Source organism: Artemia sp. Qi Xiang Cuo, chromosome 11 (assembly GCF_049724085.1).
Source record: "Artemia sp. Qi Xiang Cuo chromosome 11, ASM4972408v1, whole genome shotgun sequence".
Lineage (NCBI taxonomy): Eukaryota > Metazoa > Arthropoda > Branchiopoda > Anostraca > Artemiidae > Artemia > Artemia sp. Qi Xiang Cuo.
In genome coordinates, this window is record NC_142804.1 from 57,499,813 (window position 1) to 57,643,991 (window position 144,179).

Here is a 144,179-nt window from a genome sequence, read left to right on the forward strand (position 1 = left end):
TTCCCCAGGGGTAATCGTATTGACCTAGTGGTCCTAGAATATCGTAGGAGGGCTCATTGGACCGAAAATTAAAAGTTTTAGTGCCCTTTTTTACTGACCAAAAAATGGAGGGCAACTAGGCCCCCTCCCACGCTCATTTTTTTCTCAGTCACCCAATTAAAATTTTGAGATAGCCCATTTTGTTCAACATAGTCAAAAATCTAATAAATATTTCATTTAGGATGACTTAATCCCCCACAGTTCCCAGGGGAAGGGCTGCAAGATATGAACTTTGCGCATTGCTTACATATTGTATTGGTATTGGGAAGTATACAGAAATTTTCAGGAAGGATTATTTTCTGGTGGGGGGGGCCTAGGGGAGGGGGTTACTCGGGAGAATCTTTCCGTGGAGGATGTTTCTTTGGGGTAAGGGACATTTATATGAAGGGGGCGCCGGATTTCCAAGCATTATTTAAAAAACGATCAGAAATAAATTAAAAAAACAAGTTTTTTCAACTGAAATTAAGAAGCAACATTAGAACTTAAAACGAACAGAAATTCTTACGTATATGAGGGGGTTCTCCCCCATGTCAATACCTCGCTCTTGACGCTAGAGATTTTTTACTGCTTTCAAAAGAGCTATCTATTCTAATTAAACGGCCTTTGTGATTCAGGGGTTTGTGAATTAAATTTTTTTAACTTTTAACATAAAGAGCGTGGTATTGACTAAGGGGAGAACCCCCTCATATACGTAATAAAATATATGTAATAAAAAAACAATAAAAAAAACAAGCGATACGGTTTAATAGTAATCGAAACTTTTAAAAACGGAATTTTGATGTCAATAAATGTATCAAAAGAATGGGCTTATAATGCTGATTCTAAATATATAAATTTTATTAAGTGTAGTATTACTCATCAAAGGCTACGAGCCTGAGAAAATTTACCTGATTTTTTAAAGAGGGAGGAAACATCCCCTACAAGTGAAAGAATTTTAATGAAAATCACACCGTCAGATTTAGCGTATCAGAAAACCATATTACATAGGTTGCAAGCTCATATCTGCAAAAATCTGCAAAAATATCTGCAAAGTATTTTTTGCCAGAAGAAAAATATACGAATATAGAAGTTCGTTGCGTAAGTTAATTTGTAAATTATGTCAGAACCAAATTTAGAGACAGCCAATTAGCAAAAGAAGAGTAAAATACTTATGCAAATTTTGTTTACTTATTCAATGACGGTGAGCCAAAATAAAAGCTGCATTAACTAAAAAACGATCAGAAATTAAGTAAAAAAAAAAGTTTTTTAAACTGAAAGTAAGGAGCGACATTAAAACTTAAAACGAACAGAAAATTATTCCATATATAAAAGGGGCTGTCCCCTCCTCAATGCCTCGCTCTTTACGCTCAAGTTTGACTCTGTCTCACAACTTTATTTTTTAAAACAATAATAAACTTTAGCGTAAAGAGCGAGGAGTTGAGGAGGGAGAGCCCCTCTCATAAACGGAATAATTTCTTTGGGTATATTGTTTAAAAAACGATCAGAAATTAAATAAAAAACACGTTTTTTAAACTGAAAGAAAGGAACGATGTTAAAACTTAAAACGAACAGAAATTATTCCGTATATGAAAGGGGCTGTCACCTCCTCAACGCCTCGCTCTTTATGCTAAAGTTTTTTATTGTTTAAAATAATAAGAGTTGTGAGAAAGTCAAACTTTAGCGTAAAGAGCGAGGCGTTGAGGAGGGGACAGCCCCTTTCATATAAGGAATAATTTCTGTTCGTTTTAAGTTTTAACATCGTTCCTTACTTTCAGTTTAAAAAACGTGTTTTTTTATTTAATCATATAAAGCGACCAGACAGGTTTCTGAGTCATAACCTGTCAAATAGATTAATAAACTCTAGCTTAAAAGGTATCTTGCATCCTTTCAGGCTTGCTTAGGAATGCGTCGTGGATAATTACAGAACGAGGAAAGGAATGCAGCCAGAATTATTTTAACTTGTAACATTACGACAAATATAGATTTTTTGCCAAAATGAGAAAACTACGAGAATTATTTTAACTGGATTCTATGAACGTGGTAAAAAGGATTCAATTTGCGAAAAAGGTATTCCATTGGCATAATTCTGCTCTGAATGATCATAATTGGTGATTGAATAATAGAGGTTAAACAGAGCTCAATAATATTTTAATTGGATTGTATGAAAGTGGTAAAAAGCGTTAAAGTACTTACCAGTTAAGGTAACTCCAAGAGGGTGGTAACTCTTACGCAATTTAACAAAAATTTGGAATAACATCATTGGTATCAGTCTATGGAAACAGTTAGCAATAAGAAGAAGATCTTGCGACTTAGCTTGACTATACTCTTTACCTTTGTTCTGTATGATACACAAGCCCATAATGTTGGATGAGGGTAATGTGTAGTATTCTTCACCAATTGAGCATACAAAAAAGTTGAAAGTAATAGGGTCATCGGTGTCAAGATGACCTTTTGACTTGACCTTGCGACTGACATGATAATTTTTTTTCAACTTTTTTTTACATGTCTTAGAATGACATGAAACATACTTAAAACATAAAAAATTCACATCTAATATTTTCCGAATTCAAAATGAGAATGATATAGTTATTTTAGTGGTGACTTTTACTATTAGAAAAATATTGTTTGTAGTAGCAGTTTTTTTTTGGATTGAATTTTTCTTTCGGACTTGGAAAATTGTTCAACTTTTTTTACGTATCTTAAGATCACACGAAATATGCTTCTGGTTGTAGGAATCGTACTCTATGCTTGCTCTTAGACACGACGCGGTTTTCCCAGTGGTATTCAATGGGTACTTATCGAGACTATACTTGCATCAAATTTAAAAAAAAGTGGAAATGAATTATTCCAAGAAAGTGTGTACATATAATAGAGTTGTCGTAGCAATGAACGTTGACAAAGATTGATATTTGAACTACGAAAAAAGCTCTAGTCGTAACACTATTAGAAATTAATGTGTGTATTGTAATGATAGTGAGAGATTAGATTTCTTTAGAGTACTGAAACCAGTCAACATCATTCGCGGTGAATATGCGAGAGTATCATTCCTGGAGATGATAGTGTTCAAAGAGAATGCTAGCTTGAAATTAATAGTTGATGAAGAGGGACAACTTCTTGCTCATAGTGCGGGTAACACGTTACCAGTTCATAGAACCTATCACCACCGTTCCTGGTATCAGCATTCAAATGAAAGTAAGGAGAAAAAGAAAGGCATACTGTTCCACCAATATCATAAATCATATTTTATCTATAGGCCAAAACTGTCAGCTATGTAAAAATAATGTGGCAATAGACCATGAAATCGAAAGCAAAATAAAAATGTCATTGGTAGATATTATCACTAATGAATATAAAGATGAATCGATGGAAGATAAAGCGCAACTGAACCTTATTACTACTATTGATCATGTAATCAATGAGCCTAATAATACCAAAGATGAAATGCATATTGAACCTGTATATGACACCTCAGTAGAAATAGTACATGACTCAAAATGTACCAACGATTATACAACTGGTTTACGAACTAGGAGAAGAAAGTAACTATAGTACCAAGAGAGAATAAGACGAATTATTTGATGGAGCAGATTCAAAATGTCCAAAGTTGTCCAATGATGTCAATAATGTTTAATAATGAAACATTTTTATGTTAATATTCTACATCTCATTATTTCATTAAAAATATATAATACATTACTTTGTTACGCGATCATTATTTTTAGGGTATGCCAGGACGTCAAACGTTTAGAATATCTATTAAAAAGTTGCAGATGTAAGAAATAGAATTTACAGAAATATAGATACTACTACTAACAGGCTCATAGAGGATATATTTGAAAATTAGATAGGTTAAAAGAACTTTTACCAAAGTCTGACTTATGAAATGTCGGACATGGAATATTTTAAATGTAGTTTACCCATATTACTCCTTTATTCTATCGGTGTTTCAAGGTTCAATTCAGGATTTTTTTTTCCTTGGAATGTAACACTTGGAATATTTTCGTAGCGTTGTGGTTTGTCACTGTTACACTTTGCTGATCTTTTAAGGTTAACTTTGGAATTTTTTCATTGAAGTGTAAGACATTTTCATTGTAATGTACCACTTGGAATATTTTCTTAGCATTCTGACTTGTCGTTGGTACACTTTAATGATCTTTTATGGTTCATTTTGGAATTTTTTCATTGAAGTGTAAGACACAGAATATTTTTTGTAACAGTTCACAATATCACTGCTACACTCTGTTGATGTTTCAAAGTTCATGTTAGGATTTTATCGTTTAAATGAGAGACTTGAAATATTTTTGAAGTATTGTGTCCTGTAACCGTTATATTCTGTAGATGTATCATAGTTCATTTTTTTTTTCGTCGAAATGAAAGACTTGGAATATTTTACACTGTTGCGCCGTGACTTAAAATTTCAGTTCTACATTCTATCACTATTTCAAAGTTCATTTCAGGATATTTTTGTTGAAATGTAACATATAGAATATTTTTGTAGCGTTGTGTTGTCACTGCTACACTCTGTTGATAGTTTCATAGTTCAGAGAGGACTTTTTTTTATTGAAATGTGTGGATTTGGAATACTTTTGTTTGCAGTGTAAGATATGGAATATTTTTTGTAACAGTTCACCATATCACTGCTACCCTCTGTTGATGTTTCAAAGTTCCTTTTAGGATTTTATCGTTGAAAAGAGACACTTGAAATATTTTTGATGTATTGTGTTTTGTCACCGTTACATTCTGTAGATGTATCATAGTTCATTTTGGATTTTTTTTTCGTAGAAATGTAAGACTTTTGCGCCGTGACTTAAAATTTTAGTTCTACATTCTATCGCTGTTTCAAAGTCTATTTGAGGATATTTTCGTTGAAATGTAACACTTGGAATATTTTTAACGTGTTATGTTTTGTCACCGTTATATTCTGTAGATGTTCCATAGTTCCGGTTGAAATTTTTTCACTAAAACGTGAGACTTGGAATATTTTTAGTAGTAGTTTACCCTTTCGCTCCCATTTTCTCTCGTTCTCCCAAAGTTAAATTCAGGATTTTTTTTTCGTTGAAATGTAACACATGGAATATTTTCGTAGCGTAGTGCTGTCACTGCTACACGCTGTTGATGTTTCATAGTTCAGGGTGGAACTATTTTTACTGATATGTTGGACTTGGAATATCTTTGTTGTAGTTTACCCTATCGCTCCTATGTTCTGTCGGTGTTTCAAAGTTCAATTCAGGTTTTTTTTTTCGTTGAAATTTAACACTTGGAATATTTTGGTAGCGTTGTTTCTTGTCACTGCTACACTTTGTTGATCTTATAAAGTTCAATTTGGAATTTTTTTATTGAAATGTAAGACTTGGAATATTTTTTGGTAGTTGATCATATTACTGCTACACTCTGTTGATGTTTCCAAGTTCATTCTGGAATTTTATCGTTGAAATGAGAGACTTGGAGTATTTCTGACGTAATGTATCTTGTCACCGTTACATTCTGTAGATGTTTCATAATTCTGGTAGAATTTTTTTGTTGAAATGTAAGACTTGGAATATGTTTATAGTATCGTCTCGTGGTTTACCCTGTGACTGTTGTATTTTGTCAGTGTTTCAAAGTTCAAATCAGGATTTTTTCGTTGAAATGTAACACATGGAATATTTTCGAAGCGTTTTGACTTGTTACTGCTGTACTTTGCTGATCTTTTAATGTTCACAGTGGAATTTTTCATAGAAGTGCAAGACTTGGAATATATTTGTAGTAGTGCACCATATCACTGCTACACTCTGCTGATGTTTCAAAGTTCATTTTGGAATTTGTTCGTTGAAATGAGACACTTGGAATAGTTTTAACGCATTATGTCTTGTCATTACTACACTCTCTTAATGTTTAATGGTTCACTTTTGAATTTGTTTCATTGAAGTGTAAGACTTGGAATATTTTTGTAGTGGTTTACCTTGTCAATGTTACATTCAGTTGAGGTTTCTTTATTCATTTCGAATTTTTTCCTTTAAATGCCAAACTTGGAAGTTTTTTATAGTTATGTCATGTTTTACCTGGTCATAGCTACACTCTCTTCATGTTTCAAAGTTCATTTGGAATTTTTTTTTTCGTTGAAATGTAAGACTTAAAATATTTGTATAGTGTTCTCTTCTGGTTTACCATGTCACTCCTATATTCTGTCGGTGTTTTAAAGTTTAATTCAGGATTTTATCGTTGATTTTAAACACTTGGAATATTTTCGTAGCGATGTGTCTTGTCACTACTACACTCTGTTGATGTTTAAACATTCACTTTGGAATTTTTTCATTGAAATTTAAGACTTGGGATATTTTTGGACTGATTTACCTTGTCAGTGTTATATTTAGTTGATGTTTCTTTATTCATTTGGAATTTGTTCCTTGAAATATCAGACTTGGTATAATTTTATAGTGTTATGTCATGATTTAAATTGTCATACCTACACTCTCTTCATGTTTCAAAGTTCATTTTGGAATTTTTTTCATTGAAATGTAAGACTTGGAATATTTGTATAGTGCCGTATCGTGTTTACCTTGTCTCTGCTATATTCTGTCGGTGAATTAAAGTTCAATTCAGGATTTGTTCGTTGAAATGTAACACTTGGAATATATTCTTAGCGTTTTGACTTGTCACTGATAAACTCTGTTGATTCTTTAAGGTTCACTTTACAATTTTTCTTTGAAGTGTAAAACTTGGAATATTTTTGTAGTAGTTCACCATATCACTGCTACACTCTGTTGATGTTTCAGAGTTCATTATGGAATTTCTTCGTTGAAATGAGAGACATGGAAAATTTTCATAGTGTTATGTAATAATTTACCTTGTCACTGCTACACTCAGTTGATGTTTCAAAGTTTATTTTGGATTTTTTTCGTTGAAATGAAACACTTGGACTATTTTCAAAGCTTTGTGGTTTGTCACTGCTACACTTTGTTGATCTTTTAAGGTTCAATTCAGGATTTTTCGCTGAAATGTAACGTTTAAAATATTTTCGTAGCGTTATGGCTTGTCACTGCTACACTTTGTTGATCTTTTAAGGATCATTTCGGAATTTTCTCACTTAAGTGTAAGACATTGTCGTTGAAATTTAACACTTGGAGTATTTTCGTAGCCTTGTGGCTTGTCACTGCTACACTTTGTTTATCTTTTAAGGTTCACTTTAGAAATTTTTTCATTGTGCAAGACTTGTGCAAGACTTGGAATATTTTCGTTGTAATTAACCAGATCACTGCTGCACTCTGTTGATATTTCAAAGTCCATTTGGGATTTTTTTCATTGAAGTATAAGACATTTTCGTTGAAATTTAACACTTGGAGTATTTTAGTAGCGTTGTGGCTTGTCACCCCTACACTTTATTTATCTTTTAAGGTTCACTTTGGAAATTTTTTCATTGAAGTGTAAAACTTGCAATAATATTTGTAGTAGTTCACCACATCACTGCAACACTCTGTAGATGCTTCAAAGTTCATTTGGAATTTTTTTCGTTGAAATGAGAGACTCTGAATATTTTCATAGTATTATATTATGATTTACCTTGTCACTACTACACTCTGTTGACGTTTAAAGGTTCACTTCGGAATTTTTTCATTGAAGTGTAAGACATGGAATATTTTTGTATTAGTTCACTATATCACAGTTACACTCTCTTGATGCTTCAAAGTTAATTTTAGAATTTTTCTTCATTGAAATTTCTTACACTTCAATGAAAAACTTCCACAGTGAACCTTAAGAGATCAACAAAGTGTAGCAGTGACAAGCCACAACGCTATGTAAATATTTCAAACATTACATTTCAACGAAATATCCTGAATTGAACCTTAAAAGATTGACAAAGTGTAGCAGTAACAAGCCACAACGCTATGAAAATACTCCAAGTGTTACATTTCAACAAAAAAAAATCCAAAATTAAATTTTAAACATCAACAGAGTTTAGCAGTGATATGTTTTCTACAAAAATATTTAAACTTTTACACTTCAATGAAAAAATTGCAAAGTGAACCTTAAAAGATCAACAGAGTGTAGCAACGAAAAGACACAACACAAAAAAAATATTCCAAGCGTTACATTTCAACAAAAAAATCCTGAAATGAACTTTGAAACACCGACAGAATGTTTCAGTGATATGGTGAACTACTAAATAAATATTCCAAGTCTCTCATTTCAAGGAAAAATTGCCAAAATGAACTCTGAACATCAACAGAGTGTAGCAGTAACATTGTAAATCATAACATAACACTATGAAAATATTCCAAGTCTCTCATTTCAACGAAAAAAACTCCAAAATGAACTTTGAAACATCAACAAAGTGTAGCAGTGATAAGGCGAACTACTACAAAAATATTCTATGTCTTACACTTCAAAGAAAAATTGCAAACTGAACATTAAAAGATCAACAGAGTGTAGCAGTGAAAAGACACAACGCTATAAAAATATTCCAAGTGTTACATTTCAACGAAAAAATCCTGAATTGAACTTTGAATCACCGACAGAATAAAGCAGAGACAAGGTAAACCACGATACGGCACAATAAACATATTCCAAGTCTTACATTTCAATGAAAAAATTCCAGAATGAAATTTGAAACATGGAGAGAGTGTAGTTATGACAAGGTAAATCATGACATAACACTATTAAAATATATAAAGTCTAGTATTTCAAGAAAAAAATTCCAAATGAATAAAGAAACATCAACTAAATGTAACACTCACAAAGTGAATTAGTACAAAAATATTCAAAGTCTTACACTTCAATGAAAAAATTCAAAGTGAACCTTTAAACATCAAGAGATTGCAGTAGTGACAAGACACATCATTACAAAAATATTCCAAGTGTTACATTTCAACGAAAAACTCCTGAATTGAACTTTGAAACACCGACAGAATATAGCAGTGACATGGTAAACCACGAGACAACATTAAAAATATTCCAAGTCTTACATTTCAACGAAAAAAAAAATTCCAAACGAACTTTGAAACATGAAGGGAGTTTAGCTATGACAAGGTAAAACATGACATATCACTATAAAAATCTTCCAAGTTTGGCATTTCAAGGAAAAAATTCTAAATGAATAAAGAAACATCAACTGAATGTAACACTGACAAGGTAAATTACTACAAAAATATTCCAAGTTTTACACTTCAACGAAAAAATTCAAAAGTGAACCTTTAAACATCAAGAGAGTGTAGTAGTGACACTACAAAATGCGTTAAAAATATTCCAAGTTTCTCATTTAAACGAAAAAAATCACAAAATGAACTTTGAACAGAGTGTAGCATTGAATTGGAGAACTACTACAAATATATTACATGTCTTGCACTTCAATGAAAAATTCACACTTGAACCTCAAAAGATCAACAAAGTGTAGCAGTGGCAAGTCACAACGCTACGAAAATATTCCATGTGTTACATTTCAACCAAAAATACTGAATTAAACTTTGAAACAATGACAGAATACAGCAGTGACAGGGTAAACCACGAGACGATACTATAAACATATTCCAAGTCTTACAATTCTACGAAAAAATTCCAACCAGAACTCTGAAACATCTACAGAATGTAACGGTGACGAGACAAAGAACGTCAAAAATATTCCAAGTCTCTCATTTCAACAAAAATATTCCAGAATGAACTTGGAAACATCAAGAGAGTGTAGCATTGATATGGTGAACTACTACAAAAAAATTACAAGTGTTAGACTTCAATGAAAAGTTCCAGAGTGAACTGTTTAAGATCAGCAAAGTATAGCAGTGACAAGACACAACGCTACCGAAACATTCCAAGTGTTACATTTCAACGAAAAAAAAACTGAATTGAAGTTTCAAGCACCGACAGAATATAGGAGTGACAGGGCAAACTACAATAAAAATATTCCAAGCCCCGAATTTTAATAAAAAAAATTCCACCCTGAACTATGAAAAATCAGCAGACTGTAGCAGTGACAGCACTACGCTACGAAAATATTCCATATGTTACATTCCAACAAAAAAAATCCTGAATTGAACTTTGGGAGAATGATAGTATATGGCAGTGACAGGGTAAACTATTACAAAAAATATTCCAAGTCTCACGTTTCAACGAAAAAATTCCAACCTGAACTATGGAACATTTACAGAATATAACTGTGACAAGACATAACACGTTAAAATATTCTAAGTGTTACATTTCAACGAATATATCCTGAACTGAACTTTGAAACAGCGATAGAATGGAGAACTGAAATTGTAAGTCACGATGCAACAGTGTAAAAATATTCCAAGTCTTACATTTCGACGAAAAAAAAAATCTAAAATGAACCATAATACATCTACAGAATGAAACGATGACAAGACAAAATACATCAAAAATATTTCGAGTCTCTCATTTCAACGATAAAATCCTAAATGAACTTTGATACATCAACAGAATGTAGCAGTGATATGGTGAACTGTTACAAAAACTATTCCATGTCTTACGCTTCAAACAAAAATATTCCTAATCCCACATTTCAATAAAAAAAATTCCACTCTGAACTATGAAACATCAACAGAGTGTAGCAGTGACGGCACTACGCTACGAAAATATTCCATGTGTTACATTTCAACGAAAAAAATACTTGAATTGAACTTTGGGAGAACGATAGAACATGGGAGTGACAGAGTAAACTACTACAAAAAATATTCCAAGTCTCAGGTTTTAAACAAAAAAATTCCAGCCTGAACTATGGAACATCTACAGAATATAACGGTGACAAGACATAACACGTTAAAAATATTCCAAGCGTTACATTTCAACGAACATATCCTGAAATGAACTTTGAAACAGCGATAGAATGTAGAACTCAAATTTTAAGTCACGGTGCAACAGCATAAAAATAATCCAAGTCTTACATTTCGACGAAAAAATCCAAAATGAACTATCATATATCTACAGAATGTAACGGTGACAAGACACAATACATCAAAAATATTTCAAGCCTCTCATTACAGCGATAAAATCCTAATATGAACTTTGAAACATCAACAGAGTGTAGCAGTGATATGGTGAACTGTTAAAAAAATATTCTGTGTCTTACACTTCAATGAAAAAATTCCAAAGTGAACCATACAAGATCATTAAAGTGTACCAACGACAAGTCAGAATGCTAAGAAAATATTCCAAGTGGTACAATACAATTAAAATGTCTTACACTTCAATGAAAAAATTCCAAAGTTAACCTTAAAAGATCATCAAATTGTAGCAGTGACAAGAAACGATCCTACAAAATTATTCCAAGTATTATATTCCAAAGGAAAAAAAATCTGAATTGAACTTTTAAACACCGATAGAATATAGGAGTGATATGGGTAAACTACAACAAAAATATTCCATGTCCCCCATGTCATAAGTCAGACTTTGGTAAAAGTTCTTTTAACCTATCTAATTTTCAAATGTATCCTCTATGAGCCTGTTAGTAGTAGTATCTATATTTCTGTAAATGCTATTTCTTACATCTTCAACTTTTTAATAGATATTATAAACGTTTAATGTTCTGGCATACTCTAAAAATAATGATTACGTAACAAAGTAATGTACTATATATTTTTAATGAAATAATGACATGTAGAATATTAATATAAAAATATGTTTCATACTTTATTATACATTATTAACATCATTGAACAACTTTGGACATTTTGAATCTGTTCCATAAAATAATTCCTCATGTAATCTCTTGATACTATAGTTACTCTCTCCTCCTGTTTCGTAACCAGTAGAATAATCGTTAGTACATTTTGAGTCATACACTATTCTTACTAAGGTGTCACTTATAAATTTAATATACGTTTCATTTTTGATAATATTCTGTTCATCGACTGTAAGTTCCATAACACAAATAATCTTCTGTGGTCCTATACTCACAATCAATTCATTTTTATATTTATTACTAAAATTGTCTAACAATGACATTTTATTTTGATTTCAATTTTATTGCCTATTACAACATTATTTTTACATAGCTGATAATTTTGGCATAATTATAAGAAATGATTTATGATATTAGTGCAACAGATGCCTTTTTTTTCTCGTTACTTGCATTTGAATGCTGATACCAGAACGGTGGTGATAGGGTCTATCAACAGGTAACGTGTTTCCCGCACTATGAGAAAGAAGTTGCCCCTCTTCATCAACTATTAATTTCAAGCTTGCATTCTCATTGAACACTATCATCTCCGGGAATGATACTCTTGCATATTCACCGCGAGGGATGTTTAATGGTTTCGGTACTCAAAAGAAATCTAATCTCTCCTTGTATTTACAATACACACATACATTCCCAATAATTTTACTACTAGAGCTTGTTCCGTAGTTCAAATATCAATCTTTGTCAGCATTCATTGCTAAGACAACTCTATTATGTGTACACACTTTCTTGGAATAATTCATTTTCAAATTTTTTTTAAATTTGATGCAAGTGTTTATCCTGTCAATGTAAGAAAATTAATGGATTGATATGCATAACAAACTAAGTAGTCTCGATAAGTACCCATAGAATACCACTGGGAAAGCCGCGTCATGTCTAAGAACAAGCATAGACTACGATTGCTACAACCACAAGAATATTTCATGTCATCTTAAGATTCGTAAAAAAAAGTTGAATAATTTTCCAAGTCCAAAAAAATTCAATAAAAAAAAGTGCTACTACATACATTATTTTTTAATAGTAAAAGTCACGACTAAAATATCTGTATCATTCTCATTTTGAATTCGGAAAATATTAGATGTAAATTTTTTATGTTTTAAGGATGCTTCATGTCATTCTAAGACATGTTAAAAAAGATGAAAAAAATTATCATGTTAAAAAAATGGGGGACATGGGCCCGAAAAGTTGGAGGGAGGCGGGGGGCCCTTGGAGGTTGGGGATAGGGGACCCTGGGAGGTTGACGTCCTTGGTGGTTATTCCTTGACGTCCTTGGAGGTTGGCGTCCTTGGACGTCATTGGTGGTTGCGGTCCTTGATGGTTCAAACCCATAATCATCTTACTAGTTGATTTCTAAGGATTTCTAAGTGTTGTTCTGAATTTCTTTATTAAAATTCTTTTCTTGGCATCTACATCATTATTAGTATCAAATTTTTAGTATACTAAAATGTTAAAGCATATTTTATATTGACAACACAACTCAAATGGTACTTGTGTATTTTACAGAACACAGTCGAAAAGTAAAGCAAGGTCAAGTCAAAAGGTCATCTTGACACCGATGACTCTATTACTTTCAGCTTTTTAGTATACTCCATTGTTAAAGAATATTGCTCATTGCCCCCATCCATCATTATGGACTTACGTATTATAAAGAAAACAGGGAAGGAGTATAGTCAGGCTAGGTCGCAAGATCTTCTTCACATTACTAACTGTTTCCATAGACTGATACCAATGGTGTTATTCCGAATTTATATTAAATTGCGTGAGAATTACCACTTTCTGGGACTTACCCTTTTTGGTAAGCAGTTGAACCCTTTTTACCACTTTCATACAATTCAATTAAAAATATTATTGAGCTCTGTTTCACCCCTGTACTTCAATCACCAATTAAGATTATTCAGAGCAGAGTTATGCCAATGGAATACCTTTTTCGCAAATTGAGTCCTCTTTACCACTTTCATGGAATCCAGTTAAAATAATTCTCGTATTATTCTCATCTTTGCTACAAATCTATATTCGTCGTAATGTTACAAGTTAAAACAATTCTGACTGCATTCCTTTCCTCGTTCTGTAAATAGCCGTGACGCATTCCTAAGCAAGCCTGAAAGGATGCAAGATACCTTTTAAGCTAGAGGTTATTAATCTATTTGACACGTTTTGGCTCAGAAACCTGTCTGGTCGCTTTATACGATCTCGTCCCTGAATATCTACTTCCAAAATATAACGTGTTTGGTCGTTTTATAGGTCCATAATATAGAGTGTTTGCTCGTATTATGCAATATCCCCTAGGATCAGCACCTAGGTTACTACTTATGTGATCTTAAAGAGAAAAAATATGAAACGACTGACCAGTGCTAACAAGCTATATGTGGAAGTAGCTAGCATCTATATATAAAATTGATTGATTCTAGTCAATCTGTGTATCAATTAAATATTACCAAATATTTTCAACTGAATGCAGGGAGCAAATTAAAACTTAAAATGGACAGAAATTAATAGTATATGAAGGGCATTTCCCCTTTCCTCAACACCTCACTCTTTACGCTAAAGTTTTGTAGTACTTTTAAAAAACCATCTTATTTTTATAATTGAATGGCCCTTTTGTTTCAGGAGTCATTCTTAAAGAATTGGAACGAAATTAAAACTTTAGGGTAAAAAGCAAGGTGTTAAGAAGGGGGCAACCCCCTTCATATACACAATAATTTCTGTTCGTTTTAAGTTTTAATGTTGCTCCTTACTTTCAACTGAAAAAAACTTGTTTTTCATTTAATTTCTTATCGTTTTTAAATAATGCCAGGAAATCAGGCCCCATCTTCAAGGAGAAACCCCCTCCCAACGGAAATATCGTCAAGAAAATTCAATCCAGGTGAAAAGTTACCCCGGACAATTACTCTTAACCACTCTGCGCGTAAAATTGAGACTGAAAAGAGAAAGCAAGTCATATAAAAAGAATGTTGTATAAGGGATTCTAGCAAATTCCAGCAGTGCATAATTTCCCCTGAGAAGTTCACTCCCTTGAAACTTCTCTCTCCATGGAGAATTCCCCCGTGGAAAAACCTCCAGTGGAAAATTTGTCCCTCCCCCCCACCCGAAAATGTATGCATGTATCCCAATAACAAATAATATGCGTTAACAATGGGCGAACTTTGGAACTTAAAGACCTTTCCCCTGGGGCTGGGGGGGGGTCATTTTATACCCAAAGCCATAGTTATAGGGTTTTTGAAGTATGATAAACAAAATGACTATCTCAAAATTTTGATCAGAGGATTTCGGAAAAAAGGGGCGGGGGAGGGGGCTTAGCTGCCCTCCAATTTTTTTTGGTCAATTAAAAAGGACACTATAAATTTTAATTTTCGTTCGAATAAGCCCTCTCCTGATATTCTAGGATCACTGGGTTGATTCGATCCCCCCTGAAAAAAAATAATAAACACGCATACGTGATCGATCTTTCTTTTGCCAAAAAATACAAAATTCCACATTTTTGGAGATAGGAGCTTGAAACCTATTTAGTGAGGAGTTTTGATACGTTGAATCTGATGGTGTGATTTTTATTGAGATCACAGAACTTTTAGGGGGTGTTTTCCCCTTTTTTTGAAAATCAGGAAAATATTCTCAGGCTCGTAACCTTTGATAGGTAATACAAAACTTTATCAAATGTAAATATTTGAAATCAGCATAAATAGACAATTCTTTTGATATATTTATTGGTATGAGAATTTCGTTTTTTGGAGTTTTGGTTACTATTGAGCCAGGTCGCTCCTTACTTGCAGTTCGTTACCACGAACTGGTTTATATATGCAGATTTGCCCTTATTAAGCGAAGTTTAATATACATAAATGAAACTTTAGAGTAAAAAGTGGGGACTGAGGGTGAAGGCACTCTTCTCACATTTAGCATAGCCCTGAATATGAAAAAAAAACTATAAACAAGTTTTTCTTTTATGACTTTAGAGAACAGCGTGAAGACTTACAGACAACAAGAATTATCAAACAGTTCGTGGTAACGAACTGTAAGTAAGGAGCGACCCGGCTCAATGGTAACCGAAACTCTAGAAAACGGGTTATTGATACCAATAGATATATCAAAAGAATCAGATTTCAATGCTGATTTCAAATATATAATTTTCATCAAGTTTAGTACTACCCATCAAAAGTTACGTGCCTGAGAAAATTTGACTGATTTTCAAAAAAAGGGGGAAAAAACTCTAAAAGTCATAGAATCTTAATGAAAATTAAACCATCAGATTCAGCGTAAGAGAACCCTACTGTAGAGGTTTCAAGCTCATATCTGCAAAAATGTGGATTTTTGTAGTTTTGGCCTGAGGAAAGATCAGTGATGCTTGTGTATTTGTTTTTGTGTTGATGTGTTTATTTGTTTTTCTTTTCCCCCAAGGTTTATCGTAACAACATTGTAGATCTAGAAGGCCGTAGGATGTAATTGGGGAACTAACAATAAAAGTTATAGGGTCATCTTTCGTAGACAAAAAAAAATTTAGGGCACCTCTGCCACCACCACCTCTAATTTTTATCTCAAAGTCACCTAATCAAAATTTTGAGATAGCCATTTTGTTCAGCATGGTCAAAAATATGATAAATATGTCTTTTAGGATGACTTAATCCCCGAAGTTCCCAGAGGGAGGGCTAAAAGTTATGAACTTTACCCAATGTTAACATATTGTTTTGGTTTTTGGGATGTATACATAATTTTTCTGGTGGTTTTTTTTGGTTTTTGGGTAGGTAAGGGTGGTTCGGGGGTTATATTGGAGGATCTGTTCATGATGGAAGTTTTCATGGGGGAAGGGACATTGCCATGAAGGGGGCGCCGGACTTGCCAGCATTATTTATTGGTTATTGGGAAGTATACACCCATTTTCAGGAAGGATTTTTTCTGGAGGGGGGGTGGGCTAGAGGAGAGGGTTACTCTGGAGAAGACTTTCGTGGAGGATGTTTCTTTGGGGTAAGGGACATTTCTATGAAGGGGGCGCCGGATTTCCAAGCATTATTTAAGAAACGATCAGAAATTAAATAAAAAAAAACAAGTTTTTTCAACTGAAATGTAAGAAGGAATATTAGAACTTAAAACGAACAGAAATTATAAGGCATGTGAGGGGGTTTTCCCCCAAGTCAGTACCTCGCTCTTTACGCTACAGTTTTTTTTTAGTGCTTTCAAAAGAGCGATCTATTCTAATTAAACGGCCTTTGTGATTCAGGGGTTTCTGAATCAAAATTTTTTTTAACTTTTAACGTAAAGAGCGTGGTATTGACTAAGGGGAGAAACCCTTCATATAAGTAATAACATATAAGTAATAAAAAAAACAATAAAAAAACAAGCGATACGTCTCAATAGTAATCTAAACTTTTAAAAAAGAAATTTTGATGTCAATAAATGTATCAAAAGAATGTGTTTATAATGCTGATCCTAAATATATAAATTTTATTAAGTTTAGTATTACTCATCAAAGGCTACGAGCCTGAGAAAATTTACTTGATTTTTTAAAGAGGGGGAAACATCCCCTACAAGTGAAAGAATTTTAATGAAAATCACACCGTCAGATTCAGCGTATCAGAAAACCCTATTACATAGGTTTCAAGCTCATATCTGCAAAAATCTGCAACTTTGTATTTTTTGCCAGAAGAAAAATATACGAATATAGAAGTTAGTTACGTAAGTTAATTTGTAAAGACATCCATTTAGCAAAAGAAAAGTAAAATTTTTATACAAATAAAAGCTGCATTAACTAAAAAATGTTCAGAAATTAAATAAAAAAAACAACTTTTTTTTAACTGAAAGTAAGGAGCGACATTAAAACTTAAAACGAACAGAAATTATTCCGTATACGAAAGGGACTTTCCTCTCCTCAACGCCTTGCTCTTTAAGAAAAAATTTGACTCTTTCTCACAACTTTATTTTTTAAAACAATAAAAAACTTTAGCGTAAAGAGCGAGGCGTTGAGGAGGGGACAGCCCCTTTCACATACGGAATAATTTCTGTTCGTTTTAAGTTTTAATGTCGCTCCTTACTTTCAGTTTAAAAAACTTGTTTTTTTTATTTAATTTTACATTAGAGATCTGCATTGACCTCAAACCTCTCCACCTCTTACGCCAAAGCCTATGACTAAAGTACAGAATGAGTGCTATAACATAAGAGCGATTTAATTAAAATTTTTGATTTATATTACAATGCTTTAAGGATGAAACAATAATTTTGAACACTCTTTGCAAGAATGTTGCTTGCTTTTAACAGTATTCTGCGTACGTTCTTGGCTAAAATGACGTACTAACAAGCTTCTTTTCAGGTTAAATTGCATTTTGACTCCAATGTAAGACGTGGGAACGAATCCTGGAAATCCAATTTATGTCGGGGAATAGCAAGTTTATTTATTTCACAGCCTCCGACTCGAGGGCTAGGAATTGCTGAGTTTACTTTGATAGAAGTATGGATACTTTTATTTTTAAGTTTTTAAGCATACTCTCTCTGTAATTATTATATAAAGTGCATTGATTGTATTTAGAATAATTTTCATCGGACTTTTTTTTAGTCAAATAGCCCGTATTTTTAAGAAGATAATAATTTTAAATGAAATTTTTTTTAACCAATTCGTGGTAACGAACTGTAAATGAGGAGCAGTAACCGAAAGTCTTAAAAAAGGATTTTTACATCATTGAAATCATCAAAAGAATTGGCTTATTATGCTGATTCCTCATATATAAGATTCATTAAGTTTAAGTGGTATTCGTCAAAGGCTACGAGCCTGAGAAAATTTGCCTGAATTTTGAAAAAGAAGAAAACCCCGCTAAAAATCAAGGAATGTTAATGAAAAACACACCATCGGATTCAGCGTATCTGAAAACCCTGATGTAGGAGTTGTAAGCTCCCATCTGCAAAAATGTAGAATTTTGATTAGTTTGCCAGAAGTAAGATCACGGATGCGTGTTTATTTGTTGTTTTTTTTTCTGGGGGTGATCGTAATGTACCATAGTCCTAAAATATCAGAAAAGGGCTCATGCAAAGTTGAATTAAAAATTCTAGTGCCCTTTTTAAGTGGCCAAAAAGATTGGAGGGTAACTAGCCCCCCTTCCACACTTATTGTTCCACAAAGTCTCCTGATCAAAGTTTTGAGATAACCATTTTGTTCAGAATAGTCAAAATATCTAATAACTATGTGTTTGAGAATGACTTGACCCACCCAAGGCCATAGGGGAAGGGATACAAACTATGAACTATGCCCATTTTTTATATATATTAGTAAAGGATCTTCTCACGGAGGAATTTTTCGTGGGGGAAGGGATTTTTGGTTGAGGAAAAGTTGGATTTCCGGCATTATTTAAAAAAAAGATCAGAAATAAATTAAAAAACAAGTTCTATCAACTGATAGTAGTGAACAACACTAAAATTTAAAACGAAAAGAAATTATTATGAATATGAGGAGGAGTTGTCCCCTCCTCAATACCTCGCTCTTTACGCTAAAGTTCTTTTTGAACTTTTAAAAAGAGCTTATGATTTTAATGTAATGCTACCTTGTGGTTCATGAGTCATTCTTAAATAATCAGAACAAAAAGTCAAACTTTGGCGTACATAGTGAGGCATTAAGGAGGGGCTAACCCCCTTATATTCGTAATAATTTCCATTCATTATAATTTTTAATATTTCTCCTTACTTTCAGTTGTAGAAACTTGTTTTTTTATTAATTAATAAAACTTGTACTGAAAATTAGATTGGTTATTATTACACATTTTTGTTCTACTTTCTCTGAATAACCCCTTTTTTAGTAGGCTATATAAATTATTATTATTTATTTTTTTTTCTAATGCTGTAGTCTTAAAAAATCTATTGAAGTTCGTAGGAAGGTTAATTTTGAGCTGTTCCTAAGCTGCAAAAGCCTTATAATTTAGTCAGTGTAAAAAAAATCTATACGAACTGGAATCATATCTTAACGAACTGGAGGACAGTCAAAGACTAAAACGAGAGAGGGGGGTCAGGTAAATACATGTCTAAATTTTTTTTTTATCGGGGCTTGATAAATGTGTAACTCTGGGTAGCCGAGATCGTCATTTTAGTTTTCTGGAAAAGAGTGGCAGTTGCTGGTTTTAACAAGATTACCAATTTACAACCAACTTTTGGATTTAACCAACTTAATGAAATTCATGGAAAGGTATATTTCTGAGCTATATTTTTACTCTTAAGCTGTATAGGTTTTAAAATGAAGTTAAGGCAAAATTTCTGCCGGTGCTCTATAGGCTGTATAGCCTAAGCCTAATAATGAAGTTGAAGTGAAAAATCTTTACGAACTGGAATCATATCTTTGCAAACTGGAGGGTACTGGAAGATTAAAACGAGGGGCAGGGTCAGGTAAATACATGTAAAAATTTTAGTTTTAGCGGGACTTTACAATGATAAATGTATCTCTCTGGCTACTTGGGATCGTCATTTTAGTTTTCTGGAAAAGAGTGGTAGTTGCTGGATTTAACCAACTTACCATCTTACAGTCATTTTTTCGATTTAACCAACTAATTAAAATTCGTGGGAAGGTTTATGTTGACTTCTATTTATACTCCTAAGCTGTATAAGTTTTATAATGTAGTTAAAAAAAAAATTGTTGGGGCTTTGTAAACTGTATAGGCTGCGTAATCCTAATAATGTAGTTAAAGCGAAAAATCTTTATGAACTAGAATCTTATCCTTGTAAACTGGAGGGCACTAGAAGACTAAAACGAGGGACGGGGTCAGGTAAATGCATGTCTAAATTTTAGTTCTATCGGGGCTTTACAATGATAAACGTATCTCTCTGGCTAGTTGGGATCTTCATTTTAGTTTTCTGGAAAAGAGTGGCAGTTGCTGGATTTAACTAACTTGCCACCTTACAACCAACTTTTGGATTTAACCAACTAATTGAAATTCGTGGCAAGGTTTATTTCTGATCTATATTTATATTTTTAAGCTGTATAAGTTTTATAATGTAGTTAAAATAGAAAATTTCTGTCGGGGTTTTGTAAGCTGTTTAGGCTGTGTAAGCCCAATAGAGTCGGGATCGTCATTTTAGTTTTTGGAAAATAATTACATTTGAATTATTATTAAAACATTTTCGATTGAAACTGTGCAAAGACCCAGAAGACACGGTTGTGGCAAGAATTCGCTGTGATTGCAATAGAAAATGACTGGTCTAAAACAGCTTCAACATGAAGGGTCGGTGTCGCGTTTTCATATGAAAGTAAAGAATGATCGTGAAACTTCATTTGGGCAGGTGCCACCCCCTCATCCTTCCTCAACTCCCAGCTCTGTACAATGAAGTTTCACTAGAGCTTTACAGAAAATGTTTTTGATTGCAAGAAATTGATAGCTGCAAGTATTTTACTTACCAATTTCTTCTCATTTCATTTGAACTGAAATTTTTTGCGCTAAAAATAAATGCTCATCAATAAGGCACTTTATTTATGAGTAACTGTGGAAGTACTTTTTATTCGATTCCCTTTTCCTTTTTGTAGAACATTCGTTCTTGAAGTATTAGGAAATAATTCAATTTTAGCGTGAAGAGTAGGTGGTTCAGGAAGGGAGGGGGGGGGGGGGAATAAACCGTTAGTGCTATTTGATCAACGGTCTGTAGTAACGGCACACTTTTATTGACTACAATGTATGTTTAGGGACGATTCTTCCCTAGTGGCACCACGTGCCACTATAACCTCTGAGACTGTTAGGCTATATATTAACCCTTTCAATAGTTATCAGAATTTACGCAAGATGGGCTTTCGGCCCTGAGTGGACCATTATTTCTTACTTTCTAATTTTTGTAGAGTTTTTGTACAGGGCCACTTTTTAATTACAGCTTGTTACCACGAGCCGTTTGAACAATGGCTTTGCCTAATGTGAAGGAGGATACGATCCTCTTTTCTCTCTATCCCCGTTATTTTTAATTCAAGTCTAACATTCACGCAACATTGCTCCAATCATCCATGAGTGATCATCACATCGAATAATGCACCAAAGGCCGCATGCATGGGAGAGTTTAGAAGAGTTGACCCCCCCCCCACTGAAATACTTGTCTGGCCCGTAAAAATGTATTAAAATGAATAAAAACACATTTTTTATGGATTTTAAAGTTTTTTTAATACCCCCCCTGAACAATAATACAGGTTACATGTTTCTTCTGAAAAGTAGCTAATAACATTGTTGCAGAATGGGGGGGGGGTGACCCCTATACTAGTATTTAACATTATAAAAATTAGGATATAGGAAGGAACATATCAGAATTATATTCTGTAGGCGTGAATAAGCATAAGCAAAGCTGAGACCCATCTAACTCCCTGTGTCTTTGCATCTGCATATAAAAATAGTCTCCCCCTTTGTTTGTCAAATAAACCAGAGAGAAATTGAATAATTCTTTGAAAGAACATAGAGATTTTCACACGCAAGTAATCGGGGTTTTATCTTCCCTTTAAAGGCTATGATCCCAACTATGTTTATCCAAAAGAGGTTTGTGTTGATTCTAAGCGAAAATTATAATTATAAAAAACAAAACAAAAAAAAAACAACAAAAAAAAGGACCATCCTGCGATAAGAGAGGATCTATCACCAAACAGTACCTATATCACAGGCTTAGTCGAGAAACATGCCTTAGAATGATGGGAGATTAGAAGGAACTTCTGTGTTTATCTGAGTACACAATAAAAGTTGGAATGTTTTCGCTTATAAATACATTTTTCGAGGCTTCAGGCACCCCTCCCAGACTGACAGAGAGATCCACTGAACTTCCTCCCCGGTAGCTAACGGATAACTACAAGCCACTGTTATTAAACTTTATGAATCCTCAAATGAGCCACTCCTTACTTACAGTTCGTGACCCCGGACTGTTAGAGATAATTAGTTTCACTGTGTTTTTGTTTAACATTCTCCAACCCGAGGATTATGAATTACTGACTTTACCTTGAAACAAGCACGGCTACCTTCGCTTTTAAATTGCAACAATTTCTATTTACTACCAGGCGAATTACTTAAGTTGGACCTTGCGTATTAAGGAGAAACGTACCCCTTCTCCTTTGTTCTGCAAAAATGCACAAAATACATTCAAAAGGTAAAAATTTTTCATTCAACTGGACTAAATTAATATTTATTTTTAGTCTTACTTTCCCGTTCTTCTTTCCTCTCCCCAAAGCATTTTATGGCTCTTGGTCTTCCCGTGTAAAAAAAAAGCTGTGCTACTTCTTCTGAAAAAAAATATGTTGAGACCACAAGATTTGAAGCTTTAAGTTTAAAAAACAACGAAGCAGAATATACTTATACAGAATAGGCTTAAAAGGCTTATACTTATACACATTTATACCTACCATGGCTAAAAGTCAAACAGTATTAGTAGCTTTATTAATAACATTTTTTTGCGTACTTGATATCTTATAAAGTAAGACTGAGACAATACATCTAAAAGTTGTACTTCTTGGAGAAAAGGGTTTTCTCTTAGTACCTTAGAAATCCTCGATTCAGCTTTATATAATTCAAGCTCTTAATTAAAACTGAAATAATCTGAATCTTCCGTCTTTTGTGACAATTCCGTCTTATATCCTTCTGGGTTTTACCTACTTTGAAAAATAAGTAAGTTTCATTCAATGCTTTCGCTTTTGTCAATTTTTGCTCCTTCTTATCCTCTGACAGCCCAATAGGAAAATATTTAAAGAACTTGGAGTGCGTTATCATTTTTTCTCAAAAGCTACTGAGGTGATCAAGAACGTATCCAGAGGGGTTAGGGGGGTCTGATCTCCCCTTAAATTTTTTTCTGACACAAAAAAACGTAACAAAACTACATATAAACAGATTTGGATCAGTTTTTAAAGTATTCTACTGCACCCGAAAAAAACACAGTAGTGTTTTTTAGTTTTTCCTAGTTTTGACCAAAATTTTGATAAATGTTTTCCTAAATATTTTTCTTCTTTTGTGCTCCGCTATTGTGATATGATGTATAACTCGTGTGTTTGTATGTCCTAGTGATTCAATATTGACACACCAGTTCTTAGGTTTGTTACACTGTTGATATTCACCTTTTAATAGCTTTTGTATCTAGTTTACCGAGAATGCTTCACAAAATATAAAATTTTGGCCATAAAGCAAGACCAGCCCTAGTCTTTACTCAACCATTAAAACAAAATGATGAAGCATTAAGAAATTTAAAAGCAAAAGTTGATACACCAAAGATAAACTCTCACCTACTCAGCACTCTATATCATTCAAAATGAAGTTTGGTGACATCTGTTCCCCTTTTTGATTGTTTATTGCCTAAATCATGTTTCATTTTGGCAAAACCTAATCCAAACAAAGATAAATTTGTTATGTCAACCTTGTTTGGACAACAGCCATCCTCTAAATCTTCATACTTTTCGAGGTCACGCTGCAATTCATTTGAGTTGCGTAAATTAAGATTTATTGCTTACTTTGGTTAAGACGATGATATAATCTGAAATGTTCGAAAATATCTAATTAAATCCCTCATCAGGTCCTTCATTTGCGTAAAAAATATTTCTAACATAAAGTAAAAAGAAGATAAGCTTATTAATAAGCAAATATTGAGAAATTAACGAATCTCCAACCATATACTTTCATTTTCTAGCTGCCCTAACGGAATGAAAATTAGCACTTCCAGATATCTTACTTTGTTTAATTAGCAGGTGCCTGTAACAGAAAGCAAATCTCCCATCAAACAACAATCTTGTCCTTTTTACAACGGATAACTGAAGTGAGTATTTATAGGAGTGCCTTCAGAATCAGCGTCAGAAGGTTTTCAGATGCTGACAAGAGAGTAGGCTTGTGTATTTCTTTTTCTTATGCTTGAGACTAAGAGCAAGCTAGTATCTTGAGTTGTTGAGATTGTAAACTATCACAAAATTGTATTGTACAGTGACAAATGTTATGTTCAGTTTCGTAAGTTCTGGCCTGGTGATCGAGCTGAAACTTGAAGGAAAATCTTTATAGGAGGGGGGAGGTTAAGGGGACATAAATATATTTTTGGGGAGGGGAGAGAAAAACCAATTTTTGCCAGTTCTCGCAAAAGAGTAATTACTACGTTGTTGTTCTCTCGTCATCTCGTCATCTGTTTGTCCTCGTCATCCGACAGGTCCTTTGGTTAGCTGTTAATGCTTTAAACAAGTAATCTGGGTCGCTTCTTCTTCGCTTCCAAAGACTTCAAGCTTATTTGTTTTAGCTTTCCCGGCCTTTTGGGGCAGTAAACCTCAATTCCCACGGCAGTTTTCGGTTTTTGGACCTTATATTACATGGATTAAGTCTCAATTATTTGAGGCTGGCAAATTGGACTTCTCTTTTATTCAGGTGACTGTTAGAGCCTCCATCAGGAGTGGATACAGAATTAATTTTTAAGGGGGCACCAATACAAATTTGGATCCCTCATTGGGATTTTTCGCCCCTTGAACCCTGTAATTAGTGCAGTCGTCTATCTTCAAGGGTGCTCGTACCCCTAAAACAATCTCCTTGATACGCCCCTGGCCTCAGTTTCGTAAAGATGGGTCCTTATTTTGCTTAGGTGGTAGTTTAAGGCTCTTGTGGCTAGAAAAAAGTTTATCTACTTCACTTAGGCTGATTTGAAAATAAAATTAGTCCTTAAATTGCTCGTGACCTTGTTGCCACCAAGTTTTTTCTTAAGCTCAAAGACCCTGAAAGTGAGTCCAGAAGTTAAAAGGGAACTATTAAGTTAGGTTGCAATCAACAGAAGAGAAAATTATAAAGAAATATTTATAATGGAATGGAAAGGTAAGACAATGGGTGAGGGCATTTAAAGATGGCCGCACAAATGTGCATGATGAAGAACGGAGTGGACGTCCCAAAAAAGTGAAGTTTAAGCAAATTCAGAAAAATTGAATCGGAAGATCTTGTGCGCCCATCTTTAAATGCTCTCACCCATTTCCTCACCATTCCACACTCGTAATGTTTTGTCCGTAAACTTTACAGATCTCACGACGAATATCGATCGGTTTTACGCCTTTAGCACTAAGAAATCGAATAACAGCCCGTACTTTAGATTCGGCGGGACTCACGATTGTCGGAGGCATCTTAAACACTCAGTAAACAACGTATACAATGAAGAATCAGACTGTAATGGCGTCAGTGCGTAGACAAGAGATGTAGATAACCAGCGCGCATGCACAGAACGCCAACCGTAGCGCTGCGGCGGCGGAATCGCAAAACGGTACTTACTTAAAAAACATGCCTCGTATATATTTCTAAAGAGCTTTTAGCACTGTTGAACATAAATTAGAATAATAACCAGAAGATATTATTAAACAAAGGTGGAATTTCACAATAATGGTATATCCAGAACTTGATGTTTAAACCCGTAAAAAATTAATACAGGATGCGAATACCGACCGTTGTTGCACTAAAGTTATGTTAAATTTTACCTTTATGGTAAGAAATCATTGTGGGTAAGCCGTCTTTTTTTCATTCCGTAGATTTTAAGAAAGCACCCTTATCATTATTATTAATTTTTTTTTTAATTTAAAGATTTTTTAGCTTATAGCTGCTGATTTAGTAAAAACAGCAATAATGAAAACAGGAAATAAGTTGTTCATGTCATTCCCAAATTTTCTAGATCTATTCACAAAAAGAATTGATCTCATTTGCTTGCTAATGTAAACAAGGTCTATCAAGATACATGGTCTATATTCATTCTTCAATGTTGACCTAATATGAGACTATTTGTGTCTTGCTTTATTTCCCCTGTGACTTTTTTTCTAGCTAAGAAATGGCTTTTTGATTTAGGACACAGTGTCAGGAACATGTGCTACAACTTATTCTGTCCGTCCCTTGAATGACAGAGAAGTAATGGAAAACAGAGTCTCATCTTTCTGTACAAATGGAAGTCCTTTTGAGGTAAGAAACCAATTGCAATATTACATTTCCCAGAAAATATATAGAGAATCTTTTGATTGGTATATTTCGATGTTCTATATTAGTTTGAAAAAAGGGTTTCTCCAAGAGTATTTTAAAGTTTGAATCAGGCTTGTTAGTTTATTTCAATCCGTGGAGGAAAAAACATATCTACTGTCAGAAAAGTTGGTGATAGCGTTAGAATTGCGAGTAAAAAATTTCTTTTGCTGGTTTCAAAATAATACTTTCGAAACCAATCTCTTTCGCAAACAGAAAAGGATATATATATCGAAGAGAAACTAGGGGAAAAAGCAACAGGTGTGCTTATTCCAGGTTGCAAAAAAGTTATACATTTATAAAAAAAAACGCAGTTTGTCCTGAAATATGTGTAGTACAGCATATAAAGAAACACCACACAACAAGCTCTAACTAGAATTAAATAAAATTTTAATTAGTAATAATTAGTAATAAATTTTTATTAGTAATAAATATACGTAACTTAGGAATTAACTTACGTAACGAACTTCTATATTTATTATTTTTAACAAGTATATTAGGGGGTTTGACCCCTAGTCAATACCTTGCTCTTTACGCTAAAGTTTGAATTTTATTCCAATTCTTAAAAATTACCCCTTAATCACAAAGGCCGTTAATTAGAATAAATAGCTCTTATGAAAGTACTAATAAATCTTTGGTTTAAAGAGCGAGGTATTGACTAGGGATGAACCCAATCATATACGTAATATTTTCTGTTCGTTTTATGTATTGATGTTGCTCCTTAATTGCAGTTGAAAATCTTGTTTTTTTAAAATTTAATTTCTGATCTTTTTTTAAAATAATGCTGGGAAATCTGGCGCCCCCTTCATAGCAATGACCCTTCCCTTATGAAAAATTCCTCCATGGAAAGATCCTCCCAATTAATCCCCCCCCCAATACCAGAAAAAATCCCCCTGAAAACGTCTGTGTACTTCCCAATAACCAATACTATCTGTTAACATTGGGTAAAGTTCATAACTTTCAGCCCTACCCCCGGGGACTTTGGGGGATTAAGTCATCCTAAAAGACATAGTTATCATATTTTTGACCATGTTGAACAAAATGGCTGTCTCAAAAGTTTTCGGGTGACTTTGGAAAAACTTGTGCGTGGGAGGGAGCCTAATTGTCCTCCATTTTAGTTTTGGTCACTTAAAAAGGGCACTAGAACTTTTAATTTACGTTCTAATGAGCCCTATTACGATATTCTAGGACCACTGGGTTGATACGATCCCCCCTGTGCAAAAAAAAAAATATATAAATAGATAAACATGAATCCGTGATCTTTCTTCTGGCAAAAAATACAAAATTCCACATTTTTGCCGATAGGAGTTTGAAACCTCTACAGAAGGGTTCTCTGATACACTGAATCTGATGGTGTGAAAAATTTTCATTAGGTTTTATTGCTTTTAGGGGGTACTTTGCCCCTTTTTTCGAAAATCAGCCAAATTTTCTCAGGCGCGTAACTTTTAATGGGTAAACTTTTGATAGACTAAACTTGATGAAACTTGTATATTTGGAATCAGTATTAAAATCTGATTCTTTTGATGTATCTATAGCTATCAAAATCCTGTTTTTTAGAGTTTCGGTTACTATTGAGCTGGGTCGCTCCTTCCTTACAGGTCGTTACCTGGAACTTTTTGATAAAAATGTTTCCTTAACAGATATCTCTATGAAAATTAATGAAGTCCTGTCAGAGAAGTAGGTGTTAGTCTTAGAATTGTATCCGAAAAAATATGTTTTTCTGGTTCCAAAGTCATACTTCCGAAACTAATCTCGTAAACAGAAAAGTGATATAGTAGACATGGAAGGGAAAAGAAGAGGGGAAAAGGAACAGTTGTGCTTTTTCCAGAATATAAGGAAATTTTAGATTTCTATAAGAAAAGTGTTATAAAAAAATTGAACATAGAAACAAAAACCTCGTAAATGTAGAAGTAAAGCCCAAATTGGAATAAGTCTATCAACAATTTGTTTTACTAAAATTGTTTAAATCATATCAGAGAAGCTTTTGATAGCCTTATAATTCTCAGCCAAAAAACAAATTATTTCTGCTTTTTGAAATCATTTTCGGCTAAATCGAATGCCTATGACGTGATCATAACGAAATAATGTGTCCAATTAGAATTTTCGTGAAGCCATTTGTTTCACTCAATACACCTATAAACTTTTGTACATTAAATCTTTTTAAAATCACCAAAAAAAAGGTCGAAGAAAGCAGATGAATAACTTTTCTTTAAATTTACTTAATAATTCTATATCTGGGCAATTCTGCGGTGACCACCCATTTTCAAAAGTCAGGTTTATAAAGTGGTATGCACCACGCGTTGTAGAATTGTGAAGTCTGCTTCACAATTCTGCTTTCTCAATGTGCCAAGCACATTGCGAAGTCTGCTATACCCGTAACAAAAGGCATGAACTGGTGGAAACATGCTTCGCATATTGGAAACCAAGATGTACACCAGTGAAAGAACTACAGAGCTACATGACAAAGGTACAACAATGTACATCGGTAAACCGGGCACAGAGTTCCGAGAGGTAAGCCAGGTGTCAGAGGATAGATAGCAATTCGGACAATTTAAATCCCGAAGCGGCTTAGTATTATTAGTATTACCTTATCTGGGCAAAGGTAAATTATAAATATTATGAATCTCATTAACTATCATTTCGTAAACTATATTTCCTGGTGTATATCATGAAAGTCTTTAATTTTCTACGATAAATATTTTTTGGTGAATAGAAAGTAATATTTATATACGTCTTATTTTTTTAACCAAAAATAGAAAAAGGAAAATGAAAAAGTTTGTGATACCTTCGATGTGAAGGAAGATTTGTTTTGCGAGGAAGAATTAATGACAGTACTAAAAGGATTTAAAAATAATAAGGCTCCAGGTCCTGATAGGGTAGTAAATGAGTTTCTTATGGTAGTAAATGAGTAGTAGTAAGTAGGGTAGTAGTAGTAGGGTAGTAAATGAGTTTCTAAATGAGGTTAGATATAAGTTACTGAAGATTATGAATATGATTTTTGAAAAAGGGAAGTACCAAATGATTTTAGGAAAACCTTAATTAAGCCACTTTGCAAGAAACATGATAAAAGTGAGTGTGGTAATTATCGGGGCATTAGTCTGGTCTCTGTAGGCAGCAAATTACTTAGTTATATGATATATTTTAAACTGAGAGATGCCGTAGACAAAGTTTTAAGAGAAGAACAGTGCGGTTTTAGAAAAGGTAGAGGATGCGTCGACCAAATTTTTACTTTTAGTTTAATAATTGAGAAATGCCTGAGTTGTCAAACACCTTTGGTCCTTAGTTTTAAGCATTTAATTCTGTTAATTGAAGAGCTTTAGCAAAGGTTTTATCCTTGTATGTTATACCAGACAAATACATTAAAGTGATTAGTGCTATGTACGGGAATAACACTGCTGCAGTTAGGGTAGGAAATGAGGTTAGCAGCTGGTTTTGTATTAAATCAGGATTTAAGCAGGGTTGTGTTCTATCCCCCTTTATATGGATTATTTTGATGGACTTTTTATTAAGGAGCACAGGAAAGGTAATGGGAGACCACGGAATCAGATGAAGAAGAAAAAGTCTCCTGGACTTAGATTACGCTGCTGATTTAAGCATCCTAGAGGAAAGTGCGAGCAAAATGAATGAATTTTTAGAGGTTTTGCGAGTTCAGGGTGCTAGAATAGGTTAGAAAATTGATGTTAAGAAGACTAAGTCATTAAGGCTAGGAATAGGTGAAGATGAAAAGGTGACGTTGGGTAATGAAAGATTGATCAAGTGGGCAGCTTCACTTACCTTGGTAGTATTATTAGTAAAGATGGTGGGAGCAGTGAAGATGTTGAAAGTAGAATAGCCAAGGCTCAGGGTTTTTTTCTCAACTCAGGCGGCTTGGTGTTGCGATGAGTTGTTAGTAGTATTTTCTTAACAAGCTTTAAATCAATAAGAGCTCCTGTTTCTAGCAGAATTAGTCGTGGTCTCAGCAATCGTACAGAAAAAAGTTATTAATCGTTTCTAATTTAAGCATTAAGGTCAATTGATCCAGAGATATTTATAAATAAACCGAAAAAATATCAAGTTGATATTTTTCAATATAAGACTGATTCCATGATTCGCTGCGTTTGAAATTAAATAAGCCCTTTCTTTGCAATGTGCAGTCGCTTTGTGGTTTGAGCCCCTAAGAAACCCCTTAGAGGTTTCTAAGAGCCTCTAAGAAATCTTTAAGAGTCCCTTAGAGCTCCTATTTTTAGCAAAATTAGTCCTGGTCTTAGTAATCGTACAGAAAAAAAGTTACTAAATGTTTATAACTTAAGCATTAAGGTCAATTGATCCAGATATATTTATAAACAAACCAAAAAATATCAAGTTGATATTTTTCAACATAAGACTGATTCCATGATTCGCTACGTTTGAAATTAAATAAGCCCTTTCTTTGCAATGTGCAGTTGCTTTGTGGTTTGAGCCTCTAAGAAGCCCCTTAGGGGTTTCTACAAAAAAAAGTTACTAATCGTTTCTAATTTAAGCATTAAGGCCAATTGATCCAGAGATATTTATAAATAAATGGAAAAAAACCCAAAGTTTAAATGTGTCTTATGCTAGTGTGACGGCATTGCTTTGTAACAGTATAATGCCGCTTTCCTTTGGATTTTAATACATTTTACTTTCTGATTTCATTTCCTACAAATTATAAATTTCCAAGTACCTCTTGAAAAGGGATGTTAAAATATACTTTTAATTTCTTTTTTCTTACGTGCAAAAATCAAAATTTAATATTGAAAGTGTAATCACTCTCTTGATTCATACAATGTGTCCACGCACGAGAAATATTCACTTGACAAATTTAGGTTGCGCTGAGAAGAAAAATCAAGTCTATTAAACACGCTATTGTTTCAATGCAAAAGCAATTCTCCATAAATATATTACTTTAAAATAGACTGCAAACAAAGAAATTTTGTCCTCCTTATGCATAATCTTCTCTGTTCCACCAGTAAATATTGCTTCTAGAATCGATTTCCGTGCGAACACTGTGTTTTGAAGTCTACTTCTCTGAACTTCTTCTTTATTACACCAACGTGGCCAACAATCTGGTTAGATGCCTCGTGTCTCTTTACCTTCTGGCTTGTGCTGCCCGTCTTTCCCTATATTCCTTTGATTTTACTTTTTCTTTTCTACATAACTGCAATAATCCGTGCAACAGCCCTGAAAATTGTTGCATAAATTTTAGCAACAGCCATAGAAGATATAATACTACGTTAAACATAATTGCAAATAAGACTACTCACGAATATTGCCTGTCGTGCAAATTAAAATTTTTATTTTATCAACGTAAGCAATGGTTAAGTCTTAGAGCAGTAAACTTGACATTTCACTGCCAAAAGGAGACGCTTTGCATTGTATATTTAGTTTAAAACTTTTTTGGTTATCTCTACTTTATGTAGAGAAACCAGTGTCTTTCTTCAATCTCAAGTTTCCACAAACGTTGAATTTGAGAGCAACTGTTTTGTTTGCTTTTAGTTCGTGTCTCTCAACTTCGTAAAACAAGGGAATGGAACAGTTTAAATGAGTGAATTTATCGAGGAAACTGAATTCAAAGTTTAGGGTTTCTATGTCAATCTATTTTGGCTAGCTTTTGAAGATTCAAAAGTACTTGGTAGTTAACATTTAGGATCCGTTTGTTTGTGTCCGCAATATACGATGTAAATATACGAATTATTCAACATCTGGCATGTTCAGTTCCTGTTTTATAGAGGTTCATGAACTAATACAAATGAGGAGAAATCAGTATTAAAGTGAATCAAGTTGATATTTTTCAACATAAGACTGGTTCCATGATCCGCTGCGTTGGAAATTAAATAAGCCCTTTCTTTTTAATGTGCAGGCGCTTTGTGGTTTGAGCCCCTAAGAAACCCCTTAGGGGTTTCTAAGAGCCTCTAAGAAATTCCTAAGAGTCCCTTAGAGCTCCTATTTTTAGTAGAAATAGTTCTGGTCTGAGCAGTCGTACAGGAAAATCTTAGGAAATCAGAAGTCATAATAGGGATAGTCAAGGTAGGAGTAATTGTTGCAGGTGTAGTTTCAATAGGAATGGTAGTGGGGCAACGGGGTATTATAATTAGAGTAACAATGTGAAACCAGTCATGGTAGATGTATTTGTGGAAGAGTTAGTCGCGTGGCTTTACTAGGAGCTGTAGTAGCACCACGAATAGTAGTTACTGCAAGAGTAATCGTTGACCCTAAAGAAAAGTAACCCTAAGAAACCCCTTAGGGGTTTCAAAGAGCCTTTAAGAAATTCCTAAGAGTCCCTAAGAGCTCTTTTTTTTAGTAAAATTAGTTCTGGTCTGAGCAGTCGTACAGGAAAATCTTAGGAAATCAGAACTCATAATAGGGATAGTCAAGGTAGGAGTAATTGTTGCAGGTGTAGTTTCAATAACAAATGGTAGTGGGGCAACGGGGTATTATAATTAGAGTAACCATGTGAAAACCAATCATGGTAGAAGTATTTGTGAAAAAGTTAGTCGCGTGGCTTTACTAGGAGCTGTAGTAGCACCATGAATAGTAGTTACTGCAAGAGTAACCGTTGTAGGAATGATGGTCAAAGTTAAGGCGCATTTTTCTGAAAAATATATATATATTTATGCACGTTTCAAATAGTAATATGGCTTGTTTAGATAAGGTATGGCTATATTACCCTTGTTGGAATTATGCCAAATCTGCTATCACGTACGGGGAAGCCGACGACCATTAAAGGCCTAAGACGACCCCCAGACGGGACAAGACTTTAATATCGTGGGAAAATGTTTTTAATATTGACATACTTAACACCTGAACTCTATTAAAATCCTGGAAAATTTATTTTCTATCTAGAGAAATTAATATATAAAATGGGATGCGGTTGAGCACCTCCGGCGAAACGGAGAAGAAAATATCTTTGGAACTAGTTTCCTATTGCGATGACGTACCGACAATGTTCACCTCCAGGTTGTCGACTTCATTCCATCCCCAGCGACCAAAATCTCACTGATCAACTTCAGTCCTGAATTGGAAAAATCTGCGACTATCCGTCTGAAAGAACCCGTAAAAAGTCTCTCAGTCGTCCAAATAAACGCTCCAGACTCTGCCTGAAGCGAAGAGGACTTTGATCAATTCTACTTCCAATTAAAGAGTGTAACCAATCACCTCCAGGTTGTCGACTTCATTCTATCCCCAGCGACCAAAATGTCACTGATCAACTTCAGTCCTGAATTGGAAAAAATTGCGGCTATCCGTCTGAAAGAACCCGTAAACAATCTCTCAGTCCTCCAAATAAACGCTCCAGACTCTGCCTGAAGTGAAGAAGACTTTGATCAATTCTACTTCCAATTAAAGAGTGTAACCAATCAGATACCTAAAATCGAGATACTAATCGTCTTGGGCGACTTTAACGCAATCAAGGGCAGTAGCCATGCCGGTCGGAAAGATGCCATGGGCTCACACGAATATCTGCGTCTTAATGGATGGGGAAAACAACTAATTGACTTTTGCTGAGAAAATGAACTATGTATCACCAAAACCACTTTTTATGCACTGACACCAACAAAAGGTTACATTCATCGATGGAGATCACCGATGGAGATAGATTGACCAAAAACATGATCGACTATATCACGGTTTCACCCTACTGCTTATTATAGATTATACTTGTTGTTTGTTTTTTTGTATTTTTTTTTAATTTTTTGTTAGTAGCAAATCCTCACAAGCGACGCTTTTGGTGTGCTGCCGATAAATTGCTATTACTACTATTATTCTGATATCCAAATCATGGAAATCATGAGAAACAGACACTGTCTCACTACCTGGAGGGGACTTTGACTCGGATCACACACTGCTAATGTCTAAATTCAGGCTAAGGTTAAAACAACTCCACGATAGATCAAAAGAATCAAATTTTAATACTGATTTCAAATATATAAGTTTCGTTAACTTTAGTCCAACCAAGCAAAAGTTACGCGCCTGAGAAAATTTGGCTGATTTTCGTAAAAAGGGGGAAAGATCCCCCTAAAAGTTATAAGACCTTAATGAAAATCCCACCATCAGATTCAGCAAATCAGAGAACCCTACTATGGAGGTTTCAAGCTCCTATCTTCAAAAATGTGGAATTTTGTATTTTTTGCCAGAAGAAAGATCACGGATGCGTGTTTATTTTTTTTTTCCCAGAGGTGATCGTATCGCTCGGTCCTAGAATATCGCGGAAGGGCTCGTTGGAACGGAAATTAAAAGTTCTAGTGCCCTTTTAAAGTGACAAAAAATGGAGGGCAGCTGGCCCCCTCCGACGCTCATTTTTTTGCCAAAGTCACCCGATCCAAATTTTGAGATAGCCATTTTGTTCAGCATGGTCAAAAACATGATAACTATGTCTTTAGGGATGACTTAGTCCCCCAAAGTCCCCGGGGGGAGGGATAGAAATTATGCACTTTACCCAATGTTAACATAAAGTATTGGTTATTGGGAAGTATACAGACGTATTCAGGGGGGATTTTTTCTGGTAGTGGGGGGTGGGGTCAGGGGTTATTTGGGAGAATCTTTCCATAGAGGAAGTTTTCTTAGGGGAAGGGACATTGCTGCGAAGGGGGCGCCGGATTTCCCAGCATCATTTAAAAAAAGATCAGAAAAAAAAATCAGTTTTCAACTGAAAGTAAGGAGCAACATCAAAACTTAAAACAGACAAAAAATATTACGTATATGATTGGGTTCAACCCCTTGTCAATACCTAGCTCTTTAAGTCAAAGATTTTTTAGTACTTTCATAAGAGCTTTCTATTCTAATTAACGGTCTTTGTGATTAAGGGGTCATTTTTAAAGAATTGGAACAAAATTCGACCTTTGGCGTAAAGAAAACGGTATTGAATAGGGAGTGAACCCACTAATATACGTATTAAAAATATATGAATATAGAAGTTCGTTACATTAGTTAATTCGTAAGTTACGTATATTTATCACTAATAAAAACGTTCGTAAATAAAATTAAACAACTTTCAAGAAAGCCATTTAACCAAATAAAAGTAAAATTAATATACAAATTTGGTTTCAATTATTCATGTACGGTGAGCCAAAATCAAAATCTGCATTATTTCAAAAACATTCAAAAATTAAATAAAAATAAGTTTTTTTTAACTTAAAGTAAGGAGCGACGTTAAAACTTAAAACAAACAGAAATTATTTCGTATATGAAAGGAGCTGTCCCCTCCTCAACGCCTCGCTCTTTACGCTAATGTTTGAATTTCTCACAACTCTATTTTTGTTAAACAATAAAAAACTTTAGCGTAAAGAGCGAGGCGTTGAGGAGTGAAGAAATATATTGTGAGTGAAGGAATATAAAACCTGAAACGAGCAGAGACAACTGCCAAAAATGAAGTCAAGCTCTAAACGAATGAAATTTACCACAAGCAGTTGTACTTTTTGTACCCCCTCAAACTATGCAAAAGGCTAAAGTCTCATTTTTCGTTTATTAAAAATAAAATACCTTAAATTGAAAGTTCGTTTGGCCCTTAATTTTCAAAATACATGAAAGTAACAAAAATGTAAAGCCCCCTTGGCAAGGCCTTTATTAATAGGCGTGTATATCAAGGAAAAAAGTCACCCTGTACGAAAAAATAATCTGTTTAACCAAAATATGAGGGGATTATAAACAAAATAGTAAAAAGTAGATGAAATTTGATAAATACAGGCTATTAAATAGGCTCGTCAGAGACATATCATCAACTTTTCAAATTATCGGTTCCTTTTGTAGCTAATGCTAAGAAGAAATGATAATAATCTTTTTCTTTATTTTAGGTTATCAAGAAAAAGAATTTCGATGACTGTTCAGACGCGAAGTACTATAACAACATTACTCCTCCTGGTTTTAGATGCAAGCCGGGTGCCTCCTACTGTGAAGGAGATATTCTAGTAAGTCTCTTTCCAGCTTTGTTAGATGTCTGTCCTTGCAATGAATATAACTTTACCTCGAATGAAAAGCAGAGCTTTTTGGTTGCAAGAAGAAAAAAAGGTGGATAATTTTTAATATTGTAAATATTAACATATTAAAATACGGCTCCCGTAGTTTATATAAACATATGCTATATAGATATTAATATAAATATAAGTAAATATTAATATAAACAACATATTTATATACCAAACTAAAATTAACATGCTAATATAAATATTAATATATTTTAACTATGGCTCTCGCAGTTTATATAAATATGTGTTATATAAATGTTAATATTAATATAAATATAAATATAAATAAATATTAATATAAATAATATATTCATATTTTAAATAAAAACTAACATGATAATATAAATATTAACGTATTGAACTACGGCTCCCTCAATCTAGTTCTGGCCAATTTTTCACAATAAAATTTATTTAATAATTGGAAGTGGCGAAAAAGATTTATTTCTATTTAATTGTCTGGCTATAAAGCTGTAGCAGGTTGGTTTTAGCTTATTCTAATCTAATGGACATTAAAAACCGTAATTAAAATCAGAACAAAACTTTAATCATTTTATATTCATTTCAGTATTTGTGTTTGAGTTTCTTCGTTGATCGAGTTTAGAACTTGAGATTTCTTGACAATTTTATTTTCCTTCTCTGTTTTATTTAATACTAGCTTACCCGTTGCGCGTTGCTGCACTCTCAAAGGAAAGCAAATTCAATGAAAATTTCCTTCGAAAATTCTTCCCAGCAAATTCCGATCGCAAACTGTCCTCCCCTGCGGAAAATCCCCCTCCATCCTGCAGAAAGCTTCTCCGCATGTGCCGCAGAGGAAAATCCCGCTGTGGAAATCTCCTGGGTAAAACTTCTTTTCCATGAAAGTACCCCCTCCCAGGGGAAAATAAACATTTGATTACACACACACACACACACACACACACACACACACACACACACACACACACACACACACACACACACACACACACACACACACACACACACACACACACACACACACACACACACACACACACACACACACACACACACACACACACACACACACACACACACACACACACACACACACACACACACACACACACACACACACACACACACACACACACACACACACACACACACACACACACACACACACACACACACACACACACACACACACACACACACACACACACACACACACACACACACACACACACACACACACACACACACACACACACACACACACACACACACACACACACACACACACACACACACACACACACACACACACACACACACACACACACACACACACACACACATATATATATATATATATATATATATATATATATATATATATATATATATATATATATATATATATATATATATATATATATATATATATATATATATATATATATATATATATATATATATATATATATATATATATATATATATATATATATATATATATATATATATATATATATATATATATATATATATATATATATATATATATATATATATATATATATATATATATATATATATATATATATATATATATATATATATACATATATATATATATATATATATATATATATATATATATATATATATATATATATATATATATATATATATATATATATATATATACACACAATATATATATATATATATATATATATATATATATATATATATATATATATATTGTGGAACAGACACCTAAACTATCAAAGGTGATAGGATGTGATAACTGACAATCTGGACCATCAGTTGCGACAACACCAATACCAGTAGCTATAGAAAAAGCCTTTGCTAAAGTATCTGAAGCAATCAAAATTGAAAATGAACAGCAAAGACACGCGTGGTTAGAAGATAAACGAAAACGAGAATTAGGGCTTATGAAAAATGAAAATGAACAACAAAGACACGCGCGGTTAGAAGATAAAAGAAAACGAGAATTAGAGCCTATGAAAAATGAAAATGAAAATTGGTATCTTGAGATATTCTTGCATAAGAAAAAAACGATCTAGATAGGTCAAAAGTCTGAGAAAAATTGTCAAGAGCCTAATTTTTTTTTTTTGGCAAATGACGTCATGTACTATGTTAGTAAAATATATAAGCATTTCTTATGACATCATATATGGCACCATATAAGTATTTTCTTATATTATGTCAGGCATAGCATAAATAAGATTGTTGAGTTTAAAACGCAACAGTTATTTATATAATGAAATGTCTGTTGGAAGGCCCAAAAAACAAAAATTTGCAATTGCAGTTACTAAAAATGATTAGTAACACCTGAGCTATCAAACGTGATAAGATGTGAAATTTGACAATCTGGACCACCAATTGTGACAACAAAAAAACGGACAGCTAAATCAAATGCCATTGCTAAATTGTCTGATGTAATCAAAATCCAAAAATGTATCAAAATGAAAATGAAGAGCAAAGACCCAGGCGATTAAAGATATGCAAAATGACAATTAGAGCATGTAAAAAATGAAAAAAAAAGAGCCAAGACACACGCAGTTAGAAGACATACAACACAGAGAAAGTGAGCAAGTAAAAAATGAAAAGAAGGGAAAAGTAGGGGAAGGGGTATTACTCCGGGGGGACTCCATATATGGGCATAGAATACTGACAGAAGTTTACAACATTGCCGGATAAGAAAGGTACTATTCGGTACTTTAAAGCACCTCAATCAAGGTCGATTTATTTGTTGTTTGTCTAGGTGTAATAACACTGGGGTGAAGTTTGCACATGCGCATTAACAGGGGAGAGAGATGTATTGATCTAGGACAAGAGGGGGAAGTATATTTCATAGAACTTGATTTGCATAAATGAAGGGGAGAGGATTTCCGAGAAATTGATTACATAAAAGGAGGGGACAGAATTTCTGATAAATTGATTTGTATAATCGAGGGGAATTATTAATCTATGATAGGGGAATTAGAAATGATATCACTTGTTTCCTAGGAATTATACGGGATTCTAAAGAGATAGAAATTCCATTTTTAAATATGGCTTCTCAGGTCATTAGGCTTAGCTATAAATTGATATTCTATCGAAACCATAATAGTGTAGCTAGGAATATCTTTGAGATGAAGAGATTAACGTGGCAAAGGGTTTCCTAGGAATTTCAAATGTGACAGCGCAGGGATGCCAAAACAAAAGGAACATGCAGAAATTACGTTTAGGGAATATTTGGGCAAAACAGTTTGAGACATTTTAGAAGATGGATTGTCGAAACCGTTTGAGACATTTTAGAAGATGATTTAAGCGAAACAGTTTGAGACATTTTAGAAGATGATTTGGGGTGAAACTCTGTGGTCGTTATAATACACAAGTTTCATTTGAACAGTGTTGCCCTCCCCCCTAACCGAACCCCAGAGGGCCCCCTACCCCAACCCCAAAGGCCCCTCTGGCCCCCAGAGAGACTCCCCCAGCACCCCCAAAGGGCTCTCGATGCCCCTAAAGGGCCCCCCGACACCCCCAAAGGGGCCGCAAAGAGCCCCCCTCCCTAGTTTAGAGTTTTAGTTTGATATTAGCTTACAGTTTTAGTTGGAGTTTCAGTTTGGTATTAGCTTACAGTTTTAGTTAGAGTAGTTAAGAGTTTTAGTTTAGAGTTTAAAGTTTTATTTTAGATTCTTAGCTTAGAGTGTTAGTTAGAGTTATAGTTTAGTTTAGTTTTAGTTAAGAGTTTTTGTTCATAGTTTAGAGTCTTAGCTTAGAGTTTTAGTTAGAGTTTAGTGTTTTACTTTAAAATTTTATCTTAGATTGTTACTGAGAGTTATACTTTAGTATATTTTTAAATAAGATTTTGTGTTTAGAGTTTAGAGTCGTAGCTGAGAGTTTCAGTTTAGAGTTTAAAACTTTAATTAGTAGTATAAGATTAGAGTTTTAGTTAGAGCAGTAGTTTAGTTTAGTTTTTGTTGTGAGTTTTTTTTTATAGTTATATTATAGTCTTATTTAAGCTTTTTAGTTTAGAGTTTCAGTTTGGTATTAGCTTAGAGTTTTAGTTAGAGTTATAGTAGTTAAGAGTTTTAGTTTAGAGTCTTAGCTTAGAGTTTTAGTTAAAAGTTTTTTGTTTAGAGTTTAGAGTTTTAGTTAGAGTTTAGAGTTTTAGTTTAGAGTCTTAGCTTAGAGTTTTAGTTAGAGTTTAGAGTTTGAGTTTAGTTTTTGTTCGGAGCTTTTGTTTAGATCTCTAGTTTAGTTTTACTTAAGAGTTTAGTTTAGAGTTTTAGTTTACAGTTTTACTTTAGAGTTTTAATTAGAGTTACAGTTTTAGTGTAGTTTTAGTTATGAGCTTTAGTTTAGATCTCTAGTTTAGTTTTACTTAAGAGTTTAGTTTAAAGTTTAAAGTTTTAGTTTACAGTTTTATTTTAGAATTTTAGTTAGTTATAGTTTTAGTTTTGAGCTTTAGTTATGAGTTTTAGTTTAGATATTGGAGTTTGAGTTTGGACTCTTAGCTTAGAGTTTTAGTTGAAGTTATAGCTTAGTTTAGTTTTAATTAAGAGTTTTAGTTTAGAGTCTTAGCTTAGAGTTTTAGTTAGAGTTATAGTTTACTTTGGTTTTAGTTAAGAATTTTAGTTTAGAGGTGTTGTTTAGTTTTGGATAAGAGTTTTAGTTTAGAGTTTAGAGTTTTCGTTGCATTTTTAGCTTAGTTTAGTTTTAGATAAGAGTTTTAGTTTAGAGTTTAGAGTTTTACTTTAGAGTCTTAGCTTAGAGTTTAGAGTTTTACTTTAGAGTCTTAGCTTAGAGTTTTAGTTAGAGTTATAGTTTAGTTTATTTTTAGTTAAGAGTTTTTGTTTAGAGTTTAGAGTCTTAGCTTAGAGTTTTAGTTAGAATTTAGAGTTTTAGTTTAGAGTCTTAGCTTAGAGTTTTAGTTAGAGTTATAGTTTAGTTTTATTTTTGTTGAGAGTTTTAGTTTACAGTTATAGTTTAGTTTTAGATAAGATTTTTAGTTTGGAGTTTCAGTTTGGTATTAGCTTACACTTTTAGTTAGAGTTATAGTAGTTAAGAGTTTTAGTTTACAGTTTTAGTTTAGAGTCTTAGCTTAGAGTTTTTGTTAGAGTTATAGTTTAGTTTAGTTTTAGTTAGGAGCTTTAGTTTAGATCTCTAGTTTAGTTTTACATAAGAGTTTTTGTTTAGAGTTTTTAGTTTTAGTTTACAGTTTTACTTTAGAGTTTTTTGTTAGAGTTTTAGTTAAGAGTTTTAGTTTAGATATTGGAGTTTTAGTTTTAAGTCTTAGCTTAGAGTTTTAGTTAGAGTTATAGTTCAGTTTAGTTTTAATTCAGAGTTTTAGTTTAGAATTTTTCTTAGAGTTATAGTTTAGTTTAGTTAAGAATTTTAGTTTAGAGGTGTTGTTTAGTTTTAGATAAGAGTTTTAGTTTAGAGTTTTAGTCAGAGTTATAGTTTAGTTTAGTTTTAGTTTAGAGTCTAGTGTTTTCATTTAGAGTGTTAACGTAGAGTTTTAGTTAGAGTTATAGATTTTTAGTTTAGACTTGTAGTTTAGTTTTAGCTTAGAGTTTTAGACTAGAGTCATAGCTTAGAGTTTTTCCTTTGCACTTTTAGTTTAGTTTAATTTTAGATAATAGTTTTAGTTTAGAGTTTCAGTTTGATATTAGCTTACAGTTTTAGTTATATTTATAGTAGTTAAGAGTTTTAGTTTAGAGTTTAGAGTTTTAGTTTAGATTCTCAGCTTAGAGTTTTAGTTAGAGTTATAATTTACTTTACTTTTAGTTAAGAGTTTTTCTTTAGAGTTTAGAGTCTTAGCTTAGAGTTTAGAGTTTTAGTTTAGAGTCTTAGCTTAGAGTTTTAATTCTATTTATAGTTTACTTTAGTTTTAGCTGAGAATTTAGAGTTTTAGTTTAGAGTCTTAGCTTAGAGTTTTAATTCTATTTATAGTTTACTTTAGTTTTAGCTGAGAATTTAGAGTTTTAGTTTAGAGTCTTAGCTTATAGTTTTTTGTTAGAGTTATAGTTTAGTTTAGTTTATATATTGGAGTTTTAGTTTTGAGTCTTAGCTCTGAGTTTTAGTTAGAGTTATAGTTCAGTTTAATTTTAATTCAGAGTTTCAGTTTAGAGTCTTAGCTTAGAGTTTTTCTTTGAGTTATAGTTTAGTTTAGTTTAGTTAAGAATTTTAGTTTAGAGGTGTTGTTTAGTTTTAGATAAGAGTTTCAGTTTAAACTTTAGAATTTTAGTTAGAGTTATAGTTTAGTTTAGTTTTAGTTTAGAGTCTAGAGTTTTAATTTAGAGTGTTAGCTTAGAGTTTTTGGTTAGAGTTATAGTTTACTTTAGATTTAGTTAAGAGTTTTAGTTTAGACTTATAGTTTATTTTTAGTTAAGAATTTTAGTTTAGAGTTGTAGTTTAGTTTTAGTTTTAATTAAGAGTTTTAGTTTAGAGTTGTTGTTTAGTTTTAGTTTAGAGTTTTAGTTTAGAGTTGTTGTTTAGTTTTAGATAAGAGTTTTAGTTTAGAGTTGTTGTTTAGTTTTAGTTAAGACTTTTAGTTTAGAGTTGTTGTTTAGTTCTAGATAAGAGTGTTAGTTTAGAGTTTTAGTTTGGTATTAGCTTACAGTTTGAGTTAGAGTTATAGTTTAGTTTAGTTATAGTTTAGAGTCTAGAGTTTCAACTTAGACTTCTCAGCACATAGAGGTTTACTTAGAGTTATATTTTATTTTAGTATTAGTTAAGTGTTTTTTGGACTTGTAGTTTAGTTTTAACTAAACGTTTTAGCTTAGAGTTTTAGACTAGAGTTATAGCTTTGAGTTTTTTCATTGCACTTTTAGTTTAGTTTTAGATAAGAGTTTTAGTTTAGAGTTTCAGTTTGGTTTTAGCTTACAGTTTTAGTTAGAGTTATATTAGTTAAGTGTTTTAGTTTAGAGTTTAGTTTAGAGTGTTAGCTTAGAGTTTTAGTTAGAGTTTTAGTTTATTGTACTTTTAGTTAAAAAATTTTTTTCATAGCTTATAGTCTTAGCTTAGAATTTTAGTGAGAGTTTTAGTTTAGAGTCTTAGCTTAGAGTTTTGGTTCTATTTATAGTTTACTTTAGTTTTAGTTGAGAATTTAGAGTTTTAGTTTAGAGTCTTAGATTAGAGTTTTTTTTGTTAGTTATAGTTTATTTTAGTTTAGATATTGGAGTTTTAGTTTTGAGTCTTAGCTTTGAGTTTTAGTTTAGAGGTATAGTTTAGTTTAGTTTTAATTAATAGTTTTAGTTTAGAGTATTAGCTTATAGCTTTAGTTAGAATTATAGTTTATGTTTAATTTTGGGTTAAGAGTTTTAGTTTAGAGTTTAGAGTATTGGTTAGAGCTATAGTTTAGTTTAATTTTTGTTAAGAGTTTTAGTTTAGAGTTATAGTTTAGTTTTAGTAAGAGTTATAGTTTAGAGTTGTAGTTTAGTTTAGTTTTAGTTAAGATTTTCAGGACTTGTAGTTTAGTTTTAACTAAACGCTTTAGTTTAGAGTTTTAGCCTAGAGTCATAGCTTAGAGTTTTTCCTTGCAATTTTAGTTTAGTTTAGTTTTAGATAAGAGTTTTAGTTTAGAGTTTCAGTTTGATATTAGCTTACAGTTTTAGTTAGAGTTATAGTAGTTTAGAGTTTTAGTTTAGAATTTAGAGTTTTAGTTTAGAGTCTTAGCTTGGAGTTTTAGTAAGAATTATAGTTAAGTTTAGTTTTAATTCAGAGTATTAGTTTTGACTCTTAGCTTAGAGTTTTAGTTATAGTTATAGTTTAGTTTAGTTTTAGTTAAGAATTTTAGTTTAGAGGTGTTGTTTAGTTTTAGATAAGAGTTTTAGTTTAGAGTTTAAGTTTAGTTCTAGTTTAGATTCTTGAGTTTTAATTTAGAGTGTTAGCTTAGAGTTTTAGTTAGAGTTATAGTTTACTTTAGATTTTACTTTAGAGTTATAGTTTAGTTTAGTCTTAGCTAGAAGCATTAGTTTAAACATCTAGTTTAGTTTTACACGTTTAAGTTAAGTTTTAGTTAGGTTTTAAGTCTTAGCTTAAAGTTTTAGTTAGAGTTATAGTTTAGTTTAGCTTTAATTCAGAGTTTTAGTCTAGAGTCTTAGCTTAGAGTTTTTGTGTTAGAGTTATAGTTTAGTTTAGTTTAGATATTGGAGTTTTAGTCTTGAGTCTTAGCTTAGAGTTTTAGTTAGAGGTGTAGTTTAGTCTGTTTTTAATTCAGAGTTTTAGTTTAGAGTCTTAGCTTAGAGTTTTAGTTAGAGTTATAGTTTAGTTTAATTTTAGTTAAGAGTTTTAGTTTAGACTTCAGAGTTTTAACTTAGAGTTTAGAGTTTTAGTTAGAGTTATAGTTTAGCTTAATTTTTTTTAAGAGTTTTAGTTTAGAGTTGTAGTTTAGTTTTAGTTAAGAGTTTTAGTTTAGAGTTTTAGTTTAGTTTAGTTTTAGTTAAGAGTTTTTGGACTTGTAGTTTAGTTTTAGCTAAACGTTTTAGCTTAGAGTTTTAGCCTAGAGTCATAGCTTAGAGTTTTTCCTTGCACTTTTAGTATAGTTTAGTTTTAGATAAGAGTTTTAGTTTAGAGTTTCAGTTTGATATTAGCTTATAGTTTTAGTTAGAGTTTTAGTAGTTAAGAGTTTTAGTTTAGAGTTTAGAGTCTTTGCTTAGAGTTTTAGTTAGAGTTATAGTTTAGTTTAGTTTTAATTCAGAGTTTTAGTTTTGAGTCTTAGCTTAGAGTTTTAGTTAGAGTTATAGTTTAGTTTTAGTTAAGAATTTTAGTTTAGAGGTGTTGTATAGTTTTAGATAAGAGTTTTAGTTTAGAGTTTTAGTTTAAGTTTTAGTTTAGTTCTAGTTTAGATTCTAGAGTTTTAATTTGGAGTGTTAGCTTTGAGTTTTAGTTAGAGTTATAGTTTACTTTAGTTTTACTATAGAGTAATAGTTTAGTTTAGTTTTAGCTAGAAGCATTAGTTTAAATATCTAGTTTAGTTTTACCTAAGAGTAATAGTTTAGAGTTTATAATTTTAGCTTACAGTTCTACTTTAGAGTTTTAGTCAGAGTTATACTTCTAATTTATGTTTGATTAACAGTTCTAGTTTATATATTGGAGTTTTAGTTTTGAGTCTTAGCTTAGGGTTTTAGTTAGAGTTATAGTTTAAATCAGTTTAAAATCGGATATATAGTCTAGAGTCTTAGCTTAGAGTTTTACTTATAGTTATAGTTTAGTTTTGTTTTAGTTAAGAATTTTAGTTTAGAGGCTGTGTTTAGTTTTAGATAAGAGTTTTAGTTTAGAGTTTAGAGTTTTAGTTAGAGTGATAGTTTAGTTTAGTTCTAGTTTAGAGTCTAGAGTTTTAATTTAGAGTGTTAGCTTAGAGTTTTAGTTAGAGTTATAGTTTACTTTAGTTTAAGTTAAGAGTTTTAGTTTAGAGTTTTAGCTTAGTTTTGGTTAGGAGTTATAGTTTAGAGTTGTAGTTTAGTTTTATTTAAGAGTTATAGTTCAGAGTTTAAGAGTTTTAGTTTAGACTTCAGAGTTTTATTGAAAGTTATAGTTTAGTTTAATTTTAGTTAAGAATTTTAGTTTAGAGTTATAGTTTAGTTTAGTTGTTGTTCAGAGTTTAGAGCTTCAAGTTAGACTCTCAGCACTTGGAGTTTTAGTTAGAGTTATATTTTATTTTAGTTTTAGTTAAGTGTTTTTGGACTTGTAGTTTAGTTTTAGCTAAACGTTATAGTTTAGAGTTTTAGCCTAGAGTCATATCTTAGTTTTTTATTGCACTTTTAGTTTAGTTTAATTTTAGATATGAGTTTTAGTTTAGAGTTTCAGTTTGGTATTAGCTTACAGTTTTAGTTAGAGTTATAGTAGCTAAGAGTTTTAGTTTAGAGTTTAGAGTTTTAGTTTAGAGTCTTAGCTCAGAGTTTTAGTTAGAGGTATAGTTTAGTATAGCTCTAGTTAAGAGTTCTAGTTTAGGGTTTTAGCTTAGAGTTTAGAGTTTTAGTTTAGAGTCTTAGCTTAGAGTTTTAGTTAGAGTTATAGTTTTAGTTTAGTTTTAGTTAAGAGTTTTAGTTTAGAGTTATAGTTTATTTAAGAGTTTTAGTTTAGAGTTTAGAGTTTTAGTTTAGCGTCTTAGGTTTCTCCACGTTTAAGTTAGGTTTTGTTAGGTTATCATGAGCTTAGGTTAGGTTAGATTAGATTAAGTTAGGTTAGGTTAAGTTAGGTTATGTTAGCCTACGTACGCGCGCGTACGTAGGCTAACCTAACCTAGCCTAACTTAAAAGTGCAACGTTTTATATATATATATATATATATATATATATATATATATATATATATATATATATATATATATATATATATATATATATATATATATATATATATATATATATATATATATATATATATATATATATATATATATATATATATATATATATATATATATATATATATATATATATATATATATATATATATATATTATATATATATATTATATATATAAAATTATATATATAGCTCTTTTGAAAGTACTAAAAAAACTTTGCGTAAAGAGCAAGGTATTGACTAGGGGGCGAACCCCCTCATATACGTAATCATTTCTGTTCGTTTTATGTTTTAATGTTGCTCCTTACTTTCAGTTGCAAAAAACTTGTTTTTTTTTATTTAATTTCTGATATTTTTTTAAATAGTGCTGGGAGATCCGGCACCCCCTTTATAGGAATGTCCCTTCCCCCAAGGAAACATCCTCCATGGAAAGATTATCCCGCGTAACTCCTACACCGACCCCCCTCCCCCCCCCTAACAGAAAAAATTCCTCCTGAAAACCACTGTATACTTACCAATAACCAAAACTATATGTAAACAATGGGCAAAGTTTATAACTGGCAGCCCTTCCCCCAAGAACATTGGGTGATTAAGTCATCCTCAAAGACATATTAATCAGATTTTTGACTATGCTGAACAAACTGGCTATGTCAAAATTTTGATTGGGTGACTTTGGGAAAAAAATGAGGGCAATGTTGCCCTCCAATTTTTTTGGTCACTTAAAAAGGGCACTAGAATTTTTAATTTCCGTTCTAATGAGCCCTCTCACGATATTCTAGGACTACTGGATCGATACGATTACCCCTGCAAAAAAAACAAAAAAAAACAACCGGCATCCATGATCTTTCTTCTGGCAAAAAATACAAAATTCCACATTTTTGCAAATAGGAGCTTATTACTTCTATTGTAGGGTTTTTGGATATGCTGAATTTGACGGTGGGATTTTCATTAAAGTTCTATGACTTTTAGGTTTGGTTTTTCCCTTTTTTCGAAAATAAGGGAAATTTCCTCAGGCGCGTAAGTTTGGATGGGTAAAACTAAACTTCATGAAACTTATATATTTGAAATCAGCATAAAAATTTCATTCTTTTGATGTATCTATTGGTATCAATATTCTGTTTTTTAGAGTTTCTGTTACTATTGAGCCGGGTCGCTCCTTACTTACAGTTCGTTACCACCACAGTAGACAGAATATAGCAGTATGATCATTCTCTATCTCCCCCATTATAAAAACCCGGACAGGGGTGCGAGTGGAAAGAAACAGGCTAAACAAGCTAAGGCAGAAAGAAGTGGGAGGAGCTTTTTGTTCACGATGACCAGAAATGATCTGTGATAAGCTTACTGGTATATTCAGAAACAGGCTAAACAAGCTAAGGCAGAAAGAAGTGGGAGGAGCTTTTTGTTCACGATGACCAGAAATGATCTGCGATAAGCTTACTGTCTATAAACTGTGGTTACCACGAACTGTTCGAAAACATGGAATTTTGTATTTTTTGCCAGAAGTGAGATCACGGATGCGTGTTTATTTGTTTGTTTTTTTTCTTTTCCCCAGGGGTGGTCTTATCGACCCAGCGGTCCCAGAATATTGTGAGAGGGCTCATTCTAACAGAAGCTATAAGTTTTAGTGCTCTTTTTAACTGACCAAAAAGATTGGAGGGTAACTAGACCCCCTCCCCCGAATCTTTTTTCTCAAAATCTGCCGAAAATTTTGCTGAAAAACGGTTGAAATGTGTGTTTCCTCTGATGTTTTATCTAGTTAAACAGTACTTTACTATCTCTTTAAATTCAGCGTCGTGTGAAATACCTTTTTCTTGCCTTCGATGGTTGAAGAAGTACTGCTGCATTACCACAGGGCAAGAAAGATTATCTTGTATTTGTAATTATGTAATAGTTGAAAATTTTATAAAGTATAGTTCTGTATGGCTTAAAAAAGAAAAAAAAAGAAAAAGATTATCTTTTTCTAAAATTAATAAAAAAAAAACTTTCCGAAAAAATAAGTTTTTCAAAGAAAAGTAAAGGCCATTTTAAACTTAAGCTCAGCAGATACAAATACCTTATAAAATTTAAACTCAAAACGACCAGAAATTACTATTAAAGAATAAATGAAACCCAAAACGAAGAGAAATTAAATAAGCCATCATAGCAAAAACATACAACAAGTAATAATATAAATGAATACATAGATCTTAAAGCGAGGAATGCTCAGATGGAATATGAATATCAAGCTTAAAATGAAAAAAAAATATTTTCCTATTGAAGTATAAATGAAACTTAAAACGAACAGAAATTAAATAAACAATCAATGCAAACAAACATGCATAGATATTATTGTAAATTAATAAATAAATCTTAAAACGAGTGAAACTTAAATTGAATATGCAAATCAAGCTTGAAATGAACAAAAATCACCACAAATAAGAGTTTCGGTATGACCTCCTTCTCTCACTGTAAAAGTCTAAAACTTACTGCGTCATTGGCGCTTTACTGAAAACCAATTTTCTGACAAATATTTTCTTTTGTCCTTATCTCTGAAAATAAACATTAAAATTATAGTAACATTTTGAACTGATGAGCTTTCAGCAATACATAATATTATACATCAAATATTCAGTTTAATTTATTAGCTCTTTTTAAAGTTGGTAAAGATGAATATAGTTTCCCTACAAACAAGTGATTGGATACTGCCTCCTTTCCTATCTGTAAATAAAAACCAAAAGCCTACTGCGTCATTGGCAATTAACTGAAAACGGATTATATTACAAATACTTTCTTTTCCACTTCTTACAGCATTGAAAATAAAAATACAATTACAGCGAAATAAATTCTTGAATTGATGGATCTTTCAACAATTAATATCATTATACATCAAATATTCAAATTGATGTTGTTAATACTTTCCAGGACTGCTCAAGACGCATATAGTTTTCAGTAAAGTGCAAATGACGCATTAGGCTTTAGACTTTTGCTGTGAGAAAAGGAGGTCATAACCAAACTCTTAAGGGTGGCGAATTTTGTTTGTTTCAAGCTTAATTTACATATTCAATTTTATTATCAATCGTTTTAATATTTTCTCATTAATTTACATTAATATCTATTGTATGTTTGTTTGCATTGATTGTTTATTTAATTTCTGTTCGTTTTAAGTTTCATTTATACTTCAATAGGAAAATATTTTTTTTCATTTTAAGATTGATATTCATATTCAATCCAAGCAATACTCGCTTTAAGATCTATTTATTCATTTATATTATTAATTGTTGTATGTTTTTGTTATGATTGCTTATTTAATTTCTGTTCGTTTTGGGTTTTATTTATTCTTTAATAGTAATTTCTGGTCGCTTTGAGTTTGAATTTTAAAGAGGTATTTGTATCTGCTGAGCTTAAATTTAAAATGGCCTTTACTTTTTTTTGAAAAACTTATTTTTTCGGAAAGTTTATTTTTTATTAATTTTTGTTCGTTTTTGATTGCAAAAAATTTCAAGTTTCTAAAAATTCCTTATTTCGAAATCAAACTTAAAAAAAAAATCAAATATTCATCAAAGTATCAAAAGTAATATCAAAGTAATAATATCAAAGTGAAAAAATAGGTTTGTGTCAGCCTCGGAGTTTTTATTATCTGATGTTTGAACTATTTTTAACAAAATTGCCATCCCAAAATTTTTATCGGATGGGTTTGGGGAAAAAGGGTGTGGGGGGACTAGATTAAGCTTCGGTCCCTTTTGATTCTTTAAAAGTGAACTAGAACTTTCTATTTTCAATCAAATGAGCCCTCTCTGAAGTTTATACGAGTATCCCTTCTATAAAAAACATATAAATCCCCAGAATATAACTAATAACGCAGGTCCCTCGACTCGGGGGGGTTGTGCTGACCCTGGATTGTCGATATATCATGGTGGATCTATCTTTAACAAATTAGTCTGCTGAAATTTTAACGGGATGGTTTTTCCCATCCAATACGCCCTACGGCGTGGAGGCTGAGAATGTCTAGCTCCCCTGTTTTTTCACTCTGAGAAAATGAACTACATCTTTTAATTTACATTCAAATGAACCCTCTCTGAAGTTTATACGAGTAAGTTTATACGAGTATACCTTTCATAAGAACCATATATTCCCCCAGAGCAATACTTACAACACCTTCCCCTGCCCTAGGGGGGGGGGTTGTTTCGACACAGGAGTTTTTCTTATCTGACCTTTGAACTATTTTTAACGAAATGACCATACGTAAAGCAGTTTTTATTATATGATCTTTGAACTATTTTTAACAATATGGCTACCTCAAATTTCTTATCAGATGTATTTGGGGGAAAAGGGCTTGGGGGGCCAGTTGCCCTCTGATCACTTTTGACTCCTAAAAAGGGCTGGATTTCAATATTGAATAAAATAGCCCTCTCTAAAGTTTATACGAGCATCCCTTTCATACGAACAATATATGCCCCAGGGTATAACTTACAACCCCTGCCCCTGGGCCCAGGCGGGTTGTGACGACTCCTGAGTTTTTGTTATCTGACTTTTGAGAAATTTTTAACTTAATGCCTACCTCAAAATTTTTATTGGATACATTTGGGGAAAAGGGGTGTGGGGGGCTAGTTGCCCTCCAATATCTTTTGACTGAAAAAAACTTAACTAGAACTTTCAATTTCCAATCAAATGAGCCATCTCTGAATTTCTTACGATTATCCCTTCAATAGGAAGTTATGCCCAAGGGCATAAGTTACAACACCTGCCCTCAGGCCCTAAGGGGCTGTGTTGACCCCTGAGTTTTCGTTATATGGTCTTTGAACTATTTAAAAAAAAATCTATCTCAAAATTCTTATCGGATGGGTTTGAAGAAAAAAGGGCGTGGTGGGGGGGGTTAGGTGCCCTCCAATCTCTTTTGACTCTTAAAAAGTGAACTAGAACTTTCAATTTTCAGTTAAATGATCCCTCTTTGCAGTTAATACAAGCATATCTTCCATAAGACTCACATATGCCCCCGAGGCACAACTAATAATGCCTGCCCCGGGCCCTGGTGGGTTGTGTCAACACCGGATTTTTTGTTACATGACCTTTAACTATTTTTAACACAATAACTATTTTAAAATTTTATTGGATGCATTTGGGAAAATAGGGTTTAGGGGGGGGAAGCTGGTTACCCTCCAACATCTTTTGACGCTTAAATAGTGAACTAGAACTTTCAATTTCCAATCAAATGAGCCCTCTCTGAAGTTTCTACGAATATGTTGTCTATAAAAACCTTATATGCCCCCAGGGCATAACTTACAACCCTTGCCCTGAGGGCTGGGGGAGGGTTGTCATCCTCAAAGACCTAATTTCATGAACTTAAAACTACGTTTAGTAAAATGGCTGTGTCAAAATTTTGACTGGATGTATTTGGGGAAAAGATGGGCGTTAGAGCGGGGTTAGTTGCCCTCAAATCACGTTCGACTATTAAAAAGGGACTAGCCGTTTGAATTTCCAATTGAATGAGCCGTTTTTGAAGTTTCTACGACACCGCCTTCTATAAAAACCTTACATGCCCCCAGTTTATAACTTAAAACCCTTGCCTTGAGGGTTGTGGGAGAGTGTCCTCCTCAAAAACATATTTTCTATCTAAAAATCAAATACGCTGAACAAAATGGCTATCTCAAAATTTTGATTGGATATGTTTGGGGGAATTATGGTCGTGGGGGGAGGGCTAGTTGCCCTCCAATTATTTTGGACTATTAAAAAGGGCACTAGCCCTATGAATTTCCAATTGAATGCGCCTTTTTTGAAGTTTCTACGACGACGTCTTCTATAAAAACCTTAAATGCCCTCCAGGGCATAACTTAAAATCCTTGCCCTGAGGGTTGTGGGAGAGTGTCCTCCACAAAAACATATTTTCTATCTGGAAATCAACTACGCTGAACAAAATGGCTATCTCAAAATTTTTATTTGGGTGTGTTTGGGGAAATTATGGGCGTGGGGGGGGGCTAGTTGCCCTCCAATCACTTTCGACTATAAAAAAGGGCACTAGCCCTTTGAATTTCCAATTGAATGAGCCCTCTCTGAAGTTTATACGCCAATGTTGTCTATACAAAACCTTATATGCCTCCAGGGCATAACTTACAACCCTTGCCCTGAGGGCTGTAGGGGAGTTGTCATTCTCAAAGACCTAATTTCTAGAACTTAAAACTACGTTTAATAAAATGGCTGTCTCAAAATTTGGATTGGATGTGTTTGGGGAAAAGGTGGGCGTGAGAGGGGCATTAGTTGCCCTCAAATCACTTTTGACTATTAAAAAGAGACTAGCCCTTTGAAATTCCAATCGAATGAGCCTTTTTTGAAGTTTCTACGACAACGCCTTCTTTAAAAACCTTATATGACCCCAGGGTATAACTTAAAACCCTTGCCTTGAGGGCTATGGGAGAGTTTCCTCCTCAAAAACATATTTTCTATCTGAAAATCAACTACGCTGAACAAAATGGCTATCTCAAAATTTTGATTGGATATGTTTGGGGGAATGATGGGCATGGGGGGGGCTAGTTGCCCTCTAATTATTTTGGACTATTAAAAAGGGCACTAGCCCTATGAATTTCAATTGAATGCGCCTTTTTAAAGTTTCTTCGACAATGTCTTCTATAAAAACCTTATATGCCCCCAGGGCATAACTTAAAACCCTTGCCCTGAGGGTTGTGGGGGAGTGTCCTCCACAAAAACATATTTTCTATATGGAAATCAACTACGCTGAACAAAATGGTTATCTCAAAATTTTAATTGGACGTGTTTAGGGGAATGATGGGCGTGGGGGGGGGGGGCTAGTTGCCCTCCAATCACTTTCGACTATTAAAAAGGGCACTAGCCCTTTGAATTTCCAATCGAATGAGCCTGTTTTGAAGTTTCTATGACACCGCCTTCTATAAAAACATTATATATTCCCAGGGAATAACTTAACACCCGTGCCTTGCCGATTGTAGGGGATTGTACTCGTCACAAACATATTTTCTGTCTGGAAATCAACTACGCTGAGCAAAATATGAATCTAAACACTTTGAATGTATATTTTTGGGGGAATGAGAGGCGTGGGGGGGGGCTAGTTGCCCTCAATCATTTTCGATTTTCGACTATTAAAAAGGGCACTAGCCTTATGAATTTCTAATTGAATGAGCCTTTTTTGAAGTTTCTACGACAACGCCTTCTATAAAAACCTTATATACCCCCAGGGCATAACTTAAAACCCTTACCCTGAGGGTTCTGGGGAAGTGTCCTCCACAAAAACCTATTTTCTATATGGAAATCAACTACGCTGAACATTATGGCTATCTCAAAATTTTGATTGGATGTGTTGGGGGAAATGATGGGCATGGGGGGGGGGCTAGTTGCCCTCCAATCACATTCGACTATTAAAAAGGGCACTAGCCCTTTGAATTTGCAATCGAATGAGCCTGTTTTGAAGTTTCTACGACACTGCCTTCTATAAAAACCTTATATGCCCCCAGGGTATAACCTAAAACCCTTGCCTTGCGGATTGTGGGGGAGTGTCCTCCTCAAAAACATATTTTCTATCTGAAAATCAACTACGCTGAACAAAATGGCTATCTCAAAATTTTGATTGGATATGTTTGGGGAAAGGAGAGGCGTGGGGGGGGGGCTAGTTGCCCTCAATCATTTTCGACTCTTAAAAAGGGCACTAGCCTTATGAATTTCCAATCGAATGAGCATTTTTTGAAGTTTCTACGACAACGCCTTCTATAAAAACCTTATATGCCCCCAGGGCACAACTTAAAACCCTTACCCTGAGGGTTCTGGGGAAGTGTCCTCCACAAAAACCTATTTTCTATATGGAAATCAACTACGCTGAACATTATGGCTATCTCAAAATTTTGATTGGATGTGTTTGGGGAAATGATGGGTATGGGGGGGGGCTAGTTTCCCTCCAATCACATTCGACTATTAAAAAGGGCATTAGCCCTTTGAATTTGCAATCGAAAGAGCCTGTTTTGAAGTTTCTACGACACTGCCTTCTATAAAAACCTTATATGCCCCCAGGGTATAACTTAAAACCCTTGCTTTGAGGGTTTTGGGGGAGTGTCCTCCTCAAAAACATATTTTTTATCTGAAAATGAACTACGCTTAACAAAATGGCTATCTCAAAATTTTGATTGGATATGTTTGGGGGAATGAGAGGCGTGGGGGGGGGGCTAGTTGCCCTCCAATTAATTTCAACTATTATAAAGGGCAATAGCCCTATGAATTTCCAATTGAATGAGCCTTTTTTGAAGTTTCTACGACAGCGCCTTCTATAAAAACCTTATATGCCCCCAGGGCATAACTTAAAACCCTTACCCTGAGGGTTCTGGGGGAGTGTCCTGCACAAAAACCTATTTTCTATATGGAAATCAACAACGCTGAACATTATGGCAATCTAAAAATTTTGATTGGATGTGTTTCGGGAAATGATGGGTGTGAGGGGGGGGGTGCTAGTTGCCCTCCAATCACATTCGACTATTAAAAAGGGCACTATCCCTTTGAATTTCCAATTGAATGAGCCTGTTTTGAAGTTTCTACGACATCGCCTTCTGTAAAAACCTTATATGCCCCCAGGGTATAACTTAAAACTCTTTCCCTGAGGGTTCTGAGGGAGTGTCCCCCTCAAAAATGTATTTTCTCTCTGGAAATCAACTACTCTGAACAAAATGACTATCTCAAAAATTTGATTGGATGTGTTTGGGGGAATGATGGGCGTAGGGGGGGGGGCTAGTTGCCCCCCAATCATTTTCGACTACTAAAAGGGGCACTAGAACTCTCGATTTCCAATCGATTGAGCCCCCTTTGAACTTTTTACGACGACCCCTTTCGTATGAAGTGCCTCTGGGAAAAAAAAAAATAAATAAATAAATAGTAAAACATTGGAGCCGTATGGCCTTTACTATAGGCAACGCTACAGCGTTTTCTCTGAAAGAAAGATTATCTTTACTTGCAGTGTTGACAATTGAAACATAAAACATAGACATCTACAATTTTCGTAGCAAGTCTGTGTGTATTGTAGGTTTATTTTATATGTACATTCGTCTAATTTTGAAATATCATAAGATTCATGTTACAATATAATATTAGACTTGGAATTATATGTAATAAAACTTGGAATTATCCTGTATTTTTGCTTTTGCTTTATGTGACCTGCTTATTTCAATGCTATTTATTAATATAAAGCAGCAAACCCACTACCAAAACAATTTTATAAAGAGTCATAAATAATATTTCAATGAATTAGGCATAGTAAAAGTTTAGCACAACAAATTTAATCTTACAGAGTCAAAATCTGTTCAAAATTGCGTACAACAGTACAGCACAATGCGCGAGGCTGTTAGAATGGTACTTCGTTCAACTATCAGATAGAGCATCCTATGCTGGGATGGGAGGTTGGGGATGTGGAGGGTGATAGGTTCTGAAACATTAGTGGTGAATCCTGCTGAAAAAATCCAAATATATATGAAATTGACATTAGCCAACGTAAAAGCTTTTTTTGAGCTATACTACTGTCGCTTGCAGAAACTCATTGCTGATAATCTTAGTAGAAGCTTGATCACCAGTACTTAATTATATGTTTATTTTATGTGTGTTTATTGTTTATTATGTATTGTGTAATATTTCGAATTGAAATAGCGACGAAGACCACACTGTCTTTCCGTTACAAACATCAAAAACAAGAAGAACAATAGGGAATTCTTTTCGTAAGACAGTGGAAATTTTTTGAATGAATATTCCGGCCCTATGTCCAAGGGTCGTACTCAGCAACACATAAATATACTAACGAAAAAAGATTTACAACAACATACGATCAATAAAAACTAAAGTGCTTTTTTTTTTAAGAATCCCAGCATCTTTACTTCAGAAAAGTTCAACCAGGACTGATAAATAAAGTGAAATGAATCCAGGTAATTCATTAAAAGGAAAAAAGAATAATTAAAAACACGTTCTTATTGCTAATCTTGCCTTTATGGAAGCTAACCTCAAAGGTCTTTTTGCGACTGGTTGTGTGCTAATGTCTACTGGTTTCTTTAAATATTTTGTAATATCGTTTTTATTTAAACTTGTGAATAGAGCATTTAGTAAATATTCCCCCAAGACCATATTTAAGGAAATATTACTACTATTCTTAAAACTGATTTCAATTGCTTCTCGAATTACCTGCTTTATGCCTAGGTCATTGCTAATAAGGATGGATTCTTCAAAAAAGTATTTTGTGACTACGATGTTGTTGTAAGTCTTTCTTCTCTTATATATTTATGTTTTTCTGAGGATGGCCCTTGGACATAGGACAAAAATGTTCACTCAAAAAATTTCCACTTTGTTACGAAAAGAATTTCCTATTGTTCTTGTTGTTTTTGATGTTTATTTTTAATTTAACCTAGTAGCTTCTTCGGTAAATGGTAAATTATCTTCAGTAGTGCACCAAAAAAATTCTTGTCCCCCCCCCTAAATAAAAATACTTGCGCTATGCCCCTGATTATGTCTGCACGGTCCTAGAAAAACGTGAACAGATCTCCTTGAGTGTTCTCAGTTATTCTTTGCTTACACTGTAGTCAACAGTCTTTTAGACTCTCAAACTATCTGGCGTCATAATTTTTGTATCTATAGCTTTGTACTATTTCCCAAAATAATTAAGTTTTTTCTTCGCACGAGTGATCCCTTTCGCTTTCCTTCTTCGGTTTCTCGATTCTTTCGTCAGGGTGAGTAATACAGATTGGTTAGGTTAGGTTCAAGCCCTGTTCCTTCAGCCACTTCAAGGATCACAGATTCTTGAATATTTTCTGCCAGCATTTCTTCATCCCTCTCAAAGACAGGTTTGTATTATAGGCTAGAACCCCTCTCCCCCCTCCAAAATGTTTGTCTGATTCGTAAAAACGCAACAGAAATTGATGTAAACAAATTTTATATGCGGTTTTTGAGGTTTTTTGCGTAACCCCCCCCCCCAAAAAAAAAACAAAATCCTTGTGTACCCAAAAAAAAAAGAATCCAGGGTACGGCCTTGACGTGTACTGAACACATTCATGGTTAATTACAATTTGCTGAAATGAGACTGGGTGCGCAAATGCAAAATCTTTTGCTTCGTTACTAAAAAACTGACTGAAAAAACTGACTAAAACTTGACTAAAAAACTTGTAGAATATACGAATCGACGCAGAAAAAAAAATATTCAAGATGGCACTCGTAACTCCATTTCGCAATAAAGTAGACTGAACACGTTTATACATAACGGAACGCATTTAGATTGTCAACTTTTCTTATGTTTTTTTCTATTTATTTATTTATTTTTATTTATTTTTTTTTAGCAAGGCACCTAATTAAAGGCAAGGCAAAAAAGAAATATAATCCAGTTTCGTTAGCTTCTTAAAATTCTTTGGATGTTAAACTTTGTCGTGTTTTCTTTAACCTTGTTTTAACTATAAATCAACAGCTGTCAAAAGTTATTATATGTTGAACAAAATTCCATGCACGACTTCTTTGAATTTCCTATTTTACCAAACGATTTCCTTGATAAAGGAAAATGGTTCTCAATCTAATTTGGTCCTTATAACTTTTTCGATTTCCGTCCCATCTACCAACGTGAAGAAAAGATAACAATATGATTCTGTCGGTTAGTATTGCGGGGAGAATTTTATCAGTCTATGGAGAAAAATTGGTTATTCTCAAACCCAATATTCTTACACGGCATGTTTTCTGTAGTAACTGTTTGATTTTACGAAATACATACAATAAGGAGAAAACCTCCTAAAGGGACACATCTTAGCTCTCAGCATGTCTAAGAACCTTGTACAGAGGACTCCAAGCTTCTATATTTGAAATTTTTTTTATTTTTCCAAGAAGGTTGGTCATAGTTTGTCATCTTTATTTATTTGCTTTCTTTCCTTCCCCTATGGGTGACCATACCAAACCAGTCTACGTAAGATATCGGAAGAGATATTATTCGAATAGAGACTCAGGGTTTTTATTTCCATTTAAAGTGATGAAAAAGGTTGAGCTGAAGCAAAGAAATGATATCTATCATTTTTTTTGTTAAAGACCATTCATCATTTAGACTGGGCCAGAATTCTTTGTTTAGCGATTGAATAGCTTGCCTACTAACCGATTTTTATTAAAAGGGCAGTCAAATCATAAGTGGCGTTGTTTAGCGGGGAGGTCAAATGGAGCAGTAGCCCCCCCCCCAATAATTTGGAGAAAAAATTATTGAGCAACTTAAAAAATGTTGCTTGTTTTAAGTTTCAACTTTGTTCTTTACTTTGAGCTGAAAATTTATTTTGGAACTAGTCCATCCTGGTTCTTAATATAGAAAAAAACAGGGGTTATACTTCCTAATTGGTTTTACATTAATATTTATACAAATATACCACATTCAAAACCTTATCATCAAGTAAATAGGTGAGCCTAGTTAATGGCAAAATGGCGAAAATGTAGGCTAATATACTTCCTGTTTCGCCACATTTTCTCAGGTCAATTTTTTCCCCTGATAGGTAAGGGTCTTTTACTTACCAAAATCTATCAGTTTAATATACGATTTTCTTGCTTTAAAACTTGAAAACCCTCTACATCTGCAAATAGGACAGACGTGGAATCACCTACAAACAAGAAATCATTGGAAACCAGACTTTTTTTCATTGAAAAACATGAAAAGAAATCATCAAAAAATGACTTGCCATACTCTGTATGCACTGTTATCAGTTTTAATATGTAGCACTAGGAGACCAAGCTTCTCTTGGTGAAAGGAATTTTAGACATAGAAAATATGTTCAGACTCCTCCCTTCTGGAAATACATTCCTCCCATACCCTGATTAACACAAAACAACTTTTGTGCTATTTTTCTAGACTTTTTCTTTTAGCAAAAATACGAGAGGGAAAGTAATTTTCAAACTCAAGTGTTAATTTTTTCCCATCCGATTGGCATACCTGGTAGGTCTTAATTGATATAAGGTTCCTACCATAATGCTGCCAAGAATTGTTCAAATTTTCTGGACATTCTCAATCAAACGATGCTAAACAAGTAACTTAATAATTCAGACATTTCTTTTCAAATACTTTAAATTAAAAATACTGTTGCTAATTCAAATGTAAAGAAAATTTGCAGGGAGATTTTCCATAGAGAATTTCTGCAGGGGTGGAGGAAAATTTATCCCCCGAATTTTTTTAATGGCTAACAATATTTTTTGTTATTTTTTATTTTAAAAAAAGACACCCCAAAGCGACATTTTTTGTGCCATGTGTCACTTTATGATTGCCTTATAAAGTCAAGTTTATAAACAGTAATTAAATACAAAATTTAGTTTATAGATGAGCGCATAATTGGCTCTGCATGATGTCCATGTGTCCAAACAAGCCTTTCCATTCCAAAAATTGCACCCAAATTGCGCTTTTAAGCGTACTATGCGGCACTTTATGACGGCCTTATCGAGTTTAGGCATATTACAAAACGATAAGATATAAGATTTATTTCTTATGAATCCCTGAACACCTCTATATGATGTTTCAGTGCCTCAATAGCGATGAAAAAAAAATAACGAGGATATATTACTGCTGCTCATGCAAAAATTGTTTTTTGATTTTTTTTTGGTTCAATGAGGGGAATTGCGATTTTCATGAATAAGGTTTCAACAATGATAAATTAAAGGGTGTACTTTTTGATTTGGTAAGACGTCATTTTCAAATCACATGCAGCTGAATGACTGGATTTGAAGTTAGTAAAAGAGGGATATGCTCTACAAGGCCGTACCCAGGATTGTTTTCGGATGGGATTTTAATAAAAAGAAATTTCGGAGGGGGGGGGGGTGACACAAAAAACTCAAAAAAGCCATACAAAATTTGTTTATATCCGTTTTTGTTACGTTTTTACTAGTCAGACAAACATTTCGGAGGGGGGAGGTTCAAACGGGGTAGCTCGCCCCCCCCTGGATACGGTTCTGAAGCACTATAATATTAACGACAAAGAATCCAACCTTTTTAAACCTAACCATCACCCACCCAAAATGTTTACAGTACACTACTATTGTCTGCACAAACTCATCGCTGACAGCCTCAGTAAAAGCTCACTCCACTACTTAATTTATATTTGCTTGATGCGTGTACATTGTTTATTTATGTATTCTGCAATGTTTTTAATTTAATCGTGTAATGTCTTTTCTTTGTTATCGCTTGTAGTAAAATGTCATATTGAGGACTTGGGAAGGCGAGCCAATTTTACTTTTTAACCGCTTGGTTAATCCCCCTCCATCAGGTGGAAGAGTGCACATGCGGTCCCAGGATCGGGAAAGCTAGGCTGCTACGTATTAATTAAATTATAAATTCAGAATCAGCATGTCATTAGGCTCAGCGATGTAAGATGGCCACACTTTCGGTTCTTTAACCAGTTCCGTAAGAACCAGTCCAGCTCTCAACTTTGATGTGTTTTATAACGTTAATAAAGCTATAATTTGTATCATTTTAATTGGTTCTAATAGGCTATTAAAACCAATGAAGGGCAAAACTCCCTACTTTCTTTCTTTGGCTCAGAACTAACTTTATAAAGCAACGGTAACTGAACAAGAAGAAAAAGGGATTGAAAAGGGATTTGATTCCCATCTACGTCTTTTTATCTTAAGACAATAACAGAAAGTGAAGATAATCTTAATAGTGAAAGCAGCTCAATTTTAACGAAATTAATTAAAGTGATCTAGTTATGATCCAACCTCAGCTTTGGCTCATATAAGTGAGGGCTCCTTTCAACAGAGAGACTTGATTTTCCCTTAGACTAATAGGGAAAAATCGGAAAGAATCAACAGAACTTTCAGACATCTTTAAAACAGGGAAATTTTAACTTTATTTAAATAAATTACATGTCTTGGTTGGCGGTTACTTACTTACACTGATACTTACATAATAGTGCTTAATACTTACTGTGAGTATTAAACAGTTCGTGGTAACGAACTGTAAGTAAGGAGCGACCCGGATTAATAGTAATCGACACTCTAAAAACCAGAATTTTGATACCCATAGATACATCAATATAATCATATTCTTATGCTGATTTCAAATGTATCAGTTTCGTTAAGTTTAGTTTTACCCATCAAAATGTACGCGCCTGAGAAAATTTGCCTTAATTTCAAAAAAAGGGGTAAACACCCCCAAAACAACATAGAACTTTCATGAAAATCACACCATCGGATACAGCGTATCAGAAAACCCTTCTGCGGAAGTTTCAAGCTCCTATCTGCAAAATGTAGAATTTTGATTTTTTTTGTCAGAAGAAAGATCACGGATGCGTGTTTATTTGTTGTTTTTTTATTTTCCCAGGGGTGATCGCATCAATCCAGTAGTCCTAGAATATCGTAAGAGGGCTCATTCGAACGAAAATTAAAAGTTCTAGTGCCCTTTTTAAGTGACAAAAAAAATTGTTGGGCAACTTGGCCCCCTCCCACGCTCATTTTTTCCCCAAAGTCACCCAATCAAAATTTTGAGATATCCATTTTGTTCAGCATAGTCAAGATCTAATAAATATATCTTTAAGAATGAGTTAATCCCTCAAAGTTTCCGAGGAAAGGGCTGGCAGTTATGAACATTGCCCATGGTTTACATATAGTATTGATTAATGGGAAGTATAAAGGCGTTTCAGGAGGGTTTTTTCTTATGGGGTAGGGGTGTTGGAAGAGGAGGTTAAAGAGGAGGATCCTTCCATGGAGGATGTTTCTCTGGGGGAAGGGACATTTCTATGAAGGGGCGCCGGATTTCCCAGCATTATTTAAAAAACGACAAGAAATTAAATAACAAAAAAAAACTGTTTTTTTCAACTGAAAGTAAGGAGCAACATTAAAACTTAAAACAAAGCAGAAATTATGATGATATGAGGCATATGAAGGGGGAAGGATATGAGGAGGTTTGCCCCCTAGTCAATACCTCCCCTTTTCGCTAAAGTTATTTTTAGTAGTTTCAAAAAAGTTATCTATTCTAATTAACCAGCCTTTGTGATTCAGAGGTTTGTGATTCGAAAAAAGAATCGAACTTTAGCGTAAAGAGCAAGGTATCGAGTTCGGGGCAAGCTCCCTAATATACGTAATAAAACATACGAATATAGAAGTTCGTCACGTAAGTTAATTCGTAAGTTAGGTCAGAATAAAATTTCGAGAAAGCCATTTAGCCAAAAAAGTAAATTTAATATGCAAATTTCGTTTTAATTATTCATGTACGGTGAGCCAAAATCAAAGCTGCATTAATTCAAAAACGTTCAGAAATTAAATAAATAAAAAAGTTTTTTGGAAGAAGCATGCACATGCATTGGAAGAAGCTAACACCCGCCCAGACACACAGGTAAAAAGAGTGAGAGAGTCAAAAACACATACAAATGCGTAGATTCAGTCCCACAAACCGAGAAAGACATGCATTTGAATAAGCAAACACCCGCCCAGACACACAGGCAAAAAGAGTGAGAGAGACAAAAAAACATACAAATACGTAGATTCAGTCACGCAAACCGAGAAAGACATGCATTGGAAAAAGCAAACACCCACCCAGACACACAGGCAAAAAGAGTGAGAGAGACAAAACACATACAAATACGTAGATTCAAACACACAAACCGATAAAGACATGTATTGGATTAAAAAAACACTCTCCCAGATAAACAGGCAAAAAAAGTGAGAGAGATAAAAACACATACAAATACGTAGATTCAGACGCACAAACTGAGAACGACATGCTTTTGAATAAGCAAACACCTGCCCAGACACATAGGCAAAAAGAGTAAGAGATATCTTTCTCGGTTTGTGTGTCTGAATCTACGTATTTGTATGTGATTTTGTCTCTCTCATTATTTTTGCCTGTGTATCTGGACGGGTGTTTGCTTATTCCAATTAAATGTGATTTTCTTATGTTTTGAGTATGTTTCATGTCATTCTAAGAGATGTAAAAAAAAACTTAAAAAAACTAAAAAAAAAAATGGGGGGGGGGCGTGGGTCCAAAAAGTTGGAGGGAGGGTGAGGGGGTTGTAGAAGGAGGGTTGGAGGGGAGCTTGAGGGATTGGGCTGGAAGGGGGGAGCGTACTTACAGAACTAAGAAACATCAATAAACCATATAACCATCAACAAACAGAACAGAACTAAGAAACATCAACAAACCATATAAGCATCAACAAACAGAACAGAACTAAGGAACATCATCAAACCATACAACCATTAACAAACAGAACATAAATATGAAAACTCATCAAAACTTTCAAACATCAACAAAAAGAACCGAGAAAATATAACTAATCAAACTATAGAAGGATCAACAAACAGAACAGAGCTATGAAACATTAGCAAACCATATACCGATCAAAAAACAGAACAACAGAACAGAATTAAGAAATATCATCAAACCTTATAACCATCAACAAACAGAAAAAAACTAAGAAACATCATCAAAGAATATAACTATCAACAAAAAGAACAGAACTAAGAAACATCATCAAATAATATAACCATCAACAAACAGAAAAGAACTAGGAAACATCATCAAACCATATAACCATGATCAAACAGAAAAGAACCAAGAAAAATCATAAAAACATAGAACCATCAAAAAACAGATCAGAATTATGAAAAATCCTCGAAAAATTCAACTATCACCATACAGAACAGAACTAAGATACCTAATCAAACAATATTCCCATCAACAAACGGAAGCGAACTATGAAACATAATCAAACCATATAACCATCAGCAAACAGAACAAAATTCAGAAACATAATCAAGCCATACAAACATCAAAAAACAGAACAGAATTAAGAATTATCATCAAAATATAAAACCATCATCAAACAGATCAAAACTAAGAAGCATCATCCAACCATATTATCATTAACAAAAAGAACAGAACTAAGAAACATCATCAACACATATAACCATCAACAAACAGAACAGAACTAAGAAACATTATCAAACCATATAACCATCAACAAACAAAACAGAACTATGAAACGACAGCAAACCATATAATCATCAAACAATATAACCATCAATCCATGTAACCATCAACAAACAGAAGCATGAAACAATAACAAACCATCAAACAATATATCATTCAAACAATATAACCATCAAACAGGTCTAGAAAGAGGTGTGGTCTTGTTCGCCCTGGGATTCTAGGCATCTGATTGGTCTAGAAATAACACTTTTACCAAGGAAATTATATCTCATCCTAAGTTTTTACAAAGGAAATTAAATCTCGTCCAGGCTTTTGCCAAGGACATTAAATCTCTGCAATGCCCATATATGGATGTATTTGTCAAATGTCAATATAGGTTCCTACTGTTCTCCTATATGCAAAAATGTGGAATTTTGTATTTCTTTTATCCAGAAGAAAGATCACGGATGCGTGTTTATTTGTTTTGTTTTTTTTCCCATGGATGATCATATCAACCCAATGGTCCTAGAATATCGCAAAAGGGCTCATTTAAACGGAAATAAAAACTTTTAGTGGCCTTTTTAAGTGACCAAAAATTGGAGGGAGGCTAGACCCCTTCCACGCTCATTTTTTCCAATGTCACTGGATCAGAATTTTGAGATAGCCAATTTGTTCAGCATAGTTGAAAATTTTAATAACTATGTCCTTAGGTGTAAAATAACCCCACACAGTCCCATGGGGAAGGGCTGTAAGTTGTGAACTTTGCCCATTGCTTACAAATCGTATTTGTTATTGGGAAGAATACAGCCATTTTTTTCTGGGAGGGGAAGTTGTGCTTGGTGTTGATTTCTAAGGGGATAATTTTCCTTGGGAAGGGAAATTTCGGGGGAGAGAATATTCTAGGGGAAATGTTACACTGGGGGGTTTTGACCGAAGTACTGCACGAAATTCTTTTTAATTGTCTTACATTCTGTTTGCCAAATTTTTTATATGGAAATGTTCCGGGGGGGGGGCATTTCTGGAGTAATCGAGGAATCGATTAGAGGTTAAAGTCTTATTCCATTGAAAGAAATGCTAAGGAAAATTTTTCAGTGTTAATCGTCCACAAGGAATTTTACAGAGAGGGGGGGGGGGATTCTCAGTGAGGAAGGAACTGTCCGAGGGGAATTTCAATGGGGATGAACTTTAAGTGGATTAAATTTCCATGGAGGAGTTTTCCGTGAGGGGAGGGGAATATTTCATAGAGGGGGAAACAGACTTACCGGTATTATTTTAAAAACGGACAAACATTATGCCATATATGAAGGATTGCCCCCTCCTCAATGCCTTACTCTTTACGTTAAACTTTGACTGTTTACTGAAATTGAAACACAGGGTCCGTTTAATTAAAATATGTAACTTTTTTTAAGTGCTAACAACTTTAGCGTAAAGAGCAAGGTATTGAGGAGGAGGCTACCCTTTTTATTCGGAATAAATCTGCCTATTCGAATATACAAATTGGGTTTTAATTTTTCATGTACGGTGGGCCAAAATTGAACCCAAATTAGTTGAAAAACGTTCAGAAATTAAATATAAAAAAAGTTTTTTTTAACTGAAAGTAATCGTATTTTCAGTTACGTAAGAAACAACATTAAAACTTAAAACGAACAGAATTATTCCGTATATGAAAGGGACTGTCCCCGCTCTTTACGCTAAACTTTAAATCTTTTTCACAACTCTACTTTTTAAAATAATAAAAAATTTTAGCGTAAAGAGCGAGACGTTGATGAGGGCAAACCCCTTTCATAAGTAGTAAGTTATATGCTGATTTGACGATAGATGATATAAAGCGACCAATCCCTCTATATTATGGACCTATAAAGCGAGCAAAAACGTTATATTTGGAACCAGGGACGAGATTGTGCAATACAACTAGACTGGTTTCCGAGCCAACACCCATTTTCTGGGGCAATCAGAGATGTATAGGAAATTATACTAGAATATTTGTATAATTTCACGGGTTCATTAATAGAAGAACTAATGTTTTTGAAAAGGGTAATTACTTCTAGGTTCAACAGCCAAATTAAACTTCGTAAAAACAGTAATAACATCTAGCCTGAAGGTACCTTTCATTTTGTCCAGAATTGATGGCATATGGTGTTAGATATCAAAAAATTGTTGATTTGCTTAGGAATGCGTTGGTGGTAATTAAAGAATTAGAATGCTACAGTCATAATTATTTTAAGTTGAAAGTTATATCATTTTGTGTAAATATAACTCAGTTCGCGAAAAAGGTATTCCATTGGTTAAGAATATGTCACGGGTAATTAAAGAATGAGGAATGGAATACTATAGTTAGAATTGTTTTAAGTTGCAAATTATACTATTTGCGTAAAAATAACTTTATTTGCGAAAAAGATATTATACTGGCAACTTAAAAGATATGAATGATCTTAATTGGTGATTGAATTATAGGGGCGAAACAGAGGTAGATAACATTTTGAATTGGACTCTATGAAGATGGTAAAAAAGGGTTAAAGTGAACCAGTTAAGGTAAGACTGAAGGGGTTGCTATTTCATAGGCAATTTATTATAGATTTGGAAACACGTCATGGGCATCAATCTACGGTAACGATTAACGATGAAAAGATGACATTGTGACTTGAACTAACTTAACTTCTCGGATGTGTCCGTATAATACACAAGTACCGTTTGAACAGTGTTGTCAATATAAAATATGCTCTAACATTATAGTATACTAAAAAGTTGATACTAATAGAGATGTAAGTGCCAAGAAAAGAATTTAATAAAGAAATTCAGAACAATCCTTAGAAATCCTTAGAAATCAAGTAGTGAGGTGATTATAGGTTTGAAGCATCATGGATCGCAATCATCAATGACCCTAACCACCAAGGATCTCAACCTACGAAGGCCCCTATCCCCAACTTCCCAGGGGCCACTCGCCCATTTTTTTTGGCCCCTCCCCCAATTTTTTTTCTTTGCTTTTTTTTATTGTTTTTATTAACTTTTTATTGTTTATTTTTTTTAACATGGTATATTTTTTTCAACTTTTTTTTACGCGTCTTAGAATGAGGAGAAACCTACTTAAAAAAAAACAAAACGCATTTAATATTTTCCAAATTCAAAATGAGAATGGTATAGATATGTTAGTTATGACTTTTACTATTAGAAAAATAATCTTTGTAGTAGCACTTTTTTTGGACTGAATTTTTTTATGCACTTAGAAATTATTCAACTTTTTTTACGTATCTTGAAATGACGTAAAATATGCCTACGGCTCTACCAATCGTACTCTATGCTTGCTCAGAGACACGACGCGGCTTTCCCACTGGTACTCTATGGCGGCTTATCGACACTACTTAGTTTACTGTGTGTATTAAATCAGTATTTTATACGCAGTGAAAGTATAAACACATAACTCATATCATTAAAAAAGTGAAGATGAAGTATTTTAAGAAAGTGTGTTCACATGATTGTGTTATTGTAGCATTGAATGCTGACAACGAGAAGTATTTGAACTATGAAACAACTACAAGTGTTAGCACTATCGGAAACATATGCGTGCATTGTCATGACAGTAAGAAATTAAATTCCTTTTGAGTACCAAAAAAGTTCAACTCTTATGTTGGTGGATATGTGAGATTGAGATCTCCGGAGATGATTGCACTCAAAGAGAATGCCAACATAAAAATAATCGTTGATGATAGAGGACAGCTCCTTGCTACTACTGGCTACCACTTGCAGGTAACACATTACCTACTGATACATCCTATCGTCAGCTTTCGGATATTAGCCTTCAACATAAGGTCAAAAAAAGAAAAGTCTAATCTTCTACTATTATCATAAACCATATCTTGTCTACGTGCAAAAACTGCTATCTGTGTAAAAATAATGTTGTAATAGACAGTGAAATTGCCGGAAAAATAAAAAGGCATTAGCAGAAAATATCACTAAGGAATATAAAGATGAATCGATGAAAAACAAAGTGTCAGCAAACGTTACTACCATCATTGATCAAACAGTCAATGAAACAAATAATATCAAAGACGAAACGCATATTGAACCTGTCGGTGAAACACCAATAAAAATTGTGTATGACTCAAAATGGAGTAATGATTATTCTACTGATTACGTACTAAGAGAAGAAAATAACTTCAAAATCAGGAGAGAACATATTGAACTATTTTATGAAACAGATTCAAAATGTCTAAAGTTGTTCATTGATATTATTAATGTATAATAATATATTTTTTTGTATTAATTTCCTACATGACACTATTTCATTAAAAATATATTATGCATTATATTGTTATGTGTTCATTATTTTTAGAGTATGTTAGCATATCAAACGTTTAGAAGGTCTATTGAAGCATCGGGGATGTAAGAAATGGAATTCGAATGCATCATATGTCGGATAGATAGTTTAACATAGAGAAAATATAAGTATCAGAATGAAAAATTTCTTTATCAACAGCTTTTGTCGGATATTTCAGGATAAAATTGATAAAATCGAAGTATCAGAGTGATTAAATTCTATATCAACATCCTTTTCTCGGATACATAGGATAAAATTGACATAATATAAGTGTCAGAGGGAATAATTTTTTTTATCCTTAGCCTTTTTCATAAATATTGGATAAAATTGAAGTAATCTAAGTATCAGGATGAATAAATGCTTTATCAGCATTCTTTCTCAGACATTTTGGATAAAATTGACAAAATCTAAGTATCAGAGTGATTATATTCTATACTAAAATCCATTTCTCGGGTACATAGGATAAAATTTACAAAATCTAAGTGTTAGAGTGAATAAATTATTTCTTATCAACCTATTTTGTCAGATGCATCGGATAAAATTGACAAAATCTAAGTCTCAGAGTGATCAAATTCTATATCATAATCCTTTTCTCGGCTACATAGGATAAAATTGATAAAATCTAAGTATCAGAGTTAATAAATGCTTTATCAGCATCCTTTGCCGGATATGTCGGATAAAATTGAAAAAATCTAAGTTTTAGAGTGATTAAATTCTATGTCAACATCCATTTCTCGGATACATCGGATAAAATTGACAAAATCTAAGTGTCAGAGTGAATTTTTTTTTATCAACAACCTTTGTCAGATACATCGGATAAAATTGTCAGATACAACGGATAAAATCGGATAAAATCAGATAAATCCGATGTCAGATACATCGGATAAAGACTGGCACTTTAGACATACAAACCAACAAAGACAAACACTTGGACTTGCAAACACCAACCCAGACATACAAACAGAGAAAGACAGACACTTTAGACATACAAACCAACAAAGACAAACACTTGGACTTGCAAACACCAACCCACACATACAAACAAATAGATTCTGACATACAAACAGAGAAAATGACAGGCACTTTAGACATACAAGCCAACAAAGACAAACACTTAGACTTGCAAACACCAACCCATACATACAAACAAATAGATTCAGACATACAAACAGAGAAAGACAGGCACTTTAGACCTACAAACCAACAATGACAAACACTTGGACTTGCAAACACCATCCCAGACATAGAAACAAATAGATTCAGAAATAAAAACAGAGAAAGACAGGCACTTAGACTTACAAACCAACAAAGACTCCCACTTGAACTTGCAAACACCAACCCAGATATACAAAGAAATAGACTCAGACATTAAAACAGAAAAAGACAAGCACTTTAGACATAAAAACCAAAAAAGACAATCACTTGGATTTGAAAACACCAACCTAGACATACAAACAAATAGATTCAGACATACAAACAGAGAAAGAAAGGCACTTTAGACATACAAACCAACAATGACAAGCCCTTGGACTTGCAAACACCAACACAGACATACAAACAAATAGATTCAGACATACAAACAGAGAAAGACAGGCACTTTAGACATACAAACATACAATGACAAAAACTTGGATTTGCAAACACCAACCCAAACATACAAACAAATAGATTCAGATATACAAACAGAGAAAGACAGGTACTTTAGACATACATACCAACAAAGACAAACACTTAGACTTGTAAAAACCAACCCAGACATACGAAAAAATAGATTCAGACATACTAACAGAGAAAAACAGACATTTTAGACATACAAACCAACAAAGACAAACACTTGGACTTGCAAACACCAACCCAGACATACAAACAAATAGATTCTGACATAAAAATAGAGAAAGACAGGCTTTTTGGACATACAAACAAACAAAGACAAACACTTGGACTTGCAAACACCAACCCAGACATACAAACAGAGAAGGACAGAAACTTTAGATATACAAACCAACTTGGAATCGCAAACATCAACCCATACATTCAAACAAATAGATTCAGACATAAAAACAGAGAAAGACAGGTACTTTCAACATACATACCAACAAAGACAAACACTTGGACTTGCAAACACCAAACCAGACATACAAACAAATAGATTCAGACATAGAAATAGAGAAAGACAGGCACTTTGGACATACAAACCAACAAAGACAAACAGTTGAACTTGCAAACACCAACCCAGACATACAAACAGAGAAAGACAGAAACTCGAGACATACAAACCAACAAAGACAAACCCTTGGACTTGCAAACACCAACCAACACATACAAACAAATAGATTCAGACATACAAACAGAGAAAGACAGGCACTTTAGACATACAAGCAACAAATACAAACACTTTGACTTGCAAACACCAACCCAGACATACAAACAAATAGATTCAGACATACAAACAGAGAAAGACAGGCATTTTAGACATACAAACCAACAATGACAAACACTTGGACTTGCAAACACCAACCCTGACATACAAACAAATAGATTCAGACATACAAACAGAGAAAGACAGGCAATTTAGACATACAAACCAACAATGACAAACACTTGGACTTGCAAACACCAACCCTGACATACAAACAAATAGATTCACACATACAAACAGAGAATGACATACACTTTAGACACACAAACCAAAAATGACAAACACCAACCCAAAAATACAAACAAATAGATTCAGACATACAAACAGATAAAGAAAGGCACTTAGACATACAAAACAACAAAGACAAACACTTGAACTTGCAAACACCATCCCAGACATACAAACAAATAGAATCAGACATTCAAACAGAGAAAGACAGGCACTTTATACATACAAACCAACAAAGACAAACAGTTGGACTTACAAACACCAACCCAGACATACAAACAAATAGATTCCGACATACAAACAGAGAAAGACAGGCACTTTAGACATACAAACATACAATGACAAAAACTTGGATATGCAAGCACCAACCCAAACATACAAACAAATAGATTCAGATATACAAACAGAGAAAGACAGGTACTTTAGACATACATACCAACAAAGACAAACACTTAGACTTGTAAAAACCAACCCAGACATACGAACAAATAGATTCAGACATACTAACAGAGAAAGACAGACATTTTAGACATACAAACCAACAAAGACAAACAATTGGACTTGCAAACACCAACCCACACATACAAACAAATAGATTCAGACATACAAAAAGAGAAAGACAGGTACTTTGGACATACAAACAAGCAAAGACAAACACTTGGACTCGCAAACACCAGCCCAGACATACAAACAGAGAAGGACAGAAACTTTAGATATACAAACCAACAGAGACAAACACTTGAAATTGCAAACACCAACCTCGACATACAAACAAATAGATTCAGACATACAAACAGAGAATGACAGGCACTTTAGACATACAAACCAACAAAGACAAACACTTGGACTTGCAAACACCAACCCAGACAAACAAACAATTAGATTCAGACATACAAACAGAGAAAGACAGACATACAATGGCACTTTAGACATACAGACTAACAAACACTTGGACTTGCAAACACCAACCCTCACATACAAACAAATAGATTCAGACATACAAACAGAGAAAGACAGGCACTTTAGACATACAAACCAACAAAGACAAACACTTGGATTTGCAGACACCAACCGAGACATACAAACAAATTGTTTCAGACATACAAACAGAAAAAGACAGGCACTTTAGACACACAAACCAGTAAAGACAAATACTTGGACTCGCAAATACCAACCCGGACACACAAACAAAAAGATTCAGACATATAAACATAGAATGAATGGCATTTTAGACATACAAACCAACAATGAAAAGCACTTGGACTTGCAAACACCAACCCAGACATACAAACAAATAGATTCAGACATACAAACAGAGAAAGACAGGCACTTTAGACATACAAACCAACAATGACAAACACTTGGACTTGCAAACACCAACCCACACATACAAACAAATAGATTCAGACATAGAAACAGAGAAAGACAGGTACTTTAGACATACAAACCAACCAAGAAAAACACTGGGACTTGCAAACACCAACCCAGACATACAAACAAATAGATTCAGACATACAAACAGAGAAAGACAGGCACTTTAGAAATACAAACCAACAAAGACAAACACTTGGACTTTCAAACACCAGCCCAGACATACAGACAAATAGATTCAAACATACAAATAGAGAAAAACATGTACTTTAGACATACAAAAAAACAAATACAAACTCTTGGGCTTGGAAGCACCAAGCCAGACATACAAAACAAATAGATTCAGACAAAGAAACAGAGAAATAAAGGCACTTTAGACATACAAACTAACAATGACAAGCACTCGGACTTGCAAACACCAACCCAGACATAAAAACAAATAGATTCAGACATATAAACAGAGAAAGAGGCAGTTTAGACATACAAACCAACAATGACAAAACCTTGGACTTGCAAACACCAACCAACACATACAAACAAATAGATTCAGACATACAAACAGAGAAAGACAGGAACTTTAGACATATAAACCAACAAAGACAAACAATTGTACTTGCAAACACCAACCCAGACATTCGAACAAATAGATTCAGACATACAAACAGAGAAAGACAGGCACTTTAAACATACAAGCAACAAATACAAATACTTGGACTTGCAAACACCAACCAAGACATACAAACAAATAGATTCAGACATATAAACAGAGAAAGACAGGCACTTTAGACATACAAACCAACAAAGACAAATACTTGGACTTGCAAACACCAACCCAGACATACAAACAGAGAAATACAGACACTTTAAACATACAAACCAACAACGACAAACAGTTGGACTTGCAAACACCAACCCAGAAATACAATCAGATACATTCAGACATACAAACAGAGAAAGACAGGCACTTTAGACATACAAACGAACATAGACAAACACTTAGACTTGCAAACACCAACCCAGACATACAAACAAATAGATTCAGACATACAATCATAGAAAGACAGGCAATTTATACATACTAACCAACAAAGACAAACACTGGGACTTGCAAACACCAACCCAGACATACAAACAAACAGATTCAGACATACAAACAGAGAAAGACAGGCACAATGGACATACAAACCAACAAAGACAAACACTTGGACTTGCAAACACCAACCCAGACATACAAACAAATAGATTCAGACATACAAGCAGAGAAACACAGGTATTTTAGACATACAAACCAACAAAGACAAACACTTGGAATTGCAAACACCAACCCAGACACATAAACAGAGAAAGACAGTCACTTTAGACATACTAAACAACAAATACAACCATTTCGACTTGCAAAGAACAACACATACAAAACAAAAAATAGAATTAGACATACAATCAGAAAAACACAGGCACTGTAGAAATACAAACCAACAAAGACAAACACTTGGACTTGCAAACACCAACCCAGACATACATACAAATAGATTCAGACATAGAAACAGAGAAAGACAGTCACTTTAGACATACTAACCAACAAAGACAAACACTTGGACTTGCAAACACCAACCCAGACATACACACAAACAGATTCAGACATACAAACAGAGAAAGACAGGCACTTTAGACATACAAACCAACATAGACAATCACTTGAACTTGAAAACACCAACCCAGACATACAAACAAATAGATTCAGACATACAAGCAGAGAAAGACAGGCACTTTAGACATACATACCAACAAAGACAAACACTTGGACTTGCAAACACCAACCCAGACATACAAACAAATAGATTCAGACATGCAAACAGAGAAACACAGGCACTTTAGACATACAAACCAACAAAGACAAACACTTGGACATGCAAACACCAACCCAGACATACGAACTAATAAATTCAGACATACAAACAGAGAAAGACAGGCACGTTAGACATACAAACCAACAAAGACAAACACTTGGACTTGCAAACACCGGCCCAGACATACAAACAAATAGATTCAGACATACAAACAGAGAATGACAGGCACTCTAGATATACAAACCAACAAATAAAACACTTGGACTTGTAAACACCAACCCACACATACAAAAAATTCTTCGCATTATTTTATTTATTTATTCATTTTTGCAAGTAGAGTGGTTTTAATTTACATTTATTCTATTCAAACACCAACCCACACATACAAAAAAAAAGATTAAGACAAAAAAGCAGAGAAATACAGGCACTTTAGACAAAAAAACCAAAAAAGACAAACACTTTGACTTGGAAACACCAACCCAGACATACAAACAGAGAAAGACAGACACTATAGACATACAAAACAACAAAGACAAACAGTTGGACTTGCAAACACCAACCCAGACATACAAAAAAATAGATTCAGACATACAAACAGAGAAAGATAGGTACTTTAGACATACAAACCAACATAGAAAAACACTTGGACTTGCAAACACCAACCCAGACATACAAACAAATAGATTCAGACATACAAACAGAGAAAGACAGGCTACTTGTAGACAGGCTACTGTAGATTCAGATATACAATCAGAGAAAGACAGGCACTTTAGACATACAAACCAACAAAGACAAACACTTGGACTTGCAAACACAAACCCAGACATACAAACAGAGAAAGACAGACACTTTTGATATACAAACCAACAAAGACAAACACTTGGACTTGTAAAGACCAACCCAGACATACAAACAAATAGATTCAGACATACAAACAGAGAAAGACAGGCACTTTAGACATACAAACCAACATATACAAACACTTGAACTTGCAAACACCAACCCAGACATACAACAAATAGATTTAAACATACAAACAGAGAAAGACAGACACTTTAGACATACAAACCAACAATGAAAAGCACTTGGACTTGCAAACACCAACCCAGACATACAAACAAATAGATTCAGATATACAAACAGAGAAAGACAGGCACTTTAGATATACAAACCAACAATGACAAACACTTGGACTTGCAAACACCAACCCACACATACAAACAAATAGATTCAGAGATAGAAACAGAGAAAGACAGGTACTTTAGACATACAAACCAACAAAGACAAACACTTGGACTTGCAAACACCAACCCAGACATACGAACAAATAGATTCAGACATACAGACAGAGAAAGACAGGCACTTTAGACATACAAACCAACAAAGACAAACACTTGGACTTTCAAACACCAGCCCAGACATACAGACAAATAGATTCAGACATACAAACAGAGAAATACAGGCACTTTAGACATACAAACCAACAAAGACAAACACTTGGACTTGCAAACACCGACCCAGACATACAAAAAAATAGATTCAGACATACAAACAGAGAAAGACAGGCACTTTAGACATACAAACCAACAATGACAAGCACTCGGACTTGCAAACACCAACCCAGACATAAAAACAAATAGATTCAGACATATAAACAGAGAAAGAGGCAGTTTAGACATACAAACCAACAATGACAAAACCTTGGACTTGCAAACACCAACCAACACATACAAAAAAATAGATTCAGACATACAAACAGAGAAAGACAGGTACTTTAGACATATAAACCAACAAAGACAAACAATTGTACTTGCAAACACCAACCCAGACATTCGAACAAATAGATTCAGACATACAAAAAGAGAAAGACAGGCACTTTAAACATACAAGCAACAAAAACAAACACTTGGAATTGCAAACACCAACCAAGACATACAAACAAATAGATTCAGACATACAAACAGAGAAAGACAGGCACTTTAGACATACAAACCAACAAAGACAAACACTTGGACTTGCAAACACCAACCCAGACATACAAACAGAGAAAGACAGACACTTTAAACATACAAACCAACAACGACAAACAGTTGGACTTGCAAACACCAACCCAGAAATACAATCAGATACATTCAGACATACAAACAGAGAAAGACAGGCACTTTAGACATACAAACGAACATAGACAAACACTTGGACTTGCAAACACCAACCCAGACATACAAACAAATAGATTCAGACATACAAACAGAGAAAGACAGGCACTTTAGACATACTAACCAACAAAGACAAACACTAGGACTTGCAAACACCAACCCAGACAAACAGATTCAGACATACAAACAGAGAAAGACAGGCACAATGGACATACAAACCAACAAAGACAAACACTTGGACTTGCAAACACCAACCCAGACATACAAACAAATAGATTCAGACTTACAAACAGAGAAAGACAAGTATTTTATACATACAAACCAACAAAGACAAACACTTGGACATGCAAATACCAGCCCAGACATAAAAACAGCGAAAGACAGACACTTAAGACATACAAACCAACAAAGACAAACAGTTTGACTTGCAAACACCAACCCAGACATAAAAACAAATAGATTCAGACATACAAACAGAGAAACACAGGCACTTTAGACATACAAACCAACAAAGACAAACACTTGGACTTGCAAACACCAACCCACACATACATACAAATAGATTCAGACATAAAAACAGAGAAAGACAGGCACTTTAGACATACAAACCAACAAAGACAAACACTAGGACTTGCAAACACCAACCCAGACATACAAACAAACAGATTCAGACATACAAACAGATAAAGACAGGCACTTTAGACATACAAACCAACAAAGACAAACACTTGAACTTGAAAACAGCAACCCAGACATACAAACAAATAGATTCAGACATACAAGCAGAGAAAGACAGGCACGTTAGACATACATACCAACAAAGACAAACACTTGGACTTGCAAACACCAACCAAGACATACAAACAAATAGATTCAGACATGCAAACAGAGAAACACAGGCACTTTAGACATACAAACCAACAAAGACAAACACTTGGACATGCAAACACCAACCCAGACATACAAACTAATAAATTCAGACATACAAACAGAGAAAGACAGGCACGTTAGACATACAAACCAACAAAGAAAAACACTTAGACTTGCAAACACCAGCCCAGACATACAAACAAATAGATTCAGACATACAAACAGAGAATGACAGGCACTCTAGATATACAAACCAACAAATAAAACACTTGGACTTGTAAACACCAACCCACACATACAAAAAATTCTTCGCATTATTTTATTTATTTATTCATTTTTGCAAGTAGAGTGGTGTTTATTTACAATTATTATATTCAAACACCCACCCACACATACAAAAAAATAGATTCAGACAAACAAGCAGAGAAATACAGGAACATTAGACAAAAAAACGAACAAACACAAACACTTTGAATCGCAAACCCCAACCCAGACATACAAACAGAGAAAGACAGACACTTTAAACATACAAACCAACAAAGACCAACAGTTGGACTAGCAAAGACCAACCCGGACATACAAAAAAATAGATTCAGACATACAAACAGAGAAAGACAGGCACTTTAGACATACAAACCAACATAGAAAAACACTTGGACTTGCAAACACCAACCCAGACATACAAACAAATAGATTCAGACATACAAACAGAGAAAGACAGGCTACTTGTAGACAGGCTACTGTAGATTCAGACATACAAGCAGAGAAAGACATTCACTTTAGACATACAAACGAACAAAGACAAACATTTGGAATCGCAAACACCAACCCAGACATACAAACAGATAAAGACAAATACTATAGACATACAAAACACCAAAGACCAACATTTGGACTAGCAAACACCAACCCAGACACACAAACAAATAGATTCAGACATAAAATCAGAGAAAGACAGGCACTTTAGACATACAAACCAACATAGACAAACACTTGGACTTGCAAACACCAACCCAGACATACAAACAAATAGATTCACACATACAAACAGAGAAAGACAGGCACTTTAGACATACAAACCAACAAAGAAAAGCACTTGGACTTGCAAACACCAGCCCATACATACAAACAAATAGATTCAGATATACAAACAGAGAATGACAGGCACATTAGACATATAAATCAACAATGACAAACACTTGGACTTGCAAACACCAACCCACACATACAAACAAATAGATTCAGATATAGAAACAGAGAAACGTTAGACATAGCGTTTAGAAAAACGTCAGACAGGCACGTTAGACATACAAACCAACAAAGAAAAACACTTGGACTTGCAAACACCAGCCCAGACATACAAACAAATAGATTCAGACATACAAACAGAGAATGACAGGCACTTTAGATATACAAACCAACAAATAAAACACTTGGACTTGTAAACACCAACCCACACATACAAAAATTTCTTCGCATTATTTTATTTATTTATTTATTTTTGCAAGTAGAGTGGTTTTAATTTCCATTTATTCTAGTATCTGAAGCATCATTAGAATATATACAGTTAGGTAATATGTATAATAATTCTTCAAATATATTTTAAAGTATTTATTTTAGTTACAAGTAGTCGTTTTTCTTATTATGGTATCTGAAGCATCTTTAGAATAGATTAAGGGACCTTAAATAGACAAATCTTTTTTTGCTTGTCCCTCACACTAGAGCCGTTTGTCTGCCTGACTGCTTTTTTTATCTATAGGATTAATTTTATATGTGGAGGGGGGTTGCATTTTTAACAGAGTGGAAGGATTTTGTACAGAGATTAATTTTACATGAGCAGGGGGGTTTCCAGGGTGAAATTTTCAGGAGAAATTATACCGATTTTTTCCAGAGACGTAAGCTAACTTTTAACTTAAATTTTAGCTCCTTAGTCTTAGATTTTCTCATCAAATTGTTAATTAGAAAATGAGTGTGTCGTTCTATTATTAAAGACAATCCTTCAAGCTCCTATCAGCAAAAATGTGGAATTTTTTATTTTTGACAGAGTGGAAGGATTTTCTACGGGGATTAATTTTACATGAGGAGAGGGGTTTTCCAGGGGTGAAATTTTCAGGGAAAAATTTTACCTATTTTTTCCAAGGAGACGGAACGGACAGAATTTGAACTTTAGCGTAAAGAGCTAGGTGTCAAGGAGGGAGATAATAGATATTGATGACAATACTAAACTAAAATTACCACAAAATTCCACATTATTGCACAGAAATACCAAAACCATAGGTTAGGTTAGGTTAGCCTACGTACGCGTGCGTACGTAGGCTAACCTAACCTATGGTTTTGGTATTTCTGTGCAATAATGTGGAATTTTGTGGTTATGTTAGTTTAGTATTAACTATGACAAGGGAAACCACGACAAAAACTACTGAAATATTCCAACTCTTGCATTTCAAGGAAAGAAATCCAAAATGAGCTTTGAAAAAACAAGAGAATGTAAATGTGACAAGGTAAACCACGATAAAACACTATTGAAATATTACAACTCTATCATTTCACGAAAGAAATTCAAAATGAACTTTGAAAAATCAGGAGAATGTAACTGTGACATGGTAAACCACGACAAAACACTACTGAAATATTCCAACTCTTGCATTTCATGAAAGAAATTCAAAATGAACATTGAAAAATCAAGAGAATGTAAAAATCCAAAATGAACTTTGATAAATCAAGAGAATGTAACTGTGACAAGGTAAACCATGACAAAACACTACTGAAATATTCCAACTCTTGCATTTCAAGGAAAGAAATCCAAAATGAACTTTGAAAAATGAAGAGAATGTACCTGTGACAAGGTAAACCATAACAAAACACTACTGAAATATTCCAACTCTTGCATTTCAATGAAAGAAATCCAAAAATGAACTTTGAAAAATCAAGAGAATGTAACTGTGACAAGGCAAACCACGACAAAACACTATTGAAATATTCCAACTCTTGCATTTCAAAGAAATAATTCCAAAATGAACTTTGAAAAATCAAGAGAATTTAACTGTGACAAGGTAAACCACGACAAAACACTACTGAAATATTCCAACTCTTGCATTTCAACGAAAGAAATTCAAAATGAACTGTGAAAAATCAAGAGAATGTAACTGTGACATGGTAAACCACGACTAAACACTACTGAAATATTCCAACTCTTGCATTTCACGAAAGAAATTCAAAATGAACTTCAAAAAATCAAGAGAATGTAACTGTGACAAGGTAAAGCACAACAAGACACTCCTGAAATATTCCAACTCTTGCATTTCAACGAATGAAATTCAAAATGAACTTTGAAAAATTAAGAGAATGTAACTGTGACATGGTAAACCACGACAAGACACTACTGAAATAATCCAACTCTTGGATTTCAATGAAAGAAATTCAAAATGAACTTTGAAAAATCAAGAGAATGTAAAAATCCAAAACGAACTTTGGAAAATCAAGAGAATTTAACTTTGACAAGGTAAACCATGACAAAACACTACTTAAATATTCCAACTCTTGCATTTCAAGGAAAGAAATCCAAAATGAACTTTGAAAAATCAAGACAATGTAACTGTGACAGGGTAAAGCACAACAAAACACTACTGAAATATTCCAACTCTTGCATTTCAATGAAAGAAATCCAAAATGAACTTTGAAAAATCAAGAGAATGTAACTGTGACAAGGTAAACCACGACAAAACACTACTGAATTTAAGTATGTTTCATTTCATTCGAAGACATGTAAAAAAAAAGTTGAAAAAAATATATCATGTTAAAAAAAAAATCATTGCTTTTTATTCAAAAGAATGGATTACTTACATTTGCAGACTAAATTTTGCTTTGATTGGCTCCATTGGCAAAAATTGTAGCGAGACTGGGCAGTATTGCTTTTTATCCCTTCCTGCCAAAAAAAAGGGGCAATAGAAGTTATCATATACAACTCCCAGTATTTGATTTTCTTTAGTTACGCGCATGGATTTTTCATCAAATACAGATCACTTTTAAGAAGTATTTCTTTCGTTTTATTTAAATACAAGTTTTCTTGTACTAGTTTATTACATATAATACATATTATAAAAAATATCTTATAAATAATACTAGCCAAAGAGTTGATTTTAAAAACTTCTGGCATAGAAGATTTTAAAACAGACTTTTAAAATTGAAAAATTTAAAATTTTTGGCACATTTGACTTTCAACCTTTGAAAATGAAACTTCCCAAGACTTTATTCCGAGTAAGTTTTTCTGTTTGTTTTTTTTTCAATACCATTTTTATTCGATTTGAAGAGACTAATTAAATTCTCTGATGCCTTTAATTTGTAAGTTATTTTTTGGATTCTTGTGTTTGGTTGATCGATTGAGAAGGAAAAGGTTAAACATGTTCAATGCTGAGAATTGATGAGTTGAAAACGAATAGGGGCTGTGTAGTCGCTTATTAGTGATTTTTATATGATAGTTTTTTTTTTGTTGTTTTAGGCCTAGTTGGGTTAGTGATCTCCTTTACAAGCTTGGCGTCTGGATTTTGTGATTTTTGGTCGATGAATTAACCCTAATTTAACTTAAAAAAAAATAAGATGTATTCAAGACTAATCAGTGTGAAAACTTAAGTTTCCGGCTTAAGTAGGCTTACATTCTAGATTAAACACTAAGCTTATCTGCTTTCCCAACAATGGCCAAATCAAGCACGGAACCAGATTTTTAAGGTTTCTTACTATCTCTCATTGCAATATCTCCTCCTTGCAATGCTTTCAGCATTGCAAGCATTCCAGCATTGATTCTTTCTTTTAGCATTGCTATCTGTGTTTCAAATTCCTTGATTTTAATTTTCTTTATCATTGTATACTTTTTGGCGGCTCCTCTATTATCTTCCTTGCGTTTGGCTTCTTTTTTTCTTATACTAAAGCAATTATTTGTATCTTTATATATATCAAAACACCCATAATTTTTTCCTTCTTCGTTTTTTGCTTCAGTAGTTCCAAAAAAATTTTTGGGTTGTTGTAAAGCATTTAAGGAGTTCGGTTCGGCAATATCTGTCTTTACTGTTTCCAAAGCTAGAGTGTTGGAGATTAATGCGTCACCAGCTTGTGATCTAGCTGATAAATTCAAAGGTTCTGGCATCTCACCTCCTGCATTATTTTGTGACTGAAAAGACTCCCGTTTTTTTAATATATCAATTGCGTTTCCTCTAACTAATTCTGCTCTAATATTTTTGGCTGAAAGGCCGATGTTTGCTGTGACTAGGCGCTCAAGTCGAAGAATGTAATCTTTTTTTCTTCTTCTGTAAGCTCTAGCAGCTACGTTATTTCGCTCTCTTCTCAATTTTGTTTCAAATAAAAGAGCTTGAATCTTTTTTGATTTGTTTTGCTTTTCAAGTTTTAGAGCATTTTTTGTTCGCCAAGTTTGATGTAAATCCCTAAAACGATATCCAAGGGCTTTATTTTTTTTAGATGTATGTGCTTCCATGATTGCTGTAGAATCTGAGCTAAAAGAATGAGAATCCTTTGGACTTTGAAAAATATTGACGTTTGAAAGCGGTTCTGATTTTCCCTCATCTTCAGCATTTTCTTGGCTGGTACATGACCCATAATCAACAACATTCATTTTGACTCTTTTTCTTTCATTATCTTCCGTTGGTTGATACCTTTGATGTTTTTGATGAGTCTCTTCAAGTAAATCTGTTTCACTACTAATTTCATCAGCATCCCTTAACATCTTAGAAATTAAATTTTGTATCCCATAGCTTAACAGATTATCAGCCACTATACATGGAGGCTCCTTATCTTCATCTTTTTGTTTTCCTTCGAACTTAATGTTTGGTTCATAGTCTTCGCTACTCAGTGCCGGCTTCTCTTTGTCGTCAAATATTTCTTCGGTAACTTGTAAAATCTTAGCTTTTGGAAATTGCCTTCTTAAGGATGAGTTGGAAACATCATTGTAATCCAAATTCTCTGAACTGAAAACATTTTTGTTTCGGGATCTAGACTTTATTGTTCCTCTTAATGATTGTTTTTTATTTTCCTGGACATCTACTAGAGAATAGCCTGTCTTTGTCAGAATTTTAGTCGTGTATTGACTACCTGATGGTCCTCTTTTGATCAATGGTGTACATTCCTTGCTACCTACTATTTTAAGATCCTCACATGTGATGGTCTTTGAATTTGCACCAGCCTGGAAATCAGTTTTACAATGGACGGTTGAACATGACTCTGTTTTGGCATCCAAATCCATGACGGCTGGTGAACTGCAACGTATCTGACCGTCCACTCTATTCATTTTGTGCTCGTTTCCCCTCTTTATAGGCAAACGTGGCTTGTAATCTACCAGAAGATCATCAAAACCCCTTTGGGCTTCCTGACTTATTACTTTCAAATTTGATGTTATTTCCATTGTGTCTTAAAGTGTTTCGCATCATTAATAACAAAATATTTGTCTTACTGTTTGACATGCCCCGACTATTCTAATAAAGTTATTTATTGCAAGAACTCGATTTTGACAGCTATAAATAAACTAAACTGTCAGTGAGATATTTTTCCTATTTGGTTTAAAAAGTTACAAAATAAACTGTAACTAAATTGTTTAGTAGCTTAGTATTGCGTCATCTTCTGTGTTAATTTTTTCTTATAGAAATACGTCATTCAAAAAGTGATAGTAGGCAATGATTCCTTTTATGATTCCGTCGAATCAGTGTGAATCAAGCATAACCATCCATTAAAACTATAAGATCCATTTCCTTCAAGATTTCTTGAAAAAGGGGCCAGTTGCCAATGGAGTTGATATAGGTTTTTGTATAAAGTAGCATGAATCCTGAATGGATGCAAGTATAACAAAGTGATCTGGTTACAGTTGGGGAATCTTTGCAATCTTGGCTTTCTCATGATCAAATGATGGGCCAAGTTGCGAGTCAATACCAATACTACTATCAACTCATTGCAGCACCGAGCCATCTGAGACCAGCACAGGTATGCACGCTCCTTCTCCATCCACATCTATTCTAAACTTCCCTCTTTATATCCTCCCGGAGAGTTCCAACTTTGCTTAAATCCTTTCCTACGGCCTCTTTCCATTCAGTTCTTGGAAAACATGCTTATTGTTTGGCCCTACTTGGTTCGTCAGAAAGTACAATCTGGGCAATCTGCCATGCTTCATCTGCAGAACATGTCAAAGCCATTTCAACCTTTCCCTTATTATAGCTCTAGAAAGCTGGATAAAACTAAAATTTTTCATACACCTTACTTTTGGAAATATGGTCAGTCAGATGCATACCCAAAAGAATGCATAGGCATGTCTTCTGGAAAACATCTATCCTTCTTTTATAGCACCCATGTTTCAAAACCACGCATGACCACTGTCATCACTGTAACCTCCAATATTCTAATCTTGTTTTGCAGACTTATCTTCCTATTCTTCAAAACTTTCTCAGCTGTAAAAAAAAAAAAAAAAAAAAAACCTGGGCCTTGGCTATTCTACTTTTAACATCTTCACTGCAACCACCATCTTTACTTATAATACTACATACGTGAATGAAGGTGTCCAAGTTTTTGATAACATCAAGTCTTCATCACAACATCGCCTCGTAAATAGCTTTTGATAAGTATTTTAATATTAATGATGTTTCATGTTAAGAATAAAAAAAATAATACATTTTGTTCTTGCACATATTATCCTCAAAAGTACTGTTTATTACGTTTCGTTTTCTATTAGCAAGAGTTGCTCTTTACTTACAGCTTAGTATTATGAACTGATTGATCTAAGACTTTATTTAATATGAAAGAAGCCGGGACTCCCTCCTCCAACCTAGTTCTTTAAAACTGTGCCAAGTATAGCTATATACAAAGAGTTTCAATGCTGGTATAATAGTGTGTGAAGAATGACAAATATCCCTTGAGAAGTGCAAGATCCTTCTAAATATTCCCTGAAAGTCTCAACATAATACTCTTACATGCTCCTGATCTATTGCACATGCGCTCTTTTGACGAACTGGATGCACATAATGTCTTATGATTCAGTTGAATATCCCCCTCAATATTCTCTTCAAGTTTTAACTTAATAGCCTTAGTCGCTCCTCATATATTGAACATACTTCCTTTTGAAAACCCTTAGCCTCTTCTGAGATAATGCACATTAACCCTTGTGACAACCTCGACACATATAGTGTATCTAAATTTATTTCAGTATCCTCCTCAATATTCCTCGTTTCAACTTGACATACTTAGTTGCTATTACAGACACCCCCTCGTGACAACCTGGATGCATATAATCTTTTTTGATTTTGTTTAACGTGGCTTCATCATTCCTTGAAGGTTTCGACTTGAAATCCTTGGCTGACCCTGATATATTGCGGATATTAAATCCTTTTGGCAACGTGGACAAATCGAATGTCTTTTATTTTAGTCCAATATCCTTCTCTACATTCCCTGAAAATCCTAACATAAACAACTGTAGCCGTCTTTGGTATATTAAAGATTTACATTTTTGACAACATGGATGCTTATACCGACTTTTGATTTAGTTCAACATCCCCCTTAATGTTCGCCGAAAGTTCCAACATAATATTCTTAGTAGTTTGTATATATTGCACATACAGCCTTTTAACAACCTGGTTGTCTTTTGATTTACTTAAAATCCCTTTCTCAAAACGCCTTGAAATTTTCAGCTTCATATTCTTGGCTGTTCCTGAGATATTGCAAGTAATTCCTTTTGACAACGTGGATACACAGTGCCTTTTAATTTAGCTGAACATCTTCTAGGAATGCCCTGAAAAGTCTAACTTGATACCTTGAGCCATTTCTTATATCTTAAAGATACATCCTTTAGACAACTTGGAAGCAGAAAGTCTCTTTTGATTCATTTTTAACTCTCCACAGTATTCCCTAACTAAATATTTCAACGATATAACCCTAGACATTTCTCAGGTGCTGTAAATACGCCCTTCTGATATCCAGGATGCTCATAATTTAGTTCAACCTGTCTCTCAAGACCCTCTGACAGTTTCAACTTGATACTTTCTGCTGTTCATGAGATACTGCAGTTTCGTCCTTCTGACGACCTTGATGCTCATACTGTCTTTTTATTTTGTTCCATATTCTCAGAAAATGTAGAATAAATAATCTTAGCCATTCCTGAGATAATTCAACATCCCGCTCAACATTTCCTTAAAATTTCGTCTTAATCGTATTGCCCATTCCTGAGATATTGCAAAATAAACCTTTCTGACAACTTGGATACACGTAATGGGTTTTGATTTAGTTCGACATCCCCCTTAACATTTTCTGAAAGTAATGATTAATACTCTTAGCCACTCATGATATATTTCAAATACAACCTTTCGATATCATTTATGAAATTAGTGTCCTTAGGTAAATATGAAATTAGTGCCCTCAACCTTCCCTGAAAGTATCAATTACGTGATCTCTGCTATTCTTGAAATATCACAGATGAGACCTTTTGAGATCCTGAAATCACATGATATCTTTTGATTCAGTTCAGATTCTCTCTCAATATTCCCTGAAAGTTTCAGCTTAGTACTCTCACATTCCCTTAGATATTTCAGATACGCCCTTTTGACCACCTGGACCAACGTGATGTCTTTTGGGTTCGTTTTGTATCCCTAGCCACATGACCTTAGAGTTTCAAAGTATTATAAATAATCCTTCCTTAGATACTGCCAATACGCCCTTTTCAAAATCTGGATGCAGATATAATATTTTGGTTTAGTTAAACATCCCCCTCAACATTCCCTGAAAGTATTCCTGTAGCCATTTTATAAACCCAGGATCAAACATGACTCCCTTTCCCAATATTAAAACGCACATTTAAGTAATGGACAGCGGACTTAATTTACAGCCCTTGCCCTAGTGGCTGTGGGAAGTAATTTCATCCTCGTAGGCATAAATAATATATTTAAGCTATATCACCCTTCACTTAGGCAGTGCTATTCTACTGATACTGGTTTAATTTTGCCTTTTGGGTAAGAGAAATAGAATTTGTATGTTAAGCTCGAAATTTTAACTATTTCTGCATTTTAAGGAAAGAAAAATCACATACTGCGTCTTGAATTGCTACACTCGACTTGTCTTGGATTTATTTTCATGCCAGTTCTTTTTCAGTCTACAAAGAACTTGTTTTAATCAAAACACCCTGAACTGTTTAGTTCTGTATATTTCGTAGCAAAAATAATAATAATAATAACATGTATTTATCATTATTTTCCGGAAATTTTGAATTAGCTTTGAATCTAATTACTATTGTTATTTTCCTCCTTTCCAATGTTGACTGTTCTTAAGAAAGCTGACTGAGTTCACTATTGATCAAGATGCAAGGCTAGGTTTTCTGCCATATCAACGCTAATGTAGACGTCAATGGTGTAAAAAGAGCAGGTGTTAAAACAAAAGCAAAAACTGTATCTTTAGGCAATTAAATAAAAAAAAACAATTTTTTCAACTGAAAGTTAGGAGCAACATTAAAACTCAAAACGAACAGAAATTATTACGTATATGACGGGGTTCGTCCCCTAGTCAATACCTCGCTCTTTGCGCTAAAGTACAAATTTTTTTCGAATCACACATCCCTGAATCACAAAGGTCGTTTAATTAGAATAGATAGCTCTTTTGAAAATACTAAAAAAAACTTTAACGTAAAGAGCGAGTTATTGACTTCTCATATACTTAATAATTTCTATTCGTTTTAACTTTTAATGTTGCTCCTAACTTTCAGTTGAAAAAACTTGTTTTTTTCATTTAATTTCTTATTGTTTTTTAAAAAGTGCTGGGAAATCCGACGCCCCCGTCATGGAAATGTCCCTTCCCCCAAGGAAACATCCTCCATGGAAAGATCTTCCCATGTAACCCCCTCCCCACGAGGAAAAATATCTCTTGAAAATGTTCGTAAACTTCCCAATAACCAATACATGTGTAAACAATGGGCAAATTCATAGCTTGCAACTTTCCCCCGAGAATTGTGGGGGACTAAGTCATCCTCAATGAGATATTTATTAGATTTTCGACTATGATGAAGAAAATGGATATCTCAAAATTTTTATTGTGTGACTTTGGTAAGAAATGAGCGTGGGAGGGGGCCAAGTTGCCCTCCAAAGATTTTGATCACTAAAAACGGCACTAGAACTTTTCATTTCCGTTCGAATGAGCCCTCGTACGATATTTTAGGACTACTGGATCAAAAAGATCATCTCTGAAAAAAAAACACGCATCCGTGATCTTTCTTCTGGCAAAAAATACAAAATTCTACATCTTTGAAGATAGGAGCTAGAAACATATACAGTAGAGTTTTCTGTTACGCTGAATCTGATGGCTTGATTTTCATTAAGGCTCTATCTCTTTTAGGGGGTGTTTCCCGCTTTTCCGAAAATAGGGCAAATATTTTTACCCTATTTTTATCTATATCAAAGACGCCTTGGATGCACGTAATGGGTTTTGATTTAGTTCGACATCCCCCTTAACATTTTCTGAAAGTTCTGTTTAATGCTCTTAGCCACTCATGATACATTTCAAATACACCCTTTCGATATCATTTATGAAATTAGTGTCCTTAGGTAATTACGAAATTAGTGCCCTCAACCTTCCCTGAAAGTATTAACCACGTGATCTCTGCTATTTTTGAAATATCACAGATAAGACCTTTTGAGATCCTGAAAGCACATAATATCTATTGATTTAGTTCAGTATCTCCCTCAATATTCCCTGAGAATTTCAACTTAGTACTCTCACATTCCCTTAGATATTTCAGATACGCCCTTTTGACCACCTGGAGAAACATGATGTCTTTTGAGTACGTTTTGTATCCCTAGCCACATGACCTTAGAGTTTCAAAGTATTCTAAATAATCCTTCCTTAGATACTGCCAATACGCCCTTTTAAAAACCAGGATGCAGATATAATCTTTTGGTTTAGTTAAACATCCACCTCAACATTCCCTGAAAGTGTTCCCGTAGCCATTTTATAAACCTATGATCAACCATGACTCCCTCTCTTAATATTAAAACCCATGAAATTGATGGGTTTTAATATTTAGCTTTGAATATCGTTTATGAAATTAGTCTCCTTTGGTAATTATGAAATTAGTGCCTTTCGACTGATTTTTCAGGTTTTCCTTTCGACCTCAAAGATCAAACATCTAAACCTTACATCAACTTTGAAAAATGGCTGTTTCAAAATTCTGATTGTAGGTGTGTTTGGAGATTGTGAACGCGCGGAAGGGGTCAGTTGCCCTCAAATGACTTTCGACTATTAAAATGGGCTGAGGTCATATGATTATTCGATCAAGCAAGTCCTTTGTGAAGTTTTTGCGACAATGCTTTCTATAAAAACCTTATACGCTCCAGGGCATAAGTTACAACCCTTATATATTAAAAATAAAAAATAAACACGCATCCGTGATCTTTCTTGTGGAAAAAAAAATACAAAATTCCACATTTTTGCAGATAGGAGCTTGAAACAAATACAGTAGGCTTTCTGTTACCCTGACTCTGATGGTTTGATTTTCATTAAGATTCTATCACTTTGAGGGGGTGTTTACCCTTTTTTTGAAAATAGGGTGTTTTTTTTCAGGCGCGTAACTTTTTGATGTGTTGGACTAAATTTGATAAAACTTACATCAGCGTATCAGCGAAATCGGCGTACAAATCTGATGCTTTTGATGTATCTTCTGGTTTCAAAATTTCGTTTTTTAGAGTTTCGATTACTATTGAGGCGGGTCACTCCATACTTACAGTCTGTTACCACAAACTGTTTGACATTGTTTTACGAAAAGAGGAAGAGAATCCTCTAGACGAGTGTTTTTCAATCTTTTTCATGACATGACCTTCCTAGTGTCAAAAAATATTTCACGACCCCTCAACCCTTATCATGTCAAAAATATGTCATTCACAGATACATTTTAGGCGTTTGCATTATTAGGATTCAGATATAAATATAAAATTAAGTATATAACACATATAAATTTAAATCGAATATACAGCCAATTAATAACTAACAAACAAATACAAACATGTTTGAATTGTTATGGCCGAGACTCTCACTGCCATCTGTTAATAAAACCTTGAACTAGAACCCTCTACACGGTCCACAACTTTCGAGACGTTTCGTTATGCTTTGAGATTATTCTCGCTAGAATATCGCCTATAAATATAGGGCGGTCGCCCGCCACCACTGCAGGGTTGCCACCGGTGAAACTCTAGTGTCACTTTTGACACTTTTTTTTAAATGGCACTTTTCGGGACACCTGACACTATTAGGACACTTTTTAGCAAAAGTGGCACTCTCTTTGCTAGGTAGCACTATTTTAAAAAAAAAGAATTTTTTCAGACAAAAAACCGGTAGGAAAACTGTCAATGTAGATATGGATCGATATCCTTTTTCCGTCAGTTAAGATTCTTATCTTAACTCCGCGCGCGGCAATTATTGGATGCAAGAATCTTTCTGTGCGGTAAAAAACGTAAACGTGTTTGTCTCTATCTGTGTGTGAGAATTTTTTATATTCTTATCACTGATAAGCGAAGATCACCCAGTGATCTTCGATACGAAATACTTGGCAATGGAGAGGACAGAGACAGACATTTAACTGCAATATGGTGGAGAAGCCTCCAATTGTTTTCAGTTGTTTAGTTCAACTATTTTGTGTTGTTGCAATAACGATAAGCCAGTCAAGCGGTTTGCGATCCTTGAGGGGGTCCGGATTCAATTTTTATGTTTTATTATTTGAGGGTTGACTACAATTCAAAGAAGAAAAGAGCAAGAAGAGCTAAGAGGGTATTTTTGCGCCACTATGTTATATGCTGTTACTATGTTAACCAGTCACTACGCCAGTGACTGTTTAACTTCACGCGTCTTTTCATCGATTTCCGTGACTGGAGCTCTTGAAGCTCAGTGACTGAAAAGCTCACTGGTGATATCACACAACGACTCAGCAACGCAAAAACATCCACTAAGCTCACTGGTGTCCCACAAGAATATCTAGTGACCTCTTCAGTGATTGGGCCAGTGACGCAAAAATGAGCTCTAACATTTCCGTTCATATTTTTCGTATTTTTTTTTTACCTCTTGGCAATGGACAAATAAATAGTCATGCATAACCATCCTACTAAAAACAAAATTGATACCAAAACTTCCATTATCTTAAATCCTATGCAATCATTAGCAAAATCACAATCTAATTTCACCTTTTTTTTTACTTAAATTTATGTTACATCATTACATAAATTGAATTTGAACGCTCTTCCTCATTTGATTATTTCATTCCCATTCAAATTGTACTGCAAATGACCTTTAACGCTAATGCTTTGAATGCTCATTTTTTTTATAAAAGTGCTTTCATATTGATATTTAAAATGGAAGTTCATCGTTTCTATGTTCTAGTCCCTTAATACATTGTACAAAAAATTTCCCAGGAGGAGCGAGAGTTTTCGTGAAACATATTCTATTCAGGTTGTGATAAACAGATTAGATGATATAGCTGTCTTATTCTTTTTCCACTAGTTTTTGCCAAATAAATTATTTGAAAGAGTTAGTGTCTGAACCACCATTAGTTGTGTTTATCATACGGTCATCAATAGCTATGATCTATGTCCGTGGCATTCTCTTCAGCATTTTCGGAGAAAAGAAAAGTTTCAAGCATCTAAATGCACTGTAAAAATCCATATAGTCCATTTTATAGAAAAACTGGATGAAAAACTCTCAATGTAGACGAGTATGGCTGTCCCTTTTTTTCCGTTTTCTCAAAAGAAAAAAAACTGAAGGTTTTTTCTCTTTTCTTTTTCCGTTCCTTTTTCACGCTATGAACAAAGACTGCTCAGAAAAAAAGAGAAGAAAGTACTCTGTGGGACGAGTTCCCATTTTATGCAGTAAACACCATTTGCGTTTTAGCGGGTTTTTAGGAGGGGGGCTGGAAAGTTGACAAGAGTGGAAGTGCTGCGCAAAGCCGGACATCAGCACAGACTAAGTAAAATCAAAATTTCCTTTTTATAGTTGATAGATGACATTAGATCCGACATTTCATGTTGGAGAATTTAAAGATGCGGGAAACCATGTGGGGGTGATCCCAAGCGGATTGGCCAATATTTTCTAGTTGAATAGCTTGTTGATAAGAGCACGAGCGACACGAAGCGTCGCGAGCGGCAAATTTTTGGAAATTGACACTTTTTATACCAAATTGACACTATTTGCCACCCAAAGTGGCATAAAAAAACCCAGCTGAGTGGTAACCCTGCGCCACTGTAGTTGACTGCAAGACCTCGAAGCAAGATGAATAAGAAAGACCACGACGAGTGGAACCGATTCGAAAGTAATACTGCGGTGTTATATACGGACTCTGTATAAGGCGCCTTGGAATTGGAATAACTGTGATTTGTGAGCGTAAGACACGCACAGTCGTTTCGTTTGCTGTAAAATTTAAAGAGCGCAAATCACTTGTCTTACATGTTTATGTGAGTAATTTGTTATAATTGAAAATTGATAATTCCTGAAAATATCACCAGAACCATCAACGTCTAGCAGGCGTAGTGGAATAAAGAAAAAAACGTTTTTATGACGAAAATTTTTTGAAATTCGGGTTTGCTGTGATTGAGAACAAACCACAGTGCGCAACCTTCTTTTAAATTTTGTCAAGAGAAAGCATGAAGCCATCGAAGTTTGTGCGCCACCTAAACACAAATCATCCTAATGAAAAAAAAAAAATCCGTGCCATTTTTTAGCGAAAATAAAAAGCTCCTGAACATAAGAAAAGTGTTAAAAAACAAATGCCCAACCTAAACGAGAAAGAGTTACTTGCTAGTTATCGAATAGCTTTTCGTATGGCTAATGCAGGAAAATCCCACAGTATTGCCGAAATTTGATATTAGTAGGGGCTTTAGATATAGCAGAGGCAATGTTTGGCAAGCAAGAGGTCGAAAAGCTCAAAGGTATACCTCTTTCTGACAACACCATTCAACACAGGATAAGCCATAAGACGATTGACGTTTGTGATTAAATAAAAGACAAAAAGAGAAAAGTTCTTTTTTGTCCTTGCAATTTGATGAATCAACGGATATTATGGGCTGTGCGCAGTTTGTAGCTTTTGTGCCTTTTGAATCGAACGGAATATTAATGGAAGAAATACTATTTTGCTAGGCACTTCACAAAAATATTAAAGGCCAGTGCTTGTGTGACATGTTCCTTGAAGCTATGCAAGATATGAGTATCGATTGGGCACAAAAATGCATTGATATTTGTAGAGACGGAGCAAAAGCCATGAGGGATGCGAAGAGCGGATTTATTGCTAGACTGACAGAGCAGATGCAAAGCGCTTTTTGGATCCAATGCTTTCTCCATTGCCAAGCTCTTGCAGCCAAAACTTTGCCATAAGAATACAGTCAAGTTCTAAATATTATTATTAACATTCTAAATTCTATTCAAAGAAGTGTTGTAGACTCGATTGTTTCGAATCATTTGTGAAGATATGGGGCACTAAACCTCAATTTTCTTTGCCACAGAGAGGTTAAGTGGTTATCAAAAGGCGAAGTACTGACCAGAGTTATGGAACTTCGCGCTAACTATAAGTATATTTAAAGCAAGCCAAGTCACATTACTCTGAATTCATTTCTGCCGCAAAATACCTTGTGAAGTTGAATTTTCTTCCTGACTTAATTGAGCAGTTAAATAACTTGAATAAAAGTCTTTAAGGACGGAATGAAAATGTCATTGCAGCAAAAGACAAACTCCATGGTTTTATAAAAAAAAAAGTTGAATTTGATAAAAAAAAAAATGTTTTTTTTCCATGGTTTTATAAAAGAAAAAGGTGAAAAAAAGGTTACCATCTATAAATCAAAACAACTTTGATTCATTTTCGTCGATACAATCTATCACTGAATGGAAGAAGTCGCAAGTAAGATAAACATCAGCTCATATATATCTGGTATGAAAATGGTGCTAGATAATTTGAAGAAAGAACTGCACAACTACATCTCAGTGCAAGAGATCACACTGAATAACACTGGGCCAAGATGGATCTTAAATTCGCTTTTAGATAAAGCTATAAATGAGGAAAATTTAGCAACTAAGCTCAAAGAGAATCTGCTGGAATTTCTGCCAGCGGGTTGTAACACTTCGAATTCAAGTCTTAAAACTTGAAAACATTTCGGTTAAAATAAAAATTTACAACCGAGGCTTTAAAGATTCCATTTTCTACCTCTTACTTGTGCGAATTGGGATTTTTATCAATGACCCAAGTCTACTAAGAAATTACATAAATTTGGAGAATATTTAATACTTAATGTTTCAAAAATGGATCTGCGATAGAAAAAATGAATTGAGCAAACTCAACCGCAACCTTCACAATAAAATGAAAGAGATCTTGAAGATTTTTTTTCGGCTAGTGTCTATATAAAATTTTATAAATAAATAACATAACGAGCATCATATTTACTTTTTCTTAATTTACCTACCTTTTTAAAATTTATTGATTTCTTTACTGCTTTCTCTCGACTTCGCGACCCACCTACAGAGACTTCGAGACCCCCAAGGGGTCGCGGCCTACAGGTTGAAAAACACTGCTCTAGACCAATTTCGGTTGTTTATCCTGTTTGCAGGTGTCAGTTTTTTCATCGCGCGGAATAAGATATTGCACAGTATTAAATGAATGTTATTAGATATAGTCTTTTGGGACAGAAATAATAAATTTTTATAAAATTATTTAAATGATTCGTTCATTAGATTTGTCTTTCAGCTGAAAGATGAAGGACGGGATAAAAGACCAAAAATATGTCTAACTTGCAGAAACTTCTGCCTAGGTAAAGGATACGAAACAATTTTAGCAAACTCTCTTTCGAGAAAGTAATATTTGTATCATTATTACCCCTTAACTTTTGGTAAGGCCAAAGAGTTTGCAAACTTTTAATGAGATTTCGTTTCAGGAAATGTCCATATATTAAAAATCTTCTGTCTTTTATTCCGGAGACACTATTTTGTTGGAAATATGAGGAAATAGAAGAGATATAATTTCCAAATGATTGATTTAAAGTTACTGATTATTGGCAAGCACTGAAAAATACAGTAAATGACTTAAAAAAGTTACCTAAGAGGTATTTTCAAACAGTTCGCGGTAACAAACTGTAAGTAAGGAGCGATGTGGCTCAATAGTAACTGAAACTTTAAGGGACAGAGTCTTGATAAAAATAGATATATAAAAGAGTCGAATTTTGATGTTTAATCAAAATATGTAATATTCATCAAATTAAAAGGTACCCATCAAAAATTAGGAGCCTGAGAAAATTTGCCCAATTTGTGAAAAAGGGAGAAACAGCCTCAAAACACTAAGTGACCTTAATGAAAATTGCTCCATCAGATTCAAAGTACCAAAGAACCCTGTTGTAGAGGTTTCAAGCTCCTATAAACAAAAATGTGGAATTTGTATTTTAAATTTTTTTTGCCCGAAGAAAGATCACTGATCCGTTTGTCTTATTTTATTTTTATTTTATTTTATTTTACTTTTTTTCAGAGGTAATCATATCAAACCAGTGATCGTAGAATCTCTGGAGGGGGCTAATTTTGATCGGAAATCAAAAGTTCTAGTGCCCTTTTTAAGTGACCAAAATATTGGAAGGCAGCTAGCCCCCCTCCCACGCTCAGTTTTTCCACAACATCACCAAATCAAAATTTTGAGATAGCCATTTTGTTCAGCATAGTTGACAAATGTAATAACTATGTCTTTGAGGATAACTTAAACCCCCACAGCACCCAGGGGAAGGGCTACAAGTTATTATTTTAGCCCATTGTCAAACAGTTCGTGGTCACGAACAATAAGGAGCGACCTGGCTGAATAGTAACCAAAACTCTAAAAAACGGAATTTTGATACCAAAAGATGCATGAAAGGAATTAGATTTTTATGCTGATCTCAAATACATAAGTTTCATCAAGATTAGCCTTCCCATCAAAAGTTATGCGCCTGAGAAAATTTGCCTTATTTTCGAAAAAGGGGAAAATACCCCCTTAAAATCATAGAACTTTATTGAAAATCACACCATCAGATTCAGCGTATCAGAGGACCCTACTATTTGAGTTTCAAGCTCATATCTGCAAAAATGTGGAATTTGAATTTTTTGCCAGAAGAAATATCACGGATGCGTGTTTATTTGTTGCTTTTTTTCCCCAGGAGTGATCGTATCCACCCAATGGTCCTAGAATGTCGCGGGAGGGCTCATTCGAATGCAAATGAAACGTTCTAGTCCCGTTTTTAAGTGACCAAAAATGGAAAGCAATTAGGCCCCCTCCCACGCTCATTTTCTTCCCAAAGTCACCCGATCAAAATTTTGAGATAACCAATTTGTTCAGCATGGTCAAAAAATACAATAACTATGTCTTTGAGGATTACTTAATCCCCCACAGTTCCCGGGGAAAGGTCCACAAGTTATGAACTATGCCCAATGTTTACATATAGCATTGGTTATCGGGAAGTATACAGAAGTTTTCAGGGGGATTTTTCCTGGTATTTGGGGGGGGGGGTCGGTCGAGTGTTACGTGGAAGGATTTTTCCATGGAGGAAGTTTTCATGGGGGAAGGGACATTGCTAAGAAAGGGGCGCCGGATTTCCCAGTATTATTTAAAAAAACGATCAGAAATTAAATAAAAAGAACAACAATTTTTTCAACTGAAAGTAAGGGGCAACATCAAAACTTAAAACAAACAAAAATTATTACGTATATGATTGGGTTCACCACCTAGTCATTAATTTGCTCTTTACGCTAAAGTTTTTCTTTTGTACTTCCATCTTAGCTATTTATTCTAATTAACGGCCTTTGTGATTAAGGGGTCATTCTTGAAGAATCGGAACAAAATTTGAACTTCAGCGTAAAGAGCGAGGTATTTACTAGGGGACAAACTCCCTGATATATGTAATACAAATATACGAATCTAGAAGTTCGTTACGTAAATTAATTCGTAAGTTAAGTCCGAAAAAAATTTTGTGAAAGCCTTTTAACCAAAAAAAGTAAAATTAATATGTAAAAATAAAAGTAAAAAAATTTACAAATTTCGTTTTAGTTATTCATGTAGGCTACGGGGAGCCAAAATTAAAGCTGCATTAATTCACCAACGATCAGAAATAAAAAAAAGGTTTTTTTTAACTGAAAGTAAGGAGCAACATTAAAACTTAAAACAAACAGAAATTATTCCGTATATGAAAGGGGTTTTCCCCTCCTCAACACCTCGTTCTTTACGCTAAAGTTAGACTCTTTCTCACAACTGTATTTTTTAAAATAATAAAAAAACTTCAGAGTAAAGAGCCAGGCGTCGAGGAGGGGACAGCCCCCTTCATATATGGAATAATTTCTATTTGTTTTAAGTTTTAATGTCGCTCCGTGCTTTCAGTTAAAAAAAAATTGTTTTTTATTTAATTGACACATAGTATTGGTTATTGGGAAGTAGAAAGATGTTTTAAAGGGGAATTTTTCTGGTTGAGGGGGGAAGGTTACGTAGGAGGATCTCTTATGGATGAATTTTGCATGGAGGAAGGAAATTTTACATGGAGGGGGCACCAGATTTCCCAGATCTCCCAGTACTTTAAAAAAAACAATCAGAAATTGTAATGGAATCAATTTTCAAGACCCCGAAATTTCAAGTAAAATAAAATCACCCAAAATATGAACCCAAAAATTCAAGTAACACTTAATTGTCAAATTTAAAAAGTAGCGAAACATTGTATTACATTTGTAACTCTATGAGAAAATATTTCCCACGAAAAATGTAACAACAATAAATATCAGCGTGATCAATTGTACATGACAGACAACCAACAATGTAATTTAAATCTTAACAGTTTTGATTTCCAAACTGTAAAGAGATGGTAGAATCTATTATACAAAAAAATAGTCTCTCGAGGTACAAAGTAGAACTATGTTTCCCACTTTAATTACAATGTAAAACTTTATTTCGTTGAAGAAAAATTCCAAAGTGATATTTTACAAGTCATAAATCGTACCAAAGTTAATTAAATTCGACTAGCCTATTGGTACATCCCTATCCCATAGTAATATGGGACATAAAATCTGAACCAATAGAATCAGCATAATGTATTTTTTAGCAACGCCCGAATGTAACCTTCGGCAAAATCGAAGTGTATAGTACCTTCGAATTTAGCAAATTTGAGTTAGTCTATGAGGAGTTTTAGGTGAGTTTAGAAACAATCTTATGTGAGTATATTTGCAGTTCTAAAAACATTAATTACTAGTGAGCTAACTATTGCATTGCCCCAGTCAACAATTGCATCTTAGTTTCTTTGACTGTAAAGTGCTTTTGATATTCTCGTCGAGCTTTGTACTGATCATGTGAGTAAAAATAAATGCATTACTTTCTTATTTTTTTCTCTTTATGTTAGTATCTCTCATGATATTTAGTCCTTGTGGCTCCACCCGCTCTCAAGGGAACCTGTATCCTTTCAATCTGATTTCGACTCAGTATGGCCATTAATACAAGCTCCCCATTTGAACCGCTAATCTAAACTCCCCACACGCGAAATTCCGCCTCCACTCAGGTATGCTACTCAGGAACTGTCGACTAAGTGTTTAACTGAAAATTACCCATAGAAATAATTAACTGAAAAATTCATATACAAAGAAATAACTTAAAGAACTTAAAGTAGAAAAACGAAAACTCACCCTTTAATTTAGAACCCCCCCCCCCGATTAGAATTGGCGTGGTCTGTTTAAAGGAGCAAAATACTAGGACAAAATTTTTGGCAAAAAAAGATTATTGAGAAATATTACGCATAGGGAAAGTGCGATATTTTGTGCATGCTTTAAAGTGCAATATTTTGTGCATGCTTTGAAGTACAATATTTTGTGCATGCTTTGAAGTGCAATATTCTGTTAGGCCTAAGTCCCCTTAAAATAGTAACAAAAAAATTTAATTTGGAAGTTTTGAATTTGAATAATATAAAAAAAATTTAAAACCAGTGCCGAATTTTAACTTATTTAAAAAAAAAACGAATCAATATGTCGTTACATCCAAACGAACAATTATTAAAGCAAGAACTTATTGTCAAAACTGTGGAAATTTCAAAACCCCTTCCCTCAAATAACAGCGACTCAGACGTAGATGAATTTAGTATCCAATTAAACCAATTTGTAGAAGTAACTAAAACGGACTTAAAATCATTAGTAGGCATGTTATTAATGAGACTTAAGGGGCAAGCCTTAACATTCTTAAAACAAATAGAAATTACCATAGGGGAAGATAACAATCTTCCAATAAATTCCATATAAACATTGCTAAAGGCGTTCCGAGAAAGATTTGTTGAGAGCAGTTCTTCACAAAAAATAAAACAAGGAACTTTGTGTTTCGATGGAACCCAAAACGTTAAGAAACATCTACTCAAAGTGATGGTATCAATATAGGCTAAATACAGGAAAAAATCTGGTCCTCTATACGATAAAATTGTACTAAATACTTTCTTGCAAGGGTTGAGCCCCAAACTGTACCGAATGTTAATATCAAAAAATATTCAAACATTAGAGCTGGCAGCAGATTTCAGGAAGTAGAAAGAATGGTTGAAATTGACACGATTGTGGCAGTTCACAATAAGTTTCATAATAATAATAATTCATAATAATTTCGCCCGCATTTTTCTCGAGAGATAATTCACCAAAACCGATCCAAAATAGATCCTCAACCCCTACCAGGCAAAGAATGGTACGTTTCGTACCCACGAGTACGGCAAACTATGTAAATAACCCCCCAATTATATGCTACGCATGTAATGAACAGGGACATATTGCCAGTGAATGCCGTACTAGAAACAACTACACACCAACAACCCCTAGGTTTAATAACCGTTTGTTCGGGAGAACAAACTTAAATGCTAATGGGTCAGGAAGTTATAGAAGTAACCCTCCGCGCCTCCCATCGTTCCGCAACCCCTACCAACAAGGATTTGCGTATTCGAACCCTTCCCCCAACCGACAAAATAATTTTCGGTTCCCCAACCCAAATACGCAACAGAATATGTACCAATTTAATTCACGGACAGTGTATCCAACTAGCTTTAACAGGAACACGAGCGATAACAGAGGATATTTTTTCCCGACGGGAAATGAAAGAAATTTTTCGGGAAACGAAAGAAATTTTTCGTCAATACAAAATGAACAAATGCCGCGTGTCGTCGGCACAAGAAATCCCAACCCACGCAACAAGACTTGGCACCCAAGACAATCAAATGTCAATCAAACTGCAAGTGAAGTTCCCACCAAGCCCCAATGTCAAACACCAACCTAACAAATAAGCGTACAGGGAAACGAATCAGGCCCCCAAGAAAATTAACCGGGACCCTGGAGGCCAGTATTTTTGATAGGTCCCTTCCAGTGATGGTGCCTTCGTTATGTGATAATAATGACATATTACCTATATTAAATGATTTTAATGTTGCAAATATTTATTTCAAAGCGTTAATAGATTCTGGTGCAGCAGTTAACATAATAAACTCGAGTGTATTTAATAAATTACCAGTATATATTAAGCGACGGAAAATTTTTAATATTCCCAGTCTAACTAGTGTCACAGGACATAGATTGGAAGCAATAGGCTCCATACGTTTAGATCTGACGAAAGATAACAGAATCTTTCCTACAAACTTCATAATATGTGAAAATTTTCCATATGAGGCTATAATCGGTTCTACTTTTTTTTAAATCTAAAAAAGTGTTATTAGACATAGCAAATAACAGACTCGTGTATCCATACGATTCTATTCTCCAGCGCATGGAGAGAGGGGAAGCAACAGTGAATAGAATAAAGTCTTTTGTACCCCATCTCTCGTCCTGTGGGAGAAAATCAAGTAGCAAATGGATCGAGTTAGTAAAAACAAAAATAGGGAAAATGCAGGAGTATAGGCAAACGGAAATAAAGAAAATAGCAGAATTATGGAACGAAATAATAAATCCAAGTACTGTCCCCTTACAGCCAACCCCAAAAGCGGAAGACTTGACGCAACCAAGCGCCAATCTTAACGTAATAGAAAATGACTCGGAAGAAAAATATTATGGATTTTTGGTGCGTAAAACAAAAATCCCCCCAAAAACAATGCAAAGAGTTCAAATCTCTCAAACGGGCACCCGGGTAAACGACAATTCCGAAATTTGGTTTGCATCCCTGTGGGGAGAAATCCCTGAAAATCTGTTCTGTGAAGAACAGATCATTTTATAGGAAAAAGGAGAAGGTTTTATTTGGTTGACAAATAAACATGAAAATGATACAACCACATTAAAAAAGGGAACGTGCCTTGTTGAAATACAAGTGATTTCTGAGCGCGAAATAAATGAATGGAAAAACTCCAAGGAAAGCTTAGTTAATAGCATTGGTGTTAGTAATCCAAAGAATAGATACCCATTAACAAAATCCCAATTTTTGGAAAAATTCAAATTAGATCACATCCAAGATACGCAATTAAAAGAAAAATAAATAAAAAATTAAAAAAATAAAAAAATTAAATTAAAAAAAAAAAACTTTCTTATTTATTTCTCTTTATGTTAGTATTTCTCAAGATATTTAGTCCTTGTGGCTCCACCCGCTCTCAAGGGAACCTGTATCCTTTCAATCTGATTTCGACTCAGTATGGCCATTAATACAAGCTCCCCATTTGAACCGCTAATTTAAGCTCCCCACACGCGAAATTCCGCCTCCACTTAGGTATGCTACTCGCGAACCGTCAACTAAGGGTTTAACTGAAAATTACCCGAAGAAATAATTAACTGAAAATTTCATATACAAAGAAATAACTTAAAGAACTTAAAGTAGAAGAACAACAACTCTCCCTTTTATTAAGAAACCCCCCCCCCCCCATTAGAAAATTAAATTAAAAAAAACAAGTTTTTTCAACTTAAAGTAAGGAGCAACATTAAGACTCAAAACGAACAGAAATTATTATGTATATTAGGGGGTCCCCCTCGTCAATACCTCGCTCTTTACACTAAAGTTTTTTTTAGTACTTTTAAAAGAGCAATTTATTTTAATTAAACGGCCTCTGTGATTCAGGAGTCATTACTAAAGAATTGGGACAAAATTCGAGTTTTAGGATAAACAGCGAGGTATTGACGAGGGGGTAACCCCCCTCATATATGTAATAATTTTTGTTTCTTCTAAGTTTTAATGCTGCTCCTTACTTTCAGTTGAAAAAAAAACGTTTTTTTTATTAATTAGAAGTAAGAACTACTAGGTTTCGCAAATAAGATATGTTAAAAAGTTCATGGCTTAAATGGTAATAACCTTCACAAACACATCTAAAAATAGAGGAGGTTTTGACTTCCACAGACTCAAAACCAGTATGCTTTATCGTATTATAGTTGCAGCGCTAGCTGCAACCTAGTAAAGAGCGAACCACCGCCTATAGTAACCAAAACCTAAAATCGCGTTTAGAAAAAAGCTACATAGTGAAAAAAATTGCCACCTGACACTGATTCAGAAATGGTGACTGTTATTTTGGTTCATCTTAAAAGTAAAAGTTTATTGCGAAAAGTAATTTAAGCTGATTTCGAAAAAAAGCCTGAAACCCCTTAAAAATGGCGTCAGATCAAAATGAAAAGTGCACCATTTGAATTAGCATGGTCTAAAATATTGTACAGGGGAGTTAAAATCCCCCTCCTTAAACAGTAAAGAAAATCGCTTTTTTGCATCAGTATCACTGATCTGTCTCCCTTTTTTTTGTAGCAGGGCTAGAGGGTGGCCAGAGCATCATAGAGAGATTTTTAATAGCTCATTTGAAATAAAATTTAATTTGTAAGGGCCAATTTTAAGTTACGAAAAAGATTGGAGGGTGACTAACCCCCCTCCCTTAAGGCCTTCTTCCCACAAAGTCATCTAATCAAAATTTCCAGATAGCCATTTTGTTCAACATAGTTCAAAGGTCAAATATCAATGGTTATAGTGACGATATGACCCTTCGTAGTCCCTGGGGAAAAGAGTGTATGCTGAATTGGTATCTGACGTATCGATATTACGCATATAAGTATGGGTGTACTGTTATTGGGTGTTCTGGTATCCTCATTTTTAGTAGCTCATATAAAAGATGCTGCTCACTTGTGCGTCCGTCCTTCCTATAAACATCACCCATACAAAATTGCAATTGGCACTAAAAAACGACGTTTTGGGTGCATTGTCTCAAATGGGAAAGCTGGGGCTACTGGGCTAACACAACTTCTTAGAGATACGTTAAATGTCTCATTTGAAAGCTATTGTTCATATCTACGTGATTTTTATCAATTCTACCATCCGCAAGTGCGATATAGCACTAAACACAGGGGCGTCATCTGTTCAAGACCCGAGGGGGGGGGAGGTGGACCAAACTTTCCCAGATCAAGCGAAAATGTTACTGAGAATAAAAAATTAGCCTTATAGTACCAAAAATACAAAGAATTACTGAAGAAAATTGACCCGTTTCTCTGAATTTAGCAGGCTTATTTTAGTTTTGGCAAGATTTTGAAGACACAAAATTTCAGCTGGGGGGAGGGGGCAAACTGGGGTCTGGGGGGGACTAGGGTTTGGAGGAAGCAGATTCCACCTGTCCTATAAAAAATTACGCCCTGACAAAAAAAAACACTCTTTTGGTGTCACTTCTTAAGTAGATAATGCAAATATTGCAAACATACAAATAAAATCTACAAACGAATTCATCGAAATGATTTTACATCGATCTTTTATGTAATTATCTTAACTTTTAGTTTCTATATGCACTGGAAAGGGACTCCAAAATTTATTTTATTTAGAAATAACCTAAGAAAATTTACTAAAGAGAACTCACATGATAAATCTGTGTAGCTAAAGCTTCCAAGTCAACCATGCTTGATGTTCTCTCCATGATGTCTTGAGACTGTATGATAATTTAACCTCAACGCATGTCCATTATAAACAAAATCTTAAGGGGGAATTGTGATGTAAGTGAAACCTTACGTAACTCCCTGATTGACCTAGTAGGAGACACGTGATCCTGTCCCGTTGGTGAATCACTAAACCATGAATAAATTATGTATATTCAGCAATGGTGCTGTCCCCTTCGTAGATCAATAACATTGTACCGTTAGTGCGTATGCGCAAATATTGTCTCGGAGTTAGTAGGCTTAGAAACTTCCCCTGATTGACCTTGAAAAAGGTGTCATTGACCCGTTAGTGGATCAATAAACCATGAATAAATTATGTATATTCAGCGCTGGTACTGTCCCCTTCGTAGATCAATAACATTGTACCGTTAGTATTCAGTGCGCATGTGCTTATCTCGTCTCAAAGTCAATAGGCTTAGAAACATCCCTGATTGACCTTGAAAAGGTGTGTCATTGACCCGTTAGTGGATCAATAAACCATGAATAAATTATGTATATTCAGTGCTGGTAATGTCCCCTTCGTAGATCAATAACATTGTACCGTTATTATTCAGTGCGCACGTGCAAATCTCGTCTTGGAGTCAATATGCTTAGAAACATCCTTGGTTTACTTTGAAAAAGGTATCATTGACCCGTTAGTGGATCAATAAACCATGAATAAGTTATGTAAATTCAGCGCTGGCCCCGCTTCCCCTCCTTACAATAAGAAATTCGGAAAATTTTAACTATTGTTCCTGCGTTAGAATACAGCGTCCATTGAAAGGAAAAGTCAAACTCTAGTTTAATTAAATAAAAAAAACAAGTTTTTTTTAAACTCACAATATGGAACAATATTAAAACATAAAACGTACAGAAATTATTCCGTATATGAAATGGACTGTCCCCTCCTCAACGCCCCACTCTTTACGCTAAAGTTTTTTATTGTTTTAAAAAGTAGAGTTGTGACAAAGAGTCAAACCTTAGCTTTAAGAGAAAGGCATTGAGGAGGGGATAGCTCCTTTCATATAAGGAATGATTTCTGTTTGTTTTAATTTTTAATATCGCTCCCTACTTTCAGTTAGAAAAACTTTTTTTTTATTTAAGTTCTGAACTTTTTTTATTTCAAAAATCAGGTAAATTTTCTAAAACTCGTAACTTTGATGAGTAACACTAAACTTGATGAATCTTATATATTTAGAATCAGCACAATAAACTGATTCTTTTGATGGATCTATTGATATTAAAAATCCATTTTTTGGAGTTTCGGTTTCTATTGAACTGAGTCACTCCTTACTTACAGTTCGTTACCATAAACTGTTTGAAAAGGTGGGACTGTGGAAGGGGCGGGAGTGTATAGTTTCCTGAAGCATTGACATGAAAATTCAAACTTGGAAGTAAAGAGCGCGGGGACTGGGGAGGATGATGGATTAGGCCACCTTCCTCGTGGAGAATAATTTTTCACAGCTCTAAAATTTGTCGCTGTTCTTTAGTTTCCTCTGATAATATTATTTATTTTTATTAGATTTGGTTCTTTATTAGATTGTTCAATATCCAGGAATATCCTAAATATAACGTTGTTACAGCTTTGCACAATGCCCTTAAAATAACAGTTAAAATTTTAAATAACAACGATTCAGAAATACTGACTCATAAATATGGACTCCGCCTCTAGATCTATAAGTATGGATTTTTGCAAATAAGAGGAAGGCAACCAAACCACCAAATTTTTGTTTTAGGTTTTGAATTTTAATCACGACTCTTCCATAATAAACTGTTTTTTTTAACACTACTATTTTCGAATTAAGACACATTCACCCCCTTATTAAAATTAAATAAAAAAAACAAGTTTTTTTCAATTGAAAGTAAGAAGCAACATTAAAACGAACAGGAATTGTTACGTATACGAGGGGGTTCACCCCCTAGTCAATACCTCGCTCTTTACGCTAAAGTACGAATTTGGTTCCGATTCTTTAATGACCTCTGAATCACAAAGGTTGTTTAATTAGAATAAATAGCTCTTCTGAAATTGCTATAAAAAAAACTTTAGTGTAAAGAGCGAGGTATTGACGAGGGGGGAAACCCCCTCATATAAGTAATAATTTCTGTTCGTTTTAAGCTTTAACGTGGCTCCTTATTTTCAATAGAAAAAAAATTATTTAATTTCTGATCGTTTTTTAAATAATGCTAGGAAATCCGGCACCCCCTTCATGAAAAATTATCTTTCCCATTATAAATTCCTCCATGGAAAGATTCTGCCACGTAACCCCCTTCCTCCGATTCCCGCATCAGAAGAAACAATTCCCCCTGAAAACGACTGTATAGTTCCCAATAACCAATACTATATGTAAATTATGGGCAAAGTTCTTAACTTGCAGCCCTTCCCTGGGGGACTTTGGGGGAATAAGTCGTCCTCAAAGACATAGTAATTAGATTTTTCGACTATGCTGAACAAAATGGCTGTCTCAAATTTTGATCCGGTTAATTTGGAAAAAAATGAGTGTGGGAGGGGGCCTAGTTGCCCTTCAATTTTTTGTCACTTAAAAATGGCACTAGAACTTTCAATTTCCGTTCAAATGATCCCTCTTGTGACATTCTAGGAACACTTGGTCGATACGATCACCCCTGGGCAAAAAAACAACAGTAAAAAACAATAAACACGCATCCGTGACCTATCTTCTGGAAAAAAATACAAAATTCCACATTTTTGCTAATAGGAACTTAAAACCTTTACAGTGAGGTTCTCTGATACGCTGAATCTGATAGTGTGATTTTCATTAAGCTTCTATTATTTTTAGGGGGTGTTTCTCCCTTTTTCGAAAATAAAACAAATTTTCTCAGGCTTTTAACTTTGGATGGGTAAGACTAAAGTTGATTAAACTTATGTATGTAAAATCAGCAAAAATCAAATTCTTTTGATGTATTCCGTTTTTTAGAGTTTCGGTTGCTATTGAGACGAGTCACTCTTATCGATACAGTTCGTTACAACGAACTTTTTGATCTATCAAGCGTAGATAAATTTTTTGTATCAAACGAAATAATTTAGCAGTAACTTAGCTATATAAATGTTTATTTGGTTTTGTAGGAACACTGAACCAAATCTTCTCATTATTACTCTGATTTAGTGTAATTAGCTGTACTGAAATTTATCTTACTTCTCATTGGAAAATTTTCTTAGTTAAGTTCTTACACAAGACGGCAAATTTTGTCAAGCAAAAATGAACAGGCTAACTCGCTACGAGAGCTTCAGCTGGCATTTCTGATTGACAAAAAAAAACTTCTTAGAAAGTTAAAAAAAAAATATTCAAAACAACTATCCAAAGGAGTCTAAACAACTTTTCACAGATCTTACAAAACTATAGCTCAAACTAAGGACCTAAGTCCTTTTATTGTTAAGGCCCTAAAAAATTTTTTAAGGCCGTATTTACAGCTTAGTAAGTTTTTCAATCTACTATAATACTTCACCCTCCAAATCGGTTAAGATGTCATTCTGTGCAACAATTTCACCTAACAACCAGAAATTTGTTTCTGTAAGCACCACAATTTCTTATGATTTATTTATACAGTTATTAATGATGCAGATGAAAACAATTTTTTTTTCTGACGGGAAATAATTCGCTGGATGAGGCATTTGAAAATAAATCACTGGTATTTATGATTTCCTTTTAAAGCACTGACTGTATTTCTTTCCTTTCAGAGAGCTTCATCAACAAGATACAAAATTTGCTCAGGAGTGTCATATAGTTTCCCGTTATCCGTCTTCAATTTTAACCCATTCATTTCAAGCCCTTGGGGGTTACGCACGGAACAAATCCACGCCATTACTAAGCAAGAAGCCCTTATATTCGAAGCTAAAGAAGATTGTTCTCCCGAAGACGGCTACAGTCTGATGAAAAATATGGGAGAGCCGCTTCTTTATAATTTTGTGGGAAATCCTTACAAGGAGCTGACAGAAAAGCTAGAAAAATTCACGGATGATATTTTCAAGAATAGTAAAGATAAAATTATTGATTCCATCGTTGAGTTGGGTGATAACTTGATCCATCATGACATAGAAAAATGGAACAAACTTATGGAAGAAGCAAAGAAAAATGAAGATGATTTTCAAAGGTATAGTTTCGTTTTAAAGTTTCAGATTTAGAGTCTTTGAGCTATGTTTCCTGGGAAATGATTTGATGTTTTGAGCTAGGTCGAACTTAATATTTTATTTCTTTTGTTAAAGCAAAACTTTGTTCATTGTAATTCAAGGAAATACACAGGATTTTATGCAAGAACATACCTTAATTATACGTGGAGGAGGACTAGAACTAATTAATTGAATAAAGACTGGGGGTATTGTTGTCAGAAAAATTGTAGTAAATTATAGAAAAAACTTACACGGTAAATCGTGAGAATAGAGAAAGGGAGGCATGTAATGATATCTCCCTTCGTAAACCCATGGTTAAATCTTTTGCTTTGTTCATTTTGTCATTAAAATAGATAATAAAGATTTATTGTTTGATGTATGTTTAATAAATTGAAATATTTTTCTAAGCTTGACAACAGAAATAACATAATTATATTAAATCGTAGGAAAACTCAGTAAGTTTACTAACATTTCAGTTGAGCATTGGTTTGCTACTGATAATGTTTCATTTGTTCTTATAACTTAAAGTTTTTGATGCAACTTTATACCTTACTTGATCTTAGTACGCTGGCTTGCCAGGATTAGTAGCATGGGCGCCGGCACGGGGGGGGGAGGAATGCCCCCCCTGGAAATTTGGGACTAGAAAGTAGTTATTAGGAAACCAAAGGAAAGAGAGCAGAATGGGGGAAAACCAAAGAAAAATGTGTGTTGTCCCATTGTTGGCTACCTGCCAATAGATTTCGACCCTTAAAAAGGAAAACATAAGTTCTAATTTGTGACTGAGTGATCCGTTTCCAGTTTTTCACAAACATTTTTTCTATATAATTTGGTTGGAGCAAAAAAAAGCAACAAATTATTCATAGTAATGAATGGTAAGTATATAACGATCCTAGATAAATAACGAAAGTATAAGATTCTCTCTATTAATAACATTCAATCAAAGATTCAGCTTTTTATGGTGATCCTAAATATATATTTGTTTATTAGTGATTAGTGCAGTTATTAGTACACAAGAAAGTTCGTATAATTATAGAAAACACGAGAAAAACAAATTAATAAGGGGCAGTTTCGGTAAAAAATATGCCGTCAACTTTTGCTTGCATTGCCGGAGTACCCATGAGCTGATGTATGAAGCCACTATAATCACAGATGTTTCCCCTGAACGGAATGCTGGGAATTTCTGTATATTTCCCCAAAACGGATACGTTTTTTGTGCTTTACAATCATTTTGTTTTTCAGGAGTGATTATATTTATCTAGTTGCCACTTTGATAAAAATTTAATTTTTTACAGTTAATAAGTATAAAGGTATCAAATATACCAACTTTTGGTATTCAAAATTAAACAAAAATATTTAATAAAAATTTTGTTTGATTTTCCTAATCTTAGTTTTAATGTTTGGCTTTGAACAAACTACTTTGATAATGCTTTACTTTTTAAAACACTGAGTCTAAAGGCATTAAATATTTTGGAGTTTGATAACCAAGTTCAAAACTGTCGATATTGTTTAAAAATATCCGTCCAACGCTTCGGAAATGCTCAACAAAACGGAATGCGGGGAGTTTTCTGTTGCATTTGATTCAGTCTTTGGCATTAAAAATATACTTGATGAAATCCTGTATACTTTGATACCACTGGAGCCCACTGTCCTATAAATAGGACAGCTTGTATCTCAGAAACTGGAAACAGGAAAAATCTATAAATGCACTTTTGGCTTACTTAGGTGATAAAAAGAAACTGGTGAAAAGGACAACTAGAATATCCGACATTTTTTTCTTTGGCCTTAACAGGTTAATGTTGCTTCTTAATTTCAGTTGAAAAAAACTTGTTATTTTATTTTTTCTTCTGACCGTTTTTTAAATAATGCTGGGAAATCTGGCACCCCCTTCATAGAAATGTCCCTTCCCCTAAGTAAATATCCTCCATGGAAAGATCCTCCACCGTAACCCCTACTCTGACACCGACCCCCCACTAGAAAAAAATTCCTCCTGAAAACGCCTGTATATTTCCCAATAACTAATAATATATGTAAACCATGGGCAAAGTTTCTAACTTGCAGCCCTTCCCCCGGGAACAGTGGGGTATTAAGTCATCCTCAAAGAAATATTAATTAGATTTTAGACTATGCTGAACAAAATGGCTATCTCAAAATTTTGATTGGGTGACTTCGGGGAAAAAATGAGCGTGGGAGGGGGCCAAGTTGCCCTTCAATTTTTTTGGTCACTTAAAAAGGGCACCAGAACCTTTAATTTCCGTTTTAATATACCCTCTCACGATATTCTAGGACTACTGGATCGATACGGTCACCCCTGGATAAAAAAAAAACAACAAATAAATAAACACGCATCCGTGATCTTTCTTCTGGAAAAATACAAAATTCCACATTTTTGGAGATAAGAGCTTGCAACCTCCATGCTGAATCTGATGGTGTGATTTTCATTAAAGTTCTATGGATTTTAGGGGTTTTTTCTCTTTTTTTCGAAAACAAGGCAAATTTTCTCAGGCGCATTACTTTTGATGAGTATAATTAAACTTGATGAAACTTATATACTTGAAATCAGCATAAAAATTTGATTCTTCTGATGTATTTATTGGCATCAAAATTTCGTTTTTTAGAGTTTCGGTTTCTATTGAGCCGGGTCGCTCCTTACTTACAGTTTGTTACCACGAACTGTTTGATTCGTCTCTAAGCTTCATTAAAAAAAGAAAAAAACAAGTTTTTTAAACAGAAAATAAGGAGCAACATTAAAACTTAAGACGAAGAGAAATTATTACGTATATGAGGGGGGTTGCCCCCTTCTCAACACCTTGCTCTTCACGCTACAGTTTTTCGGCACTTTAAAAAAAGTTACTTATTGTTCTAATTAAACTACCATTGTGTTTCTGGAGTCGTGTTTAAAAAATTAGGGCAAAATTTAAACATTAGCATAAAGAGCGAGATGTTGAAAAGGGGGAAAAAAAACCCTCGTATATGTAACAGTTTCTGTTCTATTGCTCCTTACTTTGCTCTTTACTTTGAGTTGAAAAAACTTATTTTTTTTGTTTAATTTCTGATTGTTTTTAAATAACTCCAGGATACCTGGCTCCACCTCCATGGAAACATCCCCCTCCTCATTAAAATATCCTCTGGACAATTCAGTTCTGGTGAAAATTTACCCCAGATAATTACCCTTAACATCTCCATGCGTAAAATTGAATCGGTAAAAAGAAAGCAAGACATATCAAACAATGGGCAAATTTTAAAACTTAGAAAACTTTCCTAAGGGGCTCTAGGGGGTTATTTTATCTCCAAAGACATAGTTATTAGGCCTTTGAACTATGCTGAACAGAAAATATATCTCTAAATTCGAACAGCTGATTTTGGGAAAAAAGTGGCATGGGAGAGGGCCTATTTGCCCTCTAGTTTTTTTGGTCACTTTAAAGGACACTATAGCTTTTCATTTCCGTTAGAATGAACCCTGTCCCGACATTCTCGGTCTACAGGGCCTATACGATCACCCCTGGGAAAAAAACAACAACAAATAAACACGCATCTCAATTACAAAATTCCACATTTATGCAGATATGAGCTTGAAAGTAGTATAGATATAATGGTAGAGAGCTGGGTGTCTCCCCATATAGCTACAATGCTTACAAGCGGGATGTCCCACCATATAGCTATAACAGTTAAGAGCGGGGTGTCCCACCATATAGCTATAACAATTAAGAGCGGGGTGTCTCCCCATATAGCTATAACGATAAGTAGCGCACAGTCCCACCATATAGCTATAACGATAAGTAGCGGAGAGTCCCATCATATATCTATAATGCTTTCAAGCGCACAGTACACCCGCCAATACAAGCAGACAGTACAGTGACCGGATTCAACTACCGTGAAAATTCGTGCTGATCTCTGTTCAAAGTGCGTGATGTTTTCATGGTAATGATTCGTTTCCTTTATACTATAGTAATTTCCTATCTGTCTGCTACCTTTAATTGTTAGATATGGTTGACTTATGTTTAACCTTGAACACGGATATAAAAACTCCGACAATGATTTATTTTATCAGTTCAGAATTGACATTTGAAATATAATGATGCATTCAAACAAAAGGAATATTGACGAAAGCTACACGCAAGAAGTAAGTTATTCTTTTATATTCTTAGTGGGTGAAGAAATTAATTCTAATAAAATTTATCGGGTGATTTATACAGACACCATTATAGTTAACAGATTGTTAAATATTTTTGAACCTAGATCTCCAGAGGTCGATAAAGAGCAATATCAAAACAAGAAAAAAAGTATGTAAACGCTGCATTTAAATGTCTTGCGAGCTTAGTACACGAGGTAAATCATACCTATTTTTTATTCCGGCCCAAAGTTCCCCACAATCGTTCCCCACCGGCCCAAAGTGCCACAATCGTCCATTCCACCAACCTCCCTCCCTCCAACCCCCCTCCCTCCAATCCCCCCTCCCTCTAACCCCTTTTAATGACACTTTTAATTTAAATTTTAAAAAACTTATTCTTCTGCATACTATTGATGAGGACTGATGGTTCTCTTTCAATATTTTTTTTTTCATGAAAAACAAACTTTTTTTTAGGATTTTCCAGAGCTACCCCTACCCATTAAGAAGATAATAAGGGGTGAAGCGACTCCAGTGGTCATTTTAAACATACCAGCGGTTATACAACATGGTCGTAGGTCGAATCCATTAATAACATCAACATTAACCGTAAACCGCCCATAAGCCAACTATCAAGCTGCCACATCCAGCATCCACAACAATATGCCACAACCATCCGGACCCATCATACACCAGCCAACTGTCAACTTGAGAATTCTCATATCTAATACACACTGCAAGATGAAACGACCACCCGGACCCATCATACATCAGCCAACTGTCACCTGGTCCAGTGCCACACCGTACAAGCAGAGCAAACTCCCATTCCATGAGTCCGATGCAGTCATGGAACCAAGCACCTCTCTCCATTATTACGTACTAGAAAATGTATCTTCTCTCTCTCTCTCTCTCTCTTATCACTGTATATATCTATCTCAGTGTGCGTGTTATAAAAAAAAACAAGAAAAAAAAAACCTCAATGTCAATGTTAGGATCTAGCATGAATTAAGAATAAAAAAAAAGTAATAAAAGGGTAGCGGTTCTATAGATTTACGTTATTAAACACTGTAAATATTTTTTTCAGCTTAATTGAAGTGTCACATCACCATATAAAAAAAAAATATGGCATAATTTCTCTTTCTTATATCAGGTTACACTCGAAGAATCATATTAAACACACGCACACACAAACACACACACACATACACACACACACACACACACACACAAACACAAACACAAGCAAAAAAAAACAAAAACAAAAAAACAAACACACACAAAAACCCACAAAAAAACAAAAAAAAACACTAAAACACACACAAACACACACAGACAATCTAAATATTCTTTTTCTGGTAAAAGAAAAAATAACTTCACATTCATTTTTTAGATAAATGTACAGGAAATCTCACCAGCAACAAACCAGCAACAATCTATTTGATAACATGGTGATACCATTATTATCACCACCATCACAACTCGAAAACGATCTCCATGTCGAGTTAGAGGAATGGATTGAACAGTTGTTAATCGATTATTTTGGTGATGATTGTTGTAGTATGATTCCTCCAAATATGGGAGATAGTTACATTAATGTACCAAGTACATCTACAGGAGGTACTTGTACAACTACAGGGGGTACAAGTACATCTACTCAACCAGCTACCCTGGAATGGACTGATCGTCTCAGTCCTGATACACTTGAGGGTTTGTTGAGTGAGTTGGAGGAATTCACACCACGCAACACCCCCATCATTGAGAAAATTAGTGGAGGACATGAAATTCCAGTAACTCCCCCTGCCATGCCCAATTTTAATTTAGTTGATTCTGCCTTGCACAATGTATTTGTTTATAGGGCTATGTTTGACAATTCATTTAATTCACTAACATCAGGTAGCATCATAACGGATCCGGTAGACATAGTACACTCCAATGTGGGCATTATTCAAGCCCTTCTTGAAAGAGTTTTTCGGGAGGGGGTTGGGAGGGATGGGATTTAGGCTGCCATCGCAAAAAAAATAATTTATTTCAATGAAAAGGTGGATGAGGTGTATGAGCGTTATTTACCTACTGAAATTCTACCACTTCATCCGGACCTGTTTAATTTGGAGGGTGTTTCTATGGAATGGGTTGATAATATAGTAACAAAATTGGATAAGTATACTGAGTTGGGTAGTGGGTCGGTGGTTTTATTTATTGGGAGTTTGGATATTAATGTGGGTAAATTTAAAAAGAATTTTATTTTAAGGGGAGGCCGCGGGAGTGGGGTGGTGAGCGCAAAATATAATGAAGATTTAAAGGGGTGTAAAGGTGTACAACGCTTCAATTTTGATACAGGGCTTCAATGCTTCAAATATGCATTTCTTGTGGCAGCTCACAAGCCTCTGCAAAAGGAAGCTAGTAAGACACTGTCAGACAATTATGCGGTTAATGGGGGTCCAAATATTCCTACAGTAGATTTTATTTGTTTAAATAATGAATATCCATTAATACTTAGTGGGGTAATTATTTTTGAGAGGTCTAGTGCAAGGTTACAAATTGGTGTTACTGTGATAGAATATCAAACGGAATTTGAGGGGGGTGACTGTAAAAAGGAGGTTATATTTCCAGTGAGGGATCCATCCATTGAATCAGTGGAACATTGGGTTTGGCTTCTTTACAAGCCGGCCAGTGATCCCGATTCAATTGGACATTTTTTTCCAATACCAAAAATAAGTCTGGTTTTAAGGGTGGGTAAAAGGGGACATAATGGGACATGTTAATATTTTCCAACATGCCTTTCTAGATTCCGGTCAGAAATTAAGTTAAACAATCATATGAAGCATTGCAAGCGTCACGGATGTCAATCTGTGCACACGGTTAGCGGTAACAGGGCCATCTTGCAATTTAAGAACTTTCAAAACTCACTCCAACTTGGCCTTAGACTGCCTTAGACTGCGAAGCCACTCTCACAGATGTGTATGATCCATTGAATTCAAATCTTGTTAAAAAACATGAGGTCATTGCAGTCTCTTATGCTCACGCACAAAAAGACTAGTGTAATTCCATGCAATTGGTAGAGGTAGTTGAGAGATTGGGTGGTGAGGATTGTATACTCTCAGCCGTGACAGCACTCATTAAAACAGCAAATAAATCGATATTACGGCTGCAAAATACATATTATCCAATGACTCTATCACAAGAGGACAAGTTGGCCGTTAAAACTGAAAAAATATGTTGGGTTTGTAAGGGGGAATTTGTTGAGGGTAATGGGAAAGGGAGTAAGGGGAAAGGGGGTAAAGGGATGGTCCGCGACCACGATCATTTGGGCAACCCAATTGTATCGGGATTGAGCAATTTTCGTGGAGTGGCCCATCAATCGTGTAATTTAAACGTTAGTCAACAATTGTTTCTACCTGTTTATATACACAATTCCAGCTATGACATGCTATTTATTTTACCGGCGTTGGCACGATTGCAATGAGGTGGAGTTGTAGATGGCGCATGGGTAGATGTTTCTTGTTCTTATAATATCAGCAATATCACGTTGCTGGATATTGTGTGTAAGAACACGGATAAAATCTATGGGAAATTTGGGTTGGATTTAGCTTATTATTTTTCCACTCCTCATTTAGGGATGGATTTAATTCTTAAAATCAGTAAAGAGGAAATAAGCTTGATCACCAACGTGGATCAGCATCTATTTGCAGAGAGATCACTAAGGAAAGGGTATGTTTTCCAAGGAGATCTTATCCATGAAACCCACCTGACAGGGCATGACACCGACGGAAAACTAGGGGTATAGTCCCTGGAACTGAACTCCCTTTGTCGGCTAATAATGTTTCAATGCTATTTGCTAGGTATAAGTAACAAATGAAATAATCATCTTCGTGGTTCAAATTTCTCCAACATTGCCTAGGTCTATGTAACTGGACCAAAAGAATAGCGTTTTTAAATTGGTAGGAATGTACCCGTGTAGTATCTATGTTCGAAGACAGATTTTGTAGACCTATACATAAACAGAGCAGTGACTAACGACTTTCCGAGCCTTCGCTAAATTTCTATGTTAGTGGATGGGGGTGTACACTGGACACCTTCAAATCAAAAACATATCGCCGACCTTCATCCGAAAGAGAATATTGTTGTACATCACGTTCTTTTGTGGTGGATGGTAGCCAACGGTTTCAACGTCACAAGGGTACATAGAGCCCTCAAATTTGACCAGAAACCTTATTTGAAAACGTTTATTGACACTTTTGTCGATAAACTTTCCGAAGCGAAAACAAAGATTGAAAAGGAAATCTTTAAACTCATTTTGAACTCAGCCTTCGGTAAAATGTGCGAAAGCGTACGTAATCGGAGTCGTTGTGACGTTGTGACTGACCCAAAAGAATGTGCTCGACTCGTTGCTGATCCACACTTCACATCATTCACCATCATAGACTCGAATATGGTCCTTTTAAATAGAAAAAAAAGAAACGTAATTCTAAATAAAAATATTGCAGGTGGCAGTGCAATAACCAAAATATCAAAAAACTCATGTTGTAATTCTTTTACGCTGTGTGTAGGCGCCAATGGCCGGGGGAGGGAGAAGTTCAAGTATATTACGGGGATACCGATTCACTTTTGCTAAAAGTTAGAACCGCGAATTTATTGGAAGATTTGGAAAAAGGTGCACACATTAGCCCCCGAATGGACTTTACCAATTGGGACGAGTCCATTTACCCCGGGTTAGTGAAGCGTCAGGCCCCAAATCAGTAATTAATGTTAAAATCAGAGACGGGAAGTGACTTGATTTCCAGTGGTGTGCTTGCAGGTCCGAAGGTGTACTGTGTGCAAACAAACAACGAGGTAATCAAAAAAGTCTGCAAAGGGGTGCCTAGACACTACGTAAATAAGAATTTTGACATGAATGTATATAGAAACTGTGTGGAATATAGTATAGTTCCAAGGGCGAAGGTCATGGCGATTCACTCTTTAAAATTTAAAACCACACAGTTTTAGTTGATAAAATAGCCATGTGTCCCGTGTCGGATAAAGTCTATGTGGGTGCGGATGGTGTGAAGGTGCTACACCATTGACATTATTTAACTTCTGACCGAAGCGTATGTTGAGATTATAGACATCGCCTCGGTCGGGAAAAAATGAAATAGTAAATGGTTTTGGGTGGTGGGATTCTATTAAAAAAATAGATTTTTTTCCCAATTCAGCATTATTTTTTTTTCACAACTCAGCAGTAGTTTTTTTTCCCAACTCAGCAGTTGTTTTTATAGCAAGGCAGAGTCGTATTTTTTTTTTTTTAAAAAAAAAGTTTTCAATTGTTTTTTTGGCCCCCACGCCCACGGCCGGCCGGGAGGGTGGGGGGGACCCCTTTTTCCAATTGTGATAAGTGCTTTTCCTAGTGTATTTTTTTGAATTTGTTTTCTGATAGTGCCTTTTTCATGTGTGTGTATGTATTAATGAAACATGTACTAGTTGTTTTTTGTAGTGATGTTTTTATTCTGTAAATAAAAAGCTTATATCATTCTTAAAAAATGTTTTCTTGTTCTTCCTCTTCTTCTTGAATCTGATTAGGGAAATTAATATTATTATTTATTGAAGGGAATGATGCAATCTGCAGTCAGTTGTGTTTTGACATCGATGCAAGCTATGTATCAATTTAAAACTCCATTTAGATGGTTTCTTTGCGGACCATCAGTGTCCGGCAAAACGACACTTTTAACAAAAATAATTCAAAATCGTGACAGAATGTTTTTAGAAAATCCAACTAAAATTTACTATTGCTACAGTGTTTGGCAAGAATCCTATGATATAATAAAAACTATTGCCCCAGACACGAAATTCATACATGGACTTGACATTTTCAACAGTATTGAATCAAACTCTTGGTTGATTATTGACGATCTGGCTGAGTCCGTTGAAGAATGGTCTCAGAAGATGATACAATTGTTCACTGTCCGATCTCATCATCAACGGATCTCCGTAACCCTAATTCTAAACAATCTGTTTCAGCAGAGCAAGTGTATGAGAACACTTGCTTTGAATTGTACCTACTATATCATCTACAGGGTTGTTCGTGATTCCAGTTTCCTCATAACGTTAAACAGACAGGTGTGTCCGGGTGAACCGAAATTCCTACTCTCGGCCTACAATCAGGCTACCAACAAACCCTACGGATATATTCTATTGGACCTGAATCAGAACAGACCCGAGGATTTACGTGTAGTCAACGATATTTTTGACAATGAAATTACTGTATATCTGCCGGTGAACAGTAAAAAAGCTCGTTAGTTGCAATCATGACACGGAAGAAACTACATGAACATCGACATTTATTCTCCGTCCTAGGTAATTCAAAACCTCAATTTAGGAAGGTCATACTCAAACATTGTGTCAACAGAGAATTCATTAATCTTATATCTGAACTTTGTTTAAATCTAACTGAAGGCAATGTTCAACTTCCAGAAGGTGTTAAGCAACAGAAAAAGCAACATCGTTCCCTTGTACGCTCCCTAGCATCAGCGGCAAGCAAAAATAAAGGAAACGATTTTAAAAGAAAACGACGTCTTCAAGCGGGTGGTAATTTCTTTACACTTTTACTGCCAATCATTGCAGGACTTGTAAACAGTTTTCTCTAGAGAGAGAGAATGGCCAATTCCTATAAATTGACTCCAATTGAACTCGCCCTTTTGCCAAAGGAAAATTTCGATGACAATCTTAATAAATTCATTAACAATGAGATAATTGCCGACGATGAAAATTTGATTCTGCTTCAAAATGCACTTCGCCGAGTGGACAAACACAAGCCCTATCGTGAGAGACCACTCAAAGTAAATGTTATTGATCACAATAAGAAAATGACTCCATCATCATCATCATCATCATCAACAACGAAAATACCAAAAGAAGAAGAAGAAGATTTGTCTAAAGTTCTGACAAGCGTTCCAGATCTAATATCACACCCCTATTGTGAACACCGTAAGAGAATCTTGACATATCTCAATGACAGTGAAAATTTTCAAATTGATGGTAATGGTAATCAGGTTGAAATCCGTGGCAAGACCTATATTCTACTTGATTTATTATCACATTTGGTCACATAGCGTAAAAGACTTGTATCAATTGACAGTCACCTGCATACATTTTTAAACTCATCAAACTTTCCAAAAAGCCTTATTGCCAATAAACATAATTTAAAACGATTAAAGAAATTTAGTCAAATATCAGAAGATGTTTTAAATCATTTTCGGAAAATACTAGCACGCCAAGTGGAAATGATTTGACAAGAGTTATGAGTTTGGGAGTCAAGCGAAGACGTCTTAATAGCACTGCATCCGCCTCACGATCACCTGTTAGTATGCAAATGGGCAGTGGACACTTCACTACGTTTTTACGTTCAAAATGGTTCAAGCATTGAAACATGTTTATGAGAATATTGGTGCAGTGGGAAGTTTAAGTTCACCCGGCACACTTGCTCAAATCACTGGACTTGAAAAGAATCGGGCGGCAGAGTATCTACAGAATGAATCAAGTTTCACTCTACATCTTAATTGTAGAGTTCGTGGTAATCACTATCGAAAAACTAAAGCCTTTTTCCCATTACAAATATTACAAACAGATCTTTTGACTCTGGATGAGATTCAATGGCGTTACAATCACCCCTACAAGTACATTCTACTTGCAATCAGTGTTCTTAGTCACTATTCATATGCCGTTCCACTGCGGTCAAATAGTGGCGAAGAAGTTGCTAAAGCTTTTGAAATCATCCTTGGACAGGATTGCTATAAGAAGATTCAAACGGATCGGGGTAGTGAATTTGTTAATCCCCATGTAAAAAAGCTTCTGTTAAAATATAATACAATGCTGTATCATAGTCAGAGTCCAATAAAGGCAGCATTGGCAGAACGATTGATAAGAACTATTTGACTTTTAATTTCTAGATATTGCACTTTAGAAAATACTGTTGCTTTTATTCATGATTTGGATAAAATCATGTTGATTTATAATCAACGTCCACATCGATCCCTGTCCGACTCAACCCCAACAGAATTTCATCATGATGTCAACACATTTGACAATTTTCTTAAACAGTATTCCAATGCTGGTGTTGGTAATGAGAAGAAAAAGAATGAATTCACTGCTGGTGATACTATTCGAATCAATCCAACTACTAATGTTTTTGAAAAGGGTAATTATTCATGGTCCACTGAACTTTTTAAAGTCTCCACACTCTTGGATACTACTCCCATTATGTCTCGTACGTTTAAATAAGATGACGGTGAGATTCTTGTTAGTTCTTATGGTTATTAGCTATAAAGAGTTAAAAACAATAAACTTTTTAAGATTAAAAGGATATTCAAGACTTTTTCTCGCATTGGCATGGCACAGTTACTTGTTCGATGTTTAAGACACAACTCAGATTTTGATTTGTGGATCAGTGTTGAAGATATTTACAATGCCCAATGATTTTTATGTAACGTTTATGTCCAATGTCTTCGATCCTCTCTACAATGATTTGAATAAAACTAGTGATTTTTGGACGAAACTCTCCCCCGCCATCAAATTCGATTATGGAAAGTTTGAAGTGGCTCTTGTCGACTGCATTCTCAAAAATACCTATGATATCCTGAGAAAAGATCGTGTACATGGGATAAAAGTTATACCATTCGATTGTTCACTCTTTGTCGAGTATGAACGGGTTGAAGCACTTAAATCTAGTGAATACCCGGATGTTACATTGAGATATAAAGAATATGGTACTATGACGGATTAGTGTCGTGTAATCAACAGAAAAATCTCATATCGTAGGAATGGTACATTTGATTTTAATTATTCAATGGAACATGATAGGATTTACATTACCTCACCCGTTGACACTGAACTGATTCATCTCAATGATAATCTGAGAGATGTTCTTGGCTTTAAACAGAATATGATCAATAGGGAAAACATTAGAACTGTAAGTAGGATGGCTCAATTTATTTTTACTTATTATCCACCTGGTCTAGCCTCAGAATCTTGTTTATGTCTCTACGCATCCTTTTTGGAAATATCAACAGATGTTAATTCAAATATCCCCCACCTGCGTGTTCTTGAACGAAAAACGACCCATGAGCATGTTCATCACTATTATATAAAGCATCTTCAGTATGTTCCTGTAAACACTTTATATTTGGAACACTCTCAGTTAACACTAAGAAGTGAATTAGGTGATCCTCTAGCAATAACAAAAGGTTTGGCCGTGATTACATGTCATTTTCGACCCATTCGGCAACAACAACAACAAAAACAAAATGGCTAATAGAAAAAATATATTTGTATGCCCTGATATTGATTGCTATGTTACTGCTCTCCAACCACGAGAATTTGGTCTTGGAATGGACTATTATAAAGGCCGTTCGTCAATGTCGGGCTACGGTCTTGGCAGTTGGTTTGCTAAGCTGTTTCGTTTTGCAATACCGCTGGTTAAAAAATATATTGTGCCGGTTGCTGCAAATATTGCATCCTCTACGCTACAGGATTGGGGGGAAGGTAAAGATTTTAAAGAAAGTGTTTCAAAAAATCTCAGGTCCAGCGCACGATCCCTTGGCGAGTACTACGAGTAAACACGGGTACTATGAACAATTCTATCCACAGCAACCCCTCTCTGAAAACATACATTTTCAAATTTATTCCAATGAAGACTACTTCATAGATTTATCATCCACATTTATTTATTTAAAAGTTGTGATGAGGAAAAAGTCTGACAATTCACCTCCCTCCAACGTCGATGGACTATCCTATGAGAATTGTATACTACACAATTTATTTAAATAAATATGTGTCTACATAAGAGGAACATTGGTGAGCACTAGCAACAATCTATCAAACTATGCTAGTTAAATACAATTTATGTTGATGACTCCAATGGCCTATAAGAATTTGAGAGGTCTGCCAATGGGCTATGACTATAGAACAAATGTTGATACTAACGGTGAACTCACTTGGGCAGTGAGCAAGGAGTATCATTTAGTTGGTAGATTCAATCATGAAATATTCAATATATCCCAATGGATCCCCCCAATGTTAAATTTAATATAAAGTTACAACTTGCACCATCCAATTTCATATTGAGAAAAACACTTGATGCTGCACCCGATGCTAATGTCAATCTCACTTCGGCAATAATTCATGTGCGAAAGCAACAGGTTATGAGTTCTGTTGCTTTGGCAATTGAAAAACTAAGAGCCTCTGAAAATAATATCAAACTGCTCGTTCCTCACACAATCGCCCATCAACGTCGTATTGCCAATGGTTCAAGTATCTACACGGATTCTTCATGTATCAATGGTGAAATTCCATCGAAATTTGCTTTGGATTTTGTAAAAAGTGCCAGTGCCATAGGATCATGGACAAGTTCTCCACATGAATTTGAACTGTTTGGACTTTCCTGTCTTGTATGTAAAGTAAATGGAATTCCTCTCTACAATTTGTCCCTTGATAAATCCTATAGGACGCTATATGAGTTGAAAATGCAATCCCTAGATCAAGATTCTCAACTATATGAAAATGGTATTACCGATTCAATGTTCGCAAAAAGTCATGGTATCATTTTTTGGACTTGTCTGGTACTCAAGATATGAGTATTGTCCGAACGGGTACTGTACGTTTGGAGTGTACCTTTGACAAACCATTGACAAAGAGTGTAACATTAATCTCACTCAATCAATTTGAAACTTACTGGGAAATTACCCCCGATGGTAGTGTTCTTTTAGACTTGGCACCATGAACATCAATCAAATAATCAATGTATTTAACATGGATCCTTTTATGTCCAAATACAAATCCTATTGTGTACCCTCAGATTTCCTTGATTATATTCATACTGTTAACAAAACCATTATTATTGTTAATAGTAGTCCATCGACTGTACAGACGGGTCATTGGCTAGGCATCTATCAAACAGCTAGAATGTAGAATTTTTTGATCCTCTTGGTCTACCATATGCATTCTACACACCACACATCAAAAACTACCTTGAAGGAAGTGGGAAGACAATTATTCAAAATCGGATGCGAGTACAATATTTATCGACCAAAAGCTGCGGATTTTATGCATTACTTTATTTCATTTTTCGATGTCGTGACTATACTTTCAGTGAATTTCTCAACATTTATGTACACAGTCCACGTTTGAATGACTTTCTAGTAGAAAATACCCTCTCAGACCTGTACAGTATTGATTTTAGTGCCCTAAGAATAAAGTGTTTTAAAAATGTATGTGAATTTGTTTATTAATAAAATGTATATGCCCTATAAAAAAGCCTACTGTCTTCATTTGTTTATATTTCTTCTTTTTCATTGTCATTTAGATTGTCATCATCATAGTCATCGTTGGCGACAACGACTAGTGGTGGCAGATCATTTGGATTCAACTTATACTGATCCTGGCGTGCAAAGTCAGGGTCACATTTTCCACAATATATTGTAACTTCATTTTTATTGAATCTTCTTGTGAAGTCAATGATACTATTACGATTCATATTGAAAAATTCACCTGTTTCTATCTGATTATTTGAAGTAATGTCGCACACAATATTCTCATATGAAGAATCACTTTCTGTCACAGCCAAATAAAAATTGCTAGGCTTATAATCATTACTTGCATTGTCCTCACAACAATGACGCAGGAGCCAGACTCTCTTCATGTTTTTACAATTGAAACGTGCTCCAAATTCTTCTTCCCAATACAATTTAAAGCCGCGACGATACCAATCCCTTAGAAATAAACTGAAGTCACGTTTAGGGTTTTTTCAAATCATACCAGGGTAAGTATTTTCCCACTGGTCACACTTATCATAATGACAATTGGAGCATAGATAGCCAATAGGATGAGAGTCACACGTCTCTTCAAGACAGGTGTTACAGTCCTTAATGTGTACAGCATATCCTTTATGCAATTTACACGGATTACATAGTCTACACTTTTCATTATAGTCATCAACTGTAATACAGTTCTCACATAAAGACCAGCTGCCCAATGTATATAAACATAGTGAACATGTTTGATACAATTTTTTTCCGATGTTGTCCGTCTCACTGCCAGAAAGAAACTGACTCAAAATCAATAAATAAAAAAAAATAACATTGTCTTCTAGGAGGGGGAGTAATCGAGCATCGTCAAAAAAACTTATTTCCTACTGTTTTAAAGAATGAATTTCTAGGTAGTGGTTAAAAGCAGAATCACAATGTCATTTTGCTTCGTTTCAATTAATATATCAATAAACTTAGTAAATGCATGTGATTCGCAATGCATAAGCTTCATACAATAATCCAAGGATGGAGAATCAGATCCCATTATACAGTTTAGCATTTCTAGAGAAAATATTTTCCGTTTAAGAGATAATTCCAAAAAGTCATCATCTAACATTAAACATTTTTCCAGTTTGACTAGATTCCGTAAGATCTTCTGTTTCTCAAATCAAATCATTCTTGATACTCCCACTACCAACTATAGACTAAAATAATAATTGCAAGTTTCTACTTTGTGCACAATCTGATTGTTGTCACCACCACCCGCCATAGCGAGAGAGAGAGAGTGGAGTAAACGATCATCTAGAGTGTCTAATCAAAAAAACATTATAAAAAAAAAAATTTATTGACAGAAATGTAATAAAAGAATATATTTTCACTCTCTTCGCGTTAGGTGACTCAATCCATTTTCCTCAATGTGCTTCATAATAGCATTCAAATCCTGCTGTAGTCGTGATAAATACATTATATTCACTTTTGCGGCAAAGTATAATTGTTCATCTGACTTAAATTTATTCAATGATATAACGTATCTGCCGAACATCTCATCCCACTCAAATGTTAGTCTGGAATCCTTTCCAATTTCAACTGCTACATTGGGGGCCCTTGTCTTCACAACATCACTGTCGGCTCCTTCGATGTGTAATAGTGTGAAACTACTCATTTTCACAATATTTGAACGTTTATTTCTCCAATTTGAAATAATGTAAACTAATCAAATTCAACCTATTGACTGAGATACTAACTCGGTATCGGGCTTTTTATATCCACATATGGTGAGATACCCCGCTTGTAAATATTAAAGCTATATGGTGAGACACCCCGCTTGTAAATATTATAGCTATATGGTGGGACACTCTGCTCGAATATATTATTGCTACATTGCCTACCTCTCTGCTCGGAAGCCTTATAGCTATATGAAGGGACTGCCCACTACTTATCGTTATAGCTATATGGGGGGACTACCCGCTACTTATCATTATATCTATATGGTGGGACTGTGCGCTACTTATCATTATTGCTATATAGGGAGACACCCCACTCTCTATCCTTATAGCTATATGGTGGGACTGTGCACTACTTATCGTTATAACTATATGGGGAGACACCCCGCTCTTAACTGTTATAGCTATATGGTGGGACACCCCGCTCTTAGCTGTTATAGCTATATGGTGGGACACCCCGCTTGTAAGCATTGTAGCTATATGGGGAGACACCCCGCTCTCTACCATTATATCTATATGGTGGGACTGTGCGCTACTTATCGTTATAGCTATATGGGGAGACACCCCGCTCTTAACTGTTATAGCTATATGGTGGGACACCCCGCTCTTAACTGTTATAGCTATATGTGGGGACACCCCGCTCTTAACTGTTATAGCTATATGGTGGGACACCCCGCTCTTAGCTGTTATAGCTATATGGTGGGACACCCCGCTTGTAAGCATTGTAGCTATATGGGGAGACACCCCGCTCTCTACCATTATATCTATACTACTCTTGAAGTACCTACAGTAAGGTTTTTTGATACGCTGAATTTGATTGTGTGATTTTCATTAAAATTATTTTACTTCAAGGGTGTCTTTTCCCCTTTTTTCAAAAATTAATCAAAAAAACTTTTTGCACAAAATAAATTTTTCAAAAAAAAGTAAAGAAATCCATTAAACCAAAAATGAACAAAAATAGAATCAAATAATCTACCAAGCACACAACTACCATACATCAGTATCAATAAAAAAATGAAACTCAAAACAAACAGAAATTAAAATTAGTCAAACTCAAAACAAGCATAAATTAATATATCTAGGGTTCTCAAACCCAATGCTTTCTAAAAGCCAGAATATAATTTGTACTTTACTGAAAAAATTTAAAATGAATTTACTGAAAAAAATATGCATTCTCAGTTTAATATACATAATGCTGATATTTATTCCTGAAAATCCTAATTAATTTTTGAATTCTTAAACTTATAAAAGTGAAAACATTTAAAATAATTTTTTTTCAGTAAAGTACAAATTATATTCTGGCTTTTAGAAAACATAGGGTTTAGAACCCTACTCAGATTAATTTCTGCTCGTTTTGGTTTTAACTTATTTTGATTTCTGTTTGTTTTGGATTTCTACTATTTATTAATACTGATTTGTGGTAGTTGTATCCTTGGTAGATTTTTTTATTCTATTTTCGTTAATTTTTGGTTTAATAGAGTTCTTTACTTTTTTTGAAAAACTTATTTTGTGCAAAAAATTTTTTTGATTAATTTCTGTTCGTTTTATATTGACATAGTCTTTTTTAGGGACAAAAACTGAGCCTCTTCTGAAGTTAAACAATCATCCCTTCCATAAAAACCTTAAATACCCCCTGGACACTCTCCTTCTGATTACTTTCGACTATTAAAAAGGGCAATAACACTTTCTATATGACATTATATGCCCGCAAGGTATAACTTACAACCTTAGCTCTGAGGGATGTGGGGGGTTGTCATACTCAAAAACATAGTTTCCCGACCCTTCAACTACGTTCAGCAAAATTACTACATAAAAATGTTGATCGGAAGTGTTTGGGGAAATGATGGGTATCAGGGGGGGGGGGAATTTGCCTTCCGATCACTTTTGACTATTAATAAGGGCACTCTTCCTCTCAATTCCCTATAATAAAACCTTATATGCCCCAGGGCATAATTTACTATTCCCTGAGGGTTGTGGGGAGGGGGGTTGTCATCCTCAAAGACCTAGTTTCAAGAACTTGAAACTACGTTGAACAAAATGGCTATCAGTAAACTTTTGATTGAATGTGTTTTGGGAAATGGTGGATGTGAGAGGGGGGTAATATGGGCGCTGAGGGGGGGGGTTGTAATCTTCAAAGACCTAATTTCCAAAACTTTCAACTACGTTGAGAAAAAATTGCTGTCTCAAAATTTTGATTGGATGGGTTTGGGGAAATGGTGGGCGAGAGAGGGGGGTTAGTTACCCTAAATTCACTTTCGCCTTTTTCAAAAGGGCACTAGCCCTTTGAATTTCCAGTCAAATGAGCCCTTTTTTAAGTTTCTATTACAAAGTTTTTAGTAAAAACCTTGTATGCCCCCAGGGCATAACTTATAACCTTAGCTCTGAGGGCTCTGGGGGGAGTATCATCCTCAAAGATCTAATTTCCAGAACTTTCGACTACGTTTAACAAAATGGCTATCTGAAAATTTTGATTGGATGTGTTTGGGGAAAAGGTGGGCGTGAGAGGGAGGTTAGTTGCCCTCCAATCACTTTCGACTATTAAAAAGAGCACTAGCCCTTTGAATATCCAATCGAATAAGCACTTTTTGACATTTCTACGACGAAGCTTTCAATTAAAACCTTATATGTCCCCAGGTTATATCTTATAAACCTTACACTGAAGACTGTGGAGGGAGTTTCCTGCTCAAAGATATAATTTCCAAAACTTTCAATTACATTAAACAAAATGGCTATCTTAAAATTTTGATTGGATGTGGTTGGGGAAACGGTGGGCGTGGAAGGGGTGTTAGTTGCCTTGCAATCACTTTTGACTATTAAAAAGGGCACTAGCCATTTCAATTTCCAATCGAATCAGTCTATTTTGAAGTTTCAACGACAACCCTTTCTATGATAACCTTATATGACCCAGGGCATAACTTATAACCCTTGCTCTGATGGCTGTGGAGGGGGGGGGGCTTGTCACCCTCAAAGACCTAATTTTCAAAACTTTCAACTATGTTAAACAAAATGGCTATCTCAAAATTTTGATTGGATGTGTTTTGGGAAAAGGTGGGCGTGAGAGGGGGGTTAGTTGCCCTACAATCACTCTCGACTATTAAAAAGAGCAGTAGCCCTTTCAATTTCCAATCAAAGGAGTCTTTTTGAAGTATCTACGATAAAACTTTCTATAAAAACCATATATGTCCCCAGGGCATATCTAACAACCCTTGCCCTGAGGGTTGTGGGGGGGGGGGGGCGAGTCATCATCAAAGATCTCATTTCCAGAACATTCAACTATGTTGAACAAAATGAATATCTCAAAATTTAGATTGGATGTGTTTGGGGAAATGGTGGGCGTGAGAGGTGGGTTAGTTGTTCTCTAATCACTTTCGACTACTAAAAAGGGCACTAGCTATTTCAATATCCAATCGAATGAGCTCTTTTTGAAGTTTCTACGACAACACTTTCTATAAAAACCTTATATGCCCCCAGGACATAACTTGAAACCCTTGCCCTGTGGGCTGTGGGGGAGTATCCTTCTCAAAAGCGTAATTTCTATATAAAAACCATGCATGTCCCCAGGGCATAAATTACAACCCTTTCCTTGAGGGATGTGGGGGGGGGGTGTTTCGTCCTCAAAGAAATAATTTCCAGAACTTTCAACTATGTTGGACAAAATGAATATCTCGCAATTTTGATTGGATGTGTTTGGGGAAATGGTGGGCGTGAGAGGGGGGTTAGTTGTTCTTCAATTACTTTCGACTACTAAAAAGGGCACTAGCCCTTTCAATTTCCAATCGAATAAGCTATTTTTGAAGTTTCTACGACAACACTTTCTATAAGAACTTTATCTGCCCCCGGGGCATAACTTACAACCCGTGCCCTGAGTGGTGTGGGGGGTTGTCATCCTTAAAGACCTAATTTCCAAAACGTTAAGTACGTTGAACAAAATGGCTATCTCAAAATTTTGATTGGATGTGTTTGGAGAAAAGATGGGTGTGGGAGGGGGCTAATTGGCCTCCAATCATTTTGGACTATTATAAAGAGCACTAGCCCTTTGAATTTCCAATCGAATGAGCCCTTTTTGAAGTTTCTACGACAAAGCTTTCTATAAAAACCTTATATGCCCCATGGCAAAACTTATAACCCTTGCCCTGAAGACTGGTGGGGGGGGGGCAATTGTCATCCTCAAAGACTTAATTTCCAGAACTTGAAACTACGTTGAACAAAATGGCTATCAGTAAACTTTTGATTGAATATGTTTTGGGAAATGGTGGATGTGAGAGGGGGGTAATATGGGCTCTGAGGGGGGGGGGGGTTGTAATCTTCTAAGACCTAATTTCCAAAACTTTCAACTACGTTGAGAAAAAATAGCTATCTCAAAATTTTGATTGGATGTGTTTGGGGAAATGGTGGGCAAGAGAGGGGGGTTAGTTGCCCTAAAATCACTTTCGCCTTTTTCAAAAGGGCACTAGCCCTTTGAATTTCCAGTCAAATGAGCCCTTTTTTAAGTTTCTATGACAAAGTTTTTAGTAAAAACCTTGTATGCCCCCAGGGCATAACTTATAACCTTAGCTCTGAGGGCTCTGGGGGGAGTGTAATCCTCAAAGACCTAATTTCCAGAACTTTCAACTACGTTGAACAAACTGACTATCTCAAAATTTTGATCGGATATATTTGGGGAAAAGGTGGGCGTAAGAGGGGGGTTAGTTGCCCTCCAATCACTTTCGACTATTAAAAAGAGCACGAGCCCTTTGAATATCCTATCGAATAAGCCCTTTTGACATTTCTACGACGAAGCTTTCAATTAAAACCTTATATGTCCCCAGGTTATATCTTATAAACCTTACCCTGAAGACTGTGGAGGGAGTTTCCTGCTCAAAGATATAATTTCCAAAACTTTCAATTACATTAAACAAAATGGCTATCTTAAAATTTTGATTGGATGTGTTTGGGGAGATGGTGGGCGCGGAAGGGGGTTAGTTGCCTTGCAATCACTTTTGACTATTAAAAAGGGCACTAGCCATTTCAATTTCCAATCGAATCAGTCTATTTTGAAGTTTCAACGACAACCCTTTCTATGATAACCTTATATGACCCAGGGCATAACTTATAACCCTTGCTCTCATGGCTGTGGGGGGGGGGGGGTTGTCACCCTCAAAGACCTAATTTTCAAAACTTTCAACTATGTTAAACAAAATGGCTACCTCAAAATTTTGATTGGATGTGTTTTGGGAAAAGGTTGGCGTGAGAGGGGGGTCAGTTGCCCTACAATCACTCTCGACTATTAAAAAGGGCAGTAGCTCTTTCAATTTTCAATCAAAGGAGTCTTTTTGAAGTATCTACGATAAAACTTTCTATAAAAACCATATATGTCCCCAGGGCATATCTAACAACCCTTGCCCTGAGGGTTGTGGGGGGGGGGGCGAGTCATCAACACATATCTCAATTCCAGAACATTCAACTATGTTGAACAAAATGAATATCTCAAAATTTCGATTGGATGTGTTTGGGGAAATGGTGGGCGTGAGAGGTGGGTTAGTTGTTCTCTAATCACTTTCGACTATTAAAAAGGGCACTAGCTATTTCAATTTCCAATTGAATGAGCTCTTTTTGAAGTTTCTACGACGACGCTTTCTGTAAACATCTTATATGCCCCCAGGGCATAACTTACACCCTTGCCAGCCTTGGGCTGGGGGGGGTAAGTTGTCATCCTTAAAGACCTAATTTACAAAACGTTAAGTACGTTGAACAAAATGGCTATATCAAAATTTTGATTGGATGTGTTTGGAGAAAAGATGGGTGTGAGAGGGGGGTTAATTGCCCTCCAATCATTTTGGACTATTATAAAGAGCACTAGCCCTTTGAATTTCCAATCGAATGAGCCCTTTTTTAGGTTTCTACGACAAAGCTTTCAATAAAAACCTTATATGCCCCATGGCAAAACTTATAACCCTTGCCCTGAAGACTGGTGGGGGGGGGGGGGAATTGTCATCCTCAAAGACCTAATTTTCCAAAATTTTCAACTACATTGAACAAAATGGCTATCTTAAATTTTGATTGAATGTGTTTGGGGAAATGGTGGGCGTGGAAGGGGTGTTAGTTGCCTTCCAATCACTTTCGACTATTAAAAAGGGCACTATCAATTTCAATTTCCAGTCGAATGATCCCATTTTGAAGTTTATAAGACAACACTTTATATGAAAACCTAATATGCCCCCAGGGCTTAACTTACAACCCTTGCCCTGAGGGATGTGGGTGGGGGGGATGTCATCCTCAAAGACCTAATTTTCAAAACTTTCAACTACGTTGAAAAAAATGGCTAGCTCAAAACTTTGATTGAAGGTATTCGGGGAAATGGTGGGCGTGAGAGGGTGGATAGTTGCTCTCCATTCACTTTCGACTATTAAAAAGGGCAGTAGCCCTTTCAATTTCCAATCAAATGAGTCTTTTTGAAGTTTCTACGATAAAACTTTCTATACTAACCATGTGTGTCCCCAGGGCATAACTTACAACCCTTGCCCTGAGGGTTTGGGGGGGGGGGGGCGAGTCATCATCAAAGACCTAATTTCCAGAACTTTCAACTACGTTGAACAAAATGAATATCTCAAAATTTCGATTGGATGTGTTTGGGGAAGTGGTGGGCGTGAGAGGCGGGTTAGTTGTTCTTCAATCACTTTCGACCATTAAAAAGGTCACTAGCCATTTCGATTTCCAATCGAATGAGCTCTTTTTGAAGTTTCTACGACAACACTTTCTGTAAACATCTTATATACCCCCAGGGCATAACTTACACCCTTGCCCTGAGGGTTGTGGGGGAGTATCCTCCTCAAAAACTTAATTTCTATATAAAAACCATACATTTCCCCAGGGCATAAATTACAACCCTTGCCCTGAGGATTGCGGGGGGGGGGCGTGTCATCCTCAAAGACCGAATATCCAGAACTTTCAACTACGTTGAACAAAATGAATATCTCAAAATTTTGATTGCATGTGTTTGGGGGAATGGTGGGCGTGAAAGGGGGGTTAGTTGTTCTACAATCGCTTTCAACTATTAAAAAGGGCCCTAGCTATTTAAATTTCCAATCGAATGAGCTATTTTTTAAGTTTCTACGACAACATTTTCTGAAAAAACCTTATATGCCCCGGGGCATAACTTACAACCCTTGCCCTGAGGGCTGTGGGGGGGGGGAGGTGTCATCCTTAAAGACATAATTTACAAAACTTTAACTACGTTGAACAAAATGGCTATCTAAAAATTTTGATTGGATGTGTTTGGAGAAAAGACGGGTGTGAGAGGGGGGTTAATTGCGCTCCAATCACTTTTGACTATTATAAAGAGCACTAGCCCTTTGAATTTCCAATCGAATGAGCTGTTTTTTACGTTTCCATGACAAAGCTTTCAATAAAAACCTTATATGCCCCAGGGCAAAACTTATAACTCCTACCCTGACGACTGGGGGGGTGGGGGGAGTTGTCATCCTCAAAGACCTAATTTTCCAAAATTTTTAACTACATTGAACAAAATGGCTATCTTAAATTTTGATTGGATGTGTTTGGGGAAATGGTGGGCGAGATTTCAATTTCCAGTCGAATGAGCCCATTTTGAAGTTTCTACGACAACACTTTGTATGAAAACCTTATATGCCCCCAGGGCATAACTTACAACCCTTGCCCTGAGGGCTGTGGGTGGGGGGGGGATGTCATCCTCAAAGACCTAATTTTCAAAACTTTCAACTAGTAGGGAGAGGGTCACTACTCCGGAACGAACACAACTGCTGCCATCTATAATTGAGTCTAACACTGACAGGTTATAATTTATTCAAGGATTATTGATCCACGAAGGGGAGAGAATTTCTGAGAAATTGATTTGCATGATCGAGGGGAACTAGATTTCTGAGAAATTGATTTGCATAATCGAGGGGAACTGGATTTCTGAGAAATTGATTTGCATAATCGGCGGGAAATTATTGATCAACAAAGGGGAATTAAGAAAACAATATGGCTTCTTTGATCTTTAGGTCTGAGAGATAAACGGTCTTTAGTGACAGAGATAGATTAATATTCTAGTTTTAAATATGGCTTCTCTGGTCATTAGGCTTAGTGATAGATTCGGGAATTAATATTCTATCGAAACCTTAATAGCGTAGCTAAGAACACCTATGAGATGAAGACAGATTGAATATATTTTACGCGGGAAAGGGTTTCCTAGGAATTTCACGCGGAAAGTGCAAAGTGCAAATTATGCAATCCTTGTAGATTACATATAGGATATGCAGTACAAATTAAAGGATGTAATTCATGTCTTGAAGAGATTTGTGACTCTCAACCTAGAGGGCATCTATGCTCCAATTGCCACTGTGACAAATGTGATCAGTGGGAGAATACTTACCCCGGTATGATTGGAAAAAACCCAAACGTGATTTCAGTTTATTTTTACGAGATTGGTATTGTCGTGGATTTAAATTATTTTGGGAGGAAGAATCCGGTCTTCGAGACAACTGTTGGGGTAACAAGACAATTTGGTTTCTACGTCATCGTTGTGACAACACTGCCTATTATGACTATAAACCTAGTGATTTTTATTTGGCAGTTACCGAATGTGATTCACCATTTGAAAACACTGTATGTGATATTGCTTCAAAAAGACACATTGAAACACGTGAATTTCACAACATGAATGCAAATAGTATCATTAACTATACAAAGAGATACGACAAGAGTGAAGTTACATTATACTGTAGAAAATATGACCCTAACTTCGTAATAAATCAAGATCAATATACAGTGAATTCAAATGATATACCAACATTAGTGGTTCACGAGAGTTGCCTATACACAGAAGAAGAAGAGGAAGAAATCTAAAGTGAATAATAAAGACATTGTTATTGTGTATTTACATTTTTCATTTATTAATAAGCAAAATCACATACTTTTTTTAAGCACTTTGCTTTTAGGACACTAAAATCAAAATTATACAGGTCTGAGAGGATATTTTCCACCATAAAGTCGTTGAGACGTGGATTGTCTACATAAATGTTGAGAAACTGCTTGTAAGTATAGCCGAGACATCGGAACACAAAATATAGTAGCGCATGGAAGCCACATGTTTTAATCTTCAGATCTTGCATTGTCTTCCTATTTTAAATAATAGTTTTCCCACTGCTCACAACATAGTTCCCGATGTGTGAAGTGTAGAATGTATAGGGTAGGCCGAGAGGATCAAAAAATTCAATTGTCTTCATTATTTAAAAGATGCAGAACCAATGGCCAGTATTCACAGTCGACGGACTGCTATTAACAATGATTAGGGTATTGTTGGCACTTTGAATTTTTCCAAGAAAGTCTGAGGGTAGACAATAGGATCTGTATTTTGACATGTAGGGGTCCATATTAAAAACATTGATTATTTGACTGGTGTTCATGGTGCAAAGTCTAGTAGAACACTGCCTTCGGGAGTGATTTCCCAATAGGTTTCATATTGATTTAGCGAGATTAGTGCAATATTCTCAGCTAATGGGTCGGCAAATGTACACTCTAACCTCACACTCCCCGTACGTACTATACTCATATCCTGGGTGCCAGACAAATCAAATACAATGATACCATGTGTTTTAGCAAACATTTCTTCGGTTAAACAATTTTCAAATAGTTGTGAATCATGATGTAGGGTTTGCATGGTCAACTCATACAATGTTCTTTATGATTTATCAAAAGGTAGATTATAGAGTGGGATTCCATTTATTTTGCAGACAAGAGATGAAAGCCCAAACATTACAAATTTATGCTGACATCCAGTCCACGATCCTATTGCACTAGCGCGTTTTACAAATGTCAATGCTAATTTTGACGGACCTTTGCCATTGATAAAGGATGAGTCAGCAAAGGTACGTGAGCCTGTGGCAAGATATAGTTGATTTGGGATTTTATGAGGAGCAAGTAGTTTAACATTATTTTCACTGGTTCTCAGTTTTTCCACTGCCAAAGCAACAGAACTCATAACCTGTTGTTTGCGTACATGTAGTTTTGCCGAGGTAAGGGAGAGAGATCAGGATTGGCAGCAAGTTCTTTTCGTAAGATGAAATTGGATGGAACAAGTGTCAATTTCATATTCACTTTAATATTGGGGTGGTCGCCATTGTGGTATATTAAATATTTCATGATATATTTTTCCAACTAGATTTAATTCACTAGTTGTAGCATTTTTAAGTGCAACTGTACTATCAGTATTAGTAATATATTCATATCCATTGGAGATGCCTCTCAATTCCTTGTTTGACTTGGGTGTCATCAGCATGAATTGCATATAGCTTGTATAATTTGAGATATTGTTGATTGTGTTCACCAGCGTGCCATTTATGCAGACACTGATTTGACAAAATAAATGATATTAATATAACATTTTCATAGGATATTCCATCAGCAAGAACTGGCAATGTATTATCGGATTTCCGGACTTTCATTTGTAAATCTATAAATGTTGAAGACATGTCCATAAAGTAGTCTTCATTGGAATAAATTTGAAAGTGGATATTATTGGAGAAGGGTTGTTGTGGATAAAATTGTTCATAGTATCCATGTTTTACACTCACATCAACATTTTCTGCATTGAATAGATTTAAAGATGAAGTGATTGAAGGTTGGAAATCATTATGCGGTAGATATGACATCTTAGGAAAAGAAATCTAGTTTCGATATAACCATTCTCTTCCTGGGGCTTCTTCTTCTTCTACTGTTTATTGCACGTGTCGTCTTTTTCCTTCTTTATGTTTGACAAGGGTGATGTCTTTCGTTTCTGACCTGAGTAGAGACTGATGAGTGATGCACTGTTTCTCGACTATTTTTAACCTTTTCCATTTTGATGAGATTTTAATTGTTTACCAAGGGTTCGCGCACTGGACCCAAGATTTTCCGACGCACTTTTTTTTAAATCCTTGCCAGAGCCCCAATCGTATAGTGTAGAGGATACAAAATTTGTCGCAGCCGGTACAATATATTTTCTAGCCAGAGGTAGTGCAGAGCAAAAAAGCTTCGCAAACCAACTGCCAAGACCATAGCCAGATATCGACGAGCGACCTTTGTAATAGTCCATTCCATTGCCCATTGGTCTTGGGCCAAGAGTATTAACATAGCAGTCAATATTAGGACAAATGAATACCACTTTTCTATTAGACATCTTGTTGTTGAATGGGTCGAAAATGGTATGTAATCACAGCCAAACCTTTTGTTATTGCTAGGGCATCACTTAATTCAGTTCTTAGTGTTAACTGACAGAGTACCAAATAGGAAGTGTTTACGGGGATATACTGAAGATGCTTTATATTGTAGTGATGAATATGTTCTTGATTGGTTTTTCGTTCAAGAACTCTAAGGAGGGGGAAATTGCTATTGCCAACCCAGGATGTTTCAACAAATGAAGCGTAGAGAAATATACAAGTGTCCGTGGAGAAGGCAGGCGGGTAGTCAGCAAAAATAAAATTTGTGTTTCCAGCACTTTTACCATTGATTATATTGAGCTTAAAGCCAAGAACATTTTTTAGGTTGTCATGGAGAATAACCTTTTCATCGGCAATGGGTTAACTAATGTAGATCTTGCCCTCCTTCTTTGAATAGTTGAAATGAAAGGCCCCTTTTTTACGAGCGAAAATTCTTTTATTGATAGAACGACATAAATTATTCATACAGGTGAGTTCTTCGTAGGGTAATTCAATATATGGATAATTCATCCAATTGATCTTTTGAATTTGTTCTTGATCACCTGAGGGTGGCGGCCAATCATAGGGTCTAATTTTTATATCATATTTGCGATTTTTTCTCAGGATATCATATGTAATTTTGAGAATACAGTCGACAAGAGCCACTTCATACTTTCCATCGTCGAATTTGATGGTGGGAGAGAGTTTCGTCCAAAAATCACTTGTTCTATTCAAATCATTGTAGAGAGGGTTGGAGACATTGGACATGAAAGTCAAATAGAAATCATTGGGCATTGTTAATGTCTTCAACTGCAACTCAAGAATCAAAATCAGAGCTGTATCCTAGCTAGCAAACAAGCAGCTGTCTCTTGCCCCTGCGGATACGGCTCTTTAATATACTTTCAATTTGATAAATTTTACTAGTGTTTCTAACTTTTTGCAATTCCTATTCATAAAAACCGCCGAAAATCTTCTCATCTTTGGTGTCTCGCAGTCAATATGTCATGGGCTTAGTGTGTAGGATATTGGACACTTTAAAAAGTTCAGTGCTCCATAAATAATTCCCCTTTTCAAAAATATTGGTGGTTCTATTAATTCGAAAAGTAACACCAACATTGAATTTCTTCTTCACATTTTTTTTTCACTGGAATATTGCTTTGGAAAAGCATCAAATGTATTTTCACTGAAATGAAATTCCTGAGGGCTAACATTGGACAGGGATTACGATGTGGTCGTTTGTTGTATATGTGCATGATTTTTCCTAAATCATGAATAAAAGCAACAGTATTTTTCAGCGTACAATATTTTGAAATTAATAAACGAATCGTTCTTATCAATCTTTCAGCCAATACAGCCTTTATCGGGCTGTGACTATGATAGAGCGTTGTATTGTATTTCAATGAAACCTTTTGCACATGAGGATTAACAAATTCACTACCGCGATCCGATTTCATTTTCTATATCAATCCTGTTCAAGAATACTTTCTAAAGCATAAGCAACTTCAACACCTCTCTTCAATCGCAATGTAATGGCATATGCATAGCGACTAAAGACACTGATTGCTACTAGAACATATTTGTAGGGTGTATTGTGACTCCGTTGAATCGCGTCTAAAGTTGAAACATCAGTTTGCATTATATGCAGAGGGAAAAAGGCTTTAGTTTGTCGATATTGTTTGCCATGAAGCCTGCGATTCCGATGCAGTGTGTAACTCGGTTCATTTTCTAGATAATCTTCTGCTTTTTTTAATGTGCTACCATCTATGTCAGAGGCAACTTTATAAAGCGTTGTGGGGGAGCTTAGATTTCCTACTTCACCAATATTTTCCTATATATATTTCAGAACTTCATCCATTTTGAATGCAAATACGTAGTGTAATATCCACTCTCCTTTTGTATATTGGAGGGTGAATCAATACGTCGTCACTTTTGACTAGCAACAATCGTTGGTGTTATTAGATCATTGCTGCTGCTGCTAGTATTTTCCAATATTGAATCTTCTTCTTCTTCTTTTTTATATGGTGTTGGCGTTGTTTGAGGACTATATTCTCTTAGTTTCTTTAGAATTTGTTTATTTCCAATAAGACATTTGGGGAAGTTTGATGCATTTAGAAAGGTGTATAGATTATTGTCAAATGATAACAGTCCTTTACGATTCGTCACCATATCACAAATTAAATTAACTAGATTATAACTTTTTCCCTGAATTATAATTCGTTTCCCTGTGCTATCGACTTGAACTTGATGATCATCACCACCACCACTTTCCAACATGAGATATACTCTTTTACTCTGTTCTCGATAGGTCACTGGCAATAGGTTTCCAATTTATGTCACTATGGAATTCAATTCCTTCTCCTTTGATTGTGCAGAATCTTGAGGAGATGTTTCCTGTTTAGAGAGATCTGTGACGGTGACGGTGGTGGGTCACTCACGATAAGGTCTATGTTTGTCCACACGTCGCAATATATCTTGAAGTAAAACTAGCTTTTTATCATCGCCAATATTTTCATCATTAATGAATTTGCTTAGATTGTCTTCAAAATGTTCCAAGGGGGAGAGGACAAATTCTATTGGGATCAATTTATAGGGTTTAGCCATCTATAGAAAAATGTTTACAAATCCTGCAATTATTAGAGGTAAAAGTTTAATAAAACTACCACCCGCCTGATGAAGACGTTTTCTTTTAAAAAATTTTCCTTTGTTTTTGCAAGCCAAGGCAGGTACCGTGGAACGATGTTGCTTTGTCTGTTGTAAACCACCTTCTGACAAGTGTACATTGCCTTCAGTTAAATTTAAACAAAGTTCAGATATTAGATTAATGAAATCATTGTCAACACCATGTTTGAGTATGACCTTTCTGAGTGGAGGTTTTGAAGTGCCTAAAACGGAAAATAAATGCCTTTGTTTGTGTAGTTTCTTCAGTGTTATGATGGCAACTAATAGCTTTTTCTACTGTTCACTGGAAGATATACAGTAATTTCTTTTTCGAAAATATCTGTGACTACACGTAGATCCTCGGGTGTATTCTGATTAAGATATAGCGAAATGTACCCATAGGGCTTTTTTGTCGCCTGACCGTACGCTGACAGCAGAAATTTGGGGGCACCTGGATATATTTGCTTATTGAGAGTTATTAGCGAGCTAGAATCACGAACAGCTCGGTAGATAATATAGATGGTGCAATTCAAAGCAAGGGTTCTCATACATTTGCTCAGATGAAACAGATTGCGTAGAACTAGGTTTATTGAAATCTTTTCATAATGAGAGCGAACGGTAAACAGCTGTAGCATTTCCTGTGAGAACTGTTCAATTGATTCAGCCAAATCATCAATAATAAGCCATGAGTTTGGTTCGATACTATTGAAAACATCAAGTCCCCGTATGAATTCTATTGGTATGGATGTGGCTATAGCTTTTATTTGATCGTAGGACTCCTGCCAAATACTATAGCAATAATAAATTTTCTTTGGTTTCTCCAAAAACATTTTATTACAATTTTGAATTATTTTAGCTAAAAGTGTCGTTTTCCCAGACATTGATGGGCCACACATAAACGATCTGAATGGTGTTTTAAATTGATACTTACTGCTGCTGCTGACAACAGTCGGACTACAACTAGCTTTAAATCATACTTGTCCAATGAATAAATGATATTTTCCCCATAGATCTATCTAGTACAAGCGCAACAAAAACAATATTTCTTTCATTTATTAACATCAACACTTTTCTGTACAGCATGAATAGCATGAATAGGCCGGTCACGGGTGGGATCCCCCACCCCCCCGGGTCGAAGGCCGGTGGAAATAAACTCTGTATACAATAGCCGCTGCTGATCCTGCTGCTGCTGCAGGTCAGGTTAGGTTGTACTATTTGAGCATTTAAGTTAATTTATCAGGTTAGGTTAGGTTAATTTATCCAGACCAAGTTGGTTGTGATAGTCTACACATTCAACCCGGTCTGAAATTCGATAGTGGCCGTGGAGGAGTACTTTTACGCCATCCTCGAGCACAAAGATCTTGTCAGATATACATGACATGGCATTCTTTTCAACTCTAACAGTATAGTTTCTATACTGCAGAGATCGAATTGCTAGCACTTGTGCTCTTGGCACTAGACAACTATCTACACAGGTTCTGTAGACACTCATTTTAAAATTGTTTCTTACAAAATGTTTAGTCACTCCTTCACGTACCTTCCTTATATATTTCTTACGTTCTTTTATATAATAAAACTTAGAACCATGGAACACCATTATGGATTTTAAATCGTTCCACGTCTCTGATGTTAACATTATTAGCTAATTGAGAACTAAACATTTCACCGACTCAGGTTAGGGGGATGTATTCCAGTTAGTAAAATCCATCCGCGAGCTGATGTACACCCCTTTTTCTAAATCATTTAATAAATCCCCGGTTTTAACTTTTAGCAACAGAGAATCTTTATCCACATAATAAACTTGAACCTCCCCCTCCCTTGGCCGTTGTAGCTCGCACACATTGTAAAAAAAACGACAACATGAGCTTTTTGGAAATTTCCAGTACTGAACTAAATCCCATGATATTCTTGTTCAGCACAACTTTTCTTTTTTTCCTGTGTAGAAGAACCATGTTCGGCTCTATGCTCGTGAATGAAGTAAAATTAGGGTCGGCTATAATTCGTGCACCTTCTTGGGGGCAGGTTACGACGTCACAACGGGATCTGTTTCGTACGCTTTCACACATTTTTTCAAACACTGTATTTAAAATGAGCTTGTACATTTCGTTTTCAACTTTACTTTTTGCCTGAGAGCGTTTACTGACAAAAAATTCGATAAACGTCTTCAAGTAGAGTTTCTGACTGAATTGCAGGACCCTATGTATTTTTGTGATCTGAAACCATTGTTCACCATCCATCGCAAAAGTGCATGGTGAACAACAATATTATGTTTAGGTTCTAGATCTGCAATCAGTTTCTTCTTGGAGGGGGTCCAGTTCATGCCAATATCATCAACCAAAGATCGATTGTATGGTCTCAGTGATTCCTTGGTCACTGGTATATTGACACAAGGGAATACAAAATCCTTGACATAATCATGAAGTTCCAATGGTATGTGCCCGTTAATTTCAAAGAACCATCCTTGTGGCCCATTGTTCTCGACGGTGTGAATGTCGGGGATCTCACAAATATTCTCAAGCCATTTATAGTTTTCACATGGCAAAGAGTAGTGAGATATTTCCGACGGGTACAATGGGTTCATGTCAAGGAAAACTGCCTATGACTTTACAACAGTGTCTTTTTCACTTGGATCTGTTGTTAAAATGCAATCTCCATGAAAAACATACCCCCCCCTCATCGATCATTCTACAAAAAGGTTTTGATCCACGTCAGTGATCAACCATATTTCCTCCCTACTACCTTTTAAAATCAAGTCCATCACCAAATGTGGAGTGGAAAAATAGTAGCCAATATCTAATCCAAACTCTGAATAAATTTGGTCTGTGTTCTTACAGACAATATCTAAAAGAGTTAAAACGTCACTGGCCAAGTAAAGTTTATAGTAATACCACCCATTTTTACAATTACCCTTATCCCAAACCCTCTCGGCAAATTCATATTCCTCGGCAGTGCATTCACTATTGGTAAGTGAATCATAGAATGTTTTAATTAGAGGTAGTTTCACCTCACTTAACCGAGCGTCAGAACAGTAATAGTCATATGTATATACGACTTTACAGGTCAGTTGGTCATACATTCCACTGTCTGGAAAGCGCTGTATAAGCAGAGGAAAACTATCGAAATTGTCGCTTTTCTGCACTTGAATCAATTGACTCAAAGCCTTGGGGAAGAAACTAAAAGAAACTAAAAGACGGATTTTATTCCAACAATTATGCCCATTATCTTCTACCTGCCATTTCAACTCGAGAAGCACCAGCTTCTCAGCTGATTTGGGAATAATATTGTAGGTAAATGAATTGTTTACCCATGGACTATTTAATCCCCCTCCCTCCCTGCGCATACGTGCCAAAGCCTGTAAAATGAATTTTAAATCATAATTTGAATTTTGAATGATAACCGGTATAAAAAACTGCTGGCTTACCTTCGCATTGCATGATTGATGTGCAACACCACGAAAATTACTACCACCTGACGATATTTCCTGCCAAAAGTGATTATGGTCCCTGAGTTTCCCCGTCCCCCCTCTTTTACCCCTAGTCCCTTTCCCCTTAGTCTCCTCTTCAAATTCCCTGTTACAAACCCAGCATATTTTTAATCGCCAGACGGTCTTCTGTGGACAACAGCATTAGGTAATGAGTATTTCTCAAACGAGAAATAGCTCCATTTGCAGTGACAATTAATTTAGTCAATGCATTGATCTTGCACCCATTCTCATCCAACTTCTGGACTATTTCTAACAATTGCATTTTGTTACAGTTGTCTCTTTGCGCGTGAGCGTAGCAAACCACAATAGCTTGATGTTCTTTGATTCGATTCGGAAATCGGGGATCGTTCACATCCACTAGCCTAGCTTCACAATCCAAAGAGATCTTATTGTTTTGAAGGACGTTATTTTGAAAATTTTTAAATCCTAAAATAACTCTGTCAGCCAAAACTGTTTCCACTGATTGATAACCATGCCGTCTACAATGCTTCGTATGATTCTGTAGTTTTAAATCACTTTGAAATCTAGACAGGCATGTTGGACAGTAAAAAATGAACCCAATTGCATTGGGTTCACTAGGCGGTGTGTACACCAGCGATTCCCAGTGCTTCACCAATTCAATTGACGGGTCCCTCAATGGGAACAACACCCCCTTTTTATTAGAACGTGCTCCATCCTCAAATTCAGTTTCGTATTGGCTTACAGTAACACCGATATTTAAATGGGCAAGGCCCGTTCGAAAATATCAATTGATCATAGCTTTACTGGAAATTTTCCCAGTAAACAAGAGAAATCTACAGGGGGAAAATCAGAGCCCTCCTACCCATGTACAGCCCAGTATTCCAAATTTTTCTTTCTAGCATCACATAATAGAGGTTCGA

At 34.9% G+C, this 144,179-nt stretch overlaps 2 protein-coding genes across 2 annotated transcripts; one reads left to right on the top strand and one right to left on the bottom strand.

The window, feature by feature from the left end:
* Window positions 1-17,979: 17,979 nt before the first annotated feature.
* On the top strand, window positions 17,980-108,948 carry LOC148947169 (uncharacterized). The gene is made up of 4 exons (XM_089097299.1): window positions 17,980-18,113; window positions 26,431-26,541; window positions 36,378-36,491; window positions 108,455-108,948. Exons 2-4 carry the CDS (start codon window positions 26,494-26,496, stop codon window positions 108,896-108,898), a joined length of 606 nt encoding a protein of 201 aa, XP_088953425.1. The 5' UTR covers window positions 17,980-18,113; window positions 26,431-26,493; the 3' UTR covers window positions 108,899-108,948.
* LOC148947170 (uncharacterized) lies at window positions 82,634-84,208 on the bottom strand. Its single transcript, XM_089097028.1, has 2 exons — window positions 84,147-84,208; window positions 82,634-84,011 (listed from the first exon to the last, which is right to left on the bottom strand). The coding sequence occupies exons 1-2, from the start codon at window positions 84,206-84,208 to the stop codon at window positions 82,634-82,636; spliced, it is 1,440 nt and encodes a 479-aa protein (XP_088953154.1).
* Window positions 108,949-144,179: the final 35,231 nt, after the last annotated feature.

Coding starts and splice junctions, on each gene's coding strand:
- LOC148947169 (XM_089097299.1), top strand. CDS start 26,494: ATGGAAAACAGAGTCTCATCTTTCTGTACAAATGGAAGTCCTTTTGAG. Junction 26,542..36,377: donor CAAATGGAAGTCCTTTTGAG/GTAAGAAACCAA, acceptor TCTTTATTTTAG/GTTATCAAGAAAAAGAATTT. Junction 36,492..108,454: donor ACTGTGAAGGAGATATTCTA/GTAAGTCTCTTT, acceptor CTTTCCTTTCAG/AGAGCTTCATCAACAAGATA.
- LOC148947170 (XM_089097028.1), bottom strand. CDS start 84,208: ATGAATAGAGTGGACGGTCAGATACGTTGCAGTTCACCAGCCGTCATG. Junction 84,012..84,146: donor GTCATGGATTTGGATGCCAA/AACAGAGTCATG, acceptor AGGACCATCAGG/TAGTCAATACACGACTAAAA.